Source organism: Sturnus vulgaris, chromosome 3 (assembly GCF_052056855.1).
Source record: "Sturnus vulgaris isolate bStuVul1 chromosome 3, bStuVul1.hap1, whole genome shotgun sequence".
NCBI classification, from domain to species: Eukaryota; Metazoa; Chordata; class Aves; order Passeriformes; family Sturnidae; genus Sturnus; species Sturnus vulgaris.
In genome coordinates, this window is record NC_142245.1 from 43035572 (window position 1) to 43179750 (window position 144179).

The following is a 144179-nucleotide window of genomic DNA, read 5'->3' on the forward strand; positions in this document are numbered from 1 at the left end:
TACAAACAAGCCTTACCCAGAGGGACCCCAAAGCAGTCAACAATTGTGCTTTAATGAGTAGGAAGGGAGAAGGGGGGAAGTCTTTATATGCTGCAGTAGGACATTCTAAGAAAAGCTCTTTCCCTTTTCCAGGCAAGGCAATGATTAAAGTCTGTGCATGAAACCCAGCAAGGAGGGAGGCCTTGCTGAAAACGCCTTTCTTCCTGGCTTTCCTGTGGAAAAACAAGGGGGTTGAAAAATGGTTATTGGGACTTGAGAAGGACAACAGCAGCCAGTTAACAAACCCAAACAATAAAAGAGGAAGCCAAGCTCTGATGAAAAAAGTTGAAGATCCCAGCACCCTGGAGTTCTGCACACAAACAGATTTCAAATGCTAGTATGAACTGCCATAGAAGGGCAGAGAGTGGGGTGGAAGTAGCTAAGGCTGACGTAACACCACTACCTTGCTGGCATTGTGCTTTAAATACAGTAAACCTGTGCAAAGCAAATCAGTTTACAGCATACAAACTGTTGTATAAAATTGACTGTGAATTGCCTAGACCAGTAATATCATTTTGCTTGAGACCTCAAACTGAACCCAAACCACGTTCCCAACTTTGAAAGGCCAGTGCATTATCTGCTAAGCCATCCATCCTACTGGAAAATCTTCTCCATATTCATACAAAAGGAAAATAAAACCCAGGCTGCTCTGGGCTCTAAGCCAAGTCTGAACACAACATACACACCCCCCAACAGGCAGGGAAAGTGTTGCATCAGGGTTTAAAAATTATGAACAGGCACCAATAATTGCAAACTAGACTTTGCCACAAAAGTCTTTATGCTGACAGCCTTGACTGTGCTATACCAGTTGTTTGTAAGCTGCGGGTATATTTCCTTGCTAGTGCTATTGCATTCTTCCTGGAAGGGAAGGCAAAGCTGGAGTATGCTAGCCCTCAGTAGAGGAGAACTATATAGAGAGACTCTTGAAATGCAGGGCACTATCTTGTTTGTTCTCTTCTCTCTGCCCTTCCAGATTGTAAGCACCTTTGTTTTACCAGGATAGGTGCAGAGGTACTCAGAACAAGATTTTCTCCCATCTTGTTCTTTTGCTTTGAAATCTCTGGTCATTGCAGTCTCCTGTGAAAGCTTGTGTCCTACATTCCATGATGGAAGCTTTCACCTAGCTGACGTGCAGTTATTCTTCAAGAACTTACCCCATGTGAGGCTCCATCACAGTGTAGGTCTGTTGCTACTTACACTTGAACAATTTACTGTTTTGTTCCATATCAAAGCAAGGCACTGTTCATTATCTTTTATCTACGTGCCAAACTCCCCTTGAGATGACTGAAACTGTGCCCATATTCAGCTGTTATATTGCAAATAAGCTGCAGCACCAATGGTTTGGTTACTGGTTAATAGTTCTTGGCTGGCACTCACAGCTTCCACAAGGACAGTGACAGTTTGCCAGCAGATGTGACACACTGAAAGCCCATTTCCAGGGAATACTAGTGGATATTAAAAAGTGATTCTCCCAACTTCTGCTTCAGAAAAACCAGCCCTGTTCCCTTTCTAGCTTTATGTTCAAGGAAAACAGCCACAGTGCTGAGGGGTGACAACACTCCTGCAGGACGCTGCAGTGCGTGGCACTAGGCTGAAGGCAGAGCTCTGCAAATTAATTTCTCCACTGGCACTAGGGGATACCCTCTTCAAGGTCACATAACTACTTCTGATGGGATATTTTTATTGTGGAAAGGCTTTTCCAAAAAAGTATATGAGATGTATATGCAGTGCTGGAAGGATTCTGACAGCATGACAGAAGACAGGACAGAGGGGTTATTTTTTGGATATATGAATAAAGACCAAGAGACATGGAAAAAGCAGGAGCTATCCATGTCTTTGAAAAAAGTGTAAGGCTATTTTGAATTATTTATATTTATACAGCACAGGCATCCTGTGAGGCTTGAAAATTCATGCACAGCATTACGCATTGCATATCAAGAAAGCTAAGGAGCTGAAGTGCATGCAGCTGACAAGCCTGATTCAGATAAAAGGAAATTTATTCAGAGTCCTTCTGAGTAAACCCCTACTTTTTTAAGAAACACCATGAACTGCATGGCTTAGCCACTTCTGCATAGCAAACTGCTCAGTTCATCAGTTTCAGAGTGGCTTAAGGTAGTATCAATTTTACCTAGATTTGTATCTACAGTTCCAGAGTACAGAGATAAAATAAAATTCTGTTTAGACCACAAAGTCAATACCCCTACTTCCTCAGTAGGGTTCTTTTTATGGATGTTTTACTGCTTAGGCATTGCATAAAAGAGATAAACGGGCACTAGTTCACAGAATAACAGGATGGATCATGTTGGAAGGGACCACAGGAGTTCATCTGGCCCAACCTCCCTGTTTAAGCAGGGTCATCCTAGAGCACATGGCACAGGATTGTATCCAGGCAGTTCTCAAATATATCCAGTGAAGGACGCTCCACAGCCACACTGGTTCAGAAACCATTAAAATGCACATTAGTAAACATTTGTGAGCATTATCACTTAGGCCATAATTGTGGACTCCTTGGTGATTGCTCCTCAGGAGCAATGTGGTGCTTTAAAACTTGCCATGTGATGTGAGGTGCTTCCCAGCCACTAGTGCTTGGAAGGGGAGTGAGTCTGAATTTGGCAGAGTGAAAACCTTCCTAAGCCTTGGCATGTGGAAACACTGACCCACAACCAGATTTTTGCTACTTACTGAGAAATCATTTCTAACCATGGGAATTGCCACAAACTACTTCCCTGAAGCTGTTACCAATGGGAGTGACTTCAAACTCTACCTTATTTGAATTTCTTGCCTCCTTGGAGACCAAGTGTCCCATGAATGAAACTTGCCCTTGGGGTTTGAAAGAGCCTATAGCCCTTTGGCCTTGCCAAAACCTCAGTCAGTGCCTCCCTCAGCCGGGCCAAGCTGCCATCCTGCTCCTGCAGGAAACAGCAAGCCACTATGCCACTTGCATGTGCCTCCAGCCAGGCTTGAAAACTGTCCCAACCCTGCTGTGATGCAGCAACAGACTGCTTTAGATGGACATGCCTACAAGAGAGGGCTCCCTTCCTTCTCCAAAATATGGTTTGTTCCTTGAGACCACAGGCAGGTTCACAAGACCACACATGAGACCACAAAGTAAGTTCCTCATCTTCCCAAGTGATTCCGTGGCTTCATTTTCTCAGACCCACTGAATAGATCCGGTGTCTGCTGCGAGTCATGGGAGCTGTAGGCACTCAGCATCCAAAACACGTGGATTTAGGAGCCTTTATTCCCCATGATCAATCATTTTAACCCCTCCACAGTGTTCAGAGACTTAGCTGGAGTGGCATAGAGCAACCAGGGATCACACTTCTGTGGACTGCAGCCAGGTAAAGGTCTCATCGGCAATGCAACTCTACAGAACTGACAGAGGCATCTGGAGGGAAAGAGAGCTGTTTGGAAAATGCCTTTTCCTCCTGCCTGGCTGGCCAGCACAGCCCCGGTGCACAGCCCAGCAGCCACGAGACGCACACACCGCCCGCAGCAGCCACTGCTATTCACAGAGATGGAAGGAGCCATTTTTTTGTCATTAACAAAAGGCAGTGTCTATTAAAAAATAAAAGGCGTCACAAAACAAACAAAATGATTCATTGGGATTTTAGAACTCACCTCCAGACACAGCGGGAGGGGAAGAGCTTGCCATTACCCATTCTGGCTGCAGAATGGGATCGACCCAAGAAAAATCATGTTCCCACAGTAGACAGTTTGAATTGTTTTGTCAGACACTGAGGTTCAAATGACCTTTCTTTTTTGGCACAAGGATTTTGGCAGTCTGGAGAATGCTGGTGCTAAATAACAGTAACACCAGCTTTTTCCTGGTGCCACATAGAGTAAACAATGCAAACAGTGTTTCAGGGACTTGGTGGGGCTGAGCTGCCGATTCAGATGCAGAGACGGATCAAAGTTTGCTTAGAGAATGAATAGCTCTTATTTACTTGTAATCTCCACCTTGGTGGGAGACACAGACATGCATGTGAGAGAAACTGCTTCTTCAAAAAGATTTTTCACCTTTCTTGTCTCTGTGCTGTGCTTCTTCAAATATGTTCTTGGATGTCAACTTATCAGCTAATGTGTCATGCAGAAAAGGTACCCAGTCACAGGAAGAGTACTGAGAAGCAAATGTACCGTATTAATAGCTATAGAAAAAGCAAACATCATCCTGCACTGCAAGTTTTCTATCTCAAGTTACCTTTTAATTCAGCTAGTTGTCACTTAATGTCTACTTTTTGTTTAAAAACTTTTGAATTCATAGGGAAATTTCAATGAATTTTGTCAGAGCAATAGAGATATTTGGTACTTACCTTCTCACAGGGTTTGTGAAAGGCTTTGTGAGGAAAGAGTCTCTCTTAAGCTCTGATACAGAAGGACTCTGCTCTCTGGGGTCTCTCAGTCATTATTAGACATCAAAGAATCTAAGCAGAGGCCAGATTCCTTCTCCAGACCTGTCTGATCTGCATCTTACTGAACTGCACTCCACTCCAAAATTGAGCATGCAGGTATCTACAGCTCCATCCAGCTTCCTACCAGGAGCAGACTTCTCAGAAGGCCAACAGAAGGCATTTCAGTTGGGGAAAAAAAAGGCAATCCAAAAAGCTGTGTCATTATCTTTTGATCAGCTTAGCTTTAGATTCACTGAAGGCAGCAAGGCAGAAGGCTTGCTGAGAACTCTCAAAGACACAAGAAAGATATTTCATGGCTCAGTATTACTGAAAATGTTTGCTTTATTTCCTGAAGACACTGACCCTCTCAAATGCTCCAACAGCTTTACTTTCTCCCTGGCTGTTTTTCCACTGTTCTACTCTTGACCTCGCAGCTAAAAGATGTCTTCCAAATTAAGTGTTTTACACATTATTACAACATTGAAATGAATTCAGGTGGTAGTTTTCAAAGGAGCTGAAGATAGAAAGTCAGCACCTCACTTTCTTTTACAACCTTTGACGATCCCATCTTCAATCCCAGCTTCCTGCAGTAGTGGACACAGCAGTTCAAACAGGAAGGACAGGCAGCGAGGGTGCAGTCAGCCACCAGCTCAAAAGAAGGGCTGAGCTGGTGGTCATCAGTCTCTCGGAAGGAGCTCAGCTATGGTACCACTTGGCAGGGAGCAATGTCCTCTGCAGTCACTGGAAAGGATGCGTGGTGCAGACTAAGCTCCCACAAAAACATAAAGCTGCCCAGGTCTCAGGCTGCAGGGAGTGCCAGAATCTGGCACTGGAACTGGATGACAGCAGAGACAACAGCTGTGTGAAATGCAACCAGGCAGATGATCTGCTCATCATGGTGGCAGCGCTGAGAGAGGAGGTGGAAAGGTTAAGAAGCATCAGGGACCCTGAGGAGGAGATTGGCTGGTGGAGCCACTCTACACCATCCCTGTGGCAAATGCACCAGCTGCCTGCATCACAAGAAGCAGATGCTCCATCCCCTACCATCTCACCACATCAGGCAGAAGAGGGGAACCTCAGAGATGGTGGGGAGGAATGGAAACAGGTCTCTGCTAGAGGCAGCAGGTGAATCCCCTCCCACAGGGAGATTTCGCTTTGAAAGTGAAATTGCTTTTTGCATCCACCTGAAATATAGTGAAAAACATCAGGAGGTACTTGTCTTCCTCTGGAAACAGATGATACTAGTTTTTTCAAGAAAAGAACGTAAATGTAATATTGCGTTTGCTCTGTTCAAGTATAAAAAATACTGCCCTAACCTCATGGCAGCAAAAAAGTTCCGATTGAATGAAGAAAACCTTGCATAGAATCAATCCCTATTACATGCCAATTAACATCTACTCCTAAGGAAGGTACTTATCTTGCAATATTAAATCACTGCTCCTTTCTGTAACAAAAACTTATTTTTCTGAAAATAGTGGGTTCCTGGTACTTCTTTCTAATCTGACCATAGATTATTTTTCTGTATATCTTTCTGTCTGTCCATCTACTTCTGTTCTCTTCACAGAGACACCTGTAACACCTCAGATGTAAATAAGTTCAAATTCCTCAGAGAGGTGAGAGCAACTCGTGCTTTTGGTGAGGAATACCACTTTGTCATCAAGGAGGTGAGGTAGAACACTGAACAGAAGCATCCAGGGGTCCCACTGTCAGTGGGAATAAGAAGAGAGCTACATTAAAGAAAATAATTATGTATTTTCCTATTTGTCCAAAAGAATGCAGAAACAGGAAAGGCCAGAGGCTATCCACAAGAGCAGCATGGATCAACACAGCTAACAACAGGCATTTGATCACCTTAAGTAGAAATAAGTCATTCATATTTAGAAACATAAGCAAAAGTATCATCTGTTCAGAAAAAAGCTCCCTTATCGAACTGTGGTGCAGACAGTGTGTCCACATACATGTCAGTGGCACAAATTCTGTTTGCTTGTGTCTGGTCAGATGAGTCAGGAGTATGAACAGCAGATTTTCAGGACCAAAGGCATCTTGAAGGTGGCTTGATCAGCCACCTGGGTATTAAGCCACAGACTATCCAAATGCCAAAAGAGCTGTTAAATATTTCTTCCATTAAACTCAACTAACGCTTTCCCCATGAGCAGACAGCCATACCACCCAAACCTAGCCTGATCCCTCCTGCAGCCCTTATACACAGCCCTGTCCCCAGATCCCAGGCCTTTCCTTCCCTCCAAAATTAGACTTCTGTCTCTCTGCTTCAGCCTCTGCCTGAGGCACACTTCACTGGCTGCCAGTGAAGCTCTGGGACTGGAGTGGATGGCAACCAGTCCTTTCTGCTTCTGCACTCCTGGGATGAAATGGCCCATTTTCAAACTCAGACAATGAAGTTCAGCACCCTGACCCTGCAACACATTCCCCAAATGTCTTTTAGGTTAGTAAAACAGGTATTTAGGGACCAGTGCACTCATTTGAATGTTCAGACACAGTAATTTGGCACCTGGTCCTGATTTGAAAACTGGGTCAACTGTTATTTTCTCTTCTGATCTGCCTCCTTTCACTGGTGACAGTCAGCAAAAACTACTTCTCTAATCCGAGTCAGTCTTGCAGATTAATATGGCAGAACATCAGCACCTATATTGGACAATTACTGTCTATGGGGCTGCAAAACGATGTGGTTCATCCTATTGAAAAGATAGGATCTCAGCAGCCTTTGCAGAATTACATCCTGAGAAATACAGCAATTCTCCCAATAAACAGATATGTCCAGTGTGAGAGAGCTTGAATATGTCCCTGAAAAACTTCCAAAGGTTGATGTTGGGAACATGGTAAATAGGCATAATTGGCAGTGTCCCCTGAGCAGATGCTCAGGTAAAAGACTATATGGAGGGCAGCTGGAAAGACTGACAAGGGGATTGGTTGTGAAAAACATACTCTATAGGCTGAGTGCATATTGAGTTTATAACAGTTTCACTTCTGTCACCTGTGTGCTGACATATTAATGAGGGCTTGCTGCCTACTTCTCAGTTTTATTATTTTTTTGTGTCAATCCTATACACAGAACTGCCCACAACCAGAAAGCTTGGGGCACTACTCATTTTGATTTAGATACTGCAAACTGAGAGCTGTTGACCTCAAGCTTTCTGTTCACCAGAACAAAACCAAAAGTCTGCAAATCCGTCTGAACTTGCTTTGATGAACTACTCAGAAAAACCATGATCAGGCTGGGCTCAGCATTTTATTAGGCTGTGCCAATCCCAAACCCCAGCCCACTCCGTGGAGCCTGTGAGAAGGGACAACAGAGACAGGAAAGCAAATCACAGAATCAGAGTCTCAGTGCCTTTGCATTGGAGAGATCATGGTACCCCCAACCCAGCTTGTCTCACCTGAAGGTGCCACAGTCCTGAGTAAACACACAAGCACCATCACCAAGCCTAAGTGGGGTCTTCAACACACAGGCTACTTGGGAACTCAAGAGGCAGCCTAGTAAACAGTGACATCTTTTTAGCCTGATTCATAAATCACAGCTTCCTATATATAATTAGTGGGAGTAATATAATTGTATCCAGCCCCTCTGAATACATTACAGGTGGTTGTCTGTAGCCAATCTGTGTCATCTTGTGTGAACTCCTGCCAGCTAACCTTCATCCCAGCCCAACCTTCTGTAAATATGAGAGCATCTTTTCCACAACACCAACTGTGGTGAAAACATCCCACTAGGTTTCAGCCCCATTCTACAGACACCACTCTTGGTGTTTGCTGGTTCACCCTTAGGGACTGGACTCTTAAAGCCTCTGGGATCTCCCAAAGGAAAGTGATGGAGGTGACCAGTGCTTGATTGGCTTGATTGTAGCTTTGGGTGTTGCCATGATTCGCTTGCAGTGCCCTTGTCCTGGCTTCTGTTATTCTCAGCATGCTGGACACACTTTAGTTCAGATTCTCATTTATACTTGGTGTTTCAGTATAACCATGCACAATTCAGGTTCCTGTATTGAGCAGCATGCTGCATGTTTATGGTGATAAGTCCCAAGACACTCATCAACAGATGCTTGTTGCTCAGGCTGACAAACAATGTCTAAGATCATATACTGTGTTTTGGCTATGTTTTGGTTTTTTTAAGTCTCAATTCAAGACAATTTTTTTGCCAGTTTCAAAGCACAGCTGAACTACCAGAGAAACTCATGCTTAGCTTGGATGTATTTACTATCAAGTGTATTATTACAGCTCTCCTTTTTCTAAATTGACTGACCTTGTGCATTTCCCTTGCAACTATTTTGGAAAAAAGGTGCTCGGGGGAACAGGAGTTCCTCAGTGCTCTAGTGAGACTGATCCATCTCCAAGCCCTATTTAAGAAAAGTAAGCCTGAAGACTCTTATGGTATGGCAGAGTCTGGCTCCAGCATTGTGCCACCCCAGCCATCCTCTCCAAATGATAGGGCCAAAGCAGGGAGCTGTGAAGGCCAGCTGCACAGACAAGGACTTTCAGCTAGTCACATCAGGATTTCTCCAGCCACACACAGAACTGGAAAAGTAACAAAACACTATGTCAGCATAGAGAATGTTTAAATCATCCAGAGAGTTTGCTTAATTTTATGATTCCGCTAATAAAACATGAGAGGTTGACCTATTTCACATTGTTTCTTCTTTTTCTTACTGCTTCTTCTATATTTTTCTTATCAGTTGTTCTTCCCATAAACGCTGTTGCTGGAACAGTGACGTTTTTCCATTAAAAAAAAAAAAATTCACTATCACTTCTAAGCCTGACCAGGCTCCTCTGTTTGTTACACTGTGCCCTACTAGGAACTGGAAGGATGAGCTCCATGGCAGGACCCCCACTTCGAAAGCACCGGGGTGCACGTGTGCATGAGCGTGTGTGCAGAAAGGGAATGAGAGAGGGAGAGAATGTGTGTGTCCCCAGTTTAATTAGAAAATTTAATTGGATGGAGTTTGGGTCATTTTTTCCCCCCTCCTTTTAGAGCTGGCTGCAATAAACAGACTTTTCTCTTTCCCTTTCATCCTTCAGTGGTTTGTAGTTCTGCATCTGCTCTGCTGGCATTGTCTCTGCTAACGGCCATACCGATCAGGAAGCCAGAGCCAGGAGGCAAATGAAGGGACTGCATTGATACCGCTGATCACTGAGCCCCACATAACTGGCAACTGTTTCTGTCTTTTACCTCTGGAGATGAGTTGAACAGATTGTGTAAAATTTGGTGGCTTCCAAAAAAGAAAGGGGGGCTGGGGGAAGAGGGAGGGACATCTTACTGCCTCGGCCCTCTTGCTACCTGGTACCCAGGGGTCTGTTCAAACAACATCCTCAGCACAGGAAGCAAAAGTGAAAAATTCGTGGAAGTGAGCAAATCCGCTGATTTCAGGGAATGTTTGTACAAAAGAGTGAGAGACTAAACACACTGCTCCTTTTTCTCTGGGGGCGGATGCTACAGGCTTAAGTCCTGCCACAGAGCCCTCCACCTCTCAGCTTTGGTTCTGCTGTGGCAGGAGAGCAGGCAAAGCCTTGCACCACATGCTTGGGAAAATGCTCAGCTCGGACACAGAGGAGCTAGTGCCAGGAACAGTGACTAACATTCAAGAGAGTCTGAACACGTGGGACACTTCTCACAGATGCTGTTTTCCATTGCTCAGCAGCATCTCACCACACAGGATATGGACCACAGTCATAAGGTGAGATGGATATTTGTCATCTCTACTCAGAAACAAAGTCCTGGGCAAACTGAGTGGTGGCTTTCATGTTCTCTTCAGTTTGACTTTCAAGCAAGATAGTAAAGATCGCCCTCACCATGTTCTGCTGCCTTTCTGCACATCAGCAGCTTTCCTGATGTTTGCTGTGTGTTTGAGAACGCAGATGATTTACATGGAAAAGGATGTTTTCCCATCCTTTTCTAGCATAGATGAGGATTATGACAAAATAAACCTCTAACAGAGGATAAATTTTGATGTAAACAGTTCCTTTCTCTGAATTTTAAGACGAAAGGGACAAGGTGGGCCCCTACCATATCATCCTGCTGGTTCCTCAGGTGGATCAAGTTCAAACACAAGCATTATATGGTCCACACACCCCATAATCTCTTTCTCTTTTTCTTCTTGCTTTCCCTCCCCGCCCCCAACCACATTACACAGTCAGACTGGGATCAAATTCAGCTTACTTGAATGTATATCATTTCCAAGTTGAAGTCTAATCTGCAGCCTTGTCCCCAGTGAGATACTCAATTTACCACTCCTGTAACTAAAGCTCATTGTTACGGCTATAATAATCAAATGTATCGCTTTCCTAAAGGATACTTCTGGTCAACATTTTGCATTTTTAGAACGTTCTCTATAAAACTCTTCTCTTTGTTATGTCACACGCAGGCTTCCTGCTCCATTCAACCTTTCTTTTTCTTTCTGTGTCCTATTCATTACATCAATCTAGAGGCAAAAAAAAAAAAATTATATATCCTTTGGAAGAATCAAAACTGTTCATGTCTACGAAAGAATAATAGCATGACCAGGGGACTACAGATCAATGTTATCCAGATCAGCACTTAAATGGAAATCACTCTGCATGAAAAATTCACGATGCCCTCTATCCTTTACATGGATAATGGGGACATCTGGTTACAGCAGACAGAATCATTTTACTTACATATATATATGTGATATACAGAATTGTGGGCTTTCAGTGTAATTCAGACAATGATTGACATTACCAGAATTAGTTATTTTGTAACTATTTTGAGGAGACTAATACACCTTCCTCTAATGAAGACAAGCTCCTAATAGTAGCATTATCAAGACAGGACAATGGACTAGATAAGATGACTGATGAGATCACAAGATACCTGCAGGTTTTACCTGCTTCTATTTTTTAATTGAAATTTTTCATGTTGATAAAAGGAATGGTGGCCAATCTTCTTGTCCATTCATTTCTCCTTTGGCCTTAGCCCCAGTGAGGTTTCTGCAGCCCTTGCTCACTTGGCAACACCTACATTAAGAAAGAGGAAGCACAGAGCCTCCCTACACCCCAGGCACTTTGCACATTTTTGCTCACAGGTGTCCAAAGCAGTTTATGCCATGATGGACTCAGAGAGCAGCTAGAGAAAAACCATGTCTTAAACTTCTGACCATACTACTGTGGATTGTAAAAACCACACATTTACCTGCCACCCTGACTGCCCTTCTAAAGGCCAATGCCTCAGTGCTTTATGTTTCAGAACCAAGCAGGATCTTCTTACCATTTAAACGCAGCTGGAGGACAAATGTCAGCAGCTCCTCTAGCCTTCTGATGTAGTGTACTTGGGCTAGGAAAACCCCTCAAGAAAGTGGAAAACCAAGCTTGTTTCCTTCCCTGCTCCCACAGAACTTGATCCCATGCTCTCACCAGTCTGGGGAGGGAAAGCCTTGAGGAAGAGGCTGAGCAGAGAGGCAATGCCTCCATCTTTCCTCCCACAAGAGGCCACTGCATGAAGGATTCAAGGGCTAGAAGGAACAGTGTCAAACAGAGACCTGTGCTGCAGTCTTCACATTTATAGGCGTACATGAGTCTCAATTTCTCAGCCTTACCCCTCTGTGGATTTATACTTAACATGATCCTGTCTTTGGACAGAAGTTGCTCGTTTTGATTTGTAATGGGGATATCCCTGTCTTTAGTTAGGCTTTTGAAAAGAACATTAGGCCTATATTGTATTTCTTCTCACAGAACTCTCACAGCTGCTTCAGTTTTGCCTGAAAACACATCAGAAGTTTAAAGAAATCAGTGAGCTTCCCTCCTCTTTCTCAGGAAAGTCAAGGGTCAGTGTGCAGTGTTGCACAGCACCCCAGAACCCACAGGGTAGGACAGGAGGGCAAGTCTGGAGTCCAGGAAGGAGCACAGCAGCATCTCATCAGTGTGCAGTAACATGGAGGAATGAAAAGTGCTCAGCAGTGGCACTTTTAACTGTTGGGAATGAAATGTAAAGGCAGAGGCCAGCATGGAGAGAAGACCAACCCAAATGGCTTCAGGATACATATAAACAAAGGTTCACATATGTTAGCATTTGAGATTAATACTAGGAGATTAATACCTTGTCTTATACCTGGAGAAAAGACATGAACAAAAGATACACAATCCAGAGATAGAAATGATAACAGATGAATCGATTATCTCCAACCTAGAGGAAAATCAAATAGCATATTTGTTGTTCAAGTTAATGATATATCAGCATATGCTTTTATTATCTATATATATTTAGCTGTCTTGGACAATACAATCAGATTAGATCAACAGAAGAGGATCCCATACTACTCACTTATGTCCTGATAAATATGCACAAGAACTACTTCACACGCTGCTCAGGCCAGAAGCTGCTCTCTCCATTGCCATTAATATTGATTGGTGTTTAAGTGGAACTCACTGTCAGTCCATTGCATCAGCTCTAATGTGACAGCCATGGTTAGTGCAATTTCTGTTTCTAACACAGACCTTAACCTTCCTGCACTTTCTGATTCCCTCAGTACCCGCTGTCTCCTCAGGTACTGCCTCAATCAAACAAAGGCCCAAGATGTGGTTTACATAGAGGAGAATTTTTCACGTATTAAGAGCATAAAGTTTTCTCCCATCACTCACACAATTTTAAACATTCAAATGAGGAAATTAGTGTTGAGTGGGACAGACTAGATCTAATCTCATTAATCCAACAATAATTGAAATACGGGACTTCCCCTGAGGCCATGGATTAATGACCAGCTAGGTGGAGCTGCTGACATGAAGCACAGCCAAGTGCCATTAACCCCAGCCAGGCATTATTTAATCCCAGAGGAAATGTCCTGTGCAAAATTTGTTAGCTCTTGGGTGAGAGGAAGAGGGAGGAGAGAGCTGCACGTGGGCTGGGTGCATGGAGAGCGCCCTTCCGGCTGCGCACGCGGGGCATCCCTGCAGACTCCCACGCGTCACCCACGTCTGCCCCAACCCACGCTGACCAGAGGACACGTAATTAAAATGAATTAATGATCTCAAGCAGAAACTGTGTTTAATGAAGCCCCACTCAGACTTGTGTGCTAATGCCAGCCCTGTTTGCGGACAAATATTTACTAACCCTCTGTGATAAAGTGACAGGCCACCTGTTCTCTCATTATGTCTCCCTAAGTCTAAAGGTAACACTGCCTGGTAAGACCTACAACATTCAAGCCACTTCAGAGGCTCATAAACATCTTCAATAAAGCTGAGCCAGATCTGCCGAGCTCTATTTGTTTCAGCCTCTGTCTTTTTTAACTCCAGCTACTGTCCACTCCCTAGATGCACACTCAACTAAATGCTGTTGCCTCTTTCAGCATAAGAGGTTATTTCCTGACTACATTCCCACCAAATAATTTCTGTCTTCTCAACCAGAAATCCTTTAAGGTGCATAGGTTGCTCCCAGCTTTGACAAAGAGCTCCAAAGACAAAAGAAATAGGCAATGCCATATTATTGGTTGCAGTAACAATACTAGCAACATGAACAGTTGTAGAAGACATCATAGTCATATTGCATTTAGCATCAATGTAACATAATTATCAACAGTAATGGTTTAAGAGTCTACCCTTGTTTTCACTGAACTAGATGGGAGTTTTGGGATTTGCTTCAGGGGAATAGGGTCAGATCCTAAACAAGCAAGGATTATCCTACCAAAAAAAAAAAAAAAAAAAAGAGGAAGCAGTATAGGATTAAGTATCCCTCCTCTTTCCACTCCAAGCAAAAGAAAACCAGGAAAGATTAGAAAGCTGTCAGGGAGACAGACAAGCAAGAGACAAGCAGAGGTTAAAAAGCAAACAAAGCTGCATGCATAGCACTGGGTGGTGCCCCTATTCAAACCAGCAGGGGAATAATGTCCACCTGAGCAGTCCCTTACCAACAGGAATGAGGTACTCCATGCACAGCTCCTCGGAAGGAATTAAAATGTGCCTCACATTTCACCTCTCTGCTCAGTGGTTTATGCTTTCATGCTGCACTGAGGTGTCAGGTGCTCCTACGTGCCCAGGCTGCCCACACATCCCAACACATGAGTGTGGGAAGTTCTAGGACCCATGGGAGGAGACAATGTTCTCACATGGGCAGGTAACTCTGCTCCTTTGGCACACAGGATGGAGGTTCCTGCACACAGACAAGCTGACACACTGGGATGAGCAACTGCAGCTTGGACATTCAAGTGACACCAAACGTGTTTCTTTACAGCAGGCCAAGTCTGAGCTCACAAGAGCCAAAGCTGAACCAAAACATACGCTGTCAAAAGCCATGAAAAAAGCCCTACTACTGCTTAGTCCTGCTCACACTGCACCATGTTCAGCACAGTTTCTGGTAAGCTAGACCCAGAGAGGCAGCTCTGGCCCTGGAGGTAGGCTGAGTCATGCACTCCTGGTGGCACAAAGAAGAGTGGTTGTGAGTGCAGACGAACTCGACAGCTTTTTTCCACCTTTGCCTCCTCTGATCTGCCATCAGCCACAAAACTTTCTGTTTCACATCTGTATTTTTCTGGGAATGGCATGACACAAAGCAAAGCTCCACGGTACTACAAGGTCATGAAAAAAAGGCAACCTAAAAAAAAATAAATAAATAAAGGTACTGCCTGCTTGCTTGTTCCTCCATCTCACCACAGCCTAGCATTAACAACTGACTGTTCCTTTGTAGATAGTTGACTGCTTCCAGCCCTGACATGTGCAATCGCTTTCTGGTGTCCCACCCGACAAAGCACAGTGTGAAAGGATGTACACATGAAAGCTAGGGTAAATTCAAAAACATCAGTCCCAGTCTGCAAGGGAGCTGAATTCAATATCAGCAAAACATACAGGAAAGGACAATGTATAATGGAAGTGGAGGGGGACAGAAGGGAGGGCCTGCAGGGGGAGGGGATAACGTAAACATTCACGCATGAAAATATTAGATGATTCTAGTTGCACAGTGACTTGAATTCAAAGTATTTATGTGGTCATTTCCATTTCTTTTCCCAAGAGGGTGCTGGGACTGGCATGGCTGTCAGAGGAGTGTGAGAAGATGCCAGCACAGGCAAGCAGTTTCCAAGGCAGAACTACAGCAATGCCTGATATTGTATTAATGTGAGTGCTGGCCATCTGGCCATTAGGGACAAGCTGCTGCCAGGGTGTCTCTCTTTTTCCATCTCATTTCAGAAGCTCTGGAGCCTGGGACTGAGACCCCTAGGGAGATTCTGGCTAAAGATCATTCCAGCATCCACTCAGATGTTGTAGAGAAAGGGCCAGAGAGCTGATAAGGCAGGAGAATGTGCTCACACCCACACAGGAAAAAAAAAAAAAACAACAGAGAATAACACTGAATGGGGGGGTTAAAGGCAGAAAGAAAATGAGAGCAGATGAACAAGGGAATGTTTTAAACAAATAAGAGGGAGGAAGCAGGAAAAGGAAAAGAAAAATAAGAGGCACAGCACTTACTCAAAGGATCCTTTAAAGGAGGAGAGAGGAACAGAGAAGAAAAGGAATAGAAAGGGTTCAATAAGGAGAAATGGCTATCATTAAAGGCACAGGGGCTATGAAAGGACTACTAGCACAATGCACCTTTTTGGATTTTAACTACTCAGAACTAAAGTAAGGGCTTTCAGTCTGCCCTCTTGAATAGTACCTTGTCCCAGGAGCCTGCCGAAGCCAGTGCTTAAGGGATTAGGGAGTGCGGGTAAAGGTGCCAAAACTTTGTCTTGTCAAAATAAATGCTCTTCCTTATGCTTGTTTGTCTATTTTTTAACCATCACTGGAAGTGCTTAGACTGGGAATTTTTTCAGCGTATATAAAGAGAAGTACAAAGTTGATAGTCACTACTTTACATCAGTATGGAAGATTGCATTCCTGGAAATGTCGGTGGCTTTACTTCATTGCTGCTAAATCAGAATGAGAGAAAAAGAAAGAAAGAAAGAAAGAAAGAAAGAAAGAAAGAAAGAAAGAAAGAAAGAAAGAAAGAAAGAAAGAAAGAAAGAAAGAAAGAAAGAAAGAAAGAAAGAAAGAAAGAAAGAAAGAAAGAAAGAAAGAAAGAAAGAAAGAAAGAAAGAAAGAAAGAAAGAAAGAAAGAAAGAAAGAAAGAAAGAAAGAAAGAAAGAAAGAAAGAAAGAAAGAAAGAAAGAAAGAAAGAAAGAAAGAAAGAAAGAAAGAAAGAAAGAAAGAAAGAAAGAAAGAAAGAAAGAAAGAAAGAAAGAAAGAAAGAAAGAAAGAAAGAAAGAAAGAAAGAAAGAAAGAAAGAAAGAAAGAAAGAAAGAAAGAAAGAAAGAAAAGAAAGAAAGAAAATAAATGTGGGCACCCAATTCCTCAGTAAAGTAAAGCAAAACATCACCCTACAAAATAAATCGGGCAAGAAAGTGTCATGGAAGACCAAGAGCACTAAAATTACAACCTATGAAACCTCACTTCCTGCAAAAATTGCTCAAGAACCAGTGTTACAGTGTGATTTCTGGAGTAAATTACTGAAAAGTAGGCATCATGTGCAACTGTTTCTTCAGTTGCTATTATTACTACACTACTATTATTTTGATCCAAGAGGATCTGCAGGTGGGACTGAAGCCTGAAAACAGGATCCCTTCTAGATTTCCCATGCTTCCTCATTTTACCTAACATCTGTCTGATCTGTCTCTGGCATTTAAAGAATCTTCTTCAGAAAGATGCTTCTGGCATGAAAACTGGAGCATTAACTCCACACATAGGAGCCTAAGTCCATCTTGCCAGATCATGCCAGACTAGGAGAGGCAATCTGAACTCCACTGTGACACAAAGGACATTCACATCTCAGTGGTGTCTGGTATGGGTCTCACAGTTATCAGTAGTTCCAGAGGACATGGATTACAAGAGAGGGGAGCTGGGAGGAGAAGGTTTTTCATTGACATGGGGTCTCCCACTTCAGGAAGCCGACTGGAGGAGTAGTCAGAAAGGATACCAGTGGTCTGTGGGGCCTCTGGGTTAATCTGGCTGGACAAAGCAAACCCAGAGCCCAAGTATCTGCTGCCCAGTGGGGTTAAAGATGAGAAATCAAGGTGGTCTCACCCCAGGGAGGTGACATGAGGCACAGCCTGTCCTGGACTAGGAGAATAGGGGATCCCCTATTCAGAGAGGTAACACTCAGTAGGAGGCTTCCTTGGGGCACCACCTGCACAGGTGCACTCCTGGTACTTCTGCTCTTTCTGAGGCCAGGGGCAGCCACCACTGCTCTGTGGCAGCAGTCACACAGCTGGAGCACAGATACAGCTACTGGCTTTGCCAGGAGCACATGCTCTTGCAGCTGTGGAGATGTCTTGTCTCATCTGCCTGAGACAGTGGCGAGAAGTAGCACAGGAACGAGAAGTGAGGTGGAGACAAAACTGTGGGGAATCGAGCAGGATACCACCAGCACCTGCCAAAACAGGAGTTTGCAATGGGAATTTCACAGAGCAACCTCAGAAATGATCATAAAACTGTTTTCAGTGTGGTTCTGTGATCTTGGCTGGACAGAGAAGTGATGACACAGAAATCGATGACAAAGTTTCCCACAGTGTCAGTTACATGAGGTTCACAGCACAGGAGGAAGCTAAAGATCATTCTGCAGGAAAGCACAAAGCTCTACATCACTAGCAGTGTTGAGCCCAGCTTTACAATATTTACACCCTGTGATTATGATAATCCCTGGTAAAGAGATGAACTAGCTAGCAATAATGGACTATATGCGTTATTTGTCATTTGATTTTGTCCTGTCCTGTGAAGGCAGAAAAACTATGAAGGACTTATTATTCAGAAATAATATCATTCACACGCCATAAAAATTTAATCCTAATGCAAACATTTAAAAATAAATATGACCTTTTTCATAATATGCACTTTAACATTGGAACCTAACCTTGGCATGTCCTGATAGACCACGTTCTTCCAAAATTAAAGGTTCTCATTACCTTTGAGGACCGGCCCTCAGTCTCTCCTTAATGTTCATATGGAACTTTCTTCCCTTTTTAAGCTTATTTTTGTTTTTAACCAAGAGCCAATTAGACAGATTTTGAATAAGGTTAGAGGACTTTTTGTTCAAATGAGAAATTTTTAGTCCCTTGAAGTGTAATGGGTTTTCAATAGAAATCCTCTCCTGCTGTGCATTGATCAGCTATTGATTGGTGAGGGTTTAAACTAAATTATCACTGCCAAATAAAAGACTTTCAGGATGAAGGAACTGAGCTGAGCACAGTGTTATATGAAAAGTAAGCCAATCCTTTGTGATGGAATCGAAAGGCCCTGGTCACTCTTGAAGAAAAAAAATGTTAATTGAAAAATTCCTTAAATAGGTAACAGCTCTGAAAGTCTGCTTTACATAAAAGATATGAAATCACAATCAGCCGACAGAGAGAAAAGGATCCTGCAGCTCAAGTGGTTTTTCTCTCTAAATGGTGCTGATTACTTTCCCATTCATGGATGACATGGAGTGATGGAAATTAGTCATTTCAGAAGAAAGGACTAATGACAGCTGAACTTGTGGGCACTGGGGGAAGTTTGACGATTGGCTCCTCGAGACAGAAAGTTAAAACAAAAGAACTTCCTATTGGATGAAAAGATTTATCCCAAAACTATCAAGGAAACAAATACACAAGCTTGGTCAGGCTTCAAAAGATCTGGGTTTTAATTTTTGCTTTCACCAGCAATCACAGGAGTTTCAAACTTTGTGGAAAGAGCAAGGGAAAAGAATTGTGTTGACCACACGCAATTGGCTATTAAAGAAATAGTTCTCAAACAAAGCATTTTCTTTCAATTTGAAAATTAAAAGAATGGATCTTGCTGATTGTCTGAGGCAGGTGTGGGAGGTCAGAGCTTCATCCAGCTGTTAGAACTTCAATCAAAGATGTGATCTACAGAGGCACTAAAAAGCTTTTGATAACCTCCGTGTAAGTTAAAACGGAGCTCAGTATTCTTAAAATCAGGCCAGATCTTTGAGGAGGTAACTCTAGATACGTGTACCTCAACATGGATTGCACTCTGCCAGAGTCACAGAGCATTGCAGTCACTCCAGTCTCCAAAGCTGCATGCCCATATTCCCAGTGGAGCACGGACATGTCTCGTCTTGCCCACATCTCTGACTACATTCATCTCTGTCTCTGTGCTGCAAAGCCCACCAGCACCACCCTGAACACGACTCTGCCTTCTCTGCTGGGAAATGTCTTTGTTGTCAGTCTTCAGTAAGTCTTTTTATGGGCCAGGTGTCGTGTACTTAATACTGAACATCTTCCTTATCCTATCAAAGGGTAATAAGGAATAGGATCGTTTAGCCAACACATTTAAACATGTTGTTTTATTACAAGCAAAGTTATTTCAGGAGAACAAGTCTATAACCCTGTTTGCAAGATTTCAGTACCTCAAAGTCCAGGATCCAGGATGATCTTTTTCCCTTTTCTGAACAGCTGGCTACACAACTCAATGTGGATTCCAAAACACCATCATTCAAATTCACGTTTACAGGGCTCTATAGTGTCTTGGTTTAGGGATTTGTTTAGTATGCTATCCATATCTCTGGAAAAGTAAGGTCTAGTTTAGACTCCACAGAAATTCACTGTCAGTCTGGCACTTTGTACAACAAAATCACGCGTGTTTCAAAATTTCAGAGGTGTCAGAGCCAACGTAGTTGCTTGGTTTCCTTTAGTCAGAGAAAATATATCTATCTAGGAAAAGCAGTCTCTTTGATTATGCTATTCTGTAGACATTTAACTGCTGGTAGTTGTAAACTTAGTGCTTGCCCAGATTGTGATAGAAATATTTCCTCCAATAAGATCCAGTAGAAGTCTGCCATATAGAAGGATATCAGACAGATAAAGTAACAGACAGTAACAGAATAAATACTCCTCTCTCATAACTTTGACAGTATCATAAATATATTGGTCAAAGTCAGAGACTTCAAAAGAATAATAAAATGTGTCATAAACCCCTTAATATTGTAGCTGTAGATGCCTTGAATGTTAATGTCCCAGAAGAGCCTTATCATTCATAATAAAATACTGGATAGCATTCATGCAGGTGATCTTTTTATCCATACAGGTCTCTACTGCTTTTTTATTTCTTTTACTTCCTAATATCCCAAAGCTGTGAATTTCATTAGATAATCGCCTGTGCATCAGGAGAGCACAAGCTGTTCTTTAGGCAAGCATGCATTGAACCAGGCTTGAGAGAAAGGTAACTGGAAAAAATGTAATATTTTCTGATAAACATGAGGTCAAACTAAATTTTCTAGTTGTCCCATCTGGCCCACAGCTCTGTGAAATGATTTAGTATAAAAAGATCATTCCTTCTGCTCATTTTACACCCACTGCCTTTAACAGAGGCAATTCATTTTTCATGTACTCTGTGCTCTAGAGTAAGTAGGAAATAACATCTATCTCCAGTGCAATCTCGCACTGAACACACAAATTTCCCCCCTTTTCGGTTTAGTAATTGCAACAGAAGAGTATGTTGGATAATGAAAGCTCAGGTTTTTTACACTTTCAGTCGTGATGAGTCACCTGGCCTTAGCAGGAATAGACCCCGAGGCAAATTAATTTGATGATGCCAAAGATAGCATTCTGGGAGAAGGAAAACATATGAAAAGGAGACTGCAAATATTTTCTTCCCCTGCTGGGCACAAAATATCTTCTTCATTCTTGCTCATCTCAGCATATTTATGCAACAGACATTAATAAATTAAATAGTACCTCCCTAATCTCCAGTGTATCCTCAGCATGGATAGCATGAATTTTAGAATTAGAATTAAAAGAAAAACCTCTAACGAGGATGCAGATTTGCTATCATCCACACAGCAAATATCGACCAAATCAAGTTAAATCTGATGGTTTTATTGGAGGACCTGATTTGACCCACAACTCATTGCCAGATGCCCTGTTATGTCTCTAGGGAATCAATGCTTTGGATGGCCACGAAGGTCCACTGGCCTGGAAAGTCAGGGAGATGGAGCAATGCTGGGTGCCTTCCCAGAACACTCCACACAAGCCTGGGGCCAGAGTTTGAAAAAAGAAATTCAACAAAGGGAAGTCAAGTCTCACCTCTCCTGCACCTTGAATTTCAGAACCTACATTTTATGTGTCAAAGTTTCAGATTACAAGCGCCTTTCTGTCAGACTTTGGCATCTGACACAACATGCCTACTGGGCATGTTTTTCAGACTCCAGAAACTCACTGGGCAAATGAAGAATAATTTGTTTAACCATCCACACTACTCCTTTGATGCGGGTATAATGAAAATGTCAATTTCACAACAGAGAAAACTGAGGAATGGAAAAAATATCACCTACCTAAGGTGAGGAAACCAGCATCACAGACAATGCTAGAATGCAGATCCTCTAATTACTGGACTATGTTCTTCTAATTGCCAAATAAACCCACAACCCTAGGACTGGAATGATTATACCATCATCACCATCCTGTTTACTCAACAATCCAGTAATAGAGCAATGACTGGGAGAAAATACACATTGGTTTTGGAAAATTATCTCAGAGGTTTGATGCAGACCTGTAACAAGTTCAAACCACTCTTAAAACTAAAATCTGAAACAAGCTTCTGAAAAGGAATCTGTGTCACTTTCTGAAACGAACTGTTCATTTACATTCCTTTAATGATCTGACTGTATTGAACCCAATGCACTGAGCAACCCATGCAAGAAAGCTCATTTACACTTCCAACTTTGTTTTTCCAAGGGAGCCGTATTATTTACCTCCTCATTTCCTTTGGAGCATTTACGACAGGAGCTATAAGCTAAATGTTTCGAGCAATACATGGAAGATGAAAGGTGACCAAATATATTCAAGCGGATAATAAACAGAGAGCATTTGTAGGTGAAAACAACCAGCTTGGCATGAGAGAGAGAGCGAGAGGGAGGGAGAGAGAGAGGGAGAGAGAGAGACGGAGATAATGCGGTGGGTTTAATAGGAGGCTTTTAACATTTCCTGTTCGGGATTGGCTGGCTTATTAATGATTTAAGCACAAATTGAATTAACCAAATATTGAACATATGTTCTTTTAAACTCTCTTAAATCTACCAGAGCCTCGCACGAGAGAGCTATGCGGCCATGCTGTTCAAGAGGGGGGAGGATGACAAGGGGGTATTGAGGGTGACTGGGTAAGTAAAACATAACCTGAAGGTGGTCAATTTAATGCTGTGTTAGTGGCCTGAACTTTCAGTTCCCAAAGGGAAAGGATGATTAATGCCACTACCAAATGTATACCCATACCTGACCCTGATCTCATCAAATCCTGCTGCCACCATCTGCTGTTTTTAATTCCTCTGCAATATTTGTATTTGCTACCTCCCTCCTACAAAGAGAGGGAGAAAAAAAAATGTTCCCTGCTTATGAATGGTGTGATCTGGTTGTACTGGCTGAACGCTGGCCAGGAGGCATCTGTTGCTTATAGTCCTGACAGCATCTGCTACTATTTCTCACTTTTCCCAGCATGCTGTGAGATATGGTTTCTCCCAAAGGTGGCCTTTGTATGCACCATTGTCAATTCCATCATTGTCTGCCACAGCCTGTTCCCACGATGCAGTGGTAGTTATTACCACGCTGCAAAACCTTTTCTTGCAGCCTATCTGTAATCTAAGATATTGTGTGATTGAGTTATGCAGTTAACCTTTTTCCTATGCATCAAACCATTAAAATAAAAAGAAACAGGCTGGACCATTTTTGGTAGGAAAAGCTTCAGAGCTTGCAATGGATGGGAAAATGAAGCAGGCTTTTTTTTTTTTTTTTTTTTTTTTTTTTGTTCTTGGTTTTTGTTTTGTTTTGTTTTTGTTGTTGTTAGGTTGTTTTGGTTTGGGGCTTGTTTTGGTTTTGTTTTTTTTTGCTTTTAAAATAGTGACAGTTTGTCATTAAGTCAAGGTTTAACAAAGGTACAAAAAGCAAAAAATGTCCCAACTAGCAGTTTTAATTCCTTTAAAAATACTATAAAGGATGCATTGTTTATTCTCCTGATTCCTGATACGGCTATTAAGCATTGTAACCAAATGTGTGTGAATGCTATTATTTATGTGTCTGATCTTTAAATACCCTCTGCTAGTGGGATACAGACTGAGACTTCTGATGGACATAGGCGTCCCAAGCTGTCATCTTGCCTTGTCCTTCTGTCAAACAGTTAGTGTGTCAAGCACTTTTCCTGGGAACTTTTAGAGTACGAGACTGGAAGCACAGAACGGTCCCGTCTCCAGAGAGCCACTTTTAACTCACCACAATATCCTTGGTGTCAGCTCAGAATAGCCCACTATGGGGCAAGGGGAAAGAAAGCGCAACAGATGTTACTAGTAAAACCATGTTTACAATTCGGTAAAGTTATTGCCCTTATGCACTTTCTGACCAAAACCCACTTAAAAGACGGCCAGGTTCCTAGTGGTTGGATTTTTTAAAGTCAATTCTGTTCACATAAATCTTCATGCAGAGAACCAATGCTATTAAAATAGACATCACACCTCTCATATGTGTGCGTCTCTCCCATTCCCCCCGAGTCATCTGTAACACTGTGGACTTTCAAATGATATAGTTATCACTTCCATCTGTATTTATGGCAATTTCTACATCCACATAAGGATTGTAAATATCTCTCCCTATAATACATAGATCACAAGCAATGTATTAATGCATCTCTTATCCTCTTTTTTTCCTCTTCAACTTTTCATTACTTTGGAACTATTTACTACACATAAAATCACAATCCCCTCAGAGGTACTTTTAAAATTTCATAGTAGTTAAAGTAACCAAGGTGGGTGACTCTGGAAGTAGTAATAATAATTAGCTGCATTTTTAAATACATTTTAGTGCTGACCAAATTAGAGGAGGGAAGGAGGGGAAAAAACAACTATGGAACTTGTGAAGAAGTCTCTTAAAACTAAGCCCCCAACTCCCCAAATCATCATCTCTCCTTCTGTCTAGTCTCAAGGAACTGTCAGGCAGTGCAATACAGCACATGGTGACAAAACAAGTATCAGAAAAGCATTTACAAGACTGCATTTGGCTACTGTTTCTCTTAGTTTCGTTTGTATTATATTTTGCATCACCTCTATTATATTTTGGGTGGAAAAATACTGAGGAAAGGAAAATTTGTGGCATTTAATATCTCTATCATTCCTATTTTAAATGGGGATTCATGCTATTTTAACAGTATTTTACACTGCCAGCTCCAATAAGGCCAAGTGCAGTACCACCATGGAAGGAATGTGAAGAACAAGTACTGTACAGACATACTACTCTCTTTAGCACCAGATCACCTTGCCTTCACACATTTAAAAGTCATTTGAGGTCCATTTTCAGTTTTATGGTAAATGTAAATGAGGGTTTCTGATTTTAAACTGGTTTGTGTTCTCTTTGTGCACGTAACAAGTTTAGGGAGAATAAGGGCACTTTACAGGCTAAGCCTGGTATGGTGTTAGACAATGGATCTGCTGAGCTGCTGCTGGTTAAGACCATTTAAAATTACATTGCTGAATCCGTGATCGAGGATCTACAGTCTGAAATCCTTTTTCCACAGGCAACACATAACAGAAACACGTCTGGGTAACTCGCAGCTTTTCTACAATGAGATGAGCTCAGGGAAGCACAGACCATCTAGAGCTGAACCCCTACACTTAGTATCTAGTCTCCACAATGGCTACAAAACCTGAACAAGTTCATTTGCATGGAAGAATTCATTATCTCTTTTTAAAAACTGAGGATGAGAAAGCATGCATGTGGGGGAATTCACACGTACAAACTGTGTATGATCCCCTTTTATAAAATTTTATATCCATAGGCAGAAAGCAATAAAATTATCTTAGCAGCCAGAAAACACGACTTGTGACACTGAGCAGGGTTACAACATACAAATGCTATGAACGGTAGATTTGAAGCCATAGATTCTTCCCAGGTCAGCTGTGAGAGCTAAGTTGCTGCAAAACTATCATCCACCATTCCTAAGTCTGTAGTTCCCTGAGGTACCTCTGCTATTGCCATTAAGATACCAGATCCTTTACTGCCAGCCTTTTTAGCAGGAGGACCTTTGTGTTTATTATTTCTTGTAACAAGGTGAACCAAGGTAAGACCTGTCATGAAGGGCGCTATGACCTTAACGAGATCTTCAGTGAAACACAGCAAACCCCAGATGTGATGTGAGGAGACACATCAGGGCTGCTTTCAACAGAAAGAAATTTGCACCCTAATGGCACAATAGGGCTTCAACGAGCCTCACCGGGTAATTTTTCCAGCTTCAGGCCAACCATACAGGTTCTGATGCTCTTCCTTTTCCCCACTCTCTGCTGGTGGGCTGGCTGAAGCCAGCACACAGCTCCTGTGAGAGGTGCCAGCCAGGGACACAAGCCCCACCTGGACTAGCATCAGCCAGCCTGCCAGCAGCTCCCCTGAGTGAAGAGCAGCACTGGCACATTTACAGAAAAGCCTATGTATAAATGTTTTCGCATGTCAGGAAATACTGCAGGGAGGGAGCAGTAATTTTTTTTTCCCCCTGTTGTTCCAGCAGCGGGAACAAGTATGGACAAAATTCCTTTTAGGATGGGCGTGCAGGGTATTTAGGTGAGGAGTGTTGCCTCTCCTCCTCCCTGCAGCATTACTGCCAGCAGATCCGTTCGCAAGCTAGAGAAGGGCCCTGCTGTGTGCGGGCAGGTTTGGATGGCAAGCGAGGGCTGCTGGCCCCGCTCACCCACTCCCTGGGTTTAGCCAAGCAGCTCCAGCTCCAGCCTTGCCAAACAGAGTACAGAGTACTGTGAAGTACAGCGCAGCAGCGGCAGGAGAGGCCTGTGCTGCATTGGGAAGGGGTCACAAGGGGAGCAGATCACGGGTGATCGCCCACCCCACCTCAGCAGTGGCCCCCAGCGCTCATCCCAGGTCCGCAGGCCATGAGTGACCTCCTTCCCATCGCCCACGAGTCAGCAGTCAGCGGCCTCCACTCGGTCACTGCAGCAGCGCCCAGCAGCGGGGCCGGCTGGGATCCTTCCTCCGGCCTCCCCTGGCCTTTCCCGGCCTTCCCTGGCCTCTCGCCGGCCTTCCTTCCCCGGCAACAGCGGGGCGGCAGCCAATGGGGCCATGGCGGGTCAGGGCGGCGCGGTGGCGGCCGCGGCGGTGGCGGCGGCGCGGGCCTTTGTGCGGGGTGGCAGGTGACCACGGCGGGGGAACAAAGCGGGGTCAGGGCGGGAGCCGGGGCCCTTTTCTCAGGCCCATGTTCTCCACTCCTCACAATCTGTCTGAATTTAACTTGCCATTGAGGGCCCTGCCTGTAGAAAACAGCTTTATGTCGACTAATCCAGGCAGAAGTAAGGGTAGACACAGAGACAGGTTTGAAGGCGGGGACGTGGCTATTCTGCTGCCTCTTTTTTTTTTTAACTCCCCCTCCCTTCCCCACTGCCTCCAGTGAAAAGTTTTCTGAACACAAGAAAAAAAAAGGCAAAAAAAAAAAAATGGTGACAAGATTAATCAGCCCGTGGAGCTGAAACACATGCTTGACTTAAACAACCTCTTTGCTGTTATTAACAACTGCTCCAGCATTTCTCTTGTTATGCTAATGGTACAGATTAGAGTAAAATCTATTCCTTCTTTGCTGAACAGGCCAATTGATAGAGGCTGATCTATTTTCCTCCCCCGTTTTAATTCTTTTTTTCTCCAGGCACAAGTGTTTGCGGCAGCAGGAACAACAGAACATGGAAAAAAAGTCCTAAAAAGCAAAACTGCACACAAGAGTGACTAGTCCCCACATTCGCTAAAATCATTAATATATACAAATCTATATTATTCTTCACTACAGCCTGGAAATAATGTCTGGGTGTTGTAAGATACTGACCACAAAAGACAGGAAATTCAACATTGTGTCTGATGTCCTGCCTTTAATTCATTCATTTTTTTAACTTGAAGACAGGGAGTGCCTGCTAAAGGAGATGGCTTTGATTAGTTTCAATACATTCCTTGGATGAAATATGAAGGAGAAGGGAGTGTTGCTGGCTAGTCCTGGAGAGGGCAGCTTGGCTCAACACCACACCATGTACTGGAGTGTCATTGGGATGGAAGGAGACAGTCCTGTTGCCAGCATAAGTTGTAAGGCCATTTGCTCTCTGGCATCAAGGGGATCAGGGAGGGGCCTGTGTGTCAGTCTGGGCTTGGTGGTTTGTGCCTCCTGTTAACTTGGGCCTGACCCAAAGTACTCTTCAGTTTTGCAGTGTTTTCCCCCACCGTTTTTTTCTAATCAAAGCCTGGGCTCTATGTCACAGGTAACAGCAACGATGACATTGCGATCTATGAGTCTACAGTATGATAAATATTTAAAAGCCTAATATGTCTGACATGTCAGAGAAGAGCATTCAGCACGTAATAGCTGCTGAATTAGAATGACTGCACCATCAACTTCCATTAGCAGCATGTGTATGGTATTTATATTAAACCCTTTATCACTTCCTCTGGATTTAAATTGTTCCTATTTAAATAAGTGGAAATATCATCACCCTGGTTTGGCATAATCCTAAATCAACTTAAATCAATGAGAATCCTCCTGCTCATCTAGAAAATTTGGCCTATGAGTGTATACAGTCACTGCCAAAAGTAAACATTTGCTGCTGCCTACCTCCTTCTTCAACCCAGCCAGACCCACTCACAGCTGGTAGATACTGTAAACTTGCTCAGTTTCAACATTCCATTGCTTCAATGAGTCCATCCAGTTGTGATGCCCATGGTAATACCAGGCTGATCTGCCTGGGTCCAAAGACATTGAAAACAGTCCTGGGCCAACCCTAGATTTGGAGGTCTGCACTTGACTAGCACTAAATTTGATCAGACAGATTTCATAATTGCACAGAGTCAAAGACCACAGGGATTTTTAGATCATCTGCTCTGACTTTCTGCATACCATATGCCATCATATTTTTCTCAGTTATTCCCATATTGAGCCTAATTACCTGTACTTGATTAAAACAGATCACCCATTCTGCTTTAATGAGTAGAAATTAAAAAAAAAAAAAAAAGGAAACTGCTACCTCCTGGGGTAGTTTGTGCCAGTATTTTAATGACTTTAAGTTTGAAAAACATATACCTAATTTCTCATTTGAGTGGGCCTTGCTTCCATGTCAATTTTTGCCTGATTTGGCCTTCCTGAATCTGACATTTTCACCTTGTAAACACGTAGATTTCTTTGCAAACTTGTGTCTATATTTAATTTTTTTGACAATATAAACTGGTAGAAGTCTTTAAGGTGTTCAGTGAAAGCCACTTCCTTGATCTTCTTTGGCTATTAAGTAAAGACTGCTGTCACTTGCAAATCCTGTGCAGGCACCCAAGGACTGCTTTGACCCCTTTACTATAGCTCAAGCAGTTTGTCCACTGTAAGTGCCACCTCTTTCCAAAATTGTCATATTTCAGGAGGCAAACCCACTTTTTCAAGGAGTGGCTCGCCTATCTTGCTCCTAAGTATGCACCATTTTGGAGTTTTAAAGATGTTTTGTTTGTCTGACACATGATCACATTGCCCCATATGAACTGCTGTGTCCTCAAGCATTCCACTAATCTTTTTATGTAAATTTATATTTAGAAGGGCAATTTTTTACTCCAAGATAAGCAGGATGAGGCTTGCATCTGGCTGTTGTCAAGCACACTAGGAACAATCTCACTGAAAGATAATTACCCTTTGATACCTTCTTTTCCATACAGTCCAATGTCTAGCTATTGATCTGTTTATAACATGATCTATTGTGATATTTTAAAGCATTTCAGTCTTATTTAGTGTCCCATAGCATTAATGCTGTATGAAGTGTATTATATTTTCATAGTTATCTTTAAAAGTTGAATTTCAAATCTCATTAATGGAGTTGGCAGTTGTCTGGCAAGTTCAGCTTTCTTTGGTGTCATTAACCCAAAAAATATTTCCATCATGTAATTCTTTATTAATTAAAATCTTTACCAGTCTAAGCATTATTGCCCTTCAGATAAATGGTAAGATAATTGAATCATCCTACTTGCTCTCTTTGAATGTTTTGCACTCTTTACAGCTGCAGTATCTGGCTCTGAGGTTAGTTTAAACTGAATATCAACAAACTGAGGATTTCATCAGTCAGTGGTTTCCGAATTTCTGTGTGCAAGTTTCTGATCCCTGATTTTTCATAAATGACTATCACTGAAAGATGTTACCTTGTTTTTCTTCCAGTAACTCAGTGTCTGAAAGACACTTCTATGAAAATAGGAGTACATAAAAAAAAAATAAAGCTAATACCTATTTTTTCCACATCCAAGTAATCAGTTTTTATAATCTTCATCTCTTAATATTTATCATGTCAATAGGATTTCTTTTGTTCCTACTGTAGTTTAAAAATTCCTGTTCATTGTCTTTAGCAATTACAGATACCAATTTACTGATCTTTGCCTTTCCCTTATCAACTTTGTAAATTTTGTCTCTTATTATATCCTTTAGAGGAAGCTATTGGGTTTGAAGAAGAGTCATCACATTGTTCAGCACTAATGCCTCTCATAGCAAAATACTGCAACTCAGCACAGTATTATGAAAAGGGATGAAGACAACTATTCTAGCAAATCAAAGAGGAAAGAAAAAATTTGCTATAGTTGTATATACTAGTTATATAATATTTGCTGTTATTATTATTATTATACATCATTTTTATTCCTGATGCTTCAGTCAGAGACGGTGAACTTCCTGTCACAGCAGATAGTCAGGAAAGCAGAACAAAACTAGAGTTTCCATTTTCCAGCATTCACACAATTTGCTTTGGTCAACATACCATGCAATCCCTGGTTTACCCAAAAATAGCTTGTAGGCAGAATCTGTGCCTAAAAATAAGTCAACAAGGGAACTAAGCACAATAATAAAAATACTTCAGTGATATGTGTACATTTTTCCAAAAATTGCACAATATCTAGCAATAAACACTTTTTCAACCTTTAACTATTCCATCATTAGTTGTGTTGTGCACTGCCTCCTGTGTTGTTTATGTTTCTGTAGCATTACAGAGTCCTATTTGTGGACCCATTATATTTAGGCATCAGCACTCTGTTGAACAATACCAGATTTTGTGGTATTGCAAACCAGCTACTGGTTGGAGAAGAAGTAATGCAGAGTTGGGAGATTTTCTCAGTGTGGAAGTTTTCGGGCTTTCTGGATCAGAGACTTGTGACATCCATTCACATTTCTATCTGTCATGAGATAACCTTAAACATTTACCTTTTAGATCAATGCACTCCAAAGGAAATACTGTTTTATAAACTAGCTCCTTGGACAGCTGATGGTGTACTGCGCTCAGGCTGGAACACAACTGCTTAGGCAGTATTTCATAAAGGCTCCAGGGGACAAAGTTTTTGAAATGAATCAGAACATATTAAAGAAATGCTTAGACTCTGCATCACTGTCTTAGGGTTTGGCTGCAAAAACATTTATAGGCTGACACAAGCTCGCTCTGCCCACACTCCAGGCAAGCACAAACTCTTTCCACCCTAGTCAAAACCAAGGAAACTTTGTTCTAGAGGCCATGTAGCTGTATTAGTGCTGCATGGATTCAAGGTGGTTTCTCCTGCATCTCTCAACAGGACTTCCTGGCAAAGGCTCAGCATCCCTTTAGCCACAGATTTCAGTTTGGAGCTGCCATGGGTCCAGTTACCTTACTGAGCAGGTTGATTATCACACAGCACCATAAAAAAAGGTATTCTGTATACTCTTGTGTGCACAAGAGATGGGCAAAAAACACTCAAAAGTCCATTACATAAGACCTCTCAGCAAAAAATATTGCTGTACAATTCATAAGAAAATATCTTGTTTCTATAATTTGTTGGAGTTAGACAAAAACAGGTCAAAATCTTCTAATCTGGAAGTGTCTTCTCCGGGAAAGAGGCAAAAATATCTAGTCTAGCAGCTTTTCAAGGGCAGAATAGTGTTCTTCCCAAGAAAAACAACTGATAAAACCACAGGTAGCAGCACCATGCTGGAACTGTGTCAGACTGCAGTTGTTGTACACTCTGAGTGAATAATGCCAATGCTGTATTAATTTGGCTTGTATAAGAAGATGTTCTGTTTATTTTCATAAATATATGTAATTTTATAGTCTATCTTCTATGTTATACATATATATTGAAGTTGCAGCAGGTATTTTCAGTGTGTGACAGTCCTGAACCGAGCTCACCACTGGTGTTCTGTGCAAATTTGAGTATAGCTGTTGAAGCAAGATGCACAGAAATTGGAGGAATCCCAAAGAAGATGAGAGAAGGCTGAATAATTTGAGCAGTCACATTCAGAAAAGTCTGATTGGCACTAGGATAAGACTCTCCAAATACGCAAAAGGTTTCCAGTAAAGGAGAGAATAATCTACTCTCCTTATCCACAAGTCAGGAGCTTATTCAGACATTAGAGAAATTTTCTGACAGTCATGACAGTGAGACACCCAACTGGATCACTAGGAATGGTTGCAGGATCTGTGTCACTAAAAGTCTGAAAGAAGCAGATAGAAAATATTTCTCAGGAAGGAGGATGATCCTGCCTTGGTACAATGCTATGGACTTGAAGACCTCCCAGGGTACCTTCCAGGACTATTTTTCTGTGTCTTCAGTATTACAATCTAAATGTAAAGGGCTCACTCTCCATAAAAAAGAAAGAATTCTCCCTCTAAAGACCCAAAGACCAATGTGTTAGCAAGCTCCAGCTTGTAAGTGCTAAAAGCTTCAGAATAAGGGCTAATGCCAGCAGATTTCTGTGGGTTAAATGAAAGTGTCTGGAGGAATTATCTGCTGCCCATTCCTGGTTCTCAACCATCACCCATGTGCTAGAAATGCAACTGCTGACATGACAAAGAAGCAATTATCCCAACAAAATCAGTTATTACCAGTGATTCATATGGTAATGATGGTGGTGAGGATGATGATGGTACTGCTGAACTGTAGCAAGGATGATAATAACCAGTGTTTTAGGGGACGGATTACAGGTTTAATCAAAATGAATAGTTTATCACAGATAATGAATTTTACACGGGAATATGGTCCTAGAAAAATGCCTTGTTCTGAATGCCTGAAAATTGCAATGATTTAAGTAGTGAGCTACCATATTTGCACTATTCATTTAGAAGAAGAGAGAACATAGCATTTTTATGTAGATATTCTTTGCCATACTTAAAAAATGGGTATTAATGTCATGATCATGGCAAGGAGGGAGAACCGCTGCAGAGTTCCATCTAAAATTTTACTTGGGTCCCATTATTTGTTTTGTCCCTGACATAAAAAAGAAAAAAAAACAAAAAACAAAACAAACGAACAAACAAACAAACAAACAAACAAAAACACAAAAAAACCCCCAAACAAACAAAAAAAAAACCACCACTATCCATGTGCTGACATAAAACTAAGATTTGTGAGCATCTTGTGAATTTCATAAGCAACAATTCAGGAGAATATTGGGGCTCCTATTATTGCAGTGGGACTTAAGCATAGATGAGAGGGAAGCTCTCTCTAACAAAGCTTAAATGAAGAAGTTACAGAACAGTGTATTATCACAAAAAAATTGTTAAGCATATTCATTTCCCAGTGTATGTTCTTTTTTCTAACAAAAAAAAGGTTAGGAGCTTCATCTATATGTTGTAGGGGAAGACTAAGGAACAAAAAAATGAGAGAGAATGACATGATAGGATAAAGAGTTGTCCATATTTTAAAAATGGATAGAGACATTTCAGATCCAATAGACCATTGCATTATTCACCAAAAGAAGTAGGTCTGGGCTACTAGCATATCTCCTGTCCCATTCATTTAAATTTTCCCTGTATCGTTTGCATGTTGAATCCACTGCAAGACTGATTCTTGTTCATGCTTTTTTGCTACTGTTGTTGATTTCAACCTATGCTCTGCTTTACTTCACCAAGTATCCTCTGAATTCAAACAAGATGCAGAAATGCTGGAATCAATACATGCCTCTCGAAGGATAGATCTTTTGTAACACAAAGAGAGAATGACTAATAGATTACTGAAGCCTTAACAAAATCTCAACAGATCCCCATATGGTGCATTGCAATTAAAAGAGTAGAGGATGGATTTCTAATTTTTTGGGTGGAGAAAAGAAAAAGAAAAGAAAGCATTTCGGACAAGAAAATGAGTGAGATGGAGACAGAAGTGATGTGTGACCATACACCAGATAGAAACCCTTCTTTCTGAGCCTTTCATCTCCGGGTCACTGGTTCCAATCGAGCCCAGGTCGATAGCGAACAAAAATCATTTTAATCTGATGGCTGTTTGCTGACCTATGTGAAATGAACTGGTTGTGTCAGTCCACTTCCCAGCTGACAGCTCTCCCCATCATCAAGGCCATTGCTACAGGTGGCAGTAATTGGTGCTTTTTTGAGGCCAGCTCAGCTAAAAGGCTGAAGAATGGAAAAATCAGTAGGGCTGAACCACCTCCTCTTGTTCAGCTGCTCCCTCCAGGTGAGTGCTGGGGGAAGCTGGCACTGCTGTTGCCTGTACCACATCTGCTCTTTGAGCCAACAAAAGACTTCAGGGCAAAGGGGAGTCCTCTGAAGTGGTAAAGACCTCTTGTCAACACAGATTTTGGGGAGGCTGAGGGGTAGTAAAGCCCCAGGCCTGCAGTGCCCTGCAGGTGGATACCATTGTCTGTTGGTGGCCCCAGGAGGGTGTTGGTGTGAGCACAGGGCTCTGAAAGGACCCATCCAGCTATCAAGCCCAGTCCCTGGGGCCTAAGGGTCTATAGTTAAAATTCTGTATGCAAAACAGGACCAAAGCCTAAGCCCAGCTTTCACTGATGTCAGTGGAGGGACATCAGGGCTCACATGCAGATATATCTAAAGAACTTTAATAAGCTTATGTGAGCGGGGACCTGACAAAGTGAGTTCAATCCAGGATGTTAAAATAATATAAGAGGAAATAAAATATGAACTTTGAGAGCTTAATAAAAAATAATGCCCTGGAGAGGACATCTTTAATCTTTGATTTGATCGCTGTTTCTCTGAGCAGCTGATACATCCCGTTGTGAGGAGAGAAAATGTTAGGAAGAGGATATTATGAGGAGAACTTTCATTTACACTGTAAGCCATAGCCACCTACGTTGCATCCCTCATACGCCTCCTGGGAATGTTGATTTTGCCATGGGACATCAGAGATGCCAGGATGGTCTGGCTAACTGGGGCACCAACAGGTGATCCAAAGCCTGCCCACATGAGGCTGGGCAGTGATGTTTCCCACAAAGTAAATCGGTGGCTGCCCCACTGCAGATAAGAAGAAAAGCAGTGAATGGTGTCAGATCTGTCAGCAAAGCTGTTAAACCAGACCTCAAAAAGTGGAAAATGCACATTGTAAGTATCTGTTTTCTCTTTCAGGGACACATACAGAAGTATTAAGAGGGTGAATTCCCATCTGGCAATCTCCAAGTGGAAGGATCCATGCTGCTCATGGATTGCCTGACATCTGAATGAGCTACTCCCAACATTACACTTTACAAGAAGATTGTGTGCTAGAACAGCTATGAGACATAGATGCATGGGATATGGACAAGGAATGAAAGAGGTTTTAAAAAATCAGGGGGAATCTGTCTTTTGCACACTGCGCCTTGTAAGTTTTTACCATATATGCTCCTCTCACATAAACACAAATGTCCTTTTCAGCACCTACATCAAGCATCACTGTTAACTGGCAGACTAGGTAATAAGGAAAACAGTTCCACAATTCACAAAGGGGATTAAAAAAAAAGACATGGTTGTCCCTCATATGCCCTCCTGAGCTCCCTCAATTCCTTTTCCATCACCAGATGGACTGTGGCTAGAGGCAATCCATGTGGAAGGCTGGAAGTCCTCACTGGGATATATAATCTCTACTGCATTTCTCTAGAGCTGGAGAGAAATAACTGATATATCTGCATGGAAGATACTCCTTTTCAGTTTTCACTGGTGATCCCCCAGTTTGATTTCTATCAAGAAAAGAAAACTCCTGGAAACTTTCAGCAGCTTCAGTCTGGACACTAATGAACATGATCCGCAAGCGAAGCTGTCTGTGCATACTGAATTCCCTTGTAGTTCACAGTGTGAAGAGTGGGAATTCTCAGGGTGCGTCTAAAAGTCTAAAAGAAAGCTGTTGCTTGCCTGCTAGCTAAAAGTATTCATAAGGCCATAGAAAGAGGTAATGGTTTAGTAGGCATTGGTCCCACCTTAGCTTGAGTCCATCTCTAGGCAGGAGGATGAGGAGCAAGCACTTAGAGGGCTGCAAGTCAGAGGTACATGTGATGATAACTGAGCTATCTGGGCTTTGACTGAAGTGTTTTACTTTCTAGGATCCTTTCTCTGTTCAAATGAAGTTAAGCTTACTTTGCTCAGAGGCTTACCAGTAGGGTAGGTGCAAGATTAATTTTGCTGCCATGGCTAAAGAGTTGGAATGAATGTCCTGCCATGAGCAAGGAAGTTAAATGGCAGAGCCAGGATGTAGAGTTTGTAGGATGAGCCCATCTCCACAGTATGGTCTGGGATATAAGGTCTGTGATTCACAAAAGGGGGAGGATTTATATTAAGAGGAATGTCATTCAGATATCATAAATGGGTAAGCTAAAACATGGATTGTATGTTATATGCTTAAGAGTCTTCATCTCTTAGACTACAAACCAGAAAAAAAGTTCAGAGACAGAAACATCATCCAGAGGTGAACTGCACCCGTGAAGTTTCAGACCTTCCTTTGAATAATTTTATCTATTCATAAGTTAGATCCATACTGGAATAAATAGACTGTGAATGGCAGAATGCTGTTTCAGTTGGAAACAGAAATTTTCACAGTGGCTCAGACCTCTGGTCTATTTAATTCAGTATCCCAGTGCAGTCACCAGCACATACTTCTTCAGGAGCTGTTATGTACCCTATAATGGACACGTGAAGTTCTGTGAAGATACACCTGTTTTGAGCTGTTTATATCTAAATATTGCAATGTTGTCAGCTCTTCAGAATTTGAGTGAGCCTCAGTGAATATTCATAACATGTAAGCTATGGGGTTTAGGGCACTGAAGTTTTACGGTAATTGGGAATTACATGAGACCACCTACTTCATTAAAACAAAATGAAAGACAGAGTCAAAGCCAGGCCTGCAAAGGTAAACAGTGCATGAATTCACTGCCTCCATATTTAAAGCCTTCAAAGCCTTTCAGTTAAAATCCTTTTCCGCTCTGGATCTCAGCATGAGTCTGGCTGCAGGGAGGTTTTGTGTGGTGGCCTGTCAGCTTCCATCTCCAACACAGTGAAATTCAACTAATTGTAAGTGCACATTGCTTCAGGCGTACACTGCACACTGCCACTCGGGCCATGCACACGCGCCGTGACCCCATCCACCTACTGCAGAATGTGCTATTCTCTCCCCACACACACACACTTTTCTTTCTCCTTACTTGCAATCACTGAAAAGATGACAGGCCAGAGCAAGGAGCAGAGATCCCTGTTGTGTTTCTGCAAAAACCAGTACGGAGGGATTCAGTCCCACAACTACAAATGTGCCAAGAATTGCAGCAATCTTTGGATTGTGCCTCCATTAATGAAAATGGGTTGGCCGGAGAGCACAGTGTGAAGCTGTGCCTGCCTGTGGGCTTTGATCTTACCTGTTGAAGCTGACCTCACTGCCATGTCAGGCTCTGCAATGCAGCTGAAGATCAGAAAGCATCAAGAGAAAAAGAGGAATAGAAAAATCAGAAAAACCTCACAGTTGAAAACCCTCTATGACCCAAAAGTGCCTGTATTAGTGCTAATTCTGAGTTGCTTGTAAAGTTCTGCCAGTTTCATAGGAATAGTGTAGTCACAGATTACTGGCAAACTATTCCCAGCAGCCTTTTTTTCACCGCATTCTAGTTCTTCAGATTTTTCTATATTCTTCTATATAACTTCACAGAAGTTATCTGCCTTTGTTTCTATTTCTAGTTTGGATAGGCCAGTCTTTAGTTCTGTCAAAATAGGATTTCTTCACTCACCCTTTAAACAAGAATCCTTTTCAGATATTTAATTTGGCTATCAGCTTCACTACCTCAGGTTATGAGTGATGAACTGCTTGCATAAATGCCATTATCTTCAACTGGACTCTCTTCTGGGAGGCACAATGTAGGACTACACTTGCCTTCCTCTCCACTAAATTTCCTAATTCTTCAGCTGAGAGGATCATTTACATCATTGCTGCTGCTGCCAGTTTATCAGCAAACTACAATGTCTGCAAACCGTACATTTTATCCTTCTGGGTCCACATTTTGTCTTTCTTTGTGTGCTCAGTGAGTTAAGCAGTCACCCACTCCACCCCACCTAGCATCTTTTGTACAGGCCTCCATATCTTGGGGTGCATTAGAATCCAGACACACTGTGAGGTCAGCCCTATTAGGGCTCTCAGGCAGAGCACAGATGTCTCCAAAGTTCAATGAGCTCGGCCTGGAGGCAGGTGCCTGCCCCCAGAATCATAAAGCTCCTGTAGAAATGGGGGAATTTTGTGGAACTATGTGATCCAAAGCTCAGAAGCTGAATCATACCAAGTGTCTCCCCAGCAATGGGGAACTGGGTTTCTGAATCAATCCCTTTGTGCCTCAGTCTTGTTTTAGCTCCTGGAAGAGGGTCCTGGAAGGGGTAATTTCAATCTCACTCTTTGCCTTTATCGTGCATTAGTACCTGATTCTTCACTGCTGACTCAAGGTGCTACAGTTGAATGAATCATGTAAATAAGATTAATATTTGATATATTGCTATCACAACTTTCAGACTGATCCTCATAAAGTGAAGCTCAGTTCTGAGCAACCTTCCTGATATGACTAGCTTTTATTTTTTCTGTTATTCTACTGCAGAAATGTTTCTTATCGGTCAGATCATCTCATAGTTCTGCTCTCATATTCAACCTGTGATACTCTGTAATTCAAAGCTGCTTCAGTGACAAAAACATTGAAAATCAACCACACAAGATCAACAGTTTAAATAAATAGTTCTGACTTCTCTAAAAGAACTCATAATCCAAAAGGCTTTCACTGCCACTCACCACTGAACCTCACCACTTCTGCTCACCTAATTATGCAGCACTTTTCTTCCAAAGCCATTGCACCTGAAGTGCTGATTATACTGTACTTCAAGTGCTGTATGCTCTCTGAAGGGCTGTTTGCCATCTCTGTGAGGCTGGTACTTACTTCCTGACAGAATTGATCCCGTTGTTATTTCCACTTTGTTTTGGAGGGAATAACTGAAGTGCTAATGTTCAGAGGCGATTCTGCGACACAACAGGAAGTACAAGTGCAACAATTCACTTTTTGCAGATTGGAAATTGGAGCACAACGGTTAGCCCAATATCTTGTCCTCAATTCAGTGTGATAACTATGATCCAGAAGTACTAGACCCCTCTCCTGACGGTGAGAACACCTTCATCCAAAAATATACTCTAGTCATGGGAGCTCTGAGGAAGAGAATAGCTGCCACTACCTCTGCCAGAAATTCACTGAAGATAAGACAGTCTCAAAAATATTTGAAGGAACAATTCAATTTCATAAAATAAATTTTTAGATCTCTGTGGAGTTCATAGAAAAAAACAGAATATGGTGATGTGTGTAGTGTATGTGTGCATGTATGTCAGACATACTGATACAGATAAAGATACATATGTAGAAAAAAAATATATATAGTGTCTCCTAACTATTCTCACTAGTTTTATTGCTTCATTTCTTTATTTCTAAATGTTTGATAAATAAATTTAAAAGAAATAAGTAATTCTAAGTACTAAAGAATTACTTTTCTTGAACCTTTTGATGTTGATATGGAATATACTGGATTTTTCTTGTAGTGCAACGACAGCCTCTGAACATATAGACAGAAGGAACTAGTGTGCCAGTGAATTCTTGTTTAGAGGACTTAAATGCTAGGGACATATAGTTTTTTACTGATATTCTGCAAGACATGAGTTCCATGCACAAGACTTCACAAGGTAAAAAGTGGCATCATAGCAAACTGGAGACACAAGTATTCCTCTTCTCATTTGGCCTGAAATGTCCCACCCATTTGAACTCATATTTCCAAGAAGAGATTACAATTAGGAAGAAGCGGATTAGATAGAATTGAGTGGCTCAGCTGATCTTCACATGTGTTCTGATAGGTTTTGTGTTTCTGGAAGTAGCTATTCAAGAGTTAGGGGTCCTTCTTTTAAAGGAGACTCCAGGTCTACCATACTAAATGGGTTCTCTCAGAACACCTCACCCACCTTGTGGGCAGAGAGCCAATTTCTAACACCAAAGTGCAGAGGGAAATGTAGGAAGCAGAGCTCAAAAGAATGACAAAGATAAATCACGTGTCCTCACATGCCTTCTTTACACAGGTTATATCTTTTTCTTGCAGCTAGAGACATTTTTCATCTCTCTATTTCTTGTCATTCTTCTTCTAAGATACCCACAGGATACATTTAGTCTTCCACTCTTCTAATCTTGATAAGCAATATTTTTAAACTTACTGAGAAATTGTGAGATGCTGCTGGTTTGAGGTGCAGCAGAAAATCGTTAACCTTCAGCTAGTCAATAATCCCCAGGAAATGTCCACCCCGCAGACATTACTGCTCTGATGATGAAAAGTGTTATATAAAAACAGACTATAATTATGAGGTGGGAAGCAGGGGACAAAGTTGTTTTTCTGATAGTAAGTGCCCTCCAAATTTTATTTGGTTTTGATTTCCTTTCCTAACAGTATTAAACTTAAGCAGAATGAGCAGTGGGTTGCTTTAAACCATTGCTTCCCTCATATGTAAGCCAGTTTATACAGACAAGGGGAGGGGGGGTTGGGCATTTGATTGTTTTGGGGTTTTTCTCTTGTTTGAGAGTTGTTTTGTGGGGGGGGGGTTCGGTTTTGGATTTTGGGTTTGTGTTTTTTGGGGTTTTTTTTTGTTTCTCTGAATACTGTTTATTTAAGTGATTGTTGGCTCTTTTCCTGTCCTTTGTTGACCCCAGGAAACAACTTTTTTTATGCATTTCCATTCTGGGATTTCTATTATCTACTGACTTGTGCTGGGTGTACCTCAGTGAGAGGTCCAAAAGAGAAAGAGAGAGCTGAAGTTCCTATTGAACTAAAGCCAACTTGTCCTCCAGTTTGAGGCCCAAGAAAACCATCACTTGAATCAAAGCACTTTAGAAGGTAGTTTACAAGTCTGCTTCCCAAGAAGAAACCAGGATGCAGTGTTATCACCTTCATGAAGTTAAAGGAGGTGGTTTTACGATTTAGTGGAGAGAAGCCATGCTGTTAATTAGTCACATTTATTTGACAAAAAAGTGGGGGAGGGTGAAAAGGGGAAAGGAAGTTGGGAAAGAAAAACAGAACAGAAGGGAAAAAATCTTTATGATGAGGTGCTTGGCAGGATGAAGGAACAAAAGGAAGGTTTTCTGCCTGTCTCCTGATATTTTCCAACTCAGCAAAAAAATCCATTGTGTAGCTTAAGGGGAAAAAAAAGTTAAAGTTGAAAGCTTAGTGTGTGAAAGCAACTGCTCAACCATTGTGTAATATGGGCTAATGTAATGTCACTGTTTCCCCATGATGTAAGTTGCAATTTTTGTTCCAGTTGCTGTGGTCAATGTTATCGTTTTCACTTTTCAAAAGGGGGCAAGGAGGTGCGTGGAGATGGTATTTCTCTTTACCCCCACCACCCCTTCCCCACTCCCAAACAAATACTTCTGTTAGGACATATCAGTGCTGACCAGATGTCACTGATTTTTTTTTCTTTTTTTGCATGTGTCCCTTAACAGCTGGCAAGAATATCAGCTCAAATTATTCACCACAAGCACACTCTTTCTGTTTGTCTCCAGATAAAGGGATTTGAAATCCTGGTTGTCAGAGAGGGATGCTGAAAACTGTGGAATGGATTTCTTTGGGGAGAGGGAATACTTCTTAAAGAACTTTAAACCATTTGGGGATGATCATGACTAGGATGCACATCCAAAGACATCCTGTAGGGTTGCACTTCATGTTTTTGGAAACTGTTTTAAGCCCGGGGTGTTTTCTTGGAACTACTGTGAAGTGTTCATAGCAATCAGTAATTCTAAATGTAGAGACTTTTTGTTTTGGTCATGTCAGCTAAAAAAAACCTTAGCTGTGTTTACAGGTGAGAAATACAATGGGTGGATGGCAAATAGACACAACGGTGCAGGATGTTCTAGAATTGCTTGGGACCATATCTGTGTGTCTTTGCTTCGACCTGCAATCTCTACATTTTGCAAAAGGGCTGAGGGCAGTGCTGGTTTGCAGTGGGACCACACACAGCCCTGCTGTCACAGCACTTGGGAGATGGCAGTGGTGATGTACAAAGTGGCATTGCACCTGAAACCACACTTGGTGGGTGCCATGGTGCACAGCACACAACAGGGGATGATTTAGCCTTATAGATCATGGGCTACTGGCCCTTGTCATCCATGTCATTACCTTCTGCCTAGCCATAATCTTGTCCTCCTCCCCTCATATTGACAGTTGTATCTGCTTTTCTCTTCAAAACTGTCACAGCTAACTGGTATTGTACAGAACAGTGCAGTGTTCTCCCCAGCTATGGCTCTATAGCAAAAGAAGTGTGTTTTCCTTATGTGAGCAAAGATAATTAAGTGGGTCAGTATATGGAAGTCATGGCTTGACAGCATTTTTAACATTATCTTCAGATGAGTGAAAAAAACAAGATCAGATGAAGATAACTCAGAGTTTCTGCATGCTCATAGACAGTTGGGATACAAATCAAAACTTCAGCTCTGTCTCTAAACTGGAAAAAAATCATTGTGTTTATTTCATACTGCATCTTGTCTTTGGTAGTGTTTTTAAATAACCACTTTAAAATAAAGAGAAGAAGTATTTTAATGAGCAGTAAGCACAGAAACTCACCTAGAAAGACAATGTAACACATGACATGCCCCAGGTATGGTAAAGTTATGCTTCACCATATTGAAGCTTGTATTCTATTACTTATTGTCTCTACTGTTGCCTCACAGTTGGTAAGAACAAGAATGCTTTTCTAAAGCATGCTAAGCTCTTGAAATTGTTCTTATTCTTCATATTTACCTACCTTTTAGTGAAGAAACTCTAACATTTTATTATGACATGGAAGCCTTTCCATATGTCCCACCACCTCCACCAGTCCTTGAAATCCATTCAGTTATGAGGCCACCTGCTTTGAAATGCAGAGATGGGAATTGACTGTGGATTCTGTCCATTTTAGGATGCAGGGAGCTGGGGCTCTAGACTGGAAAGGCAGTCTTGAGTAACCTTGATTTTTGTAAGAAATTCTGTCTCCATGTGAGTCAATACCAGCCTTGCCATTGACTTCAAATGGGCCAGGGTGGAAGCCCCTGTGCGATTTTTGCTAAAAATTAGATATTATGGTACTTGACATTATTTCTGAAGTGGTTTTACATGCATATAAGATAAAAATTATTAAATAAGAATTAATTCTAATTATTACTTTATTTTCCACATTATTGTCCATCACACTGTTTTGTTTGTTTCCCTGATGGCCCCAAGGCACAGAGCAGATGTTTTCACTGAGCTGTCCTCAGTGACTTTTAAATTACTTCATCATTGAGAAATGGCAAAAGTGGCAGTCTTTCTTGTGACATTCAATCTCATCGTCCTTCATATGCTTATTAAAAAACAACTTCTGGGCCAAATATAACCAGCATTGGAAACACCATCTCCAGATCCTCAGGTAAAAAGAAAGAGGGGCATGGAGAGGTAAAAGTGAGGAGAGAAAGGGCAGGAAAGAGAGGGGAACAAAAAGAGTGAGAAAAGTCAACAAGGAAATTGGCAGAAAAAAAAAGAAATTAAAGAAAGCAAGTTATTTGTGTAATTGAGAAGCATTATAGTTTGAATCCTCCTCAATTATTGATGGCCTGAAATTCAAACATTAATTTAGATTAAAGCTTGAATCTGTTTAGCCTTAGAAATAATGGGGAGCACATTATTAGAAAAAGGAAAAAAGCATTCCTCCAATGTCTTACAATGGAGTATTACTGAAAACCTCTGATTCCCCCAACAGAAAACCTATTTAAAAAAAGACAAGTCATTAATCAGTAACAGCTGCTCCCAGCACCTGTTATTTATTCCCGTCATTAACACTTCCTTTAGCATTTCTGACAGAAACGGGTATCTTTTCTAACTGATAGAAAAGTGATCATTGGAACATCCCCAGAACTCGGCGACTATATTTGATCTGCAATGTGCATTTACATCTTCTCACAGCTTTTCTTTTTTCCTTGTGGGCTCGTTCTTTTTTTAAAATGTAGATTCTAAAAGCACTGAATATACCATATCTTTTGTTGAATATTTGTGCAGCCTTTAATTTTTGGTGTGGCCTGGTTAGCTGAGGTATGTACAAGTGCCAAAGGTTTCCCAACCAACGTGCCCCCCCCCCCAGTGCCTAATTCTCATCGAGGTAAATGGAAATGCAGAGAGAATAAAACCCAGGGTTTCAGTGCTACAAGTGTCGCAACGTTTCTGTGTCAGTTTTGTCTTCTGTCAGAGCCTCCCTGCTCAGATCAAGCATAGCCAGGGTACCCCACAGAGCTACAGAGGAGCTTCCTCACCTGCCTTTCCCCACCCTGACACTGTCTGGAGGAGCAGGACTCCCCAGGCAAAACCATGTCCTGCCTTACCTCTTCCTGCAACAACCCTTCCCAATGCAGGAGGCATCTAAACCTGGTGAATCAGGAGAAAACAGAAAATCAAACAGCAACAAGCATAATTTAGAGGCACTTTCCTTTATGCCCATTACCTGTAGACTTCCAGCAGCAAAGCAAGTTTGGCACAGCTGCTTTCCACAATCATCCAAAACCCTCCTGTGCATGTGCAGAAGCCCTAAAAGGCAAGCCTGGTTTAAAAACCTTAGGGTAAACAGTAGTTTATAGTATAAAATAACATATAAAAGACGCATGTGACATTTGGGGACATGGTTTAGTGGTGGATTTGGCAGTGCTGGGTTAACACTTGGACTTGATATTAAGGATCTTTTCCAACTGAAATGACTCTACGATTCTCAATTTTTATGCATAGTTAAACACAGCACCAGTGAAGAAATGTAAGCATACATGTAATACTGCTGCTATTTGTCATCATTTTTCTTTTTCTAGGTCTACCTTTTTGCTTAATAAATATCTGTGAAATCTGTTTCATGCTTATTCACAGTTAAAACATTGAGATTTGTAGTGGTTTCCTACCACCTTTAGATAATGCTTTTCCTCTGAAAGCTACTGTTTTCATTTAAGACTGTTGAAGTTGTGACAACATTTCTGTTAGTCTTGGGGTTTATAATGTTGTTTTAGTAAAAAGTATGCATGGGGTTGGATTTAAGAGAACATTGTTTCTTTAATACACATAGATAAAGAAAGCAGTGTATTGTATTTATCAAAAGGAAATGTCAGCAGAACTTTATAGTCTGGTAATTAGATAACGCAGATAAGTCTGCTGAGTTTGTGTGCTCACAACTGCCATTCCAGATAACACTTCCTGAAGTCAATTAGAAGAACTTACACAACATCATACATTTTTCACAGTTCCTTTCTTTAAAATGATACAGAAAGAAAGAAAGAAAATTAATATACAGGCTATGACAAGCAGGATATGTAGTTGTTCCACGTAAGTTTTTGCTCTGAACAATCCTGCTCGCTTTGAGTGAGAGTAACGGGCACCCGACTTTTCCAAAGACGCCCACAGTCACAGGAGCAGCAGCTGTGCCAAACCATCACCACTGCAGGGCAATGCAGAATTCCATGGGCCCTTTGATTCACACTAAGGTAAAACCAGACTGAAGTGAGAGGCTTACATTTTTCAGACAGGTGGCCTTGGTAAACACCCCCATTTATGCATGCATGGAAAACCTTGTAAAGGAAAATCTCTCAGTGCCTTAAAAAGGAAGGCACACAACTATTAGCCAAATTGTCTTGGTTGCAGAACTTGGATAATGTGGAAGGCCTGATTCTTCTCCATACAATTTTTATTTTAAATGTAGCTGAGTGTCGTGGTTTGACATAGCTTGGGTTTTAGTTAAGGTATTTTCACTCCACGGCTAGTGTAAACTTTCTGAATTATTTAGACTAATGGTAAAGAATTATGGTAAAGTTCATACCTCATAACACTTTTTGCCTCATATAATTAGTTGTTCTTGAGAATACCAGTTTTTCCTTATCCAGGCTACCATTAAAACTATTTTCTGATATCTGGCCAAAAATGCAGTTTGCTTATACTAAGTACAACCCTCCTCAGGACACTGAAGTGCTTCTTAGGGCCAGAAAATGGGATAAGGGGGAGAACTTATCTTTAAAAATGCTCACATTCTAAAGCAAAATCAAAACTAAAATATACAACTTTTTAATGAGACAAAATTCCCAGATCAGTTCTATTTTTGGGGGGAAAAAAAAGAAAAAGGAAGTTTCCAGATAATTTGTTGTTTGCTGGGAAACACTTGTCATTTTGCTATCTTGCTTCGCAAAGAAAATGAAACTCATAAGAGGTTTTCAAGAGGGCATTTCAGTTTACCACTGCTGAAAAACAGTTTTCCCACTGAAAATCTCCTTTGTAAAAGCACTGACTTGTAAGTGTTGTAAAAGACAGTTTTCTGGTAAGTAAAAATTCTTATTAAAAATGACCATCAGCTGCGTCCAGCGTTAATGTCTTGGCAATGGTGGGAGCAGAAATGGCTCTGCAGCACATCCTTGCTGCAATAAGGACTGGTCAGATTTGTCTATCTCCTGTGTTCTTTCCCACAGAAAAGTGCTGTCCTAACAAAGTTCCAGTTTCATGTTACGAAAAGGAACACAGGTCAGCCCAGTTCTGATCTTTTTCTCCTGCTCAGCCTCCAGCAGCCTGGGAAATTACCATGTGAGTGCTGTCAGCACTCAAACCTTCTCTGAACAGCCATGTATTTTTTTGAATGATACTTGCTTCTTTCCAGCTTCACAGCCATGTTCTGGAGAACACAATGATGTTTAATCAACAAGCTTGCCTTTCCTGGCACACTTCAGATAAATATAAAAGGGAAGGGTAGGTATCTGCACTGATGTACATGACATTACTTTTTTCAATATAGCTTCATCCACACTGGCCGTTCAGATAGTATTGTTTTATACCATTAAAAAAAATGCCCTGTTCGTATGTAACACATGCATAAGTCAGGCTTTAAAGTAAGTAATGCCAGTTTATATAGTTGCCCTAGTAGGTGAAATGGATCTTGCACTGACGCTCAGAGTTGCTCTCACAGCTGACACACACCATTCCTCATCTGTGCCAAGGAGTAAGGCATTCCTGAGCATGTCACTAATACTCTGGATACACCTGTCCTGGAAAACTAAGCAGCTTCTGGTCTCTAAAATGTAATCATTTAGAGTTGCATTGCTATGGTGCAAGGTTTTACCCCCACAGTTATCAGAGTCCCAGGCTGTTCCTTGTCACAAAACAGGAACCATTCCTCACAGGCAGGTTGGATGTAAGCAGTTGATTTGGTGGAGGAAGGCAGTTTAACACTATGGGTGCAGACTGATCCATACTGACTGGCTACAGGGCCAGAGAGCAGCCCCAGCAGTGTTGAATTTATTGGTGCAGGAGGTGAGGCTGCAGCAGCAGGAGGAAAGACATAACATGTTTCTTCCTAAGAAAAAAGCCAACCTGTCACAAGGATGCTGTGACCTCCAGCCCCACCTCCCATATCGCCCTGTCCCACTGATAAGGCAGCAAGCCCCCACATGGCAGTGGGTCTGTCATCCACCTCTGCTTCACTGAGAGCAGCAGGATCAGCTCTCCTGTTGTCACTACAGTAGGGTCTAGATTTCATCTGAAAATCTGCCTCACAGTACGTGTTGGGTCTTTTCTGGCCAGGCTCTTGATTTCTTTGATTTGCATGGCAGGTAACACAAGACACAGGCAGAAAGCCAGGTCTTAACAGCCAGGGGAAAAGTGTACCTCCCAAGGATGGAAGGGAACAGAGAAGCTCCTCATTTTTCTGACACAGGTAGATGTCAGGTGTCAGAAGAGACTGCTTCTCGGATTGGGATTTGGCCTAGGAACAGTTCTCAGGTAATTTTATTTGGAGTACATGACTTTGAATGTTAGGCTGTCACAATAGGGAAGTTTCCCAGGGTCTGTCAGTAAAAAAATCCCATCTGTATAATTTCTGCAGCTTTCCTCCTTGACCCTCATAGTTCCGAGCTGAGTTTAATCTGTATCTCTACCTGCAAAGTTGTTTTGCTGTAAGAGAACCTACCACAGCAGAGATGACTACAGACCTTGATTGCAGATGCTTATCTGCAAGAAGAGGCTGATGTCACTGTGGACATCATGTCAACACTGTGGTGGGTGACATCCTTTCTGGGCCTTGGACACACAGCTATATCACATTCCCCCTGCACACACTGTGCACACACATACCACCACTGCTGCCTCCCTCCCCCTTCCAGTTTGTCCTGCTCACTGCCAGTGCAGGGTTTGCATATCCTCTCTGAGATGATGGATGTTTCAATTGTGAGAGGGGTCTCTATTCCTTGCAGGCATTGAAAGTGCTTTGCAAAAATAGCTCACCCCTCACAGACAGGCAGTCTGATGTGCAGAAATAGGAAATAGCCTTACTTTCCTCGAAGGGTGTTTTAACATTCTCCACCACCACGGTATCCTCTCACAAGCAAGTGACCTTCTCCCTATTAGAACAACCAGGAGGCCCCCATTTTCCTAAGGTCCTGGAAAGATTAAGTGACACAGGTCCAAGGTTGCACAGGAAGTCTGGAGGGAGTTCTGGAAATAGAAGGGGGCCCTCCGGAGTCCCTCTGCAGTGTCTTGACCACAAGACCATCCTTCCTCTCCCAAGGTTACACATCAGGTCTGTGCTGGAGCCAGGAATAGCACCCAAGTTTCCTGACACACAAACTGTCCTGCACTGTGTACAAAGTAAGCATCAATATAAATTTAAACCAATTTATAAAGTTGTGTCTTGCAGTGAAACCTAAGACTGCTGTCTGAACCTAAAGATTCTATGTATTGAAAGATGTGACACTCTTAAGAAATCTCTGTCCACCACCAGGGCAGCTAATACCTTCCAGCAGCTAATCTCTCCTGCTTCTTCAGTGCTTCTAATTTCTTGACATGTCCTGTCTGTGCCAACAGTGCAAATGCCACGTGCCACAGAGACACAGGTTGGCAGAAGTGTGGGCTGAGGGGTGCCCTCTCTGTTCACTCTGTTGAGAACTGGCCTCAAACAAGGAGGCCAAGTCCTCCCTGGCTGCTGCAGGACAGAGAGAAGGAGACATTGCAGGTTGAGGTATGCACATGAATTAACAGTGCTACAGTGACAGCCTGAGGAGGGACCCCAGCTCCCCTGGCTCTAGGGGGATGAGTGCCAGGGCACAGACCTGGCTAGCCCAGCCACAGGCTTTCATACCCACCACCCTGAGAGCCACACGCTGCATCAGAGCATGCAGCTTCCCTGGGCAGAGACAGAGATGTGCTGTGTCAGGAGGGGCACGGTGCCATGTGTCCCTGAAGTGTGCTGGAGCCTTTCCATTAATTTAATGGGCTTTGGATTGGGCCCTGAATTCTCAGCTATCCCAGCTAAATGGGCTCCCCAGGCAGGCTCTCCTCTCGTTCTAGAATGGGGAGGCCTTTCAGAGACCCTGCTGACCGGGAGGTTCCCACCATTCTTTGGCAGCAGAGCTTCCATCCTGGAGTGAGCCCAGCCCCGTCACTGCCCCTTGGCCACAGTGTGCACCACCTACACACGTGGCTCCATACCTGCATCTGCCACCCTCTCTCTCAATAAAGACATGCTCCACTTCCACCTCATCCATTTTTTAACCCCAGTAAGGCCCGAGTACCACGGGTGAGGAGAACAGGACCCATGCTCCATACTGCATACCTCAACCTGCTCTGGTCACTGAGAGCCACTGTGTACACATGTACTCAGGGCTGGGGAAACTGGTAATCCTGTGGAAGAAATAAATCCTGTGTGTGACTGTAGCCTTAACCCTGTTCAAGACAGAAACAGAAGAAGCCATTGGGTTGATCTGTGTAGCCATCATTTCAGGAGGTGTTTCAGAAGGACAGAACCATGCCCTTCCCTTTGCCTACATGTTCTGTCACTCACCAAACTCAACACTGCTGATAATTGGCACACTTGGGCAAACTTATGTTTCCAAAGCTGTTTTATTTTTAAGCAAAAATAGGAAGATGCCAATGCTGTGCATTTTCACAAGAGCAAGGAGTTGTGTGCTTTTCCAGACCTTTACCTGACAATAAATTAAAGTAGATCTTGCTGTAGCACCAAAGACCTGATGTTACAGAGGTAGTCAACCACTGATGGCCTTCCTTTTGTTACTGCTATTTCTACAGAAGCATGGTTAAGAAGGCCTAGCCAAGACTATGGCACTGACTGCGAAGTGCAGTGCATCATAAGACACAAGCCTGCTCCTTAAAGCTTGGGAAGAAGAGGAAATACAGAGAAATAAAGTGCTGAAAACAAATGAGCAATAAAGATAGCAACAACACCTTCCAAGGCTTACTTTTCTGTCCAATCTGTGAGATTCTGTTGCACTGAGCACCTGCTGCCATATACACAATCATGCCTCATTTAATATCTGATGCATTGACTGATTATTGGCAGGTTGTTGTTGAAACTGCTGTTCAGACTGTCACTGACAGCCTGGTTTTTCAATACCTCACATCACTCTCCTTATGAAAACTTACCTTAAAAGGACACTTTGGGAGAGATGAAGACAATAAACATGTCAGGGCACTTTGTGAGAAGTGAGCCTGTATGCCTTGTCTAAGGTTTTGCTAAGCAAAAAGCTAAGCTTATGAACAGACAAACCTCTGCAGTCAGTGTGAGTTTTCCACTGACCTCACACCAAAGTGGAGTTCCAGTGGTTCATGTACTTATGCACACTAAAATAAGGGGAATACATAAAGATCACCAGCTGCAATAATTGCTTGATTATATCTGCTATCCCACTCTTTGTGTTTAGGATATCATCCCCCTCCCCTGAAGTGAAAGATTTTCACCACCTTTGCAAAGCTGCAGAAGGTGACCCACAATGATTGGGGTTTGGCTTTAATGGAGTAAAAATTAGATTATTCCCTAGATTTTCCTTATTTTCCTGAAGTGGGAGGACCCTTCACCTGTTTCTGAAGGGTCTCTGATGATTAACATGCAGCACAACATGAAGGTGAGCTTGCTAGAGCAAACTAAACTGGGGAAATTGCCTGAGCATTCCGAGTCAAGGCAAGGAATGGGATCACACTGTCCCACTATGAAGGCAGCAGCTGTTACTTCACTAGGTGTTGTGGTCAGGGGAGTTATGGCCACCAGTCAGTTCATTATTACCATTTCCTGGAGAGGGAAGTCTATGGGAGTGCATCAAGGACCTGAGCTAGGGGCCCTCCCTCACTGGTGTGTCCCAAACTCCCCTGGACTCCAGGCAAGTGTTTGAGCTTGCAAAAAATGAGGACTTGAGTCATGACAAGCCCCATGCCTGGATTGCAGTGGAATGCACTCAGCTCTTGCTCTTCCTCAGGAAGTGACTCCATATGTGTTTATATAAACACACAGCCCAACATGACTGCACAGATATTAGTCAAGGTTTTGCCATTTGCTTTCGGGGTAAGACTGAGCACAACCATGGGGTCAACAGGTCAGACTGTTAGGAGGGGAAAGATGGAGGGTTTACACACAACAAGTTGTTCCCCAGTCTTTGTTATAAGTCTCAGTCCTACTCAATGTCCCCGTGACTCCACAGAGGCCTGTCAGATACCTGGTTGCAAAGTTCAGTCAGTTCATCATCAGTTATGGAATAAACATAGCACTCTGGTTATCATTAATAATATTTATTTTGGAAAAATACTTTAAAAATGAATTTCTTCATTAACAAAACAGTAAAAAAAATCAAATAACATTTGCACAATATTCCATAAATACATTTATATACAAAAAAATATAGTCACATAGACCCGAAGTGCCTTTGTACATATTTACCAAAAAATTTAAATTATAAAAAAATGAACATCACAAAATACTCAAGTTTTACAATTATCATGAAAATATTTTTACAGATTCAAAAAAATAACACACTTTTTCTCACCTAGTAAAAACACATTTTAGTATCAAAAAAGACAATAAAGGCAGTGTTTGTGTCTCTAATTCAAGAAAAGACTGGCTCATAATAATCCAAAATATACACTTCAGGCAGTGCATGCTTCTTATGTAGTAATTAAGTCCATTCATTTAAATATATATAGAAAAGCAACTGACCATAGTGCAATGATAAAATTCATAAAAGGCAGTGCAACAGTAATCCTTGAACACAGACCCTTGCCTGGTGTCCATCTTGTTTCTTTATTTTGCAGTCACTTTGCTAACTTCAGTAGAGAACCAGCTCAAGCCTGAATTTAGTTTCTCAGCAGCAGTCAGTGAAGGAATCTATCTCCCATTCCTCTTTCAGCAGCATTCATTGGGGCACGTCTCCTCTGAAATTGTTCTGAACAACCACCTTGCCATGTCACCTCTGGTTTACACCTGGAAAGAGAAAACACAAGCAGAGATCAGGAGAGGTTAATGCAACATATGAAGAAGGCTGTAAGGCTGCACAGGCTCAGGACCCTGCATGAAGCACACCAAGGGGTGGGTCAGCACACCTCAGTCACACTACCATTGTACCCTGTTCTACAAAACTTGTCAAACCCACAACATCCACAGCAGCAAGTCACTGAGCTTGTCTTTACAACATTCACAGCATCACAAACTCAAGCTGGCTGGATTTCAACAGATACAAACCACTGTGGCATTATGGAAAAGAGTTTATCTGCTCTGGCATGTATTGGATGGGAGCTGCACACCAAGACTTTCCTCTGCTCTTCCAACCCTACTAACCTCAGTTGCTATGATGCACTCGTCTTTCTCTTCTGATATGACATACACCGACTGGTACTTTGTGTCCTTTGAAGTGGAATATACTGAATCTGGTCGCTTTCTTTCAGAAGTATCACTATTGAAGGCAAAAAGAGAAAGAACAAGTCAGATGGCTGTTGCTTAATGCTACCTATGAGATATACACTCCCCCTTCAAAGCCAAGCTGCCCTCTGCACTCAGATGTGAGATACCTCTTTAGCTGTACTGCACTTTTCTCCTCTGCCTCTGAATCATACGTTTCACACTTGGCTTCACATTTGCTGTGCTCCTCCTTAACTGAGTCCTCATTCTTGAGTTCATGCACCAAATTGTAATCCACTGATGGGTATCTGACTTTATAGCCATTTTTATCAGAGTTATCGCTGTGAAAGTCTACTTTCTTATTTGTGTTTTTAATCTGAGTGGCACCAATGACACTTATGGAAATGTCCTTCTCGCGCTGGCAGTTTGCCAGGTTATTCATAGTCTCAGTCTCACTCCTGCAGGCATCAGGCTGGTGGTGCCTCTTCTGCACTCTGAGCCTGACGCAGACAACCACAGCAGCACACCCCAGCAGCAGCATGAGGACCAGAATAATCCCAGCGCAGACGGCGATCCAGGGGAACTGGGAGTTCTGGCCTTCTGTGTACTTTTCAGTGAAGTCAACGATGATGGGTCCCTGAGGTGGCTCGGGGAGCAGGAACTGGCAGTTGAGCCCGCCGTAGCCCCGGGCACACTCACAGACATAGCGGTTGTTTCTTTCGTGGCAGGTGGCCCCATTGTGGCAAGGGTTGTGTTCGCATCTGCTCACCGGGGTGCTGCAGTTCTTCCCGTTGTATCCTGGGGGGCAGGTGCAGGAATAGTCATTGATGCCATCCTGGCAGGTCCCTCCGTTGACACAGGGGAAGGAGGCGCAGTCGTCCACGTTGTCATCACAGTGTCTCCCAGTGAAGCCAGCCTGGCACTGGCAGATATAGGAGTTCCCCAGATCGACACACTGGGCTCCTGCAAGACAAGAAGGGGAACGAGCTGAGTGGTGGGCAGCCAGACACAACAGCCCCCCACTCACTGCTCTTGGGGCAACTGGCACAGCCAGCAGCTGAGGAAAGCTTTCTTTTTGAGAGGTTAGCTCAACCTTTGCCAAGTCTGAGCCAACATAGAAAGCACATTTTTTAAAGAAAGATTTTTGTTAGGCAGATTTATTTTTCATTCTCAGTCCTATTCCTTTTTTAACATTTCACTCAGCTCAAAGAAGAACACTAGTCCAGGTCAGGTTAATACCACATCTCATGTTACAGAGTTTGAGTGGCAATGAACGACGAGGACTACAGTAAAGAAAGTCTTCACTGGTTTAATCAAATCAGGAAGATTACTGTTACCAGATTACAAGTAATATCCACAGACCTCTAAGACTCTTTGCAAAGGATTTGAAAGTATAATCTTCCAGATTTTCATGCATGAAGCTTCAGACCAAGTTACTCAGCTACAGCCACCCCATCAGAAAATGCAATCTGCAGCAATGGCCCAAGCCATGCCATTGCTTTCTTAGTACAGATCCTCCACCAAGTCAACTATTGATATGACAAGGACTTTTTTACAAGAGGATGTAGTGATAGGGCAAGGCAGAATGGCTTTAAACTGAAAGAGACCAGGTTTAGATAAGATACTATGAAAAAATTCTTTACTGTGAGGGAACAAGTTGCCCAGAGAAGTGGTGGATGTTCCATCCCTGGCAGTGTTCAAGGCTAGGCTGGAAGGGGCTTTGAGCAGCCTGGTCTAGTGAAAGGTGTCCTTGCCCATGGCAGGGGCTTGGAACTAGATGACCTTTAAGGTCCCTTCCAACCCAGACCATTATATGATTCTATGATTGATCAGGGTGCCTTGTTACGAACGCCGCCCAGAAGCCAAAGTAAGTGTATGGTCTCCTTCCAGAAGACCACCATAGCGTGTTTGGCCTTACCATTAGCACAAGGGCTGGAACTGCAGTAATCAATTTTCTTTTCACAGTTGAACCCAGAATAACCCAGTGGGCAGCGGCAGCTGTAGCCCCCGTCAGGGTTGTCGGTGCAGCGGCCACCATTGAAGCATGGCCCGTCAGCACAAGTCATCGCACTCAGCTCACAGTTCTTCCCATAGAAGCCTGGGGGGCAGGTGCAGGAATAGCTGTTCTCGAGATCCTGGGGGGAAGACATGAGAAACGATCAAAACATTTGTCTGAACTTGCTCTGAAATCCAAAAAGGGATTTTGAAAATTAGTAAAACTGATATTAACTCCTCCCTTGGAGTTTCAGATGACACAAATAACTCGAACTTACAGTGCAGCTTCCACCATTCTTGCAAGGGTTGGCATCACATTCATTGATTTCAATCTCACAGTTGGAGCCTGTATACCCAGGTCGGCACGAACAAGTGTAGCTCCCCTGACCAGTATTGGTGCATGTGGCACCATTCTTGCAGGGCTTGTGGTGGGTGCAGTAGTTCAGGTCTGTAAAAGACATATTTTATTTTTTTTAATGAGAGCAGCCAAAATGCTTGCTACTTTGCAAGGCTAGCAGAGGGTGGGTGAGCTGAAAACAGTTGCCTGCTTTCTGCATTTTAAAACAGATGTGCAGGCAAGGACTGAGAACTCACCCTGGTTGCAGAAAAGGCCACCCCAGCCTTCCTGGCAGTTGCACTGCCATGGCTGCTGACAGGTACCATGAAGGCAGCCTGGGTATCGGATGCACTCATCACAATATCGCCCCTGCCAGCCCACTCTGCATCTGAAAAAAAAAAAGGTGACAAGAAAGTCTCATCAGATTTAGACTTCTCACAGTTGGAAACCCTATCACAAACTCTGCAAGCACATTGATGCCAAGGATCAAATTATCTAAAAGCCCTCAGTGATCCTTCATGTGAGAAAGTCACCAAGTCTAACCGTAACATCAGCTTTCATAAGTCCTAGTTATTTCTTCCCCTTCCTTAGATAGACCCATGGCTCTAGATAGTTAATTTGTTTACTCTAATAACAAGGAGCCAAACCTTAAACACAGCACTGTAAACCCATTAGGTTAATATTAATGGCACTGATGTTTGACTTATGGAATAATACTTTGATGTGGCATCAACTGGATATCTCAAATTTCCATCTAATATGAAGAAAGGCCTTTAAACCATTCCTTCAAATGTCCAATGGCTTATTTAACACCACAGCACCAACACTGAAAGACAAAGAAGGAAGCAGGAAGGGAGGGGAAAACTTACTTGCATTCCCCAGGCTTGTCGCAAAAGCCGTGTTGCTCGTCACATCCAGGCAAACAAATCGCTGTAAACAAACCAAGCAGGGAAAGACATCAGCACTGGTGCCAAAACAACTCTCTTTTACAAGTCTGAGAGCACCTTGCGGGTAGGGAGTGAGTCCCTTTTACTAGGCTGGGGCAGTTAAGCGCAGCTGAATTAATCTCTGGAGTCTGCAGGAGTATTGATCTTGCCCCGTAACTGGGCACTTTACTTATCACCAGGGATGAGCATTCTTCTTAATACAGTTGCACACAGACAAAAGAGGGCTCACAATTGCTCCCTTCCCCACAGCCCCTCACCCCCCTTCCCTTCCCAGTGAGGGTCAGAAGTCCTTTTTTCCAATTCTATGCACACAGCTCCACCTCTTAATATCCCCCGAAAGTGTGTGTGCAGATAAGAGTGGACAGCTGGTGTGCAGGGTGCCAGTGCAAGACAGCTGCTCTATTGTCTATTCTCTCCCAGCAGCTGCCCCACTGCAACAATACCCCGGCCCCGGAGCCAATGGGGCCGGCGGCCGGCGACCGGGCAGCCTATCCCTGCCCACAGCTAATCTATGGCACGCGCGTGATTTCGCTGCAAAAAAACTTTTTTTTTTTTTTCTTATTCAAATAAATAAGTCTAAAGTTCTTCCTCCCTCCTTCCCCCCTCCGCCCTGCTCCGAAAAGGGGCGGGCGGGTGGGTGCAGCCCTGGTAAAAGAGGTAAGCGGGCCAGCGGGAGGGAGGATGAGAGAAGGGAAAAAAGGGACTTCTGCTCATTACTTCGCCTGGTTATGGAACTCATTAAGCAGGCACTGCAAAGTTTTAATTCAACAAAGCCAGCCGGAGACAATGGCATGCGAGGGGAAGGAGGGGGGAAGAAAAAGAAAGAAAGAATCAGTGCTGATAATCAGATCGCCTCCAAGTTGGAAAGAATGGAGCTGGGGGCAAGGCAACGGGAAGCAATCTGCAACTGGCAGCTCCACTCACTAACGGCAAAACATTCTTTTTGCATGCACACATAAACACATCTCCCCTGCCTAGTAGGTTTGTGTCAGTGTTATAAGCTGTTTTTTTTTCTGAGAGGGAAAACACAGCAAAGAACGTACGTAATGAGTCAAGAAAGATGGACAGCCTTCTGCTTCGCTGTGGGAATAGCAGAGATGTACAGGCATTCAAAAGTGCTGACAGCCCCAAAAGAGCTCATTATCAAAATGCTTCCTTTCTCCCCACCCCTTGACACAACTGGGCTAGGCACTTTTGATCATAGGAAAGGTTATAGCTCTTATTTAAAACACTATCAAAGAAAATGTGAGCCCCTTTGCCTGCTTGTTGCTTATTGTGCAACATCGTACCATGAACTGCTAAAAGCATCCAAGCAATCACTAAGAGTGTGAATAATCAATCAGGAATGGTTTGATAGCAGCTCAGCTGAGACCACAGTATAGGTGGGTTTAAAGAGAAACAAAAACACAACAAGAAGAAAGCTGAGAGGCTGCTTTACAGCCTGGAACTGTTTTCTTCCTGCCTGCCTGGCCCTTTGATGACTGCAGAGGAGCACTGGCCCAGTACGTCATCTGCCAGCATATTTGAGATCCGTGTATACACACAAACAGAGAATGCCATCACACGCTGCAGCGGGGGCTCTGTGTGCACGTTTGGGTGTACACCACTACGGATCTACAAAGGGCGGAATCTCGTACAACCGGAAAGTATCTGACATCCTGGACTATCCTGTCTGTGATCTGCTCACTGTCCCAGCTTTTCCTGCTGTATCAACACACCACATGCCTCAAAAACTTCAAGCTCTGGGGTATGTTTCATGTCTCTCACTACTTTATTAATATCAATTATCGTGGCAATGGCACAGAAGAGAGCTGGGGAAGAAGCTGAATGTTCTTGTGACCCCATGTGCAACAATTTCTGTTAGTGGCAGCATATGAGTACCGCAAATGAGAAATGCACAGTCTAGAAGCCATAGAGAATGTCTCGGACTTCCTGATATTTTTCTTAATACAAGGTCTTAGAGGATCAGACCATAGCAAGCCTATCCATAAGCCTGTCACATGGATGTTGCCAAAGCCTAGCTCCCTCCCCTGAAGCTAAGTACTCTGTAGGTGATGATATGAAAGTTGTGTGGTTGGAGGGTGGATAGGTGTAAAAAGTAATCTTGATATATTTTAATAAATCCTAAAACAACTGCTGAACATTTTGCTACCAGATTAAATGGTCTAAAGCAAATGAGCAAGAGTGTAGTGTTGGCACTGACATTTTGTTGGCTCGAGAAGGGGCTGTCTGCATTAACTTTCTGTGGCAACACCAAAGATCTCCCATCCCTCACATTGGTAAGGCTTGGGCACAGAACCAGACATCCACCTACCACTGCTTGGTTCTCCCTCCCCATGGGGCCTGATGTCAGAGAAGCACCCCTCCACCAACCCCAAGAGCTCAAGAGACACTGCTGCAAGGGGCACCCAAGGAGACAAGGAGGTGGATACTCACGCTCAGTGCAGTACTGGCCTTTCCAGCCCGGGTTGCAGACTTTCTCGCCACGCTCTCCACAGGTGAAGTGACCAAAGGCATCGTCCCGGGGGCGGCAGAAGACGGAGCAGCCTTCTCCATAGTAGTGCTCGTCGCACACAAAGCGATAGGAGTACTTGAGGTCAGTGCGGCCGCTGCTGTGCAGGTCCTGGGACCACTCTTCACCCACTGCCAGGTGTCTCTGGGTAGCCAGGCGGCTGATGAGCCGCTCAGGGTTTTCTGTGGGAAAGTGGAGAGGAGAGTGGTTAGAGAGCCCAAAGCAGACAGGGCACAGGGGGATGTCTGGTGGGAGGGGAACTACAGAGGCAGGATGACATGGCTGCATGCCAACAGGTTGGCCTCTCTTGCCACAGGTCTACTATAGAGGAGAATGTGCTACACTCTGCAGAGAAAGGGGCCAAATAGGGCTGCAGGGCTGGGATTATTGTGGAGAAAAGTGTGTTTCAGGACACTTACCAGTGGTGAGGTCATCAGGTGAGTCCGTATGCAGAGCCTCAATGATGAGCGAGAAGGTGCCCTGTGGAAAGAAGGAACAGAGACAACCCACCAAGGGAGCATGAGAGCAGGTAGGCTCAAGGAGCAGTGCCACCAGTCCCCAGGAATTATCAGTCGTTGTCCCCCTCCCATCTTGATACTTCAAGGGGATTGGTGGCCTCTTGGAATGGCACGGCACGGCACGGCACGGGACGGGACGGGACGGGACGGGACGGGACGGGACGGGACGGGACGGGATGGGATGGGATGGGATGGGTGTGTGCCGCCCCCTCCAGCATCGCCCCCACTTACAGGCCAGGTGAAGCCGAAGGGAAAGCGGATGGGATTGCTGAAGGCGGGGTCGGCACCGCCCGCGCCGTCGGGCACGCTGAAGGAGTTGGCGCCCAGGACGGGGGTGATGGCGCTGCCGTAGGTGCAGGGCGGCTCGGGGGACACGCTGGCCTGGTAGTGCTTGAGGCAGACGCGGAAGAAGGTCTTGCAGTCGCACTGCTGGAGCCCGCCGGCGCCGGGGCCGCCCCCGCGGCAGCAGTTGCGGTTGCTGAGCAGCCCCTTCTTATTGACAAACTCCTGCAGCTTCAGCTCGAAGACCCCGGAGGAACCGACCTGCGGGGCGGGGACAGCGCCCGTCAGCCACCGAGCAGCCCGCTCCCCAGCCCGACCCTGGCCCCGGCGGCACTGGCAGCCCCTCCCTGCTCCTCAGGGCTGCAACAGGCAGCGACAGTGCCAGGCATCTCCCGCGGGACCCCCCGGTGCAGGGACCCCCCGGTGCAGGGATTCCTGTCCCCACCCCGCGGGCACTTACCTGGCAGCGGCTCAGCAGCACCGAGAGGACGGCGAGCGTCAGCAGGAACCGACCTCCCATTTTGGAGGTGCAGCTCTGGTGCCCTCGCTTTCCTCCCCCTTATCTTCTCGTCAGAGGGAAAAGGGGAAAGTGTCTCTCGGGGTTAAGGGAAAAAACACAGCGGCCAGAGCCGCTCGTCCCAGCAGAGCTGGAAGAGTTAGTGTCACGGTCTCCTTCTTTCAGGAGTGTCTCTGACTTTTTTTCCCTTTTGTCGATACCTCTAGATGTAGCCTGTCGGCAACTGTCAGGTCTTTCGGATGGCAAAAGAAAAAGAGAGGAAAAAAGGACGGGAAAAAAAAATTAAGATTTATCTGTTAAACTCTTTTTCTTTCGCAATCCACGATGCTCCTCCTTTTCTCCAGGAAAAAAAAAATAAAAATAATAAAATAAAAGCAACTTAATTCCCAACAGAGGCAGAGAAAAGGCTTCCCAAGGAAGATTAAAAATTGGCGATCTGGAAATCCCTGCAGAGGCAGCGGCGGAGGCAGCGGCGATAATTCCCGGGGCGGTGCGATTCGGGAGCGGCTCTGCTCGGCTGCGCTCGCCCTGCGCACGTCGGGGCTGGCGGGTGTCAAACAGCAGCGGTGGCGGGCAGGTCACGTCGGAGCCTTGATCCCCTTTTTTCTTTTTTTTTTTTCTCTTTTCCTTTTTTTTTTTTTTTTTTTTTTTTAAGGAAGCGAAGCTCTCTTTCCTTGTTGTGGGTTTACTTTTGTTTTTAGAGGAATCCCAGCCAACAAAAATAAGCTCGTGTCTCAACAGCAGCGAACAGAGCGTGTCCGGGTGTGCTCCTACGGGGGAGGGGGTGCCTGCTCTGCTCTGCTCCGCTCCGCTCCGTGCCGCGGCTCGGCTCGGCTCGGCGGCTCTCTCCGAGGGTGAAGCGCTAAGGATCTGCCTCTCCTTGGGCGCCTGCCGCCCTTATATCCCGCCGGCCGACTGCATGCCTAATGAGATGCAAATGAGCAGCCCCCCAATCTGGCTAGAGCTGTCACAAAGGAGCCACTTTTCCAAACCCTCCTCTCAATGGATCGCCAAATGGTCAGTGAGCTGTAAAATGTGCAACCCTCCTCCCCCTCCCCTTCCCGCTCACAAAACGTGTTCATTTACATTCCTGCAAATTTGGTAACCGCAAGAATCCCCCTTCTGCTCCAGGGAGAGGGTAACACCCCCTCTGCACCGGGGAGAGGCAGTGCAACACGCTCCGGCCAGAGAGCAGCCCCGGGGACGGCGGGTTGTAATTGCCTCTTGGAACGTGCAGAGCAGCCGCCGTGACCCCAAAAAGTGACTCGGTGATCGTGGCTACTCCAAAGGGGCATCTCCGGCGTTAAAGGGACGAGGGAGATGGGAGCCAGCGAGCCACGACGAGGGGAGTCCCATCCCATGAAATTCATACTGCATTTACCCTGGCATAAGCGGGGTAACTGGGGAGGGGGGACAACGAACGTGGACGAAGTGACCCGGGGCTCGCTCTTCCCTTGGCTCCGCTCAAGGCGCGCATCCCGCCGGCGGAGGCACGGAGGATCCCCCGGGTCCTGCGGCGAGGGAGGACGCGGGCGGGTTCGCTGCGGGGACTCGTGGAGGGGACCCGTTTGCGGGGCTCCATAGGTCCCGTCTCCGCCACCTCCGCTGCCGGAGAGAGCCACTCGCTGCGCCCGAGTCCCGCACCCCTCTATGATTATTATCATCATCATCACCAGCAACCTCTCCCTCTCTCTCTGTCTCTCTCTCTCCCTCTCTCTTTTTTCGTCCTTCAGCTTAGTAAAAAGTGAGTTTGGTGTGTGTCGTTCGCGTGGCTGTCATTAAGGCCGTTTGTTATTGTGTGAGGGCTGAATCAGTTAGCTCTTTGTGCTCTCAGCTGTATGGTAATGTAGACAGCACCTGCTCCCTGCACAATGCGAGGGAGAGAAAGAGCTCCCCTCGGCGCACGCTACTGCCTCTACAACAATGTCCGCACATTTTTTAAAGAAATCCCTTCCAGCACTTCCCCCCTCCGCAACACACACACACACACACACACACACACACACACACGCACACACACACACGTGCGCACAAAATAAACTAGCCCAAATTTACACCCGTCGTCACCTTTTTTTTTTTTTTTTTTTTTTTTACGTATCAAACAGTACAACTTTTGTTTTGATCTTTAAAATACGGAAAGGAGTTTACTGGTGCGGTGAAAAAGGGATAGAGACTATTACCATCTGAACAGTTTCTTAATGATGGATGGAAGCAGGGGATAAAAGTTGGAGGGCGACTCTGGCATGTCACTCGAAGCAGGGCTTTCCACTTTGTTTAGGCCCTCTGTTTAAACACCTTTGGTAGGCGCAGGCGGATTCATTAGGATGCAAGGTGTAACTGTCTCTGTAAATGTCATTTTAATTGTAACAGATCATTTCAGCACAGATTAAGCTTGTGTGCGAAAGGAGAGGATTTGGCTACAATAACCTCACTGTAGGTATGCCATGCTAAAAGCCTTATTATGGCGACTTTATTGGGTTGAAACGTGCATTTGCATGGCAAAATGTGACTTCCATTGAAGCAGATGTCTTGATCACAAATTATCTTACAATGCGCTAGGAAAAAAAAATCTTAAAGACTTCTTAAAGTAAAAGCATTGAGTAATACCAATTAAAAGAAAATCACTAATGAGTTCATTCAGCCCGGCTCTTCTTGACTGTTCCAGTACTGTAGCTGCCCACATTCATTTACTAAGGGTTTGTGGCACCTACCCCAAACCCAGGCCACCTACTCCAACCCTTGGTACAAGCATCCAGGTCTTTGCATCGTTTTGCCACTCAACGTGTGTCCTTTACATCTAATTGTAATCGAACGAGCCATGTACTTCCAGGTGCTCTCCTCTCCCCTCTCCCCGCCCCTCGACTCATAAGCAAAAGTTTAAAATGTACAGGAATGTTTGGGTTTGATTTTTTTTTCTTTTTTTTTTTTTTACCCCGGAGCTGTGTCTGGGCAGAGAGGGGACCAGCGATCCCGCAGGCACCATGCGAGGACGTAGGAAAGGCGGTCCAGGAGGGAGCGGAGTGGAGCGGGCGGCGGATCCCCGGAGGCCCGGCCGCCCGCCCCCGCCGTGCCCAGCCTCAGCAGCGGGGAGCGGGGGGGCGCATCCCGCAGCAGCGCCGGTTTTCACTGCACATTACTTTTGCCACCTAGCGTCAACATCTTTTCAAGTGGCTTGTCGCTGCTTCGCAAACTTTGCTGCGGCGTTATCCCGGGGAAAAAGAGAGAGGAGGAAAACATCACTTCTTATGAGGTTTACTAAGCCAGTGGGGCGGGGGGGCGGGAGTGAGCGGCAATATCTGTCTTGAAATTTGGGTGGTGGCCCGTCGGTAGAGGCGAGAAGTGATATATCAACGCGGATCTTTTAATCTACGAGAGATAGAAAGTTTGTCCATTAGCATCCCCTTGCTTAAAAAACTGGAAATAAAAAGTTACACGCGCGAGGGCTTTAACCTAGCGATATAAAAAAACAACAACAACAACAAAAAAAAAACAACAAAAAAAAAACAAACCGAAGAAACTTGCCCCCAAATCCTTAACAACCCCCCTTCGGTACCGGGTATTTGTTAAATTGACGTGGCACAGATTTCTCGATTACCGCTGCTGAGCGTGACTGAAAGGCGCCGTGAGAGCCGGCAGGATCCTGCCCACGGCGCTCATTCTTCTCTGGCTTAATTTATGCCACGCGATTCTGTATTGGGGAAATCAAGCAGAAAGCTCCTTTTTCTGCTTTTTTCCCCCCTCTCCCTCTCTCTTTCAGATGCTGGACTAACGGGGAGACTGTTTAACTTAAGTGTTTCTATAGGAGGCTGTTGTAGTTTAACTCCTGCCCACCAGTAGCTGAGGCGAACAAAGGAGGGACTCGAGGTCTAACTATTCATCCATTCTCTGCACTTTAATTTTCATTGATTTCGAAGACAAGGGGAGCCCTTAGGGATTCTCGCTGAAGGGGGATGACACGCCTTTAGACGCGATCAGCCCCCCAGCCAGCCATCTGCTCCCAACCAAATGGCGCTTTTTCGCTCCCAACCGCGTGTCTCCGCACCGCGCTCGCCCGCCGCCCCCCGCCGCCCCCGTCGCCCCCGCGCTGTTCTCCGTGCCCGCGCACCGCCACCGGCCCCCGCTACCGTGCACGGCCGGTCCGGTCCCGGTCCCGTCCCGCCCGACGCCCATCGCGGCCGCACCCGCCCCGCCGCGGTGAGCCGGCGGCGGGACCCCCGGGGGCGGGCGCGGGGCCCGGGGCCCCGCCAGGGCTCGGTGACCCCGCACGGCCGGGACGCAGCGGGCCCGGCCCCGCCTGCCAGCGGCTCGCTGGGGCTGGTGGGGTATTGTGCACTCCCTCCCTGCCCCTAATTGATACCCTTCCCGCAACGCCGGCCCCTCTCTCCTGCTCCGGCGAGTATTTACGGTCGCGCCGCGCAGCAGCGCGGCCGAGAGATCCCCATCAGTGGCAGCTTTTATTTCTAAGCGAGCCAGATTATGGGAAAAGTCACTTAAAAAGGAGGGTGGGTGGGATACGTGCGTGTGTTAATTAGGGCGACGCGCTGCCATCGCTGGCGTGCAACCCTGATTTTCCCCGGGACGGAGGGCTCCGGGCATATGGAGAACGGTGCGTCGGCGGAGGGACGTGTACGTGTGGAGCTATGTGTAGCCGAGTGTGCATAATATTTTAATTAGGCCTATAGTCCCTACGGAGGTATGCGTGCGCGGCTGCCCCTCCGCCGCACGCCCCCTTCACCTGTTCCTCCGGGCCGAGCCGAGCCGGGCCAGGCGGGAGGGAGGGGATGGGAAGCGGGGGGAGGGCAGGCAGGGTGCCGCTGGGCCGGGGCTCTGACTCCCCCAGACCCTGGCCCCAGGCTCGGCGGCGGGACGGGGGTGCTGGTGCTGCCCCGGCGCCCCGGCCCGAGGCGGGTGCGTGACGGGCACGGAGGGGCCGCGGTGCCGGAGGGCGCTCCGCCGCCCTTGCCGTGTGCGGGGAGGAGGATTAAGAAGTTTAGCGTGTAGGTTAGCCCAAAGTTGCAAAGGCATGTGCTGATTAGAATAAGAAAGGGCAGTCGCGTGGCTCAGCTGGCACACAGCGAGGCCAGATGATAGATAAGCAGCTCTGGGTCTTCCCTTCCCCCCAGCCCCCTTTTTGAAATCGCAAATCATCTGCTCCGGCCCTATCCTAGCCCCTCATTTTCATTACAATGGTTGTGTGTTTACCTGTGATCCTGGGACGGGGCATTCCTTTGTCTCCCGAGGAGATTACCGCAGCCAGCTGCTCTCCAACCCTTCCCTGGGCAAATCCCGAAGTGGCTCCTATATGTGTTTTACTGATTGCACATGAGGAGAAAGCCAGATACTCCCTCCCCCCGCCCCGGCCCTGTTTTCCTGCGCTACTTGTTTGTTTGGGTTTGCTCCCTGGCTAGCTTCCGACGGGATTTTGCTTGTGGAAAACTAAGAGGGATAAAATTGGTCACTCGTGTGCGTGAGCTGTCATTGCTCCCAAAGTCGGAAGGGTGAAGGGCTTCTTACCTCCGCCCGGAGGGACAGGACAACGGGACCCACCAGGGAACGACGGGACAAAAGGGATTTGAGGAAAAAAGGTTTCCCCCTGTCTTGCCCCCCCCCCCCCCCCCCCAACCCTAGGGTTCCTCCCAGTCTGGGACATAACTTTTCCCGAAACCTCCCATGGGTGCCCTGAGTATTCCTTTGCCTGGCCCCTCCGCTGGGATACGCAGTTTCAGATGCTCTTCCTGCCCATGCACCTCTTGGGAGCACCTCGGCCTTGCATTTGGAGTACTGGCATCTTTGCTCACCTTTAAATTCAAGGATACTCAAGATCTTCACCACACCAGAAAACACAGAACACCTGTGGCTTCGAACAAGAAAACCTCCTGAAGTGCCTTACCACACGAAATATCCCTTGATCCTGATATTTATCCTGTGCCCTAGCACCCCATTTTCCCTGTCAAGCAAGCCCAGTGTAACCCCATGCAGCGCTGAGGCTTGGCTTGTCTTGGCAGGACTGTCACAGAGAGGGAGGGTGAGAGATAGAACTCAGATCATGTACAGGTGATAAATAATGTGATGGCACTCCTCAAAAAAAAAAGTTCTGCATTACAGCTATGAGATTTTGCTGGATGGCTGGAAAGTTCCCCTTCTGCTACCAACTGAATATTCAGTAGCAATATTCGCTACCTCTGCCAGTTCTTGTAGGAAAACTCCCTCCTTTGCCCAGCATTATTAATCATCCTCTTAAGGCAGAACTCTAAATAGTAGCTGCAAACTACCACTCCAGCACAGGTCGCTCTCTAGAGCCCTGTGACAGCACAGAGTGCCACTGTACTGTGCTGCATTTCATGCATGAAGGGTTTTTGTGTTCTCCCACTTTGCACAATGTGTGCATCTTGTGCATTGTATGCTGGCTGCAGCGCAAAACTTGCTGCTAATAAACTTTGGGGGAGGAGAGGGGGCAACAGTTTGATTATATGTTTTCAGAGCTTTCCAAGCCACTTCCAATTTGTACAGTTTTTATTTCTTTCTGCATCTTTCCACGTTCAGGGTAGGCAGGGGGTGGGAGAAGGTGGGGGCAAAAACTCCTCTGCAGAAGGTGATTATGAGAAAGAGGATGGGTATGGATGGGGCGGGCCGGAGCTTTTGGAAATGCTCTCCCTTTTTCTAAGAGCATCTGCCCGGAGATGAACAGATGTGGGCACCTGCGGTGACAGGCCACATATGCTCCATCCTATTCACAGGCATTCAAACACCGCTACAATGGTGAGGCTTTGTGCACTCGAAGTCACCAAATATATTAATCTGCACTCCCCAGAGCACCGCTCTCTTTAATTTTTCACCGGCGATAACATCTGATCTAATCTTCCCATGGGCTCCCCCGTGTCCCTCTCCCCCCTCCCGGAAAGATGTGAAGTTATTCAAGTCCCCACCTGTTGCCGGCGGGCTGCGAGCGGGTCTCGCTCCCAGCCCGCACCCAGGGCATTATCCCGGGATGTGCCCGGGGAAAACGGGGGTTCCCTTCCGCTGGCAATCGCCAGGCACGACAAAGCGAACCCACCACCCGCCTCGCTGCCAAAAGTCGCGCTGCCAAGGAGAGACATAAATCTCCCAAGTGCGACTCGGGGGGTTTGAAGCGATTTCGGTGCGCGACGCTTTCATGTCCCCCGCCCTGTTCCCCCGTGCCGGCCCGGTTTGTTCGGGGGCACAATGGCCCCTCCAGCACCATTGCGGCCGTACAAAGCCGAGGGACCGCAGCCCGCGGGCGGGGACAGCCGCGGCTGTCAGCGGCCCGGCCCCGCCCGGCACGGCTCCGCCCGGCACGGCCTCTCACGGGCACGGCTCCGCCCGGCACGGCCCCGTCCGGCACGGCCTCTCACGGGCACGGCTCCGCCCGGCACGGCCCCGTCCGGCACGGCCCCGTCCGGCACGGCCTCTCACGGGCACGGCTCCGCCCGGCACGGCCTCTCACGGGCACGGCTCCGCCCGGCACGGCCCCGTCCGGCACGGCCTCTCACGGGCACGGCTCCGCCCGGCACGGCCTCTCACGGGCACGGCTCCGCCCCGCCGGCGGGCGCAGGCGCGGCCCCGCCCCGCGGGAAGCGGAAGCGGCGCTCGGGTCAGTGCCGGCGGTGGGGCCGGGGCCTGGGGACTCTGGGGGCCGAACCGAACCGAACCGGGCGGGGCTGGGCGGGGCTGGGCGGGAGCAGCCCCGGGGTGGGCGGGCAGCGCGGCCCAGGCGCCGCCCGGATCCCGGGGCCGGGGGCTCTGCGTTGTCGGGGCTGTGCACAGCAGCCCCCGCACCTTGCGGGGTTCTTAAAGGCCCCTTCCAAACTAAAGAGTGTGTTTTCAGAACTCTGTGTTTAACTTATGGGATTCAGGAATGCGTTTAAAAGCTGTCTGTTCACAATACTTTGTAAACTCACTTTCCTTTCTTTCCTTTTTGAGTACAGTAAGTACGTATATTTTTTTGGTAAATAAAAACCTATCCTTATTTTCGTAGTGTTGTGTACTTCTCTGTATGCTAGTAACCTGAAATCTCCCTCCTGGAGATACTCAAGAACCATCCAAGTGCAATCCTGTGACATTTGCTCTAGGATGACCTTGCTGGAACAGGGAGGTTGGACTCTGGTTCCTTCCAGACTTACTCATTCAATGATTCTGTGAATTTTGTTTGATCATACTTCGGAGAATCTTTCGATACTTTTATTTTTCACTGATATAAAAACCAGAAGTGGAAAGGAAAAGAAATGTGTACTTATGTTCAGTTTGCTGATGGGAAGTAGACTGTTTCAAATTTTAAAAAGCCTGGATACGGCAATGAGCTGTCAGTAAAAGCAGAAGAATAACAGTTCTGTTTCCAAGCAGCTTTTAAAAATACTATTGTGGAATTTCATTGTTTTCCAGTATTGCATTTTAGAATGTTGTTTTTATCTTTCTTCTTTCAGACTGCTGTGAGTTTCGGAGATCAGCCATGGGTGTTAGAGGCTTGCAGGGATTTGTGGCACGAGTCTGCCCTGATGCGTGCCAAACGGTAGATCTGAGAGAAATGGCAGAAAAGCATCGCATTGACCATCCTGATTCCCCACCTGTTATCGTAGTAGATGCCATGAGTTGCGTTAGACACTGGTACACACCGGAATCCTGGGTGTGCGGTGGCCAGTGGCAAGAGTACCTTGTCATTTTACAGGATTTTATCAATGCTTTTATGGCAGCTGGTATCAAGTTGGTGTTTTACTTCGATGGGGTGGTAGAAGAGAAAAAGAGAGATGAGTGGATCAAACGGAGGATGAAGAATACTGAGGAAATAGCCAGATTATTTCGGTTTATCAAGACTCACAGGAAACAGCCAGGGAGGGAAATGTTTGTTCTTCCTTCAGCTCTGCCTACTTTTACACGTTATGCTCTGAAATCACTTGGTCAAAAAACAGTCTGTACGTTGCAAGAGGCAGACTTTGAGGTGGCTGCATATGGTTTGCAGCACAACTGTATAGGAATTCTGGGGCAAGATAGTGACTACCTCATCTATAACACATGTCCCTACTTTTCCATTGAGAACCTCCGTTTGGACAGACTGGTCACTGTCATGTACTCTCGAGAAGTTCTTTGCCATGTGCTGGGTATTAGTTTGACAGACCTTCCTCTCTTTGCATGCTTACTTGGCAATGACATTGTTCCAGAAAGCATGTTGGAAGGCTTTTGGCACAGATGTTTAACCACCAGTCCCCACAGAAATAGCAGCTACAACAGAAGAACAAACATACTGCTATCCGTAGCAAATTACATCTCAAAAATTCCATGCTCGTACAGCAGCCTGAAACACTTGGAAGAGATTATACCTCTGGGATCAGACAAGACATTGCTTTGCAGAGGAGTGAACTCCTATCTTTTGCCTGGGCAGCAGTCTCCATGGATTCCTCCCAATGTAACACATTGTCAAGTGTTATCCCTTCAACAACAATCAGCTCTCTGTCAAGATAAAGAAATCTTTCAGGTAACTTGCTTTTTAAAGCTTAATGATCACTTTATTGCCATGACTAGTTAGTGGAAGTTAGTAATGAGTACATCAATCCTATTGATTTAAATTAGCTTGTGCAAAAATCTTTTGTCTGTTAAGTAGAGCCCCAGTTAAAACTGTTGGGTGCGTTAATATGAGCACAGATGCAGCACATTTTATAAAAAGTCGTTCCTCTCTTTTTGAAGTGTCAATTAGGTCAAATAATGGGGAGCAGCTCCTGTGTAGGCCAGCAACTGGGCACAGAAATGTACTTCCCATATATTATATGATTTCCCATGTTTATATGATTTGTGTATTGACTTGGTTTTTACTTTGAGAACCCACAGGTCAGCCATAAGCTGGTCAGTGATCTGCTTGGCTGTACCTCGCAGTGGAGGTATCAAACGTAGCTGTGCTAAGAATGCAGAAGTTGAAATTGCTCATAGTGGAGACATGAAAGCTGCTGCAGAATCGTGTCATAGAGTCATGGAATGGTTGGGGTTAGGACCTTAAAGATCACCTAGTTCCAAACCCCTGCCCTGAGCATGGGGACTTCCACTAGACTAGATTACTCAGAGTCCCATCCATCCTGGCCTAGAGTACTTCCAGGGATGATCCAACTCCTCTCTTGTCAACCTGGGCCAATGCCTCACCACCTTCACAGCAAAGGGCTTCTTCCTAATATCTGATCTAAATCTACTTTCTGTCAGTCTAAATCCATTTCCCCTCATCCTGTCACTATATACCCTTGTGAAAAGTCCCTCTTCAGCTTTTTGTAGCCCCCTTTAGGTATTTGAAGGCTGCTCTAAGGTGTCTCCAGAGTCTTCTCCAGTTACACAACCCCAACTCTCTCAGCCTGACTTCATAGCAGCGGTGCTCCAGCCCTCTGATTGTCTTTGCAGCCCTCTGGACTCGCTCCAACAGGTCGAAGTCCTTCCTGTGCTGGGGACATCAGAGCTGAACACAGCACTCCAGGTAGGATCTCACCAGAGTAGAGTAGACAGGGAGAATCCCCTCCCTCGCCCTGCTGGTCACACTGCTTTGGATGTAGCCCAGGGTTCAGTTGGCTTTCTGGAGTGTGAGCACACGTTGCTAGCCAAGATGATAGGTCAAGCTGCTTATTCAGCAGCACCGTAAAGCCCTTCTTAGAGCTGCTCTCAATCCATTCTCCATCCAGCTTGTATTTGTGGTCAGGATTCCCCTGACCCAAGTGCAGGATCCTGTACTTGGCCCTGTTGAAATTGATGAGGTTTGCACAGGCCCACCTCTCAAACCTGTCCTCTGGACAGAGCCTTTCCCTCCTGCGTGTCGATGGCACCACACAGCCTGCTGTCACCAGCACACTTGCCAAGGGAGCACTGGATCCCACTGTCCATGGCAAAGATTAAACAGTGCTGGTCCCAGTACCGACCCCTGAGGACGCCGCTTGTCACTGGCCTCCCCTTGCACATCGACCATTGATCACAGCTCTCTCTCTCTCAGTGCGACCATCCAACCAGTTCCTCATCCTCCAAGAGGTCCATCTGTGAAATCCATGCCTCTCCAGTTCAGGGATAAGGATGTTGTGCAGGACAGTGTCAAATGCAATAAGTATGTATTTTGTCATTCTTGGTTCAGGTTAAGTTGCCCTTGTTTTCATTGTCCCTGAATGACCCAAAAGCACTTCAATGGGTTTACTAATTCCCAGATGGCAGGGGTGTAGCACTAATTTTAGTTATGGCATCCCGCATTGGCAGGGATGTGCTGGTGTTGGGGTGAGATATGGTATGTTGGATTGAGTCACTCTGGGAAATTGGATGTATTAGCTTAGGGTGGCATACTTGCCTAATAGAAAATGTGCTACCTTGCATTAGAGTTTATGGAATAGTAGTAAGTTTAGAGTACAATTATGTAAATTCATAGCAGTTAAGATAACATATTGAGATTTTTTTAAAAATCTATACAAGGAAGTGTATTTTAGACCCTATATTAGCCATCTGTTACTCCCTATTTTATTAGGTCCTTATAGATTTCAAACACAGAACTTCTTTTTCTTTCTCTTGCTTACCTTGAGCATTTTCTTTAAAACTGTATTTCTGTTTCCTCATATTACACTAAAGTAATAATATAATTTACATTTTCCTTTCTAAAAAAAACTGTAAAACATTTTATAGCTACATTGTAACCTATGCAATGCTCATTTCAGCTAAACTGTACATATATTTTGGATTTTATATTAATCACACATAGATACAATACATATCATTTTTTACTGTTGTAGTTATTTTTTTAAAACACCAGCCATATATCATAATGAGGTGTTGAAAAATCCTCTTTCAGCTTGAAGTGCAAAGGAAAAATAGCCAGAATGCAATTATCTAGGTTGGATTATGGCCAGGACAATAGTGGCAATATCTTTATTCCTTAAGAGAATGTACCATGTGGTCTTTATCACAAGTGGTCATTATTTCTTGGCTTGGTCTTTAATTTGAAGGGTTGAAGTTCTGAAGCATCATGCTGAGCTACTGCTCTAATAAAATAATAATGTTTAGAAACTCCCCTGAAGAATGTCTCACTGTTGCTGCATGAATCCTATATGAAGCCAGTTGCTGGGCCAAGGAAATTACAGTCAACATGTTAGACATGTTAACTTCTCTTTTGTTTTTGTTACAAGTGTTCAAATATTTGTATATGTAATGTGTATGCTTTGCTTCGTATTTTGAAACTCATGTGTAATTCTGCTTACCTTGCACATTGTCTGAACTGCATGAAAATGGCACACAAAGCTCAATTCCAACCACGAGGGCATAGCCTGATGTTGCTGTTTCTCTTACAAGAGCATAACTTTCTAGCTGATTGTAGATATGAATCAGAAATATTTTTCAAGATACAGGCATTGAATACAGCAATACTTTTGAAACCAGGGTATAGTTTTTTCAGTACATAAGGATGTGTAGATTATTGGCAAATTGCAATAAACTAGCATTGTTGATGATCTCATATCTGTGGCTGGTTTCTCTGAAATAGTTGTTTCATATAGTGCTTCATTAAAATCATGCTTAGAAATACTTGATGCCCTGTTTTTGTTTTATACAAAAGTATACTTGGGGGATTATGTTCACACATATTAGGAATACCGAAGTATTTATTGCAGGAAAATGAATTTATTGTATAAGTGCTCTGTTGATTGGCACTGTACACAGAAAATACGACATTTTTGTAGAATTAGTTTTGATCACTAATGATCCAGTAAATGACTGCAGCTTTAATCTGCTGAGTTCCCAGGTCTGCAGATATGGGAATTCTGAAAAAATGGTGAATTTGTTTCTGGCCAGTGGTCCAGTAACTCCTAGTGAAAGAATCTGTGGCAGCTGTGGCGGGATGGCACAACCCAAATAGTACAGATAGCATGACACATGCAGGGAATGCAGAGAAGAGAAACATCAGTGCTTGCTCACCGTATGGCACAGGTCCTGGAGAATTTGTTAGTGGCACCCCATGGAAGTATTCACTCCACTCAGCTGTTTGAACACCCCCAGAGTTTTGGTCTGAGGTTCTGAAGTAGAAAGTCTGTCTGGCTGTGCACATGGCCAATGCAGATTGCCAGTGTTACTGGTTGGAATTCTGTGCTGCCTGAGAGCATCTTTATTGCTTTCTCACCTAGGCTGTTCCAGAGCAGCAGACCCTGCTGGTACTGAGGCTGCTGGTAGCCAGCTACTGTAGCCAGATGTATCTGCATCCAGTGCATGGCTAATGTGCAGCCTAGGTGATGCTCTTAATTCTGCTTTTCAGCAACACGCCTGCAGACTTGGTTTTCCTCACTAGAGCAGATGGCATTTCTTTTCATGGTGGAGAGCTATTGCAAAGTAAAAGTGTAGTGAAGTTAAGTATTCTAATTTTATCAGAATGTAAACTACACCAAGTCAGCTTGGGAAAGAAATACAGCTATCTCATATAGTTCATCTTGCAATCAAATTAAAAGTTTGCATTTTGTCATGCCTTCACTCACTGTTTAAAGAAAGAAGATACATTTTCAGGTGGCCAAAGGAGGGCAGCTATGCTGGAATTCAGAATTAATTTTAAGAGTAATTACTTTCTAGAAAACTGTTGTTCAAGTTCCTAAGTTTTAAGAATTAAAGGAGGAGCTAAGAAAGGCAATGATGGTTCTTCTGGGGATTCCTGTCCCCAGGACAAAAAGATGGATGTCTGAAAATACACTATACTGGTGTTATTTGAAAAAACACTTGTTCCCTCCCTGGCTATTCCCTCCATTTCTACTGATAGAGAAATACTTATTTCCTCAAACAGTGAATACATTTTGTTACTTTCTGATTCTTCTTAATCTTGGAGATAATGCCTTCTTCCTTCTTTGAACAAACAGTTAGCTAAAGAACAGCATATCAAATCTGAAAATTTTTCAATCTTCAATATCCTGAGTCATGGAGGGACTGAGTGCAGCAACTCCTTGGAAGATGACTGTGATACAGAGATTCCTGGACAGGCACTTATCTACCGCCCTGCTCGTCAGCATATTTATGCTATCTTGTTGGAATCTGGAAAAGGTAAGGATTAAACAACTTACACCTTTATTCAAGTATACTTTCAATTTTGAAATATGAAATCTTGAATTCATTGTTTCAATGGCTCTATCAGTATTTAGGATAGAAAATTAATTTAGGATAAAAACTCTGAGCAGCTGAAATGTAGTTCTTGTGGAAGTAAGAAAATGTGAGAGTGAAATTGTGGGGCTTTTTATACATGCTGTTCCATTTCAGTGCTTTTAAATTATTTTTTACAATTGGAGCTTTCTTCCTTGCTACAAGGGAAGTTGTGAAAGTTGTTAATGATCAAAAGATTGAGCAAAACAATGATCTTTAGATTTTTGAAAGTTTGAGAGTATATGAAACCTAATGTTGCTTGAATAAATGTGGCTCTGGATGAATTAGTGAGTTGTAATACACTTTTGCAGAACAATAATGCACTGTTAAAGTTTTACCTTCTGTTGATTTTAAGTCTGCAATTTTCAGAACAGTCAAATACAGTTCCTGTAATAATACAAATGCAAGTCGTCATGCCAGGAATTATTAATTCTTTCATCCAAGTGCTAGAAAATACGATTTCCTTATCCAGTGGTATAAACAGATTTGGTAGCAGGTACTTATATCTGTGCTTGCATTCATCTCCTTGAAAACAGAGTTCTTTATTCACATCCTTGGACCAATTTCATGTTCTTAAGACTTCCATTAGTTAAGTGTTATCTTTACAATGTCTTTCAGCCAGTGAGTTGAAAATTAAAAGTGTACTGAACTTTTATTCTTTTGAATGTGTTGATTTCTCCATGGTAATCACTTTACATTTTATTGATGAAAGTGCACCGCCATCAAACGTTATATTCAAACTATTTGCTTAGAAAGGCACAAAAAGGTAATTAAGTACATGACTTCTCTCAGCAGCCAGAGGTTGAAGTTGTGCCATAATTGGAAAAACTGAATCAGAGTTTACATAGCAATTTGGAGAGAATAACAAAAATCTCAGCAGTAATCATGCACATCTGTCATTTTTCATTTTTTGGTGTACTGCCTCCAAATTTTGTAGATAATTATAACTTGGTTGGGTTTTACTTATTCATCTAAACAGCAGGATATTCATTGATGTTTTCAGAAACACCTAGACCAAAATTCCTAATTAACAATTGTTGCTGCAAGACGGCAGGGTAGTAGGCAGGTTAACATTTGTCTTACAGTGGTTTTAGTACTCAAAGAAGATCAGAATTGAAATACAGAAACGTTTATTTAGAGTCATATTGAAAATTAATTCTAATGTGAAAATTGTCTTCATTTAAGGAAGTGATTTTAGAATAAAACCACAGATAGCATGTGTTATTTATTCTCAGTTCAGGCTTCCAATTCCAGAGATAATTTTCTAAAGTAAGTCATAGTGCATCCTCCATTCTTAACCCTTCCAGAAAGATAGGTAGACTGTGTCTACATGGGTGCCTCTATTAAATCTGCATTTTCAGTGCATGTATCTACCTCTAACTGCTTTAACCATGTCACTACCTAGTAGTTCATGGGTTGTTTTTTATTCCAGTCTATAATTGCTTCTAAGTCAAGAGTGTAGATCATTAGTCACAGTTCATATTGAAATGCATAGGTATGTGTAAGCATTTTTTTAATGGATTTACTGCTAGACCTACAAAGAAGTTTTGTTCTTTACAAAGTAGACTCTTTTGCCAGTTTCCCTCAGACGAGGTCAAGTTGACTGTTTTTTATAATTTGATAAAGAATAGGATGGGAAGAAGTAGTCTACACTGTCTGTAGGTTGTAGTATAATGTAAAATCACGTTGGATTAGCCTTAAAAAAGAGCTTACTGGAACAAGAAAACCAATTAAATTAGTCCATTTGGAGTGTCCATGTAGAGCCTGCCACCATTATACAGCTGATGTAGCACATTTGAAGCTAACTCCACTAACTGCACAATATTCCAGTTTGCAGTAGTGGTGTATGTGTTAGTGATCCTCTCTTTTACTCTTCAATATTACCAATTGAAATATGATGGAAACTGACTTCTTTGCAGTTTGCAGATCTGCTTATTTGCTGTTAATTGGCAAAGCGGCCAATATTTAGTAAAAGCAGTGATTACAGTTTTAGTGAGAACAGGTTAAAGCTAATGTTTGCCCTAATATGAAACAAGAGATGGTTAGTTTTGAACATCTAGGTTGTAATTTCCAAGGGTGCCTAAGAGACCCACAAATTTACAGGAGCAAAACGTCTTATCCTTTGAAACCATTGGCCCATACCATGCCGCTTTGCCTGAAGCCATAGTGGGAAAAAATGTTGCTTTAGCTACCAGCATCACTTTAAATAATTCTCTTGCACAGCCACTCATTTCAATCCTTGTGTATCATCTCAGTTGTGCTGGTGCAGCTGTTTGTGCAGCTGTGCAGTGGCCTAATTTGAGAAACTGAAAATAGCCTCTGTCTCTCTTCCCTTCCTTTCTGTATTCAGGTAATTAACCTGGTTCTGTTTCCCTATCAGCTCCACAAACTGCTGTGGTGAAACACCCTGAGGGAATGGTAGGGAGTGGGAATGAACAAATCAGTGCCTGCCTGCAAAAGGTAGCAGTCCTGCTGAAAGAATTGCCTACATAACATTGCCTTTGGTATAGTTTGGTGTATGGTAAGCGTGTACCTTAACTCATGGAAATGTTGGAGAATCACAGCCTTATTTTTGACCGTACAGAAAGAAAGAGGGGGCTGATGGTGATTCTGACAACAGGGCATTTGTTGCCTGGGTATTTCAAAAGTAAGTTTGTAATTAATTGAGCCATTTTTGATCAATATGTGAGATATTGCATGCAGTGATAGAAATTGTCAACGCTTTAGCATCCTTCCAAGAAAAAGTTCTTTTGGAAAAATTCAAGTAGGAGGGTAAAATAGCAGTAAATAATACACCCTGATAGGCCAGCCAAGCTTTCTTATGTGTGCTAAGAGTTCAGAGTAAAGCCAGCAGGTTTTGGCACTAGCATAGTCCATGGAAATACCTGCACCTGCATGTCCATTGCCAATTAGGAGGTTATGTAATGTAGCCTGAGCTCGTGGCCAGCTCCTCGAAGTCCTGGCATCACTCCCAGTTCTAACATTAGCAGGCCAGACTGATCCTTGCTTTGACACTGTCAAAAACAATCCATTAGCAGGATTTTTGCCCGTTATCACCAGTGACTGCTCAGGAGAGTTGGCATTGTTGCAGGTATAGAGGAACACATATAGCATTTTCTGACTGTCTCATGGTTTCCACATAGTTGAAGCTTTCCTTAGGCTGCCTGAGCAGTGCTTTCACAGGGCATTCAGAATATATTTAAACAAAAAAACTGCTATTTTTTTCATTTCATTGGTGATATTCTTTATATGCATTGTGGGGAAAAAAGTTTGAAAAATTAGTGGTTTTTTTCCCCCAAGACATTTCCATGTGGAGAGGGTTGACATTTATTAATCATATCTCCATTTTGTTCTTGGTATGTTAATATGCTGTCAGTTTGCAGGACCTCACTTTCAGCTATATTTATTTGGCTGTTTTTGTGAACAGTGATACATGTTTGTTACTAATGGACTACAGTAATGAAAAGCATTCATCTGTTGTGGTGCTATGTCCTGTACTTACATTCATAAACATCAGAAGAATGAAACTGTAGACTTCCTACTGACTTCTCTTTTTACTCTGCATGAGTTCAATGGTTGATGTAAAAATAATCTCTAACTGATATTTAGAATCAAGACACAATTTGGTAAGTTTTTCTGTGAGTTGTGGAGCTCATAAAGAGCAATGCTCCCTACCAGCAAAGTTTTTCTATTTCCATGCTTCTTTATACCATCTTAACTTCTCCTCATGTCCTTGACATCTCCCTCCTGCAGTTCCTAAGCATGTTCCCTATTGCCTCCTGCCCTTCCCAAATCCCATCTACCTTTTTTCTCAGCTCTAGCTCTTCTACAGCTATTTGTGTATTGATTGCCATTCAGTCTGTTTGGATACAACAGGTAAGTTGACTTTCCTGCATTTCTTTCAGTTGGTGCCCTAATAGGACCCCTCTATCAGCTGAGTCTCCAGTTTCATAAAATGTTTAGGACTTTAATCCATTTGAAATCACTTCTCCTTTGTCAGATTTAGTTGAAACAGAGCAGTGCATCCATGAATTGATTATAAGACAGCTGTCCTAATTGTATTAGGTTTGCCTCCTTAAGAAACCAGACTAAAATTTTGGAGTCTGAGTGAGCTGAATAAATTTAATAAAGCAGAGTAATCCACATACTAAATCTTAAAACCAAATGCTAAAATGTCAGAATGTTTCTGAAAGTGACTTTGAGTTATTTAATTGGAGGGTTTTGATCATGAAATAGCATTATCATAGACCATGATTCATAATCAAGATGGGGGAACTATTCAGCTACTGGAATGTACATTTTAAGGGTTTTTTTCCCAGTAGGCATTTTAAATTTTATTTTTAATGTCATAATTTTTTGAACAGATAAGCATAGCAAGCCATGTGTAATACTGTCCCTCATATTCCATGTATTGGTGGTTCTTCAGTCCCTCACCTTTATTGTGAGTTTGTGCTGCAGGCCCATGGGGAAGGAAGGAAGGAAGAAGCAGAGTTGTAAAACAGATTTTGTCATGTTCTTTTTCTCTTCTCTCATCCCTGACACTAGAAATAGGAATTTCTGCCCTTGCACCGTAGCACACTGCTTTTTCATTCATGTCAACAGTTATCTTCCATCCCTGAGCTATGCGTGAGATCAGGAAATTCTGTAACAAAACATTTTTGGATGGATGAGGAAAGGACAATGTTGGAAAGATATGTTTGGTTTGTTTTAATCTAGGGGAAGTTTTTGATTAGTGTTCACAACATGGCATCAAAAATACTTGTGTGGTAAATTTCAGGGAGATTGGAATTGGTGATATAAGGCAGGAATTTTTAAGGATAGTGGCTTCAATACTGGAGAGAGCTGGAAGAAATTAAGAGATGCAATTCTATGAATCTGGAAAGGGACAATGGAAGGAAAAAGAGAAAATATTTGAAAACAGTACTCCAAGTGCCCAGGACTAGCTAAACCTCTAATTCATTCAGTTTACCGGACTACAAAGAGTGGAAATTTAGGGCACTATGACATGGCTGCTATAAGCAATAATCTGGACAGAATGCAAAACATTGATAGTAGCGCTGATTCTATGTTTGTTTGTTTGTTGTTTGTTTTTTAGTGAAGACTTGCATTGGAATGATTTTGAGATTACTGTTGTAAATTGGATAGTCTGCATTTCAAAAGTTCTTAAATGCTTGATTTTTCTTTTTTTCCTGAGGATTGGTTTGGGTTTTTTTTAAGCCTCAGGTAGTTAGATGCATAGTTCCTGTAGTGGAATTTTTAATTTAAGGTGCATCTTTAGGGGGGCAGGTTTAGCTGAGCAGGGTTGAAGTTAGAGACTAGGAAAGCTACTAGAGCTAATATGTGTAAACAATTCCTTTCTGCTAGATGAAAGATCTAGAACAATGAGCTGTAAAAGCTCTGCATCTGGTGGTGGGATGACTCCATTGCTGTCAGCTTTAAAATAGCCATCAAGGCCTCCCTATGAAGATTTTGGCTCAAACCCTGACACAGGAAGTGTCAGGGCGAGTTGGGAGGTGAATCATATTAAGCACTGCCTGGATGTGTGGCAGTGTGACAGTGCTGAGAGACTGAGGTAGCTCATGCAGGTCCCTGAGCTATGCTGTATGCCTCCAGAGCTTCCTGAGCTGCCTTGGAGTGAGAAGGCCTAAGCCTGTTTGAGAATGTTTTCCACAGACTCTTGTACTTACATCTTTGGTTGCAGTTCCCAGTCCAAACTCATGTTTATAGTACATAATTGAAACTCTGTTTATTTGTTCTGATGATTTGTCATAAAAATACTAAAACTATTTTTTCTTGGTTTGTTTCTAAAGCTGAAAAAACAAGTCATCAAGAAGTGCCTTCTATTACTTTAGAATCCTGACCACAGCTGATTCCAGCTGTTACACTAGTGTCAATACTTGCATTTGACTTACTGATCCAATTCTGGTTTTTTTAGGTGGAACCTATCCTTTGGTAAAAGAGTGGTTTGTCTATTTTGGAAATCCTCTCAGGAAGCCAGACCTGATACAACCCGTACAACCTTCTGTTAAAGGTAGAATAAAAATGTCTATAAATGTAAACTGAAAGAATCACTTCACTAAAATGCGGTTGGACAATCCATCATGTGTTCGATGTAGAATCCAGGACGACTGTGGAGAACAAGGAGCTAAAGAGCTGCACAGTTGTAGTTGCTTTTAATTACCCTTTGTAATTATAATAGAATTCAGCTCTGAGATATGTGCTTTTAATAAAAAAACCAAAATTGGGCTATCGATTTCTATGAAGCTGTTTCTACTCTTTTAAGCCTTAAGTATTTTGTGTGTTTTTATCTTCTTCACTTTGGTAAAAAAACACATTAATGAACACTCTTAGTGAAATTCGAGTTAGGAGAAATGTGTTACATTTATGAGGAAGTATCATATATTTCAGTGAAAAGATTGAGCACTATATATATAATTATATATATATATGTGTGTATATATACACATAATTGTATCTTGCAGTATAAGTTTAGTATGGGAAGTAAACAATTTTGTTTGTCAAGGGGAAAATTGCTCCAAGTGTTCATTTGTCCGTGCAGCTGTAGTCATCCTTGTTCTCACAGCTCTCTCTCTCTGTCATCTGTTATCAAATGGATCAGCAGCTCAGAGATCTTTCTAGTCTTTCACATGAAATGTATTTGTTCCACTGATATACAGTACCATTGATATCTTGTAAAGAAAAGTTACTATCTATTCAACTTTTGGAGAGTAATTACATCTTCCCTCAGCATCCAGAGCCTTCTGTAGTAGTCCTTGTGCTGATCTGGACTAAATCCAAATTCAGAAGCTGAAATGCAGGTACTTCTTTGTAAATTTATAGTAAATTTTCTTTTTAGGTATCCAAGGATTGTACATTTATCTTTATATTTGAAACTCATATATTTAATGAGAGTCTTTGAATTCAAAGATGAAGAAAAACCAGTTGCTTTTTAGATATCAGCCTTTTCAAAATCCCTTTTAAAGGGCTGTTTGGAAAGAAATAGATTATATAGACAAAGTACAAATGAGTTTTTATTTGATATACAGTACTTTCACTATCCAGTACCCCTGACACAATATTAGGAGAGTGATTATCTAATTGGCTTTATGATAGCATAAAATTGCTGTGAAATTTTCCAAATGGAATATGAATATGGAGAGTAAAAATCGATCAGTCCCTCCCGTGCAACTGTTTTATTTCAGCATACAGTGATCTGGAAACATGCTGCAAAACAAGGAAACAAAACTCAACAAAGTATAAACTGTACCTATGTAGTTACATTTCAAATTGGCAAATATACTGCATTTATTGATGTGAAATTTTCTGTCCCAGATACTATACTTCCTTCCTCCCTTTCTGGAAAGGAATCCATTTAATCTCATGTGCTCTGGTTCTGTAGCCCTGTAAACAAAGAACACATAGAACCCACCTTCATGCTGACAATAAACAGGATTTTAAGTGTGTTTGTTTATAGCAACCACATAAGTGGAGTTTATAAAAACAGAGTCTTCTCAGATACAATCTTTACTAACCCAGTAATGAAAGGCTGTTCAAGCAGACTATTAAAAAATGGAAGGAGGACTTTTAGTGTTTATTTTTAGTGCTCTGTTGTCATTCCTTCAGCAGACAAATATTTTTCTAAAATTTTTGCAGTCCATATTTGTATGCCTTACATTCGCTCATGCATCTTTGATTTTCCACAGCATGACTTTCTAATTCACCAAATAAGGTTCTCAACAGCACATCACATTTTTCAGACAGGGATCATATTTAGAGCTAAATTTAAAGTTATTTTAGGAAGTTAGAGTTCAAGGCTGTCAGTCAAGATCAGATTACTCAAAAAGACCCAAAAAAATTTACCAAAAACCTATTTGAAACATCAAAAGTGCAATTAATTTGGGACAGTTCTTTATCTTTTTTGAAAAAACTGATAACCTGATCATCAAAACTACTTTAGACCTGAACTGAGAATATATGGAAAATCCTGACTCTTTTCCAGTTTGATTTAGATTAAAAAGTCTAAAGAAACTATGAACTTTAAAATGTAGTGTACATAATGATAAATACTTTAAATTTTGCATTGATCTTAAAAAAAAAAAGTAGAATTCCTACTAATGTTTTGTGCATGTATGAAACAGCAGAAGTGCCTTGCATTTGGAAAGGTTGCAGGTGATAGATTGAATGTTAGCTTTCTTAAAAAACGAAATATTGAATCCCAAAGGCAGGATGGTAAGTAAGATGATAAAATATATTTTAAATATAGTATGTATTAGGTATATATATTTTTTTGAGAGATAGTCTTCTGAATTAGCATCAGTGCTTGCTTGCATTATCTATGTCTCTTTCTTCCTTCTGGAATGTTTCTTTTCAGTTGAATGAATATGATCATGATTTACACACATTGACAGAGCAGCACTTATAATGATAAAACGTGTCACTGGCAAATCAATTTTGTTAGAAGATCCATGATCTAAGAAAATACTGTTTAACATCCATATCTTGTGAACATATCAGGTATATTTGGTATGTGTGCAGTTTATGTGGAACGGGAAAAGTTCTAAAGTCTTTGCTGGAAATGTATAGATTCTGCTGTTCATTTTATTTCTGAAAATGCATAGGATGCTGTAGCTTCATATCACAGAGTTTGGATGTACTTTCAATATTCTAATCACTGCATCCTTCATTAATGTATCATTAATATGTTTAAGTTCAAAATGCTGTCTCTGTCTTTAATGGGCTGATTTAATTAGCATTTGAGAGTTTTGGCTGCAGTTGTTGAGAAGTTACTGTTGAGTGTTCCTAGCAAGTAAATTTTTATAAACTAATTTTTATTGCTTGGTATTTACATGAGCATGCAAAAATGAAGAAGTATTAAAGCTCTATTAGTGGTGTTATAAAATAAAATATCACTAGTCATTACTTCAAATAAACATGAATGTTTACTATTACGTATTTATATCTGTATACACAGTAATGCTGTGTTTAAAGTTGATACAAATGTGAGGATCACCTTTGTTTAAGTGTTAAATGATATCATAGAATTAATGCGTTCCACAACTTTTGCATGTATTGCATATCCATAAATTGATTATTGAAATTCAAACAGATTAAATAAATGTTTATGCAGTCCCTTGAAGTGCTTTTGTTTCTCATACAGCTGCTTTCTATATGATAATGGTATTAAATGTGTGAGTACAAAGGAAAAAGGTAAAAAGTGATTTGTCCATGCTTTTTTTTTAACTTGTGGGTTGTCTGTTTTTGTTATTAGAAAAGTAGTGTCTCACCTCCATGGAGGTCTTTTTAAAGCTCCTCTTCTTGAGGCTCCCGAAGACTGCAGTTCACATGGTGCTGAATATGGCTTTCACACAATTTTGTGTATGTTGAGAGTAATTATGTACAGGGTAATTCATGGGAAATGGTGGTTCCTACAACAGATTATTTTATCATTACTAGTCTTTATACTAGAGATGTTTTAATTAGGTACATATAAATATGTTTTGGTGTGTTTTCCTTTTGTTACTCAGTTTTAGTTGTTTCTAGCTTAATTTAGTAAATACATAGACATGTTCAGAAAATAAAATATTTCTCCTGCCTATCCAAGTAAATTTCTGTTTCAGAAATGTTTTCTAATTTAAGTAATGTAGTGAGGATGTAGCTAAAGCAGAGAACATTTTGAGGGTCTACTGTAGATGAATCTTAGATCTGCTGTGGAGTGCATGTGTGGTGGGACAGTAATTAAAATTTAGGATGTTTCTTTCTTTGTTTTATTTGTCTTTAATTTGATATAATAGATTAGTCCTGGGTATTACATGGAATTTTATTACTTGAAGATGAGAACCCTTCAGAAAAAAAGTGCCTTTTGTTGGTGTGTTCCAAAAGGAGACAGCATTAAGTTTTCTTTCCCAGAGTATATAAATCATAATTTATCAGTACCTTTTTTTCCCAGGCGCAAGTAGATGTTTGTGAAAGCATAAGAAACTGTTTATGGAAGAGATGTCTTGAATTTTTTGTTGAGCTCTCTCAACATAGATCTATAATCTTGAATATTGACCTAGTTAATGGTTTTACTCTGAAGAAAGAAGGATTTCTGTTATTAGGTATGCCCCTGCATGCAAAAGAGAACTTTCCTTTTAAGTGATTCTTGGTGTATCTCTTCGTATGCAGAAACCATCAAAACTATATGAGTTTACCCATGTACAGATTGTCTGACACATCAGGGTTGCTTAGGCTTGGTAGGAAAATTTGGCTTTGTTTTGATTTTGTGCATGTTATATTTTGTCTGCTTTGTTTGCTTTCTTCTTTTTCTTAAGGCAGCAATTACCAATATCAAAACCAGTAATGTGAGTCTCACTGTGCTGTCTGTACTGCCCCACTCACTGCCACTATTTGTGTTATCTCTTACCTGCATTTCTACCTCCAATCAAGCAACTGGGTTTTTTTCTTAATAATACATTTCCCTTAGAAATACAGTTAGGAACTTATGGATTATATGACAGTAATTCTTTTAATGTTAAAACTTTTGACAGGAGGGTTAGTCTTAAAAATAGTAAATGAAACATCCATCAGAGAGATAAAGAAATAAAATACTAACTTTTCTTCTAGTTTCTCACTCTCCAAAGAATTAGTACCATTTGGTTAATGGGCTTTCCTGGCTAAATAAACATCATCTATGTAGATTTCAACACCTTGTCACTTTAACCATTTATTATCACCAAGTGTTCCTAACTGGTCTGCAGCTGCTGCATGTCACATAAAAAAGGAAGAGGTGTTACCAAATGTAGCTTAATTAGGCCACATTTAAAATTCACACCTCATTTTATTTAACTACAGAAGCAGCCGTACTTTATGGTACAATTCTGGCTTTTATTGAGATTCTCAGGCATAACCAGTTAGCTATTCTGTTATTTCACGTGCATTCGTGTTTATTTTGATAACAGATTAAATGTAATTTAAATGAGGAGCAAATTTTGCATTAGCCCACACGTGTCACAAGCTGGGAGATGGCAGCATGGGGTAAATATTAAGGGTTTAGAGACAAGTGTGAATGATACTAGAGAAAGTCTGGAAAGATCCATTATTCATAACTGATGACAGTTCTTTTGTGTGTGCTTGCAACAGTGTTTCATACAGTAGCTTAGGGAGTGAAAAATACCAGATCGCCTTGGTTTTTGTTCCCGAACTGGAACGGTAGAGGAGTCAAAGCCACACAGTGCCTTGTGGAGAATTCCTGCTCACCACCAAATGGCATAGGTGTTCATTAAAACAGGGGATCATGAGGGAAACAATGAGAGCATCCTTCGAGGACCACTGGTATGTTAACTCCAGCAGAGAGAGAGAAAAACAGGCCTGGTGGTTCTCTGCTGAATCACTGTTTTATGATGGTGAGCCTCATTTAATGCTGTGCATCCCCAAGAGAAAGGACACACTTGCAGGCAAACTTTGCCCTTGCATAGGTTAAATGCTTGCTGTCTCAAAGTTGTCTGTGTTATTGTAAGGATTGAATTCAGTCCACTCTGCTTAAACATGCCTGTATTCAATAAATTTTGTTTAAATTACAGGCCATTTTTTTGGGTTACTTTTTTTTTTCCAAATGCAAGTTTTGTCAAATGCATTTTATTTTTGACTCTGTGGTCTTGGCAAGTGCCAAGAGCATTTCATTTCCTTTCCTGCCAGAGCAGTCATTTCCTTTCAGATTGTAATGAGGTAGACATGTTTTATCTTGTTGCTGCCAAAATAAAAGAATGGATTTCTTTTGTAGGTGGAACACCTAATTTGAAAACACTGTGGTTTGCCAAAGGGCCTGACGTGGAGAAGCAACGGTATAGTACATTTCTGGCATGCTTTCACCTTCAAGATGAGATGGAAGAACTCCAAGCTCTGGAAGCACCTGTTGCAGGATTCTGCTGCTTGCTGGCCTATCTTATGATGCAGGTAAGGGGGATAGTGGCTTTTTCCTCAGCTGTCAGCCCTGATCAGTGCAAAGGACAAATAAACTGGTTTCTGCTAGCCTGTGCTGGGCATTTCTCCTAATCCTTACTTGTAGGCATAGCTGATCAAATATAATAATACTGCATTACAGTATTTTTAATTACTCCACTTAACGTGCACCATCCTGTTCAAGAAATACTTGGGGGTTTTAGTTGCTAATCATAACTCTTACATGCCCATGACAAAAGCCCTTGGGCAGCCTAGCAGAGACTATAAACTGAGGGATTTCCCCTGCTCTTTGGGACCTGTTTGCAAATTAAAGCTGCTGCTTTTGTGTTTTCTTTGTGTCATCAAAAGGAGACATTCCCTCAGGTGACTATGTAGACTTTGCAAACAGACAATATAAATATTTAGTCAGCTCACTACTTTTTCATGCCTTCTTGTCAGTCTACTAATTTTCAAGCCAGAATTGAGGATATGGCTCTTCTCATTAAATTCTGAGTAATAGGGGATCATTTGGTAGCACTTCTGTTATAATTCCAAATACGTGGCAGCCAGCAGACTCCCTTAATTGTAATAAAAAGGTGACACAAGATTAAATACAATATTGCTTCATTATTTACTTTTCTCTTAGGTATTTAATATATTGTCTGTACTTGCCACATTTCAAATGGTGATCTCACAAGCAGATTTTCCTCTCTGAGGAAGAGCAAATTATGCATTTATCTAATCTGATAAACTCAGCTTCACTTGTATTTAATTGCATTTTGTCTTTTGTTTTGCTTTTTTAGGATTCAATATCCTCAATAACAGATTTGTATTTGTGTATGATACATGAAAACAAGTTCTCTCTGACTTTTCCTTTCATTTCCCTTCATGTATTTACTCAATCTTAGATGACATATTGAGGAAGTGCATATGGGAATTACACAAATGATCCATATAGGTCCTTTTTTTCTTTAATTTTTGCATAACAGAATACAAATTGAATTTTTTTCAAAGATAATACTTATTAAACATCATTTCATGCCTTGCAATTTCAAGCAATATATATATATATAAATATAGATAAAGATATATAATGTACCTACCTTTTAACACACTTGAAGTGTTTTTCCTATTAGAATGTGAAAATGCAGTTTCATTTATCACTATTTCACTTATTTATTGAGTTATTCTATGCACTCTTTCATAGCATGATAACTAAATTATTTGAGAAGGGTTTCTTTAGTGGGATTATGAAGAGGAGTAATAGGATGGAACACCTACAGAAATGTGCATTTACTGAACTCTGATCATAGGATATCAGTAAAACAGAAAAAAAATTCTTGTCAGGAAAATGGTTTTCTGAACTTATTATCCAATGGCCACTGTTATAAACAGAGATGAAATCAGATTTACAGCTCTTACTTTCAGCAGGAGTAACAGCAGAGAGACCATGCAAAGGGCTCAATTTGATGGAAGGATTTTCATGGCAGTGCCAGTTTTTCCAGAAGTGCCCCATTTTCCTGATTCTCTTCTGCCCTCGAAGTTGCACTGATACAATCTACCCTGGGAACCAGACTGGGGAGTTGATTTGGAGTAAAATTATTTTCATTGCTGAGTTATTTTAAACTTTGGTTATTTCTCTGATATTGTCTGTTTGTTCTCTTGGGATGTTTGAGAGGAAAACATGAGGGCAGGAGTGTCAGTAGCCATGCTTTGAGCTGGCCATATTGCTTCCATTTGTTTTATAGCTGAGAAAACAAGGCTTGCCTAGCTGTGTTCAGACTCTTGTCTTTACACTTCAGTCTTAAATTTTTATTAGAGAAGGAAGGTGAATTGTTTCCTCAGAAATTATTTAAATGGAGAAATTTGTAGGTTGCCTTGAAGCAGGCCTGAAGTCTTCCTTCAGCTCATGAGGGAAAATAAATTTTTTTAAAATACCATTACTTATAATTTAATCCAAGATGAAAATGAGGTTTTGCAGGAATCAGCACACTGACCAACTCATCTAGCTTCCTCAGAATGTATGTGCAAGTATTTAATGAAAACTTCAGATGCATTTTTTTAAAGTAAGATAAAACATTCCAACGAACAAACCTTAACTATGTAAAAAAAGTGTTGATATGAAAAATGGTTTTTTCAAGGATACCTTTCAAATATTCTCTACATTAAGAACAAAAATAGTGAAAAAATTACAAAATATTAGGTCTGTCTTTCAAGTTGGCAAAGCAGTGAATGAGTTCAAATCAAACAGTGAAACCTCCAGACAAGGGGGAATTTTCTCTTCAATCTCTAACAGTTTTGGATTAAAACTGACAGTGGAATTGTGATAACTCACCAAGTTTGATTACTGAATAAAATATTTCTCTAAAGAAGTGTTTTTACATCCATAAGCATTTTTGGGTGATCTGCTGTGTTAGGGGCAATTTCCTGCTGTTGTACTTGCAAGCACACTTTAATTTCCTTTTCTTAGAACAAAATTGTGCAAGTATTAAGAATTGTTTTGTAGATAAAGGTCAGTTTTTCTGTTACTTCAATGTATAAAATGTGCATGTTTAGTAAACCTCTCTTGTTGCCATCTACACAAAGGTGACACCTGACTTGAATTACAGGGTAAAGTAGAGCCATTATCAGATCTTAGTAGACAGGTGGAGTTAATGAATACCAAGGAGTATTTTGAAAGCTTAAAATGTTTCTGATATCTCTTACATTCTTGTGCTTTATGCAAGATTTAATGGCATAATAGAGGAAAAAGTATTTTATATGGGGACAAGCAGTGGGGTCTGAATAATAAAAAAATAAAATCTGAGTAGTGGTTGAATTATTTTTATCCAGTTAAAAGAAAGGCACTTCAAAGTTTTAGGCAGCCTCTTAAGTGTTCTGTTTGCCCACAGTGCACACTTCCACATTTTGCAAGAGAAACCTTTCCTCAAATCCTAATTGATAAGGAATTGTAATGCTTTATGGATCTCACTTTGGAGCTCTCTGTATATCCTCAACTGCTGTAACAGATGTGTGGTCTTGGTGCACTTGTATAATACACAGTGTTTTATAAGAGGAAGGAAAGGATTAGAGCTCGACTGGTACTGTCATGCAATCATACCAGCTGCTCTCAAGGTGCTGTCTTTCTTCTGAGCTGATCATGTGTCTGCAAAATCTCAAAACACTTTTTCACAGCAGAAAAAGTGCCCATTCAGCCTTCACTGATAAACGTGAACTGTTACATCAATTCAGACTTGTAATTTCCGTTTCCCCACTTGAACATTTTAGGTTTTAGTTTTGAGTTTTCCCTCCTTCCATATATAGCCTTAAAATCTGAAAGAAATCGAATATGTTTTGATAAATCCTGAAACTTAGGTAATTGAAAAATAGGTAATTGAAATGTTTTAGGATATTTTAGAAATTTCTAACAGATAAATGTGTAAGCATTTTTTAAAATACCTAGCAGTCATCATATCTGTAGCTCATTGAGATGGTTTTTATCCTGTGTCTTGATTGTAAAGGAATTTTTTTAATCTCTTTTTTTTTTACTTGATGTTACAGAGAGGGAGAAATTTCCTGTTATTAAGAAACTCCAGGGGAAATGGAGAAGGGACTAAATGAAGGGTGGGAATTTTGTTTGGAGTGTGGAAATTCATGTATATGCACTATACAAAAGTGTTGGGGTATGCACTTCATTCCAGCTGTGAAAGAAAGTATTTTGTTCCCTGTATGTTTTCCTAGATGATACATTCATGGTGGTCATCATTACATGAGTCACTGTTCCAAGTTTGATGTGCTTGAGCAAGAGGATTCAATTTTCAGAAAGCTCCTCTTCAGAGCCTTCAGATAATGTGTCATTTTTTCATCTGCTTTAGGTCAGTAGCCTCTCTCTGGAGGACTTAAATGCATTTCTGGCACTCCTTCTCTGCCTCAAAGGGAAATCAGCAGCTCAACTGACAGGCCTGCAGGTATGACTGAAATAGTTGTGTAGCATGAAATAATGTTTTGGGGGTAAATCATTCTACATTAGTTTTTTTACAGGTATAGGAGCTAAGGGTCAGGATAAATATGTAGGCTTTTCATGTGCTGTATTTTGTGTGAATACGTGTATTTGCTAATCACACAAAAAATTAAAATGGAAGGGGCATTTTGTAGTGGTTGCAGTCCTAGAGTGAGCAAATTATTCTCTGATTTCTCCCTTCTTAGCTTCCAAACTTCCATCTGATGAAGAACTAGTTACGGTGAATCCTGTCTTACAACATTGCTTCATTTTTTTTACTGGCGAGGATTTTGTTTTTGGACGTGGATTGTAGAGATTTTCAATTTCTTAGCCAGAAATTGTAATCAAAGTATTAGTAGTGTATAGCACTACTACTACTATAGTGACTCCACGTGTCAATTGCTATTTGAGTTGTGGGTTTACATAAAAGTAAATGGGAAAGGATTAGAAATGGTTAGAACCTTAACATATCTTCATTCTGTAAATCTAGCTTGTATTTCCAATAAATTCCTTATTTCTTTGAACAGTCCATGAGAGAATTTTAAAAGTACTTTTTGTTGATCTCAAGGTAATGCTCCTATTAGTATCCATTTGTTTCTAGTGTACAAGTACCAAAATAACAAAACCAGTGTGATTTTAGTTCCATTATTTGATTCTTTATAACAGATGAAGTCCAGGCTCCTATAAGTTTCTTCAAACTCATCGCAAATTTGATTTGTAGCTGCCTGTGTAACAAAAAGGAAGCAATGGAATGAATGCAATATGGAATACAGCAGAAATGTAGGATTTACTGCACATAGTGCACGTGTTGCAGTCAGCATTGGGAGGATCAGCACTTCATCAAGTCTACATGGCAGTCATTCAGCAACAGCATGAAGGAAATCAAGCCCAAGCAGGAAGTGTTGAAACTATTTGTTTATAGATGCACTTACAGGGATTGTTACATAAGTTTCTAAAGTGCTTCGAAGTTTATTCTGCTTGAATTAGAGGTCTTTGTGTGATTCATTTGTGTTGTGGCTCTTCGAAAATATAAATCCACATCCAAAAATATAATATTAATCAACGTATGCTACTTATCAGCATTGTGCTGATTGAAAGTTGTTCACAAAATTTTGTTAAGAACTCATGGCAGATCAGCTGTGCACACAGGAGTGCATGAAGGGTGAAGCTGGTCTTACACTGTGTCAGGCATCACTTTATGAAGTGGACAGAATGTTGTTGGAACTCTGCGTGCCATTGGCAAGTCCTTTCCAAAGTTATGTCACTCTGCTGCTTGTATAAGCACTTCATGCACTGTCCCACAATGCCTTCTGCTGTGCTAGAAACCAACACAAGATTCATGTAATGTAGCTGAAATTTTTTTCTTTGTAGATCAGCTCCTTGTCTTATTCTTTCAAAATTCACAATAGTGCCTTTGGTAATAGTTTGCACCAGAATAAATCCTTCTGAAGGGAATAGTGAGAAAAGATTTTGGTCTCTTTCTCTTCTGAGGTTGTGAATACATAAATAAGAGTTTCAAAACTTTCCTTCACTGCCTTCAAAGTAACCTCTTTTCCTGTGTTTTGATGACCTGAATTTCCCTGTGGAAAAAAGTTGCTGTTTCTCAGTTGTATGTGTATCTGTGTCTTGTCAGGCTGTATCAAGAATAGAGAACTTAATGTATGTCCTGGGAATTCTCTCTTGAAAGGGCAGGAGACTAAATAAATAGCATATCTTATACAAATATTCTAAGAATAATGATCAATAAATCAAGCTTTCCGAGAATTATCCCTCAAGCATCTAATTTTCAAGTTCCCATCTCAGAATAACTTAAACTGTTTTTACTCATTACTGTGTTTATTTGGTCATTTCACAAAATTAAGTTACTCTCAAAAGTTATTGAGTTATTTTAATAGTTAGTGAATAATGTATCAATAGGTATTTAACAGCTTAATTTTCTAGATATTTTTGTTTAAAATCAAAAGATCCAAGTGCAATGAATTACACTAACATGTAATTGATTAATAAATGGAGTTCCTAGTAAGAAGTCAGGAATAGAGTTTAATCTGTTTACCATACTTTTTACTTTCCATTGAAAAGTTAAAACTGATCCCTAGAAACAGCTTAATCACAGAGCTTCCAAGGAAGTTATGCTAAAATTAGTCAGCATCTGCAAAATTTTATGAAGATATTTTCTAGTTTACCATTTGGACTTAAGATTATAGTATTATTTAAATGTAGAAAAAAATGTTTATTTCTTGTAAAAAGTTATGTGAAGAACAGTAATTTGCTTAAAAAAAATTATCTCTTTCTGTAAAAAAGTACATTAGCAAATATGTTTTAGCAGAATACTTAATTTCCACTATGAAATATGGGAGAAGATATAAATAAATAGAGCCCATTCTGATGGAATGAAGAGAGCGTTTCAGCCTTCACTTTCAAATCTACTTTCTAATATGCTATCCATATTTCATAGTTAATGAGATCCATAAACCCACAAGTCTATGAAACAGAAAAGTCTATGGTTTGAATAAAGTGGGTTAAAGCCATAAAAAATATAGTTTATCTCATGCTGAAAGAAAGTGGGCTGTGAACATGTAACTACATTGTACATTAAATATTACTTTCTGAGAATAACATAATGTTTATACATGAAGATTTGATTATTTTTCAAGATCGATGGTTTCAAAATACCAAAATGTGCACACGATAGTAAAGACATTTTTCTGGTTAGATTTTTTCAAGTTTTCTGGTGCTGCCCCCCTTATATGGTAGATTAGCATTCTACTTTGCTCAAGCCTCCCATAGAGCTTATACATAAGGTCAGAATTAAATTTTGGACCCCAGGTTGCCTATTTCCCTTCTTTCTATTTTAATCTGGTGTGTAGTGTTGGCAAAAAGCCCGGAGAGCCATCAGTCTAACTTTGAGCCCACTGCAGAGAAAAAGAGGCACCAGCAGTTGTGTTTCCAGACTTGTTTCTTACATTGTGCTGGCCCTGGTTGTTTACAAGTGCAATTACAGGTCAGCTTTCACAAGTAATGCATGTAAAATACTGCCCAAACAGGAAAAACCATAGTGACTTATAAACACAATTACATTTTTTCTAAGATTTATCTAAATATATGACTACATGAAAAATTTGTGTTGGAGGTGTAAACAGTGAATCACATCTTTTCTGAAGGTTATAACCAAAGATGAGATGGAAAAATTTGGTTAAAAAGGAAATATGAACTGGAAATTGGTAGGTGAATTTTGGGTCCTCATAACTGATTTTTAAAATTATCTCTTTTTCTGTATGTCAGAAGATAGGAAATCAAATTTAATAGCAGGTGGGTATACACATCACTGCTGGAATTTGCAGCATTTGCAAACTCTGTATAGCTTTGCTTTAAAATGTCCCATTATGCCAGAATATCTGCTTAAGAGTAAAGACATCTTTTGTAGCACACTTGTAAAAGGAGTAGTTTGGATGTGTATGGGGTATAAGACAGTCAAGTGCTGAAATATATTCCTTCAACTTTCTAAGAGCTTTTTGTTATTTAAAATTGTTACTGATGTGAAATGAGCACAATCAGTTTAGATTAAATCATAGGATTCAGAGAGTCTTTGCAACTTGATTGCAAATGAACTTTCACACAATATGTATTAGGTATTATATAATTAGCTTTTAGAAGAAAAGGAAGAAGAAAAAAAGAAGTACTCAGCAAACTAGTTAACTAGCTTGAAAGCTGGAAATAGCTTTAGCAAGAATTTTAGTTGCATAGAACTTTTGAGTATTTTTCATAGTGCAGTGTCACAGAAACAAAAAAACCTTGGTTTTATACTGTGGTTTACCTTGGTATTATACCAATATTACACAAGGTATTTTTCTCTGAATATTTTCCCGAGGGATACTTGGCCACATCCATTTAAAATAGCAGTATATTTTAGAGTCATAAGGAGTAGTGTAGGTGTCTTGGTTGGGATCCCTCAGATTTAAAGAAGGACGTTGCTACATCTATTCTGTGTTTTTTCTTCTATGCCATGCAGACAGAAAAACATAAATAATACCTAGATTCTGAACACTCGATAATTTCAATCTCCTGATGTATTGGCAAGACAGGCTATGTTTATCAGCACCATTATGTGTGATATTTTTCAAACAGATCCCAAACGGCCTTTGTGACCTATCTGTATTTTTCAAAATATGATTGCTGAAAAAAAAATCCTTTTTTCCCCCAGGGAGTGTATGTTTATTGTGTCTGTGTGACTATTTCCTAATTAATATTTGCTTGAAGTCTAATTGGATTGAGTAAAACATAAAATGCAAATAAGAATATTGTAAAGATCTTAGGGATAAACTCTTCTTATATACAAAGGACCTGCTTCTGTGATGTACATTAGTATTAACTAAAATGGAATTTGAGTGCATTCCCAGATGCTTTACTGAACCAGGGTTTATATTCCCTCAAAATTTGCATCTGTCAAAAGTGTTTTAAAAATTATAGGCGAGATTGTAACTGGCAGGTGGTGGAGAACAGGGGGGATTGAGGTGATTTGCTGATCTTGGCATTGCTTCCCAGTCCATTTTCTCATCTGCAGTCTTTAGGTTTCCTCAGTGTTCTGGGTTAATCTGGAGCTAAAGTGCAGCAGTGTGGGATGTGATTTCGAGTTGGGATTGGTTCAGTCCCTGTTCAAAATTAGAAATATTCTTGTCATATGCTCAAGACAGTCTGAAATGAACCAGTCCAAATAGAACAGTTACACTGCACTTACATGGGTCAGGCATTAGTGCAAATACAATTATGTTTCAGGAGCTGTAGTTACTCACTGCTTACAGTACTTTTCAAAGACCCATCTCTAAATCTGTGACTATTTTCATAGGCATCGTTGGAAGTTCTGAAGAAAATTTTCTTAGTCCACTGACAGCTAGCTCTACCTTTTTTGCTGCTGTTGGTTCAAAAGCATATTAAAAAGAAATCTTAGGCTTAACTAATGTGTTCAACTTGCAGACAAGATTGGTGTTCTGCCCCACTCTCCCCATTTTCTTCTTGACAAAATTTGGTGTATTTTTTAGTATTATTAGAGTCTATTTCCCTGAACATTTTTTTGCCATTGCCCTGAACCCCAGTACCAGAATTCACATAGCTGTGTAAATTCTATTATATAAAATTGACAACATAACTAGATCACAGGATTGTCAAGGTTGGAAGAGACCTCCAAGATCATCCAGTCCAACCATCAGCCCAGCACCACCACATTCACCCCTAAACAGTATCTGCAAGTGCCACCTTCAGATGCTTCTTGAACACTTCCAGAGATGGTGACTTCACCACCTCCCTGGACAACTTACTCCAGTGTCTAACCACTCTTGCAGTGGGAAAAAAAAAAAAAAAATCTGTTATCTAATCTTTATGTCTCTTGGCCATTTTTCTCTTGTCCTTTCACTTGAAGCATGGTAGAAGAGGCCAATCCCCACCTCACTGCAGCCTCCTTTCAGGTCGCTGTAGAGAGCTGAGTTGTAGGTCATCTCTTCCACTTTGTGAAAAAAATGAATTTATTTAGATGGATTTAGTTTGCCCAGGGAGAAAATCTTGCACAAGGTTTTGAGCAAGAGTCTTAAAAAGAGGATTTTTATTCCTATTTGGAAGATGGTCTTGCCTTTTTCTGCATAATTGTGTAAGTTTGCTGTGCGTTTCTGTGAGTTTTCCCCTTTATTGTCCTTTCACTCATAATTAGCAAGGTTTCAACAACATGGAAATAGCAGCAATGTTTCAGTTATAAATTGCTTTTAGATTGTGTATAGCTTAAAGAATATTTCAGGATGTTTAAGGAAAAAGACAGTCTGGGATTTCAGATAACAAAATTGCTGTTAATTTTTAAGCCATGCGAAATAAAATTGCAGGAAGTGAAACATAGTTATTAGTAGTGAGGGTAATAAAGCTCTCCCAAAATACCAAGCCAACTGACAGCTTTGAAAAAGTCAGAGATAACTTATTATAGAGAGGGGAAAATAAATATTTCTGGTATCAACTGACATTTTCCTGCCAAGTTTGCGTTGGTCAAAGTGTACGTTTACTCCTGAGTTCAATAGGTGCCACTGTATGTAGGAACAGTTCCTTGTATGCTGGAAGGAGCGAGCAGCCCATGAGGGTTGGAGGTGGTGTTTGCATGGCAGAGGTGGGGCTGCTCCCCACTGCCTTTGAGGGCTGCCCTGTGTCCCCGAGGGCAGGTGACAAGCAGGGGCTGGAGCAGGGAGGGAATGGGAAGCGGTGGCACGCGCGCACCTGCCTCTCATCTGCTGGCACCTGCCCGTGTGCTGCTGTCACGCCTGAGCAGGAATGCGAGCTGCACATCTGTCCAGGCTTTCCCTGCAGGAGCAGATGGCTCTGTGCAGCTTCAGGGAAGCCTAATGTTTTCTGGAATGAGCCACTTAGAGGTGGATGCATTTACAGGCAGTATGGTTACAGTGCTTTGGTGCGTGTACTGGAGGTTTTCAAATTATTGTAGTAGAAATGTTCTTCTGGAAGATCTCAGAAACAGCAAGGTTAACCAAGAACTGATTTGTTCCTGTTTCTTTCAAGTGTACTCTTGATTGACATGGCCATTGTCCAGGGTTTAAAAGTCAGACAGTGTCCAGTTCCTATCTGTTGCTTCTTCTATGACTTTGGTCAAATTGTTCAGTTCTTTCTTGTATTTTAGTTCTTGCTTGTAACAGTCATGCGCCTGGTAGTCTCAATAATATAAGTTTTTTAGCCGAAAGTGCTGTGTAAATGTGAACCTTTAATATGTTAACATTAATATTGATGTCATACCTATATTCTCCTCCCCTTCATCTTTGTTTTAGGGTTATTTCATTTAATGTCCACTGAGAAACAGCTGAGATGTGGCTGAAGGAACTTTTTATAAAGAAATGGAGCTGTGTTAAGAAAAAAGTGATAAAAGCACATTATAATATCCCTTACCAGCATTATTTTTAAGCATCTCAAGACATCATCACTTGTTAAGACATTCTAATCCCAGTGTTACACGTGAGGAAAGAACAAACAGGGACAATAAACACCAAATGTGTAAAGGTAATCGTGTATTACCTCCAAAGAAAATTAGTGATTTATGGAGAGATTTAGGTAATTGTTTAGTAATCTCATCAGCATGTCTAGTGTTACACCAGCACTAAGTACATTAACTAAAAAGGTGTATTGCATTAGTCTAGGCTTCGATATATTAGCCTGGTAGATTTAAAAGAAGAGACATTCAGTTCCTTGCCAAGTACAAAGATATATAGGTATTGGTTTTAGCAAGAACAGATAATGCATGCATAAGCATCTTTTCTTATTTAGCAGTAATTTTCTATATTCTCTCTCTGTATAGAATACACAAACACATCTTGGCAGAAAATATTACTATGGTAGGACTTAAGTTCTGTAAGTTCCTCAATGAGAGCTTTGCTTTTGAATGCTATAAAAGCAGAGCTATGCCAATACACTTTTAAAAATCCATCCCTCAACCTGCTCAGTGCTTTTAACTTTCTAGCAAAATCATACAATTGTATGTTGTATTTGTACCCTGAGGCTTCAGTACAATAGAGGAATAGTTCAGGTTAGGAGCAGTGGTAAGTAGTATTTTTCAATTACAGGAGGCTGAAAGCGTAGTGGTGTTCTGCAGGAAGTTTATTTTGGCACAACACCTTCTGCATTAAAAAAAAAAAAAAGGTACCCTTTGTTTTAAAATGGCTGCAGATCAGTTCCTGAGGCTGAAATGTTATCAGCAAAGTGCCTGCAGAGTCCAATGCTGGCTGAAGGGCTGCCATGCCAAAGTTTGACTTATTACAAAGCTTGCATTTTCTTTAAAACAGCATTCTTCTCTGTATTCAGTAAGACTTTAAAAACAGCCAAGTTTCTCTCACATAAACTCTTTCCTTGTTTATTTTTAATTTGCTCTGACATAGTGCTAATACAAAAGAATGTAGAATACTACCTGTAAATAATTTTATTTACTTTAAAACCTAAATTTGTCAGCAGTTCTTGAATAGCTCAGACTATCATCTTTATGCAATAGCTGTGTGCACCGAACAAGGATTCTCTAATTTTTCTGTATGTATTTATCTAAACCATAGCACAGGGTTGGCATTCTTGTGCCAAAAAGCAGCAACTTTCAAGCTATGTAGGGCAATTTTCCACTTCGAAACGAATAGCTGTTCTGGAAGTGGATACTCTATTGTAGCTTAGTTACAAATGAAATCCTGATATCTTGAACATACCTGATCACAGGTTACAGTTTGTCAGTTCCCTTCATAAATCATCTGAAATGCTGCTGTGTGACTCATTTGATTTGTCTTGGGGCTTGGGATTGTCATGAAATAGAAGCAGACAAGTTCTTTTCCTCCTCAACCTGTGGACTTAACACCTAGAAAATTCAATAGCCAGAACTGTTTGCTGTGGCCCATATCACTTCAAAGGGTGAAACGCAGTATCAACAATCTTACTGTGCAGCTGCTTTGCAATACAAAGAAACCCAAGGAGAAAAAGAAAACCAACAAAACCCATATTGCACTGGCAAACAATATTTGTTCTACTGGAATTCTCTACACAAGGTATCTTGGTTCAATGACAGTTTTATTTGAAGAGCTTATGACATGAATAACGGTTGTGATAATGTTTCTGGAAGCTGCAGTGCTTCAGACATGCTAAATATTTCCTGATCTAATTCCGCTGAAATTTCGCCGATCTTTCTGTTGGTTTCAGTGGGAAATATATCAGACCCTTAAGAAATATAAACTCAAAGAGTTTAAAAGAGGGGGTGGTCCTACATTAGGACAGTTGAATAAATCTTGAACTTCCACTCTGAATCTAGGGAGGAAAATAAAGAATACTGATTTTTAAGCTTGGCTGATTAAGCCTGGGACAACTGTAGCAGTGCACTGAGCAGTTGCAGGTCTAACCAGCTGTCCTTTGCCAACAGAGCCTGAGGCTCTGGAAGGACAGACTTCATCAGCAAAGGCAGCCAAGCACACTCTGCCGAGTAGTTCTGTTGGTGACAGAATTTTTACCTAAAACTGTGTTCCATGGACCAGCCTATGATTAAACAAAGGGATAGCACTGGATTAAGGTGTGGATAAGGACTTTAGATCAGGAGTGTGGTCAGGATGAGGCAGCAGCAAATGAGGACCCTCATTTTGAAAATTTTGGTAATGGAGCTAGACAGTATAGAGTAGAACACAGAAATATATAGGGAGTGTCAGAAAGCAAAAGAGTGGAAAAAGTTTGGTGGTTGAAGGCTTACAATGGAAAGCTACTGGGAGAGAATGACCTTTTGCATGCTTTGTAAATTTTTTCTCTGTGTCCCCTAATAACGTTTGAATGTGTTGGCCAATTTCAGCTGATTTGACAGAAATGTAGGAGTCTGGGAGAGCAGTACTTACTGCTGGTTGTTTTAAATGGACAACAGGGAAGATGGAGAAGACACTCTAGGTTGCCCATCAAGATGAAACTTTATTGTGGCATCACTTGTATTAGGGCATCCATGTGAGAGGGAGACATTCAATACTCTCTATATGATGGAAAGGTGAGCAGGTCGAGGACAATTATGTCACCAAAAACATGACCAAATATTTAAGACACTAAAAATGAAAATCAAGATGAATCCATTCACTTTTGTAGAAGGGACATGGGTGCTGGCTGGGCTACAGTCAGATGGTTAGCCTGGTGACTATAATTCAAAATTGATGTTGACATTCTGTAGATATCACAGATATTGTGGACTGTCACTAGCACTTTAGATCACTTTAGAGTTGAGCAGTTGTGGCTAAAATAAGAGAAGTAATGTTATTTCAGTCTTTCTGCAGGTGTCAATGTGCTGTCCATTGCAGAACTGAATGAATAAGCTGAGAGGACTAAACGTTTTAATTGTGAAATTCATTATCACAGAAGTGTCATTTATACTGGGATTTGTTGTGGATATGATTAAGAGTTCTGATAAAGGCAACTGTTTCTGAAAATTAAACAAGAAATGAGATGTAATCTTTTTGGAACTAAAGGAATTTTTTTTCTAGTTGCAAATTGGTTAGCAGTAGTACTTTTGTGTTATTATTTGTAGAGTGCTTAATGGTAAAAGCAATTTTAATTTTTTTTTAAGTTTACTTTAGTGGCGGTTTTGGCTTAATGTAAATACAAGTGTTGCTCCACAGAGAGGTATCATTTTACATCAAAGTCCTGATAAAACCCAGTAAATAAACTTTCCTGAACATATAAATACTAAACAATTGGATTGTTTACGGCTAAATATTTGCTTCAAAGTCTTAGAAGTGTTTAAAAACTGGTTTGTCTAGTTTCTGTTGCAGCCAATGCCCTCATAGGATCTCTTTTCAATCCCCATTTTCCTTTGCGCACCTTGTTTAAGCAGGAAGAGCTTAATTTGAGCTGTAATCTTTTATCAGAATAAACCTTAGTCTGTTTTCAAAATACTGGTGCTCCTCTCCCCCCTCTGTTTGATAAGGCACAGCAGCTTACTGCTTAAAGCTGACTGATGCCTAGTAAATGCACTATTTCAGCAGCCCACCTCTGCAGGGTGACACTCCTGTAATTTACCAGCATTGCACTAGTTCAAGTTTTCTTTTTCTCAAGAACAGAGAATAGAGCTCCAATGTGCATAGGCTTTAGCATCCTTTTCCAACTCCCACTGGAAATTTATACTAATGGCTGAAGGCAGGACAACCTGGTCTCTGTCTTCGGGTTGAGGTTGTTTAGTGATGCTTTCCATTGCAAAGAGTTGTCATCGGGGAGCGTTCATCTCTCTGTATTTAGAACACAGTGTGCCTTAGTGCTCTCAGGCAAAGCTAAGCCTTACTGTGTTAATGACAAGTTCCTGAGATAGGATCTGCCTGCTGCTTTTATTGCTCAAGCACAAATTGCCTATGGTTAAATATTTGATCATTTAAGGTACAGGTGGCTGCTGGGGGAGTTAATGTAAGAAGCAGCAATACTGATGATATACCGGCTGGGTTCAAATGAATCTAAAAGGAGCTGGTGAAACTAGACAAGTACACAGATTTTTATCACTGTGACTTGAATTCCTGCAGTTTATTGCATGGGATAAATTACATTGATTTGTAACTATTGGTATTGAATTGATTCATTTTAACTAGAAATCATCAAATACTAACCTGTCCTTGAGTGTTATGTTTTCTCTTTTATCACAGAAACAGGTATGTTCTTTTGTAGGTGAGTGGGGAATGTGGGGAAGGGAGGAGTAGGAGAAATGCCTTATGTAATTTAAAGCTTTTTCTTTTTAAATTTCTATATCAAAATGTTAGCCATAGTTATATCTTCTATATTCAACTTCACCATAGGAAGAAGGCAACAGGAAAAAAAGTATACTCTAACCTAAGTAACAATTATTAATACAGACTTTTCCCATTGAAAAAGAGCATGCCCAGAATTTTGTTGAAAATCCTACTAAAGAAACCAGTTTTTAAATGAAATGTTGAATTCAGTACATTGAGATACAGAGGACATGTAAAGTAGCACAAGTAAAGAACTGTGAAATTTCATCATATCTTTTCTCCTTGGTTTCAGATGTGAGATGGCTTTACTGTGTCTGCTGACATCTGGCATGTTCAGATACTCGCCCTTACATTTCAACTGTCATAGAACCAGTTTATTATTTTACAGAATTTGAAGCCTTTAAACTCCAATCAGTTGAGGGGCAAACGGTTGTGGGTTTTTTTGTGTGTGCTCCTGGAAATAGTTTGTGCAGCTTTCAAAATGCATAGTATAAGATTTACACCTCTATCAAAAAATCCCTTGCGAATCTACAAAGAAGGGTCAGAGGACTAACAGTATTTTCTTAAAACATAAGGGTATTTTTACATCCTGATTATTTTTTTAAATTATTATTTCATTAGATGAAATTTGAACTGGAAATTTGCATTTCATATACAAGATCCATGTATTATCTCTTCCTGCAAGTTAAAACTATCCAGCAAGATGTGCAGTCTCTCGGTCTAGACTTGCAAAGTGCTGCTGTGAGCAAACACCTTCCACTCTACCAAGCCTCTTTCTGTCACCGATGCTCATGCACACAGCCACAGAGATCGGCCTGAACTCAGTGATATGAGATAAATTTGTAAGTCTTCTAGCAAAGAGATTTCTGAAACTGTTAGAAAAAACTTTATAATGTTGTGGATGCTGTAGCACTTCTCTTGCTCTTTTCAAGTAGCTTACCCAGTTCAGATCAAGCCTCTGGTATCAGTAACTGCTGCTGCAATGGTGCTACAGGACTGTGAATTTCTGAGTTCTCAGTCTTCAGTTAATGCTGCCAAATAGGAAAAAGTAATCTTTTTCCCCAGGTGTTGGGAGGGTGGGGAGCTGCCATGGGTAGGCTCAGCAGCACAAGCAGCTTGTGCAGGAGGAGCAGTTCTCCCACATTCCCTGTGTCTCTCACACAAATGTCATCAGCTGGTGGTAGGAGTAGCAGCAGCAGGATCACAGGCTGTATCTCACGTGGTTCACTGGGGTCCTGAGTTTATAGAAATGGTAAAAAGAGCACAATTTCCGAAAGGAAGTAATCTCTAGGGTGTAATGCCCTGCAGGACAAGACTTCTTTTCTTTTGGAATTTTCCACTTCTCATCATGATGTCTTAACATTGCAGACACCGAGCAGTTGTGAGCATTCCCATGGCAAGGCAACTCTGTGGTTTGCCATGTGCACAGCCTCATTGTTACAGGCTCACTGTGCTTTCCTTTTCTTTGGTTTTCATTGCCAGACATGGAAAATAGAGACTACTCTTTAGTGAATGTATTTCCTGTCCTATTAAAATAAAGAAATCACTGTTGATAGCTCTTGCCTTGGTCTTGTTCATACTAATTTCCATTAAAACACCAAGCCTTACCTGATATCTTCACACACAAACCCTCCACCCTGCAATACTTCAGTGCTTTAGAAAAGTTCTGGACTGATATCCCTAGACAATGAAGTCTTCTAACTGTGCAGCCTGACACCAGCAACATTATTTTATCTTTTTGGTCAATATTTCTCAAGTTTAGCAGAAAAGAACATAGCTAGGGTTGTAAATGATGTGGACACACTTCCTTTGCAGGTCTTAAGATTTGATCTGGTGATCAGAAACAATCTACTAAATGCAATATAAGAATCTCAGCTGCCACATGATAAGTGACTGTGTGCACTCTGGCAGTTTACTTTAGTACAAATACTGGTTCACTTAAACCACATTCCTCTCTCAAGTACCCTTCAGCATTGTTAAACAGTTTGCAAACCCCTGCTTTACTTGCCAGACCAAGAGAGTTATGAGTGTGCATAGTAGTAGTTAGTTACTAGTCTCAGCTGGCAAAATGGTAGCTGACATCTGGAGGCAATAACTTCCTGAAACTCAGTGGCCTGATCCCCAACTGAAAATACATTAGTTTTAAAAGGAGGGCAGAAGAGAGTCTCCTTACTCAAATATAAAGTGTCATGATCAGAAAAATATGGACCTTTCATTTTCTAAATGACTGCTCAAATTCTTGTGGGAGGTGTCCCTGCCCATGGCAGGAGGCTTGAAACTAGATGAACTTTAGGGTCTCTTTCAACCTCAATCATTGTACAATTCTGTGAAATTAGCTTGTGTTGTTTGCATTTTAATGGATGTCGGTGGTTGTCTCCAGTTGTCTGCACTGGATGAATTTCAACTACTGACTGTCATGTTGGGTCAGTGCCCTGATGGCCAGCTTGATGCCTTTGCAGGAATCACTAGAGACAGAAGAAGTTCTTCCCAGAGGGCTCTGAGCCTCCCTGCCTGGCATCTCCCTGCCTGCATCATATCTGAGTCTTCTTTTGCATTTGCATTTTACAGAAAGCAGCCCATGGAGATGCACCTCGTATCTTCAAGTCAACTCAACAGAACCCTACTGTCCCTTTTCTGTGGTTAGGAAGAACCCCATCACAGAAGTCAGCTTCACCTCGGCAAATTTTGCAACAGAATTCAGCTCATTGCATAACAGTGCAGAAAACCTAGCTCCTTCATCAGGGTGTGGCCCTCTTCTCCAAATGATTTTTGATTTTCATTTTTGGAAGAAGCTTTGTAGCTTTTTGTTGCTATCAAAGGTTTCCTGATTTTGTTATGTGGGCCTTAGGAGAGAAAAATTGTGATTCATTAGTACTACATTTCATGGATTTTGTTACTTTTTGTTAATTTTTAAAAATAAGGCGCTGATGATGTATGTTCATACCTTTAAGTCTTTTGGAGATCTTTCAAGATGTAAGATGTAGTAATAATGGCCAACCCTTTCCATTGCATTTCAGACAAACAGTTCACAGCCCTAGGAGCTAGAGCTAAGACAATTTGAGTCACTTTTTGCCCGTTCTGTTCTGGACTGTTTTGGATACTCTTCTATTTCTGGTATAATTTATACTGTAAGGGTACAACACTTACCACGGATTACAGTATTGATGGCACACAATCTCTCCTGATCCTAACAGACTGCTTTGGTACAGACTGGAAAAGGCAGTGCCCACTGAGGAGCTTTGTACTGTTTAAACAATACTTAAAAGCAGACTGTTCCCCCATACTGAATTCAAGGTTTTTATATTTTGCTGTCCTCTGCCACAACAGGATGTTAAATTCACCCATGGAGTTTATTTTGGCTGTGAGTTTTAATTGTCTTGTTGAGTTTCTCATTATGCATTTTCTAAATGTTGTCACACGATTCCAGTATTTCTTCTGGAGACATCCAGGTTGAAGTGAAATAATTTGACTTTCAGATTACAGTCAAAGGAAATTCTAGAGTGCTTAAAATAAAAGCTTGGATACAATAAACTTTGTTCTGTCAAATCCTGCAATTTAAATGATCTCTAAATGCTGTAACATTTCCGGGGTAAGCAAACTCTGGAAGGTCAGTGGATCACTGTACACATCAATTTTCACTCCCAGTTCATGCTTTGCATTCCACTAACGGAACTTTTTTTCCTGCAGAACTGCTAATGTTTGAAAAATACTACGGAGCCATTTATTCTGTCTTTCCATTTACATTTTGGATGAATTTGTCTTAAAAACTTGAATGAGATGCTGTGTTTGTTAAACTCCACTTATTTCACTTTATTGAATATAATTAGGTACAGAATCCTCAGACAAATTCTGCTGTGGAGTAGAGGGCCATCACGGACAGAGGGACAGTTGATCATTTTCTCTGCTGTTTGCATGTTTATATGTGATGGTAAGATGGCTCATATTTCCTGATTTATGAGACCTGCCTTTGCATGTGTGTGTGTGTTCACAGCTTGCAGAAGTAGACTCCAGGGCTGTACATCTGGGTGCTGTCCTCATCCGTGGCCTTACGACTTTGCTCATGGCCAACAGTGCCTGTGGCCATCCCTTCAGGATGGATGATCTGATGCCCTGGGCAGTGTTTGATGGAAAACTTTTTCAAGAAAAATACCAGAAGTCACACCGCGGTTGCTCTGTGGAAGAACTTTTGGAAGGCAATGTAAGCAATCACTTCGTTTTAGTTCTACATTCTTTGTAAAAATGTACCTGTCCATTTTGTTTGTTGTTTTAATATTCGTGTTTATGCTGTTCCCCTTTCTTTGTATTTTTCTTCTCTTTCTTATTCCTTTTTCCTTCTCTCCACAAAAAAAAATTTAAAAAAAAGTAGAAATACCGAGCTTATGAAGGAAGCTGTAGTTTTACTTTTATTTTTGTTCCCACTACTCAGAAAATAGGAAAAGAGTTGTCAATTTCAAAAATCAAAATGCCCAAAATAGTTTTCTAGTACTGAAATATTAATGAGATCTTTCTCCCGTAAAATTTTAAGCAACATATTAAGAACACTTTTCAAAAAACAAATGTTTGAGGGTGATATTTTTAAAGGCATTAAGGAACCTAAATTCTGAGGTGAAGGTTTGGCAAACTCAAAGAGGAGCTGGAAATCAGAAGAAAGTACATTCTTTTAGACCAGGTAAGTATGGGTATATCTTTTAGAATCTCACCAATTACTTTCCTGTAGCTCTAAGTACTTATTTAGTTCTCAGTCACACTCTCTCTTACAAATGTGGGGATTTATAAGATTTGCATGCTGTGTTACCAAAAGACCAGTAAGATTTCAAACATGTTTGGGCAGGGAGGTAGCAGGGTCCTGCTGAGCACTGTGCATTGCACAGTGGCGTCATGTCCAGGCTTAGAGGTGGAGCAGGCTTAGAGTCTGCTAGACTCAGTGCAAGGCTGTACTGATGTTCTGGTGAAGCCTCAAACCAGACCTGCCTCATGCCCCACCAGCACAGAATGTGGAGAGATGCTTGGGTAGATCTGTACCCATCTGGGAAGGTAGCACTAAAGACCTTGAATTAATGTGTCTTTTTCAATTTATGTGTCTGAAAAGCCTGTATCATTTAATTGCTTTTGAAAATCTTACCTTTGAAATACTTTTACCTACTACTGAATGTATCATTTGAGGTTAAAGTAAAGTAATTACAGAGAAAAAAGGTTTCAGTTTTGATTTATTTTGATCTCATGCATTCAATGCCTGTTGTTTTTGTATAGCTGGTTTTCTTTTGTGATTTTATGTCCAGCTGCATACCATGCTGGTCTGGAGTGAGGAGTGCAGCTCTTGTGGGTGGGTGGAATGAGCATGTTTTTAGCATGAAGAAGGAGAATAATTCTTTCCATATGTGTTCAATCATATGATTAGGACCATAACCTCTATCCAAATCCTGTGGTTCCTATTAATTGGTCTGTTGATTTCAATAGATTTTGGATTGGGCTAATGGTTCATCCAGGAATTTCATGCAGGACTTCTGCAAAACAATAGAGGGTTTAAAGAATAAATGGAAAAATGTAAAAGTATCTAGATCTGGGTGAAATTGATACTTGTTTTCCATTTGGGTAGAATTCAGGTTAATGGATAACTTCAACAATACATATTTAAATTTGTACAACTTTTATATTAATTGATACAGGTATTTTTAGATGTGTTATGTAGTATGTTTTAGGTAATGTTTTAAAACCTTACGTTAGTGTTGGAGTTCTATTTTATTCTGTTTTATAACAAAGATGAAGAAAGATCTGACTTTCCTGGAACAGTTAGAAATATGCTTGGTCAACTGAAATATCTAGGTTAGGGTTTTTAAAAGCCTGATGCTCTGTTTAAAAAAAAAACACAGATAAACTGTTCTGTTGTGAGGAAAAATACTCTAGCTATGTGAACTTTCAGACTAGTTTAAATACCTTTTTCTTTTTTAAGTACAATTTTATGGTACATATATGGCAGAGATATGTACCCAGACTAATAAAATAGCTTTCCAGCTTATCAGTCTGAGGCAAGAATCTGTTTTGGGGAGAATTGCCAAGAGATGCCAGTTTAGCTGGGAACACTGGCAAGGCAACAAGTATATGTGATTGGTTTTTCCTATTATTATAAGTTCAACTTTATTATAAGTTCAACTTCAATAAATAAAAATGGTACTTAGTTCCTGGCAGAGCTTAATGTACTGCTGGAAGCCAAGATCTTTCAGCACTTGTTTGTTAACAAGTTGTTAACCTTGAGCACCATAAATCTAATCTGGTGATAGTGACAGTATTGTATTCAGGGGAAAAAAAAATGTTATTCTATGTGAGATGTTTCGTTATGGAAAAGAAAAATATAATGGGAAAAAAGTTATTCCTTTGGTTATTCAGTGCTTGTCTCCTAACTCCTAGGGTCGCTTTTCTATTATCTGGACAGTTGCATTATTTTAGGGACTTGAGGCAATCTCAGAATCAGTGTTGTTTTGAATATGATAGGCTTAAATACAGTTAATAGGTTTCCTACAGTTACAGTGGAAATACAATCCTGGTTAAATATTTACATGTGTATCAAAAATTTTGAACATTTTAGGGTTTGCTTCGTACAGGCTCTTATACCAAAAGAAGAAAATGTGTACATTAAATACAGTTGATATTTTTGTGGGCAAGTTTTTGTGTAGCTCAGCTCTTTGTAGCCTAACAGCTGGTAAAGATATAAAAAATGGACAGCTTCTGATAAGAATAAAAATAGAGCCATCTTGGTTTTTTAAAAAATTATGCTTAGCTCATATTATCTAGTTCTGTTTTTCAAAACTGTAATCATATTAGTTTGTTTATCCTCACAGAAAATTGGCTATAATAGTCTCATAAAGAAGTGAGGCAATGATATTATCACTTTATTAGCCTTTTTATTGTGCTTCTCACTAATGAGTATGTTCATGATCAATTTTTTTAAATTAAAACCAAATTACATCATGGGGTTGGCATAAATTATATGTTTTGTTCTTTTCTGATCTTGCTTTCTTGCTTTTCATCCGACCTCCATACATTCTGAATTTATTCTCCCAGGAATAAAATATAAGGTTTTCCTCATTAGAGGATGTTCTTCACAGGCTGGACCCAGTTTGTGTGGTAAAACAATTTTTTTTTTAAATCCGTGTGTTTTAGTTAAGTCTTCCTGAAGAGGTTTGTTAACCCAAAATATGTATAGGGAAGTTCTCAGCAGGGTTCAGGAAGTCAGACTCTACCTCTAACTTAAGAAACCTCTCTAGTTACTTCAGTCTTGCTACCTATTAGATTTTTTAGCTTATCTTGTCATCTTCTTCTCTCCTTCCTGCTCCTAAAAAGGAAAATGCCATCCTATAAAAATCAGTTCTGTTTTATGAAAGTCACAAATTATGCTATTGTTCTAAAATCTCTCTTTTCCTAATTCATTATGTAGTAAGTCCCACATGCCCAGTACCAATCTGGTAAAAAAGAAACACATTCTAAGATCTGTCACTTTTTCAAAGCTCACAGAAATCAGAGAAAGTTAAGGATGTATCACATCTCTCAATATTGCATCCTTAAATAGCTTCAGCTTGTCCTTTTGACAGTAGAATTTTTCATCACACCACAAGGTACACACTTGAATTTAATTCCTCTGTTTCTTTTTAGACTTAGTTATGTTTTATCAGTCAGGTTTTGGGGCAGATGCATTACTGCTGGGTTAAGTTTTGTTTCTAATGTATGAGATTGAAAGACTGATTTTAACTGGTGTATTTTCCGTGAGTTCATCTGTCCTTATCTAGAGGCTTTAACCATCTCTGCCTGAGGTATTGCAGATGGAAGTCTAGTTAAGTGTGTCTACAGGTGCAAGGTCGTGGAATAGGACAGCAAGGGATTTACAGATGTGAGCAGAGAAGGAAGCAGAGAGCAGAGCTGTGGCTAAGACAAGACTTTTAGTTGTTGTGTATGTGTTTGATTTGTGCTACATCTGAAGAAAGAAGAGCAGAAGAGCCATTGATTTTTAACTGTGTTTTCTGCAGGAATCTTTGTACACACCCTTCCAGAATCTGAAGTCTCTCATTTGCAAGGTTTGCATGGCAAAGAAAAGAACGATACAGAGCAGACCAAGAGGGAACAGATGTAACACAGGTTGGCATTGTGTGAATTTTCTCAAAAAAGTTACTATATTGATGACCTAAATTTTCTTTCAACAGCAGCAGCTATTACATAAGCAGCTCATCAAGCTAAGTAAATTTTAAGTTCTTTCTCCAAGAAGCAATGAATAGATGTAAGAAAATACTTCCCTTTTTAGCAATTTATATGAATTTGATTACCCAAGTTTACATGGAATAATATTTCCATCTAGGTACATAGTTAGTGAGATATATGCAATAAGTATCCTTTATTGACAGAAACATCACTATTTATTCAGTGACTAAAGATATTTTTATAAGAGAAATTAAATGACTCAGCTTTTTCTTTCATTGCCTCAGGGGAGCTGTTTAACACTGATCGTTGAGTTGAAGGTCTGAGTGAGGCATTGAAGATGAAATACTTCTTATTGGACTCGCTGATATATTTCAAAATAAAAGAGAGCTTTTGGGCAACTTGAAGAACTGTGCTTTTTTGTTTGAGATCTTGCTCTTTTCCCTCAAAGCTCAGTTTGCTCAAGAGCTCAGTTTGCAAATTTGTTTTCCCTACCTGATCTGCCTGACTTTTGGGGAAAAAACATCTAAAATGTTTTTAACATCAATCTCAGATCAGCTTGAATATTGAGGCTTTGAGACTTTGAAATAATTTACCCTGAATCTCAGTGTTTATGCTCATATTATATTTATTACTTGCCTAATACCTGATCAGTTATAACATCTGTGAGGCTAAAAATTACCCCTTCAGAATTCCTTGAGCAAATGACAACAGACAGAATGATTTTCTGCTAGTTCACTACTTTGCATTATATGGCAGCAGTACTCCTGATGTGGCTCTACAACAGCTTCATGCTGGACACTCAAAATTGAGGATATCTGTTGATGATTTATAATACCAGACCTTGGTAGCATCTGCTTTTCCTTGAGAGCTATATTTAACCATTTTAATTATGATTTGTGATTCCAATTTGGAGAGAGATTTCTGTTTGTTTTAATGACTGCAGTTTCCAAATCTGTGTCATAAAATTTTGATCTGGTTTCTAAATACACTTGTTAACAGCCTGTAATCATGATGTGCATAGATGGAAATGAGGACAAGAACCATGCTTGTTAGGCTGAATTTAGTTTGGAAAGATCGTAATTGTTCAAGAGTATTTTGGCACAAAAGTAAGAAATACTGTTTCCTGAAGAAGAATACACCATCTCTCTTTTTCTTCATTTAATCTTACATACTGTCAGAGTTGATTAGTGAATATTGTTTTTCAGGAAGAGAACAAAGAGATTTTAATCCCAGGTTCCAACATTCACACAGAAGTCGTTTTGTTTCTCCATATCATAACCAAATGAGGGGGTTCACACAAAGACATCTGCAATTCCAAGGTAAAAAATGGCTTGTGGGTTTGGAATTGTCCCTATCACCAGTGTAACAGCTCTGTGTCTAGCTGCAGTTCATGTTTATGTGTGCAGTTACCCTACAGCAGTCAGCAACAAAACTTGCATCAGTTACAGAGTTGTGTATTGCCACTTGCAAAAACTAACTCTGCAGGGTGAGGTGGAGTGTAGCATTGTAATCTGCAGTCATCTTCTACTCACAGTGTTCCGGGAAATAAGCTTTCATGTGGTATTTGTAATTATCATGCTTGGTCTCAGCTGAACTGTGTTTAAAATTGTAATAGTTCTAAAACAAATTGGCACAGCTGCACAGAAATGTGTCTGAAGTCTTTAGCTGCAGATCTTTGTTCATACTTCAACAAAACACTCAAGCATATGAAAAAAGTTAAACACATTCTTAAGTGGTTTTCTAGATCAGCGTCTCCACTTCCAGGTCACTGCCTAAGTGATACAAATACAAGTTCTGTCTTGCCTTGGCATTAATCTTAAGTCATTCACCAGTCTCACTTCTTGAAAAGAGCAGTGAAATGCCACTGTGGATAACACTGTTGAGCTGACTTAATTCAGTTTTACTGCCTCGTTCCTGTGAGTTGAAGCACATACACATAGATTAAGGAAAATAAGCAAAAGGGAGAGAGGTGTCTAAGAAACATCAATTATTTTATTAAGTCTGCAAAGCCTGAATTTCTTTTGTTTCCCGGGGAGGTTTTCAAATAAGATCACTGATGTGATTAGGAAAGATAAATAATAAATAGATACAGTGAAGTCTTTAATGTGTTTCAGCAGCCACTGTTGAATGCTTCAGAGTAAGATAATATCATTTGATTCTCGAATAATATTCTTTGATCCTCTATGTAAAATATAAAGCTAAAATATAGAGTATGTGTGCTGACCATAGGCAAAACCCAAACTAGTCATTGTTGCCAGTTCTTGACCATCTGAAGAAACCTGATATTCAGGGGTCATGCAATCTCTGACTAGCTCCAGAGATCTTAGGGCTAGGTGTATTCCACAAAGTATGTTCCACAGTAACTGTGCTGCTATGTTACAAATGTCTTTCAGTAGCATTATTTAAACATCTTGGCTGCTTCTACACTAGCCCTATTTCTTACCCTCAGGACACTCTTAAAACATGATCCCATAACTGCAGTTTAATCACCTGTGTTATAAGTAAAACAGGTTCATTGGAAAAATACATCTGTCCTTACAAAAGAGCCCTGCAATGTTTTAGAGCTTCTTTTAAAGTGATCTCCCAACATGACTCACTTTGACAAAATTCTTGTCCTAAGTTTGCTAATATTAGCCCAGGTATTTGGGTTACTTCTCTATGTAGCTGTTGTCTCTGCAATATGTGTGTCTCACCAAAGAGAGGGAAAAAAGAACAAAAAAGTAGCCATTTTCTCTTCATGTTTCTAGCTTATGTGATAAAACTCCCTAATATTACTGATATCTGTCTAGCCCATCCTCATTATACACTGTTATGGCTCCTGCTGTTGCATATAATATATAAAACATTGGATTAAATGCAGTAAATAGTAATGGAAGAGTAACCATGGGACCCATATCTTCTGTGTCAGTAGTGTACATAACGATTAGGCAGCCTTTGCTCTCTCTTATCAGTTAATGTTTAAGAATTCTGTGACAATGTCTCAGCTTCACCAGTGGAGGAAAGAGTGCCTCCACCAAGAAAGTATCAACCCGAGAAGCAATGGTATTTCTCTGAGAGGATAGCTTGAATGCCCTCAGCCAGAACAAAACCTGGACTCAGGCATCCTTAATTCTATGGTCAATAGTAACCACCCAGTTGCTGTAATAAGCAGCTTGTCCTCTAGCTGTATTCTGAGTGCAGGGAATTCAGCTGTGGCTTTTTGTGCATTTTGGGAGGGTTGGAGGGGTTTTTTTTGTTTGATTTTATTCATCTAACTTCTCTCCATAAATTTCTTGGCTGTGTGTTACAAATGAATAAAAGCACATCCATGTTACTCAGAGAAGGACATCTAAGCCTCATGAAGGTAGATTTTCCCTTAATATTTCTTTTTTGATAATTTATGGATTTTAGGTTTGTGGCTGCAACACCACACCACAGCCCACATGCCCTATTGGTAGACAAACTTAAGGCAACTGATACATTGTTTTACATCACAACGTTAACTCATGCTGTAAGAACCTAAAAATAAATTGAGCCTTAAGAACTATGGAAAACACTGTTAATTATCTGTTTCTTCACAGAATGTAATTGCATCAAAAGAGTACATTCACTTCAGTCATAGCACACTGTAAAACACATAACTGCTGATAATACAAGCAGCCTCTCATTTGCAAGGTACTTAGTCAAGAATTCCACACTGGTGTTGCTTTCAAGCGTGTTTCTGATTAATAGGATTTTGGTAGAACTGTAACGAAGATGGGACCTGGTAGAATTTCAGGGCTGAGAAAAGATTTAATTTACATTGTGAGCACTGGTGTGCTAATAGGACTGTCTAAACTAAAGCAGTATTGTGCACAGGCACACTTAAACCAATGTGAAAATATTTGCAAATGTAGCTTATGTCTGGTTCTAAACTGTGTATTATCCTTACCTGAATTCATACAGTCAGATCTAACAGCTACAGATGAGATTCACTATCTCTACCCATTAATTGGACTAAGTTTAAAAGTTACAGTCACCCAAGAGCCACCATGCACTTTATCCTGCAAGATCTCAGAATACTAGCCATAATTACACACCACCTGGACAGGGACATGTAATTTTTTTTACGATATCTATAAATGTAACTTTTCTTGCAGGCTGTCTTAATAAGCCCTTGTTTTCTTGCTTTAATTTTCATTGAATGTAATTAATTCCTGTCTTACTCCTCCAGGTAGAGGATCGGGACATGCACACTGGAGGAGACACCACCTTCCTCCTCAGTAAAGAATTCATGTCTACAAGTGGCATACTGGGATGGTGGAATAGTTGCCACTGGGATAATTACTGTTTATGAAAGCCTGTTTTTATGAACTCTGCAGAGTAACTGAACAGTGTGACTGTGGAGGAAATCACACAAAGCTGAGGCGGTTCAGCTTGTTAAGCACGTATAATGTAAAGTCTAAGCTTGTTATGAGACCAGAATCACTAAAACTTAAGTTACAGGTATCTGAGGCACAGTAGCATCCCAGTGTAGCTACAGTGCTTTGTCCATTTGACAAAGGAAAGTCTGAATTGGTTTTTATAATATTGTGAGGTATTCCTGCGTGTAAATTTAAGACTTAAACTATAATTTTTGCATATTTTTGTAATACTTGTTTATATTACAACACTTTCCTCAGCATGAATAATGTGTCATGTCTATGCTATATTGTGGTTTTTGTCTTGATTGTGGATTATATCTGTATCTTAAGGGTTATCCCATTGTTACTGAAACCCTGTAAAGTTTGAAACGTGACATCACTGATGTGAGCATCATCTGCCAGTGAAAGTGTGACCTTCTTGTAAAATGCAACTTTTTTTACAAAGAAAAAAATGCATTTAAATTTGATACTTTTAGTTAAGCAAATTTATACTTCTAGTTAAGCAACTTTTTATAATTTTTTCAACTGAGGAAAGAATCTATCATGATCTACTTCTAAAATGAATAATGCATATGAGAACTCAATATTTCTTTTCTGTCCAGAAGTCTAATTTAAACACTTACCTTCAAAATTGTTTCTTAAAAATTGGTATGTTTCACTTTGTGGTGCAGTTTCAGACGTATATATAATCAAGGGGGTGTCAAGAGAGGAGCCAGACTCTTCTCAGTGGTGGCAAGCAACAGGACAAGAGGCCAATACTGATGCACAGGAAGTTTCACCTGGATGTGAGGAAGAACTTCTTCACTGTGTGGGTGACCAAGCACTGGAACAGATTGTCCTGAGAGGTTGTGGAGTCTCCCTCACTGGAGATGTTCAAGAACCATCTGGACACAATCCTGTGCCAGGTGCTCTAGGATGACCCTGCTTGAGCAGGGAGGTTGGACCAGATGAGTCCCTGTGGCCCCTGCCAGCCTGACCCATTCTGTGATTCTGTGATTATTCAGTTAATGTTGTTTCTTAGGCCTTGTGCAGGTAACTCCTGAGTCAACTGTCAGTGGAACTTTATTCCTGTTTAGTATCCATGTTATGTCAAAGTGAATAGTACTGTCAGATATCCATAACTCCATACTCAGTTTCCTCCCGTGTATTTTTCTGTTGGTAACCCAATAAATATATTTTTCCTACTCTGTGTATAGCAACAATCCAACTAAATAAATAAGCAATAAGGATTTCTAGTTTTATTAAAAGTTTGAGCAGACACCATTTCACACAACATGGTGTCTTGATTTGCATTTCAGGAAATGCACTGTCATCATAGGGGTATTCCTGCTTCCTTTTTCAATCCATTTGCCACTGACAGTAATTATACTACCTTTTTTTTTACTATTATTTTTATCCTTCCCCTCCAAACCTTTTGAAATAATGTGGTCTGAATTTTATGAAAACTTCTCTGGTTTCAGGGATCTCATGATATATAACAATGTATTTTAAAAGAATGTGATTGTGTGCCAGAATTTGTTGGTAATTCCCTCTTCAGGCTTTGATATGAGAAAAGATGTCTAGATGTCTGTTGTCCTCAATAAACAAAGTTAAATAGAGTTAGAGTGGGAGTTTTGCTGTGGTATGAATTGTTGGTAATAATTACTCTGACTACTGAAGAGTTGATAGCATCTCTGTGAGGTTGTTTTTCTTCCTAATGTTAGACCATAAGCATAAGCTACTTATTATTATTATTTCCAAGCCAAAAGATTTTTTTTCCTGCCAGGAATAGTAGAGGGAAAGCAGAAGCATGAAGTTGAAACATAGAGGTGCTACTTTCCCATCTCACTGAACTTTGAATTGTTCAGAATACCACAAAGCTTATGGACTCTAGAAAAAAATCAAATCAGAGAACATGACCGTAAAGGTTCCAGTTTAATAGGGTTTCCTTAATATGTGGACTACAGGGTTGTTTTGAATGGTTACAGAACAGAAGAAAAACAAGCATGCAGGTTTGAAGTGAAGGAAGGTATCTCTGTGAAGAAAAGCATTCTTGTTCAGCTGTACTGCTTAGTCTTCTCAAGCCTGTGCACTGTGTAGCTGCCTTTCATCTAATGTTCAGTGAAATTGTGGATTGATTTATTAGCTTTATGTGTTCCCCTTCTGGGAGGGGATCCAGAGAACATTCTGTAACACCAATAACTTTGTCAACAGTGACTCAGCAGAAATTTTTACATGGTCATTGTGAGAGACTGACTGACAGGAACACATCTATCAAGTTTCTTCTTCTTTCTTCTTCCTCTCAAATTACTTTGCTTATTTGTGACACCATCACACTGGGAATCTGAATCTGGACTGAAGAAAACCGTGAAACAACGAGTTAATCATCAGATGCTGTGGCACTGCAATTATCAAAACATGTAGTTTACACTTCTCTTATAAAACAGGAGGCTACAATTTTAATTGCTCTGCTATCTTAGCAAGTACTGTGCTGAGATGGAGGGAAACAGCTCTACAGATCTTCTTGTGCCATGCTGTCCAAGCAAAATTATAAGGATACTCCAACATACTCTATTATATTGCAAAGGTGGTTGGTCTTTATTTAAATGCTGGGGAGGAAAATCAGAAGTTTACGTGTTCACATTTAAACACAGACTCCCCATTGGCAGCTAAACTGGGACACAGGCTAGTATATGCTCCTTCACTTGGAAGTTTGATGGGATATTCCTCTGTGGTACACAGCCTCTTCCTTATTATCTTTTGGCTTTATGGAAGCATGGCCAGCCCAGTAAATACGCGGAAACCTTGGTGTGTTTCTGCCATAAAGGCATGTGATGCTTGAGAGCCCAGGAATGCCATGAGGTTTTGTGAGTCTGGTGAGGCTGCCCTCTTGGGAACCAGGCTGATGGCCTGGTGAACTCCTCAGTGTAGGTCATGAGGGATGGCTGAGGTTGCTCAGGACAGAGCTCAGGGATGATGACTATTACAAGCAGCAGTGTTTCCTGTGTCCCTGGTGCAGAGGTGACTGACAGCTCCATGCCTGCATCCTGAAGGCACTGCCAGGCTCTCCTCCTGGTCCTCAAAGGGGTTTGACTGCCTACAGCTGGGTGACCTTGGATCCAGATGGTCAGTGAGGAAGACCTGTGTGAGAGAGCTGTGGGAAGTCTCCTGGGAGTCTCACCAGACCCTTGACTCAAGAGCAGTGCTTAAACCCAGGTCCTTGACCTTGGTGCTTGCCTAATCTACTTTGCAGGAATTCAGTTCTTTGCTCGTCTGATTCTGCCTTTGCCTTGATGATTTGACTTCCTTGTGTGACATGGACATCCCTCATCCTCATGGACCTGTCCAGTGATACAGGACTGTTGTGTGAAGCTGGTTCCTGCCATCAGACCTGCTCTGCTGTCCTTCAGGTACTGTGGGACTGCACCCCCAGCAGTGAGGTCACTGCCCTACATTGCCCTTCCACTGCTGGCTTGCCTTCCCTTGTGGAGCAGGCCCCCTTGTTGCTCCATGACAGCTTTAAGACCCTGACAGCACAGGGGGTCAGGAAGTTTGGCTGAAACCACCATAGTACTGGGATAGTGTCAAAACAATAGATATGGCCTGTGGGCTGAAAACAGCTGGAAAGGCTGAAAATGGCTACAAACCAGCCAAATGTCTTTGTGTATGCCAACAGAATTAGGACTTTGTTTCCATTGCTTTCCTAGACCTTGCAACTGACATCCAGACCTTTCTCAGCCATAGCCAGGCTGATGGGTAGGCTGTGTTTCAACTGTGCCCACCACAAAAGTGAAGCTGGTTCAGAACCAGCTCATGGAATCTCATTTGTTAAAGATTATGTTCTTGAGACTGATACTCATAGAGCTTTCTGGCTTGTACTGCGTTTGGAGCCCTAGGCTGGTGATCAGACAGTAAATTTAGCCTACAGTTTTTAGCTAGAAGCATGGCATTGAGACAATACATGATGAGTTGAAGAGTTGTTTGTAAAAGACACGGGCAGCTGGCAGGGTATTCTGTCTGAATGGTCACCAGCCTAAAATCATTTAATCTTACTACAAAATTAAGGTCTAATGTTTGGTTTTGCTTGTGCCAACTGGGAAAATATGTCTTTATTTTATTAAAACCTCTCGACCTTACAGTCTGGAATATTTCTTCAGGTAAGGAATCCAAGCCAGTTACTGACCCTGATGCTGTACTGGGTGCTGCTCATTGCCTGGGTAGCAGCTATGGTAGTGCATGGCTTGAAACTCACTAACACACCTGAAATCAGAGTGCAGGCAGGACATCAGCTCTAGAAATTGCAACTGCTGTCTCCCATGCCTCTAAAAACTACAAATAACAAATATACAGCACCAAGCCTGACAGAGTTCAAGAAGGGTTTGGACAATGCTTTCAGGCATGTGTTGTGACTCTTGGGGATGATGCTGGGCAGGGCCAGGGGTTGGACTCGGTGATCCAACTGGGCATGTTCTGTGATTCTGTGTGATTCTGTCAAATAGGAAGATAGGCATTTCTTCAGAGCAAAGAACTGAGTGCAGAATTTCAGTCACACAAAGTTGTATTTTGCACTGGGTGTTCATGTTTAATATAAAAATTGTATCTTGCCTATAAACATCAACAAAAGACTCTCCTCTCCTCAGTGGTGATATTTGTACAACTGTTTACTATTCCTTTGGAGATGAAGGACTTGATTTGGTGATCAGATACAAGTGCAAACCCGAAAGTTACACAGGCCAGGAAAGCAAGAACAAGACAGAATGTAAGGGATGTGTGGACACAACCCATCAATTTCATATTTTGAGGCTTTTGTCTTTCAATTGGTTCTCATTTTCCCAGTTACACATTAGATCACTTATCAAATGACCTCTTATTAGTAGTGGTCACATAGATAAACACATAGATTAAAAAAAATTAATTGTTAATATAGTTAATTTGGGCATGATCTTTTTTGTATTAACACATTGATATTTCAAATGTATCAAGCTTCTCTTTTTCATGCCAGAAGACACAAGAAATACTAAGCACAGAAACCAATCCTGAATATAAGCTTTCTGAAAATGCTTGATAGCTGCAGGCTTTTTAGTAGAAAATAGTGCACCCTGTCTCAAAAATTAGGTAGACAAGTCTGCAGCTGTATTTTGGACTCATATTAAAGAGCAAAACTGTACTGTGAGAGCTGTTCTGATATCAAATGTGTTTCCTAAATATGCTTTAGGTGGCTTTAAAATTCATTAATCAGTGAAAGCAATCATAGTTTTCAGAAAAGTGATGAGAAACTTGCATGGCATTTACGGTATTTGGAAAATTTAGGTCAAGGTAACCATTCAGGAGTTACCTTCATCACATTCAGCTTTATTTTAGGCAAGAGGTTGTTTGTTAATAGCAGAAGACCAGCAGACTCTGTATTTACTGCCTGATAATACTTTAATTTTCACTTGTGATCATTATGCAGCTCATCTAAAAGGGATGTAAGTGTATAATGTGCTGTCTTTTGATAATCATCTTTGTCCCATAGTTTAATTATCCATCAGATCCTTCAGTCCTTCTGATCTACATTCTGCTGGAGGGTTTTCAACTCCAGTGAAGTTTATGGAGGTCTGAGGCAGGGTGCTGGTAACAAAGCTGAACCTCTTGTTACACAATACACATATGAAAGATCACCACATTTAAACAGGGTGATAAGGCTGCCCCCAAATCTTCACCGTCTTTGAGCAACTTGCAATACTCCTCTCTTTAAAAAAGCCTTCATTTTGTAGGTATGATTTAATTTCTACCCCACCTTTCCTATGCAGAGGGGGGATTTCACAAAGGAGCAAATAGGAGAGTTTCAAACAAATCCACTACAAAATTGCATTTCCAAATAGAAGAGGGAGAGCAGCTGTACAGTTGATGCACAGTAGCACAGAGCATTTAGAAGCTGGCCAGTGCATCTAGACCAAAACTTCTAGGTTTAAAAAACAAATCAGAAACTTTGAGCATATACTCGTTTGGAATACATTTAATGCAGATTTGTTTGTGGTTTTTATTGACTACTTGCATATCTAGGTTCACCTTGTAACTGTGTGACACCAGTACAAAGTTTAGGCATTGATTGTGGTTTATGCTTTTAAATAAAGATTAGATTTTAATGATTCCCTGAAGTTTTTGAACAAAAGAAATACTAACCTGCAAATTCAGCCTTTTTTTATTTTGAGGACAGAATTTTACTTCTTTGCATTGCTGGCTATTATATTAATTCTTGGCAACAAATAGTGCTGTAAGAAACTTTTGCTCGAAGCAAGTTAAAAAATAGCATCAAAGAAAAAATATTAAGTGCTAACAGGAGTCAGTTTGCATGTCTTAACACTTCCTTGTTGGGAGCAGGAAAGAAATCCCAAATTTGTCGCTGTGCATTTGTTTACACTAATGTGTTATTGCTTAATCACTCCACCATCCCTCTCCCTCATAAACTCCCCCATCTGCCTGTAGATAGAGTCCAACTTAGCAAGGCTGGTCGTTTATGATGTTAGAAATTAGGAAGGGAGGGGGGAGAGAAGAGGGCAAAAAGAAAAGAGGGCAAAAAGAAAAGAGAGAAATAAAGCTTTTCTTCTGTCCTTATGATGGAGGAGAGCAGCGTTTCAGGGGGTTGTTAACTGCTCTGTCTAATGCTCACTAGGAGCTACAGCTGGTGCCAGCTTGAGAATTTAGATTTTGAGAGGATGAGTGTCCAGCCTGCTGGAGGATAAGATGCCTCTCTGTGTGCTGGATATGATCTATCAAAAACAGTTGTGCCCTTAGGTGTGTGAGGGTAGCCTGTGAGAAGTTTCTGTGAGAGACTCTATTGCATTTTTCTCCCATACAAAAAGTTTTCTTGCTCTTTATATGACTTCAGTAAAATCCCTGAAGGGCCAGAGAGAGAGTCTTTTCTTTTTCCTGAATTCTGTTGGTTTTAAGTTGGGAACCAGAACAGAAGTTTAAAAGTAATTTTACAGAAGAAAATTAAGCAGATACGAGGTCAGGGTAGCTTGAAAAACTAAAAATTAAAGGCTATGCTTTGTCTTAGACAGCTTGTGCAACTAGTAAGTAAGGGAGCTGCATCCTTTTAGATGTGTTAGGCTGACAGTGCTGAGAAATTAGCCCAGGCCTTCTGACTCCTGGTAGTTTCCCTGACTGCTGGACTACAAACTGGCATGACAGATTGCATCCAGCACAGTAGGCTGCAGAAAGTAGTTAATGGAAAATAGACTGCTTTGATGTTCACTTCTGGTGGGCTGATCCTCTGGTTTAAAGGCTAAACATCTATTGTCCCCAGTAGGAGTTTTCTTTATGAAAAAAACTTTCACAAAATCTGTAATTTCCATTTTGTTTTCTGAGACTGTGGTTTGCTCTATTTCTACATTCAGTAGCCAGCAAATATTTTCAAGAGCGATTTGTAATTTTCGGGTCTCTAACTTCAGAGGCCACAGACATGGCCTTATTTCTCAGAAATAAGCTAAGCATCTGTCCTCTTCTGCAAAAGCAGATGTCTCCAAAGTATTTCCACCAGATCACCAGAAATGAAGGCACCTAAACACACTGCCTACTTTGCTGGAAAATGGGGCTAAGCACTGCAGAGATGCACCTTAGAAAACAGGCTCGGCTAGAATTAAAATGGGGGAGGGTGAGGAGAGTGAGAGCAAATACAGTAACAGCCTATGATTAGAAATCTTAACAATGACAGTGAGTTCTGTTTAATTCCTAACTGCTTAAAAGCAGGCCTGGGGAAATGCTCTGCTTAGAAATGTCATGGAAAGTGCAGCTGGTCCATAGGCTTTATCTTGAAAAGCAAAGGATCTTTCCCATTTTGCAGTAACACTGCCATTTACTGGGCCATACCACTAGCAATTTGCAACAATGGGAGGGAAAAAAAGCTGCCATTTGACCTAGAATGCAATTTTCAACTAATTAATAAAGTGACCATTAGTGCCCGAGGGGATAATAACAGGAATAAGAACAAATTACTGTGGGGTGCAAAGGAGGCTTGGGCATTGTATTGCAAATTTCTTATGGCACTATTCTTTTTTCCCCCCCTCACTAATACTTTTAAAGTGCCCCCACTCAACACTTGCTCCTCGTAGGACCCTTGCAAACCACATAAGAATTAGCCCTTCAAAGATGAATCAGGATCTAATTGTTGTTAACAAAGTGCCACCTGGAGAGAAATGTTACAATATACCTTCATTACAAAGCATTCAATCTCTCTCACGCTCACAAGTCCTGGCTACAGTACAGACAAAAAGAAGCAGTTGCTAGCATTAAGATCAGGCACCTGCAATTGCTTGTAAGACACTGCCATTCCCTGCACAAATATGCTCCTGACATTGCATGAGCCTTGTTAGAACTGCTCTGTTCATGCTGCTTCAGAGCAAGTTTTGCTGGGATCTCTCTATTTGCAGTAGATCTCTAACCTGTCACTGGTGCCCTCATATTGGTGGGCATGTCAGGAGAAGAAGCTGCACCATTTGCCCTGCTTCTTCAGGATCTGCTCTAGGATATGCTCTCTATAAAGACTCTTCTGTATTTTATGTATTGACAATACCCCAGGTTCATTTCTCTGTCTGAATGAGATTTTACTCATTCAGCATCCACTCCAGGTCCTGCCTGTGGTCGCACTTTGCAGCCTCAGTGGTTAGAACTGAAGACAAGACCCTCCAGTGTCTGTCACATTTGTGGCTGTGTGTCCACAGAAGTCAAAGTCAAATGACATTAGCCTAGTCTGCTCTGGAAATCCCGGTGGACTGTTTTATAGCAGATTGAAAACTACTGTCCACAGGCTCGCTTTGCTCATGCCTTGTTTACAAAGTCAGGGAGTCAGCTCGACTGAGAGCTAGCCCCCCCCAGGAAACCAACAACACCACTAGTTTTTGACCAGTTAATCAGCTGGAAGCAGGTGAGGGAACACAGGACTTTCCCTTCCCTTTAGGAGAAGGACTTGCTCCACATTAAGGTGAAACCAGTCTCACTTCCCAAAAGCATTTTGTGAAGCTTTTTTGGTTTTTCTTTTTAAGCAGTGGGAGATATAGAATCATAGAACAGCCCAGGTTTGAAGGGGCCTTGTAAAATTACCTGACACAACCTTCCATGGGAGAAGGAGCCCAGATGAGATTATTTAACACCCTGTCTGATCACATCTTGAAAACCTCCATTGATGAGGACCTTACCACATCCCTGCAGAGGTTGTTCCAGTGAATTATTGCTCTCATTGTAAAGAATTTATTTACTATATTGTAAATATAGTGATTTATTAACTATAAATTGTGATTTTTGTGATACTGTGATTTATTTACTATAAATCTTTCCTGATGCAACTTGTACCCCTTGCCCCTTGTCGTCTTATTTCAGTAAACATGAATATCCTGCTCATTCTGAGGATCAGGAAGTTGGAGAGTGAAAGAGAGGTAGAAGCAATCTCCCCTCTTTCTGTTTCTTTCTCAGATTACCCATCTGCTTACCCATGAGGAGAATGCTCAGGTACCTTGGCAGTTGATTCCTTAACTGATGGATGTGGAGGCAGGAACTTAGGGAGGTCTAAGCAATGTTAACATCCTTTGGCTGCTGGTTTTCCTAGAAAAACTACCTCTGTCCAGAAATAGCACACTCAGGGCCTGTTTTGTTTGATAAATTATCCCAATGCCCCACTTGCCTCATATTTTGGAACATATGTAGTGCAAATAGAGATACAGAAATTTTTTTAATTCATGAAAAGTACATTATATGAAACCAAGCCAATCCTTCTGGATCCTGAAAGACTTCATTTGTTAAATGTCATTCCAAATGTTCTTAACTAGCAGATACTGGCTGTATGTGCTTACCCTGCAGCTGCTTTGTAAACAGTTAGCATTATTGCTGCAATTAAAACACATGCTTTGGATTTTTCATTTTGACTTTGGCTACCATTGACCATCTCCAACTTCCACTTAAGAAGACCATTCACCATAAAGGATCTGCACTGCTTTAACATCAGTGAAGAGGACTAAATGGTGATGACTGAAATAAAGTCTTTGGGGTAACTGGGACAGCGAGGCTGCACCAAACTAGTAAGTATGTACCAGCTTTGGTTGTACATGCAGTGGAGGAAAGGAACAAAGCACTCCCTATGACTGGAACAACATTCCCCAAACAGCACTAAAAGAGGTGAACTCCCAAGAGCACAGTCCCAGACTTGCAGGTTGCCTTTTTGATACTGAATGTTATTGATGATATAAAACAGCCCAGAGCATAAAATGAGCATCTCTCAGCAGTTTGGCATCCGTGTGCTTGAAATGTATCAAAACTGGCTCAGCTACTCAGTCTTCTCAGCTTAAAAGTGTTCTTAAGTGGCTTTGCTAAAGTTGCAGTGCTTGCCCGTGGCAGTTAGCAACAATGCAGTGATCTGCATTTTGTGTGTGTCTGTCCACTCAGTGACACACAGGGCTGGCTCCTTAGGGAGTTCTCACTGAACACATGTGTTCAGAGTTGAGGAGTATCTAATTTGTTCTGCTGTAAGAGGATTCTGTCTAATCATTAGGATGGGGGTCAGAGCTAGGAAATCTGACTGATTCCCCTTCATCTTCCTAGGTCTGTCATTTACTAACTCTGTGACCTTTCTCAAGATACACCAGATTCTTGTGACACTCATTGTCATCAGCTGGAGCACAGATCTATCTTTAGAAGTTTCTAGGAAGCTGAGAGACATGGGCAGTGGTTGCTGCAGTGCGTGGCCACTAAACGTGTGGAATATTACCCCAATAACTCTGTAATGCTGAGGCCAGATACAGAGCTGTGCAAAGCTAGGAGCCACTTGAAAATATCAGCAGATGACTCCCTGTGCAGCTGTTTGCTAAAGAGCTGTATTCACCTCTCAGAGATATTGTAGTTTGAAGAAGGGTGGGAGATCTTTGTGTGAATTGGGCTGAGCATCTGGGTAAAGCCCCAGAGAAGAAACTGTGAATAAACAGGAGGATGCACAGGGGGTTATCCAGGCTGCAAATCTCTGACCAAATCCACGCTCTCCAAAGAAAGGTACAAGGAACAGAGATGGAAGCATTTGCCGCTTCCAAAACAGCTTGGCAGTCCCCCAGGACTGCAGACAGGCTTCACTGGATGGTCTGTTCTGCTGACACAAGAGATGGATGTACATACAAGTCCCATTAGCATTGAAGGGAGGTGCCTGCTAAACTTTCCCACGCGCTGGCGGAGGAAAAGGCTTCTAAAGGTATCTCAGGAGGTAACAGAAGGCTGTGGCTGCACATGCTGCCTCTCTTTAATATCTGCCTGTGATACAGCTGTACACTTACATCATTTGGGTGTATCTACTTGACATCTTGCTGTCTGTCACAAAGAGGCACTTTGGAGCCATGCAGCACGCTTGCCCATTATCCTCAGTGCAAGTCTATAAATATACAACTTGCATGTAACCTGTTTGTACACTGATCCTCTGGGTCCCAGATAGATGTCTTGTTGATTCCAAGGACTACAGTCTCCTTTGAATCCTATTTTTTATTGAATGTTCATCAGCAGGAATAGATGTTTTATTTTAATTCTTTCCCTTTTATGGCTGTTTTTCTGTCTTTTGTAGCAAGCATTAAAGTTTATTTTGGGCTGAGGAAAGTTATGCCCTTTGTGACAATGTGTTGTGGAGCTTTATTTAATCCTGTGGGGTATTTGGGTGCATTTTGTTGAGGAAGGGATGGAAGGAGTAAAAGAAAAAGGAATAGAAATAGTGGAACTGGAGATCTAGACTCCTAGAAGGTGGCAATCTGTTAATTAGTGTTCTTGGGCCTGTCTGTGATGAAAATAAAGCCCCATCGTTAAAACCCAGCGCATTTTCCTTTTCTGCCCCTGAATGTTGTTAACAATGTTGCACTCTGGTTAAGTAAAAATCTAAAACTGCAGTGAAGTGTTAGTAATCGGTTCCTGAGCAGATTCCCTAATGCTATTCACTTTTCCCTGCTAATCTTCCTGTGTGAGTTATAACAATGCAGCACCAAATGAGAAGGAAATGTCAGGTTATGTTTCAGGGCCAGCCTCCTGCCCACCCTCCATCTGTGCTGATGTCAGTGCTTATTGGAACATATGCTGCCTGTTGCTCACTGACCATCTGTTAGCTGAGCTGATGAAGTGTTCCCGTTGCTGGGACAACCCGGCCCTTGATTGCCAGTGGCACCGCAAACATTTTCTGCTCAGGTTTCACTTTTATCTGTGCTCTGGAATGGCAGCTCCGCCATGGCAGGGGTTACCCCATCCCTGCATTTTCCCCTGGCCTGGGCGGGGAGCACAGTCAAAATTCGGGATGCGGGTTTTGGGGCAAACTACTGGAAAGCTGCAGCAGAGCTAATGTACCTGTGAATTAACTGCTGGCATTACAGCTAGGACACAGGGACAGCTGGGCATGCTTTTTCCCCATGCCAGGCAGTGGGAGCCCAGGTCGAGGAAGCATGTCTGGTAGTGGTTAGAAAGTTTTTGTGATGAGACAGTGACTGGCATCGTGCAGAAACACCCATACCCCTGAAGACATGCAAGGCTACAGAGGGATTTTTGGAGAAAAGCAAAAGGCAAGGGATGGGCTATTTTTCCCTTGGTTAAGAGTCACTTGTTCTGAGACTTCTGCATGTTGTAGTTGTGCCTGAGAGCCACGGATCTTTTGGACGTAACTGAATCCAAATGTAACAATTTTTTTATGGTGCGGGCCTCAGTTTAAGCCATAGCAGTGATTTCCCACACACAGCCTTTTAGCAGCTTTGTCTGGTGAGCTTTCCCCCTCTCTTAAAAATGTCTACAAACATTAATCAATCCTCCTGACAAGCCTGTAGGGCTGGCAGGTGGCATTCCCACTTTACAGAGGGAGAAGCAAGCGTGGGAGCTGGCAGAGACGCGCGGCGTGCCCACCTCCCGGCCTCGCCTGCTGAGATCACCAGACCAGATTGCCCTTCATTAGCCACCCAGCTCTGCCACGGTGCCAAGAGGAGCTGCATTCCAGACACCAGGGCTGAGAAGACTCTGCCCTGTACTTCCTTCTGTCTTGTAAGTGAAGGGGACAGAGCAGCACCTGATGAATGAACGCTGCTGGTGAAGTTGACCACGATAGGCAGGGTGAAGTGTGTGACAGCTGTCAGGATACAGAAAGTCTGAATGCTTGGGAATGTTAAACGCTCTGAAGTTGTGAAATGTCTCGGTCTTTCACTTCCTGTGTTGGTATTCCTCAGTGTTTTCCTCGCTGACCCCGGGGTTTTGGTTCCTGGATGACAGCAGTCACTTACCTGATCTCTCAGCCCCAGCTTTGGAACTGAAGACTATCCTATCATCCTTCCATTTCTCTCACTTCCCTTCCCTCCAGCCTTGCCTCTTTCAAGTATTCTGAAAATCTTTTCTCAGCTGTATTGTCCCTTTGCAGTCCCTAGCTTGCAAAAAGCAAACTTTTTATCTATACTTTCTATTTCCTACCTCAATCCAGTCGTTCCTGTAGCCTGGCCAGTCAGCTGTGCTCTGGCTGGCCTTTCTACCAGCTCCCCTTACTTCTCATGCTTCTAAAATCCCCTTTTCTTCTGTTCCTAGCACAAAAATTCTCTTCCCATTTTTGTCAGGTATCTATACCATCTTTTTGTAATGCTAAGTTGTAAGATTTTCAGGGGAAAAAAAAGGCCCTTTATTTTTCATCCTATGCATCAATTATTGTTTTAATTAAATGACTAAATAGTACAATAATGTTGTGTGCTCAGAGACTACATGACGTGTGGTAGAGCTGGATAAGATATGATCCATTCTGACGTAATGCTAGGTGTTAATAATAATGCACAATTTCAGCAAATGTTGCTATTTCAGGCCGTTCTGGCAGAACAGGCTGGTTTTACTCACCCCGGGGACAAGCACATGAACAAACTACCCCAAAGCCAGCAAGGGTGGGGATTTGCATTGCCTCATCTGCTCCGTGGTGAGTGCCTGAGTGTTGGGTCTTACTCTGTGGCACGTGTGGGGTAGTGCTCTGTGCTTGTGTCGAGCCGCGTGCTGAGCCTCTTACCTTGCCTTTATTGTGGTTATCATAAAAGCATTTATCTGCAGCTTATCACAATTACCACAACGGAGCCTGAGCACTCTAAATTCAAACCCTCTCTTGTGGGAACTTGTTTCATGCCAGTCTGCTTTTAAATCCACTTTGGTGTCCTTGTTTGTTGAGTGGTGCAAATGTGCAAGCATGTAGATGAAAGTTGGGCTGATCTTTTCTCCTCTCCAAGAATGCCATAGAGCTTGGGAGTTTTGGTAACAGACCAAGACAACTCTGCATTTTGAGTCAAAACAAAGCAGAATTTAACACTTTGCTTCAAGATTTGACAGCTTGATTTTCCCTCAGTCCAAAAATGTGAAGGAAAACTGATACCATAAGCCATTGAAAGTCCAGCCCTCAACAGGATTTGTAGTTCCCAGCTGAAAGTGCTGTTTTTACCCAGGGCAGGGCTGCACATTTTGTGCAGTTTTTAGGCCTAGATTAAGCAGTGGCACTACTTTCTACATGTGCTGAGAAGACAGATTACGCTGTGTCTTAACTGAGTGCTATTTGAGCAGTGAGAATGGTCGATTAAAGAGCTTTGAAGCCTTGAGATGCTACCAGCAGGGTGAGGTGAGACATATACATGTAATTTACCAGAAAAGGGTAATGTTTGTGAATTTCTGGGGAAGTGCAGGGGCCAAGGGTGATGTCGAAACTCCAGAGTGCAATTCTCTTGCTGCCATCATGGGCAGCTGTGGAATGATTACTGTCCTCCTCTTGAGCAATGCCAGAAATCCCTGGTGCTGTGCCTGTTTACAGCACTGGAAGGTAAATTGTTGACATCTGACTGGAAGCACATGTGCAGGGGTCTGAGGTGCACACACGGGCTCAGCCTGCAGAAAGCAGAGGGGTGCTCACAGATGACCTGTCTGATGTTGCTTAGGCAGGTGTGTCAGAGCCAGTTACAGAAGCACTTCTAGGGAAGTTCATCAGCCAGGCAATGTTTATTGACACCATTAGAAAAATGCTGATTTTTGCACCCAAGATCTCTGCTGTGACTGGAGTGTCAGACACTCGGAGCTCTGCTTAATCACAGCTTTAACACATTTCCTGAATCTGGATGTGTGGATCCTGTAAGAACAATAAATGCTTGCATTTCTGTGCTCTAAGGTTGGCAGTGAGGAGCTGTTTTGTGTGCTTTTGGGAAAAAATCCCGTCCTCACCCCAGTGCCACCGATTCCAGTCGTGTGACGATTTGCTCTGCGCTGCCTGGGCTCTGGAGATCACTCCCTACACAAATTAATTAAAAGATGCCTTAGGTAGGTGTCCAGCCGGCACAGAAGGAACCCAGCTCCGTTACTAGCCTGCAATCCCCAGTTTTCCAGCTGTCACTATGTAATACGGTCTCCCCCTCACGTAATTCCTTCCTGTAGTCCAATAGAAGTCCTTTAAAGAAGAAAAAAAGAAAGAAAGAGGAACAACAAGCAAGTAATCCTGTCATACGATCTGCCCCAGTAGTTTGGGGCCTGTTTCTCTTTCAGGGGCTGTGAGCATGCTTTGAGGTGCACAATAGAGATGCCTTCTCCATTGACTGGGGAGCTCAATGAGCCAAACTGGGCAGCGGCCCCGGGAGCAGCAGCAGCAGCAGCAGTGGTGCAGCGCAGCAAAGGGCCCAACTGTTCGCTGATTTAACACTCTGCCAGCTGCAGTCCCTGAGCTCGGGGAGCAGCGGCGGGCCTTTGAATATTACCTTTCAGCCAATTAGACATATGGCACTCCATAAACCCTCTCGTGGGCGCTCCCGTCCAGGGGACGATGTGCTGGGGACAAGGAGGGAGCTGCCTTACCTGCCGCCCTCCCGGCTGCGCCATCCCTGCCTCCAGGAGCAACTCCTAGCTCTTTCTGGCACTATTTTTACAAGTGAAGCAAATGAGTATGCAGACATCGAGAGGAGTGCAGGTGCTGGATGCAGAAGCTTGGCCTAACGATGAATTTCACCAAAAAACAACACCCATGAAGTTGTTAGCAGTGAACTCAGGGAGAGCACTGGGAGCTGTGCTTTGTCCAAAGGATGGGCAGCAGGCACCCCTGTACCACTGAGTCAGCCAGCACAGCCAGGGTCTGCCAGGGTGGGAGACGTGGGGCATGGATGTCAGGGATGCTTTTTTCTCAGAATCGGTGTAGAAGGAGAATGTATAGGAAAAAAGTGTTTATGTAGTTCAAAGAAAATACTTTTTACTCTTCCAGATTGATTGAATATTTTTATTAAGGCTGAAATTCTTATTTCCATCATGTCAGTTCCTTTATGTGCCTTATATTAAAGCACTCAAAAATGCAATATTAAAAAGCATATTAATTCGTGATAAAATATGGCAGATTATGGTAAGTTTTTAAAATTAAATATTTATTAAAATGTGTTTAAAATAATTTTATTACAAAAGCCAATTTACGTTAATACCAAGTGAATTGAAGCTAAGAAATTGTGACAAAATTAATAAAATTAGAAGTATAAGGATTTTCTTCTTGTAGCAATGTAAAAATCAAAGCATCCTGGAGATGGGGGATCTAATGGACAGAAAGATATTTACTTTAAAATCCTGACATAAAAATTTCAAGCTGGCATTTGTTCTTGACACTGTTAGTGAAATGAGTGATCCAAAACCGTGTGAATAATGCTTGTTTTTCCCACTGAAGATGAGAGACCTTCATGGGGTTTGCACACTATCAGAGCTCGACAAGAAGCTGTGTGTGGCATGCAAGAGAAGAGGGAAATGGGATGGGTTTGTTTCTGTAACTTGGGAGAGAAGTGCTCAGGCTAAGTTAGGCTGGTCTCTGAATGAGTGTGAGCAATTTATGCAGCTTTGGCTTTTGGTTTTTGGTTTTCTTCCCTAGTCTCTTCAATCATCATCGCAGTAGGATGTTCTCTGCTTTAAACTTGCAGTGCTCAGTAATCAGGCAGTAGTGATTGTCAAGGGCAATGAGACAAAGTGGGGTTTGGGGTGATCCAAATGTGCAGGAGTAGTCTTCAGATATTCACTCCTTTTCACACAAGAAGAAAGCCCTGAGCTTAGTTTTTTTAAAAGAAACTCTTTTCCAAAAAGCTCTTCCCTTGCAGTGTTTTGACCAGCTTCAGGCAGTGATGACAGGATTATGGAGTGGTAATATATAAGCTGGAATGAGAAGCTATTTGGAAGATCTCAGGATTGTAGTCAGACAAATAATTTAAGCTGGCATAAGTTGTCAGTATTGATAAAAGCAGTAGATCCACACTTCCTCTGCTTCTGACTACTTGTTCTCATCCTGTGCTATTCTCTTCCTTTCACAGTACTTTTACTAGCTTAATGGCAAACTGGAGCAGATTCAGCTGGAGCTGGTAGAGGACAAGGGTGTACCTGAATCTGCTTTCTCCAGTCTAATTCATTGCATGAATACAAGCCCATGTTTCAGTAGGCAGGACAAGGTACCACCACGATGGACAGTGACAGCCAGGAAACAGAGGGAGCAGGGCCACCTTTTCCCTGTGTTAGCACTATCTTATTGTCTCCACTGAAGTTTATTTAATTTCCATTAAACAAGGACAATTTCCCATTCTTAGCAGCTTTGAAAGGATCATCTTTCAAAGGAAGAGAATCGAGGAGATTTTACAAGGCACAAGTGTCTTGTCCAGCCAACAGCTGGTGAGCCAAGGTCAGGCATTCCTTTTGCTCATGGTTCCTGTGGTCAAAATTCCTCTGAAGCTCCATGCAGGTGTTGCTACCTCTAGATTTTGTTTAGATGTGCAAGCTTCCTCAGTGGGGTAGTTCAGAGCTGCTAAGCATGTTTTTGTTGACAACTTTCCCTTTATCAGAGTACATAGTTCTTGGATGAGAAAGAGACTCTGAACAAAAGTAGGGAACTGATAATTTTAAATATACCATAATAAACAACATTTTATTTTCCCCCTGTGGGATCATGTCATATATTTGCTTCACAGGTCTTGTATAACATGATTATTCTCTTTCTAATCTTTCTCTGCCAAATCTTCACTGAAGTGATCTTGCAAACTGCTCCTTTCAGTCTTTTTTTACTTGGTACAGTTTGGAACTTGCATATCTCTGCGCATTTGAATCCATTACTAATGCATAAGCATTCATCAGTTTGGCAGGAATGGACACGACACATCTGTAATTCATAAGCTTCAAGACAGTTTTTGGTGATGATGATTCAGGCATCCACTGAATGTCCAAATTCCCTTTGGCATCAGTTGTCCAGCCATAACTTGCTGGATCCAGCAGAGTGGGTTCACATTGCAGGAATCATCTCCAAATGCCTGCTTAATGGTTTGCATGCAGTTCATGCTGGAATAAGCAATCTTTGCATGGGGGAAGCTGGCTGGAGTCGATTTCATCCCTTTTGGCAGAGAAGGATTGATAATGGCATCAGTTGTTGCACTTTTAGGGACAAACAGATGGCATGTGAATTCTTGTAATTTCTGAAAGAAGCTTGATGAAAGCTCCCAGGGTTGTCCAAACACTGAGAAGTTATATTGATAATGACATTTTCTTTGCATGAGTTCTAGGGCTCCTAGTTTTCCTTTGTCTGAAAAAAACACTAACAGCATTGCATCCCCAGAAGACATGTGGGCCAATCAGTGCCCTGCATGCATCAGTCCCAGGGGAGCACGCTATTATATTTCTGTCAGTGAGTGATGCTTTGTGGCTGTTTTCTGGCTTTCTCATGCATTAGCCAAGATCTATAATTCTGCTGGGTTGTGCCCATTGTTTGAGAGTGCAGCATAACATGTATCTTCCTTCTCTGAGAAGTCCTGTGCTCTTGTGGTGGTGTCTGACTAGAAGAAAGAGAGGATCACAGTGGAATTAAGATGTACTTTACTGTTGTGATTTACACACACACACACACACACACACACACACACACACATTATCTTTAAAGAAAGAATTTCATGAGGTTTGACTTGCTGATGGGACAAGAGAAAAACCTGTCTCTAATTTGGATTTCATGTCCTGCAGTTGTGTCCTTGAAATATTTGCTGGTAGTGGATCTTCTTGGATTTCTCAGTACCTTTTGTTGTTATTGTCTGGGTAAATGCTTAACAATGTTTTAACTTTATGACTTTCTGCACCTTCGTATAGTTCAAATGAGCAGAGATGCCTTGTTAACACCACTCAGCCTTTGGACAAGTCTTTGTTAATAACACAGACAGATGGGATAGTGATGGTTTCAGGGGGGCTTTGGTGGATTGCTTTTTTTTTCCCCATCTGACTAAATAAACTAAGTCTTAGTCAAAGAGGTTTATCCGTTGCTCTGTTCTTGCTGATGGGCTTAAGTCTTCCTTCTATCCTGTTAGCATTGTATGAAGAAGCCATGTGCATTCGACTTAATTCAGTTCTGAGCACTGAAAAGGCCACAGCTCACTCTCACTGCGTACTTTGATGTCTGCTCTCCTCTGTAAAACTGATCTACACAGCACCACTTGGATGCCTATTGATTTTTACTTGGTTGCTTTCAGCTCTGTGTTCAGCACTAAATTATCTTTGGCAAGCATATCCATCAACAAGTTGTCTGGATACGTGATTTGTTTTCCCTTTGTCACCCTGGCTGATAACTACCTAGTGTCTCCTTCAAACCTGGTCTTTTGGGCTCCAAAGGTTTTTTCCCTCAGCAGAACTATTATTTATTAGTTTCTATCTTTTCCCTTTCAACAGAATCACTCTTGCTTTGAGATGGAAGTTATCATATCTGGATTGAGAAAGACACTTCATGAAAGATGCAAAGATGGCTTGGTATGCAAAAGGGTTTTTCCCTGTGAAATATACAAAATTTGGATTATCCATTTGGTATTTTTCAGTGCTGTTATTTTGGTTGCCTTTGCTTGAAAGTAAAATAGCAAGACCACCAGAAATTAGCGAACTCTTGCAGCCACAGTTTCTCCACTGAAAATGGCAAGGACCCTGGTTCTTTGCAATGTTCCCTGTGCATGAGCACATGGTGTATTACACCTTACAGGCAATTACTACTCCTCTGTCTTCTCAAGTATTTCAGGTGGGGGAAATGTTTTAGAGGGCTGTGGGTTTTAAGTTTTGTGCTTTTTTTCTATTTGAAACCAAATTCATACTAATTGGATCCTGGTTTTTTGTTTTTTTAGAAGTGTCTCCCGGTGCAGATGTTGCTGATTTAACCCTTTCACCCCAAAAGATCTATTTTTGCCATAGTTATTCATACTTTTCATAATCTTGAATATGTGATGCTTCACTTTTGTTCAAGCCTCAGGCAGCATCCTGAAACAGAATCTGGTTGCACATTTAGGCAAATTTCAGAAGAGTTTTTTTACAAATGAACAGTCAAATATGACTTTAGGTTAGAGCTTGGCATTCCAAAATTGCATGAAGTGTTTGGACCCTCACATGCTTTCTCTGCTGTTTCAGAATCGTTGACTCCTCCTCTCTCCACTACTTACTTTCACTGATGTAACAAATTTGCAATAAACGATGAGTACAAGAGGCAGCAGCAAAGTTCACCATCATGTAATCATAAACAAAATGAGCACATGTATAATGCAAACTGATATTGTGGCATTCAGTTTTCATTTATTTGGTTACCATCTTGGAAAATCTAATCAGATTGACAGCAATAATTTGTCATCAAACTGCTGAAACGCATAGATAAGTTCTGTAACAACTGCCAAACCAAAGAGATAATGAAAAGTCTGATGATTCATATAAAAATAAAATATAATAAATCCATCCTAACTCAAAATTTGGCCCTTTGAATTATACTACTTAATTACCAGTCATTGATTAAGAAGAAAAGTGCTCCATTTTCACCTCAGAGAACACTCAAACAGGAATAGGAGGAGGAATACAGATATTCTTTTCACTATCCCTGACTTCTGCTAATCCCAGAGAGTGTGAAATTCTGCCAAAAAGGTAGAACTTGACAACTTCACTAAGATACAACAGCAAAATAATGCAAAGATGGATTTCCATCTTTCCATCAGAACTAACTCCTTTCATTCAAATCTTTGCTTTATTCAGCTCACATAAATTTCTGATATTGCTATTATTTTTCTGTCTCTCCTTTAGACTCAGATAGGGACAGGTAGATACTGGATTTTCATGTACATAGTCTTGAAAACTGAAACCTTTCCATTCATTCTTTACTGTCTCTGAAATAAGAAGTGACTAGACAGATCTGGACCAGGAAAAGGTTGAAATGGAAATGTTCCTGGGAAGAATTTCATCTTTAATAAAACGACATATTTAGCAAAAAATTATGTGCTTGCAAATGCCTTCATTAGGCCCAGAGAGCAGTATTTGGTAGTGCCATAAATGAAACAAATATTACCCTCAGAAAGCAACATCCTGTGCACAACACTGTTAGTATAGTTCTCCCACTCACCTTTCTTTGATCACCTGCCTTTGCATGGTAGGTTTAATGGGTGGACAAACATGCAAGACTAAATAATCTGATTAATAAGGCAGATTGACTGCCTGTATAGTGCTTTGTATTTTTGCTTTGATTTAGATGTTTCAAAGGTCCATAATGAGCAAGGCAGGGAAACTTGAGAATCATCCACCTAAACAAATTAGTTTAAAATTTAGGGCAAGAAATTACTGGCAAGAGTAGAGGAACTGGAGGAGCATGATGTCTGCAGGATTTCTCCTTTGTGTTTGTATACTCTGATTTTTAATAAAATGTTGGCTCTAGGCAAGGTTTTTCCCCATGTCTGAGCCGTTTGTAATGTCCTCCATACAGATCCCCTGCACCTTTAGCCTTTGATAGGGATTTGTCTTCAATGAGGCCACAAACAGAACCACCTTCCTCAACCCAAGTGTCTATTTACATGAGACCTGTAGGAATTTAATAATTTGTAGTGTAATTTCAACTTCCATCAAACCTGGTGGAGAGTGGCCAGTCTACTTGAGAGCTGAGGGTACATGAATCTCGGCAAATGTGTAGAAAAATTATTGAACAAACTTCTTTTTTAGTAAACTTGGTTTAAAATGGTTGCTAAATATCAGGCTCTTATCTCTGTGCAATAATATTCCCTCCTCCTAGTGCCTTTGTTGCAGTTGTGAATCCTTGATGCTTTGGGCACTTTCTTATCTGCTGATGTGTCCACTTAGGATTCTGATGTGAAGGTCACTTTTTCTAACAGCTTATCTCCTTTGAAAATTTAGGCAGGTACAATGAACAAATGTGAGATTTTGTCCCCTTTCAAACATGCTCTGCATGCTTGAAACCATGAGTCATTCTTGCCTTTTTTTTTACCCCCATACCTTCAAAAACTTGAGAGTGAAACACAGGTAGTATATCTGTCTTAGAGCAGGACAATTAAGGTAATTAGCCAAAGCAACCATTCAGTCTGTGTAAAGCAGAGCTGAGGAAAATAGGAGGGATTTCTCAGCATGAAAGAAGTAATTGAAGTTACCTCCATGCTCTCAGTAACTGCTGTCAACTTGAGAATTTAGCCACATGCAAACCAAAAAGAACAATGCCCAAGCAAAAGGAAAAGGGAAAACAAGGCATTTAAGACTATCACAGAGGAGATTAGATGAAGATCCCACTACAGGAACTCTTGACACTCCAGCGAAAGCTTAAGAGACTGCCCTGAATTAAATGTGTCAGAAGTGGAACTAACAAAAGCCACTGTGCCCAGTAGGCTGAGCTGGGCTCCCCAGAGGGCTCACTGCCCATCAGAAATTAGTCACTGGGACAGAGGAGGTGAAAGAAAGGGAGCCCTGCAAGTTGGCTGAGCAACAGGGGCGGGAGGGAGGTGTTCCTCGGGATTGCTGCAATATTCCCCATTCAGGGCAGAGCTGTGGGATAACTGCTGGCAGCAGGGTATGCAACAATATTTGAGATCTGATCTGCCACAAAAAAATACAGATGTTAGTGAAATACATCATCTGAGGTGCTTAGAGATGATGGAATAAATGTTTGGCTGTAGAGAAGCACGATGGCAGGAGTGAAGAATAACATTTTGCACTTGTCTTTTTCCAGCCCTTTGTTCCCTCAATATTTCCATTGCCGTGGCATGTGGACCATAGTGGGACATGTTGGTGCCACTCATACTCATCCCTTTCGTGGCAGCCAGTGGCTGGTGAGACATGGGAGTGATGGCTCTCTTGCCCCACAGCTGCTGCAGCTCAGGAAACACTTGGAGCAGAGTGTGCTGCAAGCCATTCCAGGGGTTGAGGGATGGTGGAGACATTGCTTTACATTTAGAGTTCAAATTCAGGGCATTCCTGGAGAATTCCTTGCAGACAGTGTGTCATAGCACTACTCATAAACATACTTCCACCTGAGCTCATAAGAAGAAATGAGGAAATGGTTGAGAGATGTATCTTTTCCAAAAGCTGCAACCCTTAGGTCCTGAGGCCGTGTACTACATGTTGCTGATTGATCAGTGTGTTCAGCTAGGAGATCTGTACAGGGACGCTGGGGCAGGGCTCATGCCAGCAGGGCTTGTGAGATGTGTAACTTGGCAGGTGAGTGTCCTTCTGTCCAACGGGATCTGTCCTGCAGAGTGCTTTGTGTCACTCCTCTCAGACACACCATGATAACAGATACCTCTTGTCATTAACTCCACCAGCTACTGGTTTTCTAACCCTTCCCTTCATCTGAGTGTCAGATTTTTCACTTGCAAATATCTCCAGAGCAAGCCTTCTCATCCAGAGGAAGCAGAAGGAAATTGCCCTCCTTAATGAGCATGGGCTAAAAGAGGAGGAATGCTTCCTGTCCTCTATGAACACAGTTGGTTCATTATAGATACTGTTTGATGTGCCTGAACTTCTCCTTCAAACAGACTGTTTGAAAAAAGGCAGGGTCCTGACTCGTTCTTTTGTTACTTTTCACAGCTGGCAAGTGCCAACTTGCGCATTGCAGCTAAATTCCAGCTAAATTTGGAGAAACTGAACTTTTCCATCTTATCCACATGGTTTCTGTTCTCTCTTGCAGGTGTTGCCCTGATATGTTGGATAGCACTTCATAGGCTAAACTGCTTCCTTGTGCCACACTTGTCAAGAGCAACCTCATTTCAGCCAAAAGCTTGTTTTGCATGGTGTTACCCACAGGCTGAATCTGATGGGGTTCTTACTCCATCTGGTGCTTCCCTTGCTTTCCATAGAAATGTTGTGAGGAGAAGGTTAAGGTAAGGACTGCAAAATGCCTCCAGCCCTAAGTCTAAAGTCAAGCAGACTCTAGTGCCAGTGTTGAACTTTATTCCTTCTCTTCAGCCCTGAGAGACTGCTCTGTCACCAGCCAAGTGCAGCCGTGGGATCTGAGTCTGTATGTCCCTCACATATAACAACACTGTGGAATTCAGAGTTAAAATAGACTGTGTGTTGATGTTGTCATCATTGTATGATAGCTTTAATAGGCTAATAGAAAAGCTGATGGGAAAAATCCTGGTGTTTATTTTTCTGTTGTTGTTTTTTTTCCCTTAATGACCAATAGGTCAGCTTTTAAAAAAAAAGTTTGACAGGTTTAAGTAAGAGCTCAAAAAGATCCTGGAAACAGAGGCACTTCTGAGAACTCCAAGTGTGAAGCTGTAAAGTCTTGATATGCTAAAATAAAGGATGTTTAACACTTCAGCATTTGCCCTTTATTCAGCTATCTTGTGTTGTTGCAAATCCAGTAAGAGCTGAAAACAGGCAACCTCTTCACAGTGCCGTTTTTTTTTTTTTTTTGGCTGTTTAATAAACATACACTAGATACAAATTTAGCCAATAAAAGGTTCATGTAGTAAGTATGTATGTATAATACATGCACAAAAGGGCTATTCAAAATGCATAGCAACCACTCGGCAGGGTTTAATTTTCCTTAACAGTTTTCCATTTTCCTTTAAATTTGAGATGGGAGTGGGGGGTAGCAATCAGAATCCTTGGCATAAATAGGATAATAATAAGGAAGTTCCTGGTATTGTTGAAGTAACAGTTCTTAGCAAAGCATACAACTGAATTCAGATAAAAGAAAGTTTCTGATTAAAAGGGACTGCATGAATGAAAAATGTGAAAAGTTATTGGAAATTCCTCATAGCTGTAAAACACTGTTGTGTTAATCATATGAAAAATGAAAAACTAGCTGATATTTTTGTAACACATTTCTTCGTTTGGTTGACACTTTAAAAAATATATTTTAAACACTATTAGCATTCTGTATGATAGCACACATAAATTATGTCAGCCAAACAGTACAGCAGGTTACATCATTGCCTTCTGTGACATTTATGAAGCCAGCATCTGCTGTGCACGATGGGTTGGCTTTTTCCAAAGCCTATCTAAGGGATTTACAGCTGGCTTTCCAAATATATGCCCTGCCATGTTCTTAAAGTGACACACACGAAAACGCACACTAACCCCACATCATTGTCAGGTTTCGATTTTCATCCACATTTGTCACTTAGTGAAACCTGTTGGAGTGTCAGGTCTTGTGTGTCCTGGCAGGGAAGACCCAAGTGTTAACCAGATGTTCCTGTTACGATAACACCTGGATGCCCAGATTGAGGCCATAATTCCATTTTAGCACAAGTGAAGAAGTAGAAATTTTCAGTAATTGTTTGTAGCACAGTGCAAGGGTTGAGACTGCTGAGTGCTGTAAAATCTGAAGAATACAGAGGCAGGGGTTATTTTTTAATTTTTGATGCCTAATGATAAAGAAAAGATTTTTATTTTTTTTTCAGAAGAATCTAACCTTTTAACTGTCAGTATAACCTGGTAGCTAGCTGCCTTCAGACACTGAATGGTCCAGGGGCTGGGCTCTTCTTAGGCACCTAAACAATTTAGCTTTTGCATTGTGCTGGGGGGAAGACTGGGAATGTGCCTGCAGGGTTTTGTGAATGCCAGGAAGATAGGGTTTTAAAGAACCTGGGATCTAGAAAGATGCAGAATAAAATCGCATCACTTCTGACAGCCTCAACAGGACACTGTGTGCAAGACAGACTGCCTGGTTTATTTGGACCTGTTAGTTTTTTAGTTTGTTTTGCTTTCTGTATTGAACAGCACAAATCTCCTGTGATGTATTAGTGAAAAAGCTGGAAGAACATCATCACCTTCTGTTTGCTTCTTTATCTTTCTCTGCTACAAAAATAACTTTTTTCTGTCTAGATTGACAGAGCAGTCTTGTGATACGTGAGTGCAGATACCTGCATGCATGCATGTGTGCATAGGTGTGTGTGTGTACATGCATACACGTACATGAAGCACTCCACCCAAAAGTCCTGAAATCAAACAAAGCCCGAGACCCCTGCTGTGCACCAAATCCTCTTGCAGTTCTGATGCGTGCATAATGCGGGCAGTACTTCTTCCTCAAAAAGGTTTTCTGTGCCCCTCTGTTTGCCTGGTTTTCTGAGAAACAAGCAGAGGTGAAAATCATGTTAAAGAGAGGCATCCCAGCTCTCCCACCTGACTGAAGGAATCGGCTCCAGGTTCCCCTGCAAAACCCACGTGCAAAACGCAAAGCTGCTAATTTGCCCTTTTTTTTCTTTTTTTTTTTTTTTTCTTTTTTTTTTAATTTTTTTTTTTTTTTTTTACCCTTAAGGTCTTCAGTGGCTTGAGATACCTTTCTTTGGGGCAGCAGTTCTTGCAGAAAATTCAGTCATTTCATCAAAGACCCAGACTCTGGAGAACATGGGCTGTGCCATCACAGGGCTGCTTTTCAAGGAGGCATCTGTGCTTAGCATATGGCAACTATTTATTATAGCTGTTGCATTGAGAAAAAACAATTCCCATGATAATTGTTTCTCGTATATCAAGATGCTTCAATCTCTGTTTCCCACAACATTCTGCTTGTCTGGTATGTGTGTGCCAATGTCACCACAGTCCTCGCAGACAGTTGTCTACGTTTTGTCATTACTGAGGGTAAACAGACATGACTTGAGTGGGAAGGAGAGCGGGGGAAGTGGACTGCTAATTTAGTCTGCCTTTAGTACTGCACTGTGAAAGCAGCACTGAATGATTTGCGGGCAATATTTACAAATCTCCCCTCCTTCAATACATCCATCGCTTTTTCTTCAAGCACACATTGTTTAAGGGCATTAATGCTTGTTATTTGCCAGCCTGCAGTACAGACGATGCTTGGTTTTGCAAAGGGATGGGGTGACTTTTCCACCCCCTCAATCATCTACTGCTCTCTTCATTATTCCAGAAGAAGAACTCCTGTGTTCCCTTGAAAATACATAGCATACATGGACATTTACACATGTATGAGTGCACTTTCAGCACTATATACAATATACACCTTTTGTCCTTTTATATACAGTGATCACATGCATACCTTTCATATGCTAGATGTCAAAATCCCTAAACATACACATTAAATATTAAAAAAAACAAAGAGAGAAAAGGAAAGAAAGAAAAAAAAGGGAGGGAGAAGGAAGGAAGGAAGGAAGGAAGGAAGGAAGGAAGGAAGGAAGGAAGGAAGGAAGGAAGGAAGGAAGGAAGGAAGGAAGGAAGGAAGGAAGGAAGGAAGGAAGGAAGGAAGGAAGGAAGGAAGGAAGGAAGGAAGGAAGGAAGGAAGGAAGGAAGGAAGGAAGGAAGGAAGGAAGGAAGGAAGGAAGGAAGGAAGGAAGGAAGGAAGGAAGGAAGGAAGGAAGGAAGGAAGGAAGGAAGGAAGGAAGGCTATAAGGCAGCTTCCCAAAGTCTTGTCACCAGCAAGACCTCAACGTTTGCTGCCTGACCTGGCTGTGATGTTCACTTAGGGGCTTTGAGTATTGGAGAACATTACAGGGACATAATTTGAATCTGCAGCAGTTCAGCATCTAGTCTGTTTGGCATAAATCGGTGCAATTCCATGGACTCTCAGCATTAGTGTCTTGGCCCCTGCTAGGTGAGATTTAGATCCATGATATATTTGCTTCTTTTGATTTGTATAGTTATTTGGGGAAGACAAGGGATAGGATGCACCTTTTATGAGTTAATGAAAGTGTATTATAACTGGAGATGGGTGAGCAAAATCAGCATCTGAGAGTTCTGTGCAACAGATAAACATTGCCACTCCTGAGAAACTCTAAGCACTGAAAATCATGATTTAATTTATACAAATGGAAAATTATACATAAAGATGTACGTTTGAGGCAGCAATCCAGACTTAGGTAGGAAAGGTGTTGACTCCTATAATGTTTGAACAGAGGTCGAGCATGAAAACCAAGATTTGAATTCAGATCATTCTGTGAGTACCTAAGCAAAAAGAAGAGTTTATTAATTTTTGAGAAATTAGGGTCTGTTCAGAACATAGCATTGCTCCCTTTTGAAGGTCCCAAGCTCTTTGTATCATGTTGAGCAGTACTCAGCATTTATGAATCTGACCCTTATTCTTTTGTGTTTACTGATGTGTTTACATTGACCACAGGGCATTCACATGTACTGTGTCATTCGTAAGTTCTTCCAATTGAAACTAACTTCTGTGCTTTTAAAACCTGAGATGAAACACTTTTAGTTGTCACAGGAGGTGGTGCAGCTCTTTCTGAAGATACATGGCTGCTGCTTTATACCCTGCTAACTGGATCCTGTATTTGCATGTAAAAGTCTGACTCCGTGATGCTGCTTTATTTTTGGCTTTGTACAAGCTGTTTCTAGTTGAATCAATAGTTAAAACTGCTCCTTAAGGCAGATAAATATGTAATTAGTAGAAATAATGGAGCAGTAGTCAATCAGCTGCAAAACTGATGCTTCATCCAAATGTGTGTAAGGCACTTTATTTAGTTGGCATGTTGCTAACATCTATTAAGTTAAATTATGAGAAGTGTTTTGAGGCCTTTCACACAGAATGTGAAGCCTTTCATTCCTTATTTACATGTGTGAATATATATGCATGGAGATTTCAACCCATGAATTAACTGCAGAGGAAAACAAACCAGCAGATAAACACAAAGCCTGGGGTTGTGTTTGAGTTTAGTATTTTTCCCCTTTAGAAAGCAAAGAAGCATCCTTACAGAATTTTCTGATTAATTTATTCAAAGAACTTAATTGATGTATCACAACACAGCACTATCATTTACATGGCATTAAAAAATGGAATTGCTTAGTCCATCACACTGACAGCAGCCAGCTGAGAGACTAGCATGAAGTCAACCTTTGGTGGACATTTTTATGAAATGTGTGCTTCTATTTAAGTTTGACCTCGTGCTACTGTGTGTTCTAAACACTGAAATACTGTGCAGTGGTTTATTAACACCAGTTAACATTGGTAGGGATGGATGGATGGATGGATGGATGGATGGATGGATGGATGGATGGATGGATGGATGGATGGATGGATGGATGCATCCAGATCCTGTTGAAAGTCACCATACATCTAAGAGTTTTAATGCAGACAAAAATCTCGTGCAAAGGAACTTCTGATCTTCCCTTCTGAAGAGATGTTTTTAATTTATCCCACCTGATCCTTCAGGGTTTGTATCTAGGGACCTCAACACTTCTACAGGCCACTAAGTGGAGTCAAATGGGGCACAGTTGAGGCATGACTGAGACCTGGGAAGTGTCAGCTCTCAAACAATGGATGTCTCTGCTCTGCAGCTGAAGGATCTCTACCAGAAACTCTGCCAGGAACCGCAGGGGAGATGAGGGATGAGAGGAGAATAGATGGGTGAGAAGACAGTATCTCCCTGTGCCAGGGTGTTTTACCAGTAGCATAAGGATAGTTGGGAAAAAATTACAGATCTTTGGTTTTTCATCTCTCTACAAGCACCAAGTAACTTGTCACACTGCCTCATAAAGATCTTAAAGATGATTTTAATACTTGAAACTTCCTCTGTCTTCAAAGAACAACAAGACTTTGAGACAGATATGTGGGAATTCACTTAGCCAAGCACTGCAACTTCAGTTTGTCTGCAATGATCTGCAAACCACAGACTCTGAAATGAGCAAGGGGTTATGTGAATGTTCCTTGTAAGTATTTATTTTTATTTTCTCTAGCAGAAGCTGTCAAATAAAGCATGTCCTGCCCTTCAGAGCTTTTGCAGTCTGTGCAGAGCTTCTGCAAGCCAGGCCTTTGCTTAGTACACTTAATTAGAGTTTGCTTGTTATAACAGTGGAAAATACAAGCTGGTTTGACTCTGGGAATTAAATTTTGCTGCATTCTATTCTTGGTTACCATCAGTTGCTTCCTAGTATTGGCAAAGATGCTCATGAAATCTGGGCATGTCTGGAGCAGGGAAGGTTAGTAGATTTAACAAGAAGGCATTAAAAGTTGATTTAATAGAGCAGTAGCTTGGACTTGAGTGTGTAGCATAATTTCAGCATTGCTCCAGGATAAGTATTCAATTTTGACTTTTTTTTCTTTTCTTTCCAGACTAAATTAAACAGATGCCTCTCAATACATGTCCTTGATAAACATATTCTGAGAATCCTCCATCCAATTGTAAGTGATTACATGGCTAAAAATGCAGTCTGTAACAGAGAAAACAGATGTGGCCATAATTATTCCTGTGCCTTGCATATCAAACATGAACTATTGCTGCTGGAAAAAAGGGGGCTGAAATCAAAACAAAGTGGGATTTGCTACACCAGATCAGACCATCAGTTCACTTTGCCTGACACTATCTTCAGATATGGACTGAGCCTGATAATCTATAAGAAATCAGGAATGCTTCTTTATAACATTTTAATGAATGTATAATGCTTCTTTGGTTCCCTATCAGTTGTTTGCACAATTCCTCCACATCAGGCATGAAACTCAGAGTGTCCTGAGTCTAATTATAATTATTTGAGCGTTTTAAATCTACAACCTCAATTTTCCATATGGGTTTACTACCCCTAAAAGCAGTAGCCAGCTGTACTCTGTGTTCAGTTATATGGGAATCGAAATGCTTTGATAGGAAGTTTGAGGTTGGATCACTGACAATAACTTATGCCTGTGGCTGTTGTGGAAAATTCCATGTGGATGTGCAATCTTATCATCTGACCTTCCAAGATGCTGGTGAGATTAGCACTAGCCAGAGTGACCAGGCTCTGTGCAAGATCTCAGCCCAGGATGGAAGGCTTCTTCCTT

General features: G+C 41.6%; 2 protein-coding genes and 3 long non-coding RNA genes across 6 annotated transcripts in view; 3 read left to right on the plus strand and 2 right to left on the minus strand.

The window, feature by feature from the left end:
* Positions 1 to 51173: 51173 nt before the first annotated feature.
* Positions 51174 to 60271, minus strand: DLL1 (delta like canonical Notch ligand 1). Its single transcript, XM_014875480.2, has 11 exons — positions 59343 to 60271; positions 58832 to 59143; positions 58502 to 58562; positions 58007 to 58264; positions 55493 to 55553; positions 54881 to 55011; positions 54565 to 54734; positions 54210 to 54426; positions 52462 to 53254; positions 52232 to 52346; positions 51174 to 51877 (listed from the first exon to the last, which is right to left on the minus strand). Exons 1-11 carry the CDS (start codon positions 59400 to 59402, stop codon positions 51872 to 51874), a joined length of 2184 nt encoding a protein of 727 aa, XP_014730966.1. The 5' UTR covers positions 59403 to 60271; the 3' UTR covers positions 51174 to 51871.
* Positions 57182 to 58535, plus strand: LOC148224304 (uncharacterized). Its single transcript, XR_015802320.1, has 3 exons — positions 57182 to 57317; positions 58069 to 58166; positions 58399 to 58535. It is a non-coding gene; the product is annotated as an uncharacterized LOC148224304 (long non-coding RNA).
* Positions 60272 to 61737: 1466 nt separating the features above from the next.
* On the minus strand, positions 61738 to 64739 carry LOC148224305 (uncharacterized). Its single transcript, XR_015802319.1, has 2 exons — positions 64602 to 64739; positions 61738 to 62765 (listed from the first exon to the last, which is right to left on the minus strand). It is a non-coding gene; the product is annotated as an uncharacterized LOC148224305 (long non-coding RNA).
* Positions 64740 to 66975: 2236 nt separating this feature from the next.
* Positions 66976 to 114828, plus strand: FAM120B (family with sequence similarity 120 member B). The gene is made up of 10 exons (XM_088161473.1): positions 66976 to 67011; positions 67841 to 68886; positions 73250 to 73430; positions 79462 to 79557; positions 85285 to 85457; positions 89297 to 89389; positions 104653 to 104859; positions 108680 to 108788; positions 110054 to 110167; positions 113041 to 114828. Exons 2-10 carry the CDS (start codon positions 67867 to 67869, stop codon positions 113091 to 113093), a joined length of 2046 nt encoding a protein of 681 aa, XP_088017599.1. The 5' UTR covers positions 66976 to 67011; positions 67841 to 67866; the 3' UTR covers positions 113094 to 114828.
* A 25919-nt stretch (positions 114829 to 140747) lies between these two features.
* Positions 140748 to 144179, plus strand: part of LOC148224306 (uncharacterized) — a 13828-nt gene continuing 10396 nt past the window's right edge. The window contains exons 1-2 of one of the 2 annotated variants that reach the window (XR_015802321.1): positions 140748 to 141017; positions 143481 to 143549. This is a non-coding gene — a long non-coding RNA (uncharacterized LOC148224306). Of the gene's footprint in view, positions 141018 to 143420; positions 143550 to 144179 lie in introns of those variants that run through there. The other variant, XR_015802322.1, reaches the window with a different exon arrangement.

Excerpts from the sequence above, each read along its gene's own strand:
- DLL1 (XM_014875480.2), bottom strand. The coding sequence starts at position 59,402 with ATGGGAGGTCGGTTCCTGCTGACGCTCGCCGTCCTCTCGGTGCTGCTG. Across the intron at positions 58,265-58,501 it reads ACCTGATGACCTCACCACTG|AAAACCCTGAGCGGCTCATC; the intron begins GTAAGTGTCCTG and ends ACTTTCCCACAG. Across the intron at positions 53,255-54,209 it reads TTCCAGCCCTTGTGCTAATG|GAGCCCAGTGTGTCGATCTG; the intron begins GTAAGGCCAAAC and ends CTTGTCTTGCAG.
- FAM120B (XM_088161473.1), top strand. The coding sequence starts at position 67,867 with ATGGGTGTTAGAGGCTTGCAGGGATTTGTGGCACGAGTCTGCCCTGAT. Across the intron at positions 108,789-110,053 it reads AGGGAACAGATGTAACACAG|GAAGAGAACAAAGAGATTTT; the intron begins GTTGGCATTGTG and ends ATTGTTTTTCAG. Across the intron at positions 110,168-113,040 it reads AAGACATCTGCAATTCCAAG|GTAGAGGATCGGGACATGCA; the intron begins GTAAAAAATGGC and ends TTACTCCTCCAG.